We start from the raw sequence: 142,491 nt of genomic DNA on the forward strand, positions 1-142,491 counted from the left end.
TGCAAAGATGGTACATGAGGCCTAAGGCTTTATGAAGAAATGCTTACAGGGAAGGTCCAGTGGTGACCAGTCGAACAGTCAGCACCTCCATCCCTTAAGAAATGTCACCTCTCCCTGACAGCATTTTTATCCAGGGGTGGCCAGCTGAATAATATAATACCCTCAGTTCTGCCCCAGTTGTCACTGACAGAGGGGTTTTACATGTTAGGCTGCAGAAGCAGTGACGTCATCAGCATTAGCTTGCTCATTTTGCTTGTCTGAGCAGCATCCAAGGAGCATCTGTCCTGGAGAACAAGCAAGAGCAGTGTTCTACAGATGACTTTAGCTTGCCCTAGTTCCCAGTGTGCATGAGAGAAAGCCAGTGTCCTTCAGTATAATATGTATCTGGACACTCCAGCCCAACTTTGCTTTCCTTGTTCCCTTAATGTAGCTAGGTTTTGGGGAACAGAAAGGGGACAATCAGGTGTTTTGCTTTCCCTTTTTTCCTTAAGGATGATACAGATGGGGAGACTGGGCCAGAGAAAGGCCCTGTTTAAAGCCAAAAGAACAGAAGAAGGGCTCGAAATGGGCTGCCTTTCCTCTAACACCAAGGTCTGGGAAGCATCACTCCCGGGTATGGGCTGGAAGAAAACCAGGGCTGGGTTTCTCAGAAGACAGCACATACCTTATGCTAGAGGACAGACTGGAGAAAGAAAGGGCACAGAAGGGCTGGGCACCTAACTTCTAATAAAGACACCAGAAAGCCAGGAGATTCTGACTCAAAAGAAGGCTAAGCAGAATCAGTCCACCCACTAAGGATAACTCCCCACCTGGCGGGGAAGGTGAATCCAGGTTTGCCCAACTCTATACACCTAGAAAGTCAGGTACAAACAGATTTTTTTCAAACCAGATGATCTTTAGCTTCTCCTGTATTCCAGATGCAGGTTTTGTGGCTCTTACTATCTTCATCATACAAGGTCATGACTGTACAGCAGGTAAGTAGAGTATTATACCCCACATGTCTAAAAGCTCAAAAGCAATAAAGGTTAGGTCAACAGTTCAAAGAGCTTATCTCAAAGGGGAGGGGCAGCATGTTCTGTTCCCCATGGGCATCTAGGCACCTGGATTCTGACATCTTTACCATATATATGGCTTGTAGGTTGCCTTGTCCTAGGGCATCCAACTAGCAGAAAAGCAAAGAGCATGGAGGATGGCAGCTGGGCATTCTTATAAGCCAGGCTGGGAAGTGCTGGAGGAATCAAATATAATCATGTTCCATTGGCCAGAGCTCAAAGGGTCAAGAAAGAACAAGAGCCTGGTGCTGTAATTTCAACTACTCGTGATCTGAGGCAGGAGGATTTCAAGTTTGAGGCCAGCTTCAGCAATGTGTTGAGACCCTGTCTCAAAAAAAAAAAAAAAAAAAAAGTAAAAACAGGGCTGGAGATGTCGCTCAGTGGTCTTGAGATGCCGCTCTTGCCAAGCATGCACTAGCCTCTGGGCTCAATCCTCAGTACTGCAAAACAAAACAAAACAACAATAAACAATTAAAGCCAACCCTGGTTAGGTGTTGATGGGATGGAAGATGTGGGTCCTCATACTACAGGGAGACCTGTCAATCCAGGGCTCCCTGCTGCTGCTCCAGCAGACCGGAGATAGAACTTTTGCCCAAGTGTACCTCCTCCTACAGGATGTTCCAGCTTATTTCTGAGTGCAACAGAGATTTGGGGGCCCCGGAATGGTCATGCTTGCCAATTTGGGTTCAAGAACGCCCTGGTGTCTTTATAGAACCTTCCTTATACCATGTGTTAGGCTGGTGGGTGTCCAGCCCAATATCTCTCTCTCTCCTTCATTCAGGGTCACACTTATTGTGTGGTCTGGTGGTTTTCCTGTTTTTTTTTTCCCACATTCTTTCCCTAATATAATATTGGCCACTCATTTGCCTTGGTGTCAGCGTCATAGAGGAGCCAGTCGAACACAGGAGGCTACTTCCTGGTGTAAAGGGTCCACTTCATGCTTTAAATATAAACCTTGCTGCTTGACAACTGGTGGCTTATTATTAAACTGATATATTTTTTCACTTCCTCTTTTTCTTCCCCTCCCTAACTGCAGAGAAGCCAACAATTCCCTGACCATAAGAATAAAGAAACTCTGGACCTAGAAACTGAAGCAATGGCTCTCTCAAGAGTACAAGTTGAGGGACTAGGGTTGTGGCTCAGTGGTGGAGCGCTTGCCTCACATGTATGAGGCACTGGGTTCAATCCTCAGCACCACATAACAATATATATAAAATAAAACAAAGGTATTGTGTCCATCTACAACTAAAAGTATATTTTAAAAGAATTCAAGTTAAAATTAATTATACATAATGATATTGGAAAACAGTTATTTTATCTTCTTTTAAAAGTCCTGTATTCCCCTTAGCAGTTAGAAATGCAGGCTTTGAGGGCTTACTTCACTATATTATTTCTCTTTTGCTAGCAAATCAATAAAACTTTCCTTTTCTCAAAACCTTGTCCTCATTATTGGATCAGACAAGGACTGAGATTTCAGTATCACTAGTATTTTGGCACCCTCCAACTGGTTAAGGTCATCTAGTGCAGATGGTGAATAGGACAACACTTTTTAAAGACAAAAGATGCTCAGCGAAAATGCAGAGCTCCCTAATTCATGTCTCTACCAATGGGAGACTCCAAAGGATAAAATCTAGAAGAGGATATAAGAAAAAAATAATGTATGGGCCAAAAAGCAAAGGGAAAAATATAAGGAAAAGAGCCACTCCGCATCAGCAAATATGTGCTAGAGAATGAAAATGACCAAGTTAAGGTGTGGGTTAAACTGTTAGAAGCTTCTGGAAAGGAGAGAGAACAGCAGAGGGAAATAGAGCCCTGGAGGTCCACCCCTCCTGAGGAAGGAGCCTAGGAGAGAGGAATGCCTCTGGGATCTGCTGGCGGATGAGCACCTGAAGGAGAAACTTCCCTTAAAACTAGTTTGACAGGCCTGAGCAATTCAAAGTCAGAGGCCCCCAATGGAGGCATTATAGTAAGGACCCAAGAGGCCACACTACCAGGCAGAGCCCACCCTCAAGGAAGCATGAAGGCTCCAGAAACTTAGGGCTTGAAGAGGAAATGGGAATGAAGAGATTTTTTTCTTTTTTGTTCTTTTTTTTTTAATATGGTGGAATGGAGAGATAACTCAAATGAAACTTGGCCCCTGGGCTGCTATTATTACAGTGGCCCCATGTGGTAAGGAGCTGACATAGTCTCAGCACAGCTTTCTGAGACAAGAGACAACCTGGTCACTCCCTCATCCATTCCCCATTATACTGGGTGACATCAACATATTCCAGTCAAATGGACAGTACCCCAGTTAACCTCAGGATGGGCTTCCTGCCAGTGGAGCTACCTGTCATAGGTCTGGAGGCTGAAATGAGATTGCCTCCAGCCGCCCTTCTTTACTGGGTCTCTGTCAGATGTTGTGCTGATCCTCCCTGGTGGGTTCTTGAGGTCTGGGGCTGAAGATTGATTTGTTTTTAAATGTGATGGACATGGTATCAGTATTGTGATGCTTTGGGTGCCTTTTGAATTCTGGACTTTTTAAAGAGATAGAATGTGAATGCTGAGTTCAGTTTCTCTGCCCTGAGAATATTATAGATGCCCATTGGAGAAAGCCTGCAATGAAAGTGCTGAAAGAACCTCTCCATTGTCTAAATACTAAGATGGCCTGTGGCTCAGAATAAGAAATTGAGGCAGGAAGAAATTTTCAACTGAATTTTTCTTTTTATCTTGAAATGGAAAGTGAATTTAATCTTCATTTCCTACTGGGAGTTCCATAATGGTTCATTATTTCTATGAAATGTTGGGGTATCTTGTGGCTGTTTTGCATCTGGAATATCCCCCCATGCCTCTAAGGTTTGACCTAGAATGCAGTAATGTGGAGATGGGGATCTTGAAGTGACGAGATCATGAAGGCTATAAACTCTTCAGTGGATTAATCCATTGGTATATTCATAGCTGAATGGACTATGGGGACGTGGTGGAAATAGTATGGGATGGGATCTAGTTGAAGGGAGTAGGCTTTGGGGTTGTGCCCTTGGGCCCTATATCTTGTCTCTCTCTCGGCTTCCTGACCACTATGAGATGAACAGCTCTAGTCTACCATATTCTTCTGCCATCACATACTACCTTGTGGGAGGCCAACCTTATGGGTGACTGAGTTACACTCCCCAGCTGGATGCTGAGGCACTCAGTCACAGAAATGGGTGTGTTTTGCTATAGCCCCATGGGTGGAGCTGCGCTCACCTGTTCCTTTGTAATCTAACCCCTTGCCCTGTTTAGGATAGAATCTTCCATGGAAGTGCCTTGTGTGTGTCCCCTCCTCTTTCTGTGCCCTTGGGTGTGGCCTACCCAGGTGTCAGTCAACCTGTTGACAGTGAACATCATGAAGATAGACTCAGTCCCCTGAAACCTGACCCCTTGCCTCATTTGAATAGCTTCTCCTCAATAAAAGGTGTGTGTGTGTGTGTGTGTGTGTGTGCGCACGCGCGCGCGCGCTCTCTCTCTCTCTCTCTCTCTCTCTCTCTCTCTCTCTCTTTCTGTGGATCCTTAAGGTCAGAGGAGCCGTCACAGCAACCCCAAAGAAAAAGGTATTTGTGTCTCTTGTGTGGTTATTTCGTGCAGCCCAGTTAGCCCAGTTTAACTAGAGTGACCCCTGAGCCTTTTAGTCGAGAGAACAGAAACCTGGCACTGCCTCACTACAGTTTCAGAAAAAAGGAAGCCAGTTAACCACACTGAACCCTCTGAAATGGGAAAACATAATAACTTTTGCCTCCTTAACTTTTCTCAGGTGTATTGTCACAGCAATGAAAAGCTGACCAACACATTGGTTTTGTATTACTGGGGCACCCTGATGTCATTTCATCTCATTGTGGAACTCATTCTCAGTTCCATCAGACCATTTGGAAGGGTATAATTTGGGGTGGAAACAAACTAGAGAGATCATTTGTAGCCAAGAGTACAGTGTCCCTGGAAGTGATTTAATGTATATATGATTTTATGCTACATGATTTTAACCATTTGGCCTTAACTAAAGATGGCTCTTCCCAGAGGAACCCATTTCCCCACTAACTCCTGTTAGTCTGAGTGCCCTTCCATCCCTGGGCTGCTCCTGACTGCTGTTCCTTGGGCTTGGGTAAACCCAGCTTCACCGAGGCTCTTGGCTCTTCCAGCTCACGTCAACACCCACTATCTACCAACCTCCTGCTCCCTGCCTGGGCGCTCAGCTTTCTGTCCACTCCCTCACCTATTCCCCATTATGTTGGGTGACATCAACATATTCCAGTTAAGGGCCCTACAAAGCCCAAGCACCTCTAACTTCAATCTCTTCATCCACATTGACCTCTACTTTTATTTGGGGATCTCAACTCCTTATCTCTGAGAAGATCCTGACACTCTTCCTCTCACATTACAAACCTATGAGCCCATGTGCAAAACTTTACAAACAGGTGAAGTTGAAGTGCATTGGGGATCTAGAAGGATGGTTGCTTGTGTTTAAAGAGTTGGGTTTTTAAGGTAATATTTCAGAAATGAGGCAGTTCTGAATAATGACATAGTCCAAGATATGGCCCTGAGAATTATCATTAGAGTGGAGTTGGGAAGTCTACCTTTGGGCTATCAATCTTCTCCTTTACCTTCTCCATTGCCCTAAATAACTCTTAATCCTAAATTTACACATCCAAAGGTATGACTCCTAAGTAAAAAAGGTCTACACAAGGAGCTGGGATGGGGGCTGTGAGAGCAAGAGGGGGACTGTTTTATTAAAGACTGTTTTTACTTTACCAGAAAATTTATGAGAGAAAAGAGTACCAATTAATAAGAAGACAGTTGAGTTCAGATTATGCTTATTGATAAAATGAAACAAGTCATGTAAGTTAATTTCAGCTTTCAGTCTTCCTCATGTCCTTGTCATATGACCAGCCTCTAAGGTTTTTATTGAGAATTTTATATAGGCTGTGGGCCAAACTTTTTCATGTGAAGCAGGTCCCACAACTGCTTGGTTTAAAAAAAATTTTTCCCCTCTTACCTAAGTCTCAAAAGGTCAAAATTTCATCACTATGATCAAAATAACTGCCAAGAACAACTTATAGGAGAAAAGGTTTATTTGGCTCATGGTTTCAGATCAACAAACTCCATTGCAGAACATCATGGAAGACGGGCATGGAGGAGGAAAACTGCTCAGCTCATGACAGGTGGGAAGAAGGAGAGAAAGAAAGGGGGAGGCAAGAGAAAAAGATTGAGAGACAGAGCAAAAGAGAGAAGAAGAAGATGAGGAGGAGGAGAATGAAGAGAGAAAGAGGAGGAGGAGAGAGGGGGAACAGGGGAGACAGGGGGAATGAGGGAGAGAGGGAGCAGTGGAGAAGCCAGAGACTAAACATAACCCCCAAGGATGTCTCCAGTGAATTATTTCTACCTGCCTACAGTTACCACCCAGTGGTCCATTCACATTATTAATCCATCAAATGGATTAAGTCACTGATGATGTTATAACCCCATAATCTAACCATTGCCTAAAAGCCCCATCTCTGAACCTTGATGTATTGGGAAACATGCTTTCAAAACATGAGCTTTTGGGGGGATATTTTTAGATCAAACCCACCACAGGAATTAGCTCTTACATGTTTACATTTTAACTGGCTGAAATAACAAACTAACAAAAGAAAAAAAGGACCTTAATATAAACCAAAAAAGTCACCAGATTCAAAATAGGCAAACAAAAGAAAATAGGGAGCTAAAAGCCTTTGCATGTTAATCATATTAACTGCAGTTAAAAATTTACCTTAAAGATATTCATAAGAAATGTTCATCAAATAAAAATATTAAACTAAGCACTCAGAACCAAAAGCAAGTTCACCAGAAAAAAAGGCCAGAATATGTTACCATGAGCTCAGTTATGTTAAAAAGTATGGAAGAAGGGCTGGGGTTGTGGCTCAGTGGTAGAGCGCTCACCTAGCATGGGTGAGGCCCTGGGTTCGATCCTGAGCACCACATAAAAATAAATAAATAAAATAAAGGTACTGTGTCCAACTACAACTAAAAAATAAAAAAAAATGTTTTAAAAAAAGTGTGGAAGAAATCTCTGTTCAAAATATCAGAGAGGTTATGAAAACCCCTGCCGAAGATATTCCTAGGAATTCCAGGGGAAGTTTACCTTGATGGTTTGAATGAAACCTTCCCAATACTGTCTCATTCTCTCCTGAGTCCAAAGAATACTAAGGCCAGGAAATGCTAAAAAGAAAATTATCGTTTTTTTTCTTTCCATGCATTTATAGCTGAAAATTGCCCAGCGTTGGAGAACACAGTCCAATGGGCTATATGTGGGAATCAAATTAACATTTTCTTTTGCTTCAGAAATTACACATGGCTAGAAGTATAACTGCTGCTTATGTTGCAGCTAGAACTACATCTCAGAAACCAGCCAAACCTAAGAGAATTTCTGTGAGTGGAGATCCCTTACCCTTTCCTAACATCAGGGACCAAAACCCTCATAATGAGGGCAAAACTAAGGCTGCCTTTCAGAAATCAAATATTGGGATCCCCAAAACAAGACCCTCACAATGAAGGCCAAATCACAGGGAATCCAGTCACCTGTGTCAAAGTTAATCATGGAGTAAGATGGCTTCCAAACCCAGAAACAGGACTCTTGCAAAGTGAAATTGTGCACTGAAGGTCAGTAGCACTGTGCTGGACTCAGAGATGGTCCATGGGACAAGTGGTAAACTGCTTAGACTTGTCCATAGTTCTCAATAGTGAGGGCAATGGGCTCTTGAGCCCATCTGGATGTGCCCCGGAGGCTCTCTAAATTGTTACCAAAGCAGGCCTGTTTCTACTTGTCCCACAGTATGTCAATCACTGAAATGAATTTTGTGAAAGAGAAAAAGGTTATATATGGGGAAGCCAAGGGTGTGGATATGAGAAAGCAAGTCTCAAGCCTTATCTTCCCAGGGTAAGCTTTAGGGGAACTTTTTATGGGACAAAGAAGCAAGGTAATCTGAGGGTATGGGGAAAAGTGATTGAAAGTAAAGAAAATTGAAATAATCGGTGATCTGCACATGTACAACCAAACTTCATGGTTCTTCATAGGACACCATATTCAGAAAATGGCACTATGAGCTGCTCCGAGGGTGGAATTTTTGCCCTCTGATACCAAAAGGTCTGTGGTCTTGTGCAGTCCTGTAATGTTTTAGATATGAAGTGTCCCCCAAGCCTTATGTGTGAGACAGTGCAAGAAAGTTTAGAGATAAAATGGTGGGGTTATGAGAGTATTAACCTAATCAGTGCATTAAATCCCACATAGGGATTAACTGGGTGGTTACTATAGGCAGGTAGGGTACTGTGGGAGGAGGTGGGTCATTGGGGTATACATTTGTAATTGGTAAGTGGAGAATTCATTTCTGATGTCATGTCCAGAGCCGCTTTCCTCCACTACACTCTCCTACCATGAATTCTGTCTCACCTTGAGTCCCAAAGAATGGAGTCAGCCCTCTATGGATTAAACCTCTGAAACCATGAGCCCCCAGATAAACTTTTCCTCCTCTAATTGTTTTTGTCAGGTCTTTTGTTCACAGCAGAGAAAAAGCTGACTAAAACAAGGCCAGAGTGAATATAAACGGATTTAGGCTGCTTTTGTGAAAAGCAGACTCTTTACTTGGGCCTGCAGCTGCCCAATGGGCAACTAAACGCAGGGTAAGGCTTGGTATCTCTGCCTCTACTTTGTATCTTTTTTTTTTTAAACGTGATGCCAGGGATTGAACCCTGGGCCTTGTACATGGAAGGCAAGCACTCTACCAAAGAAGCTATATCCCCAGCCCTTATCTTCTTCTTTATTACATTCAGCTCTGCATGTAGGTATATAGGCATATTACTCCTAAAATTACCTATCTTGTCCCTAAAATAAGAGTATTTTCAAAATTTGCATGGAAATCCATTGCCAGTTTTCTCAGTGTCCTGTTCCTGACCCCTGGAGTGGCACCTAGAAATTTCCATTGTTCTACATCTTTCAGGACAATGGAACTTAGCAGGTAGATCCACCCAGGATAAGATCGGGCCCCCTAAGGGAATTGCACCCCCTTTCCAGGAACACAGGTTTGATCAACATCCTAAACAGCAAATAGAGATAGAGATAATGAACAACCAGACCATAGTTTGATCAAAACTGTTTAATTATGCCTACCTCTCTTACACCCTCTCCTGATTCTTCCACTATTTAAAAGTAAAGCTTATGTTAGTAGCCCAAAGGTAGGGATGATATACTTGGTCTCACTTGCCTTCTCAGTTTGGTCACATCATTAAAGTTCCCTTCCTGATTTTCATCATTACTTTTTCCATTCACTTTTTTGGGGTGAGTGGTGGGATCTGATTGGTTGGGCCCCTAACATTCGGGTCTCTGGCCTGAGACTCCCATAATATGAAGCGTTGGCGGACCTTAATTCCAGTAAAAATCGAGAAGCACCCGAGCTTGGGCAACATTAAGTGTAAATCCCTATTCGATAAGTTTGCAAATCAGTTTAAGGGTCAGGGGACGAAAGAACAGAAAGAGAAGCCTGTATCCAAATAGGTCTGCCTCAGCGTTGGAGTGCGCTGGACTAGCTCTTGCTTTGAAGGTTCTTGTGTGTCTGGGTCTGCAAGTCTCGGGAAGAACTGTGTGCTCCAACGGTCCACCTTACTGGTGTGGCTTCACCCATTTCTCGGCCCGCTCCCAGCCCTCCCAGTGCTGCGCGGTGAAGAAACCACCTCGCCGGCTCTTCCGGGTTCTGTGTCGAATCTGCTAGGGCGGACCGACGCTGCGGCGCGGGATAGGGAATATGCGGCTGCGCGCGCGCCATGGCGTTTACGCGGCGATTTCATCATGCTCCAGGTCGGGCCGCGCGCGCCGCTTCCGCCGCCGCCCCCTCGGGACCGCCCAGCGCCGCCGGCTCATGCCCTCTCTGCGCCCGGCGCTGTTTAGACCCCTCCGCGCTGCTCTTCTGCTGTCGCTGCCGCCGCTAGCGCTGCGGCCCCCCGTTCGGCCCTCGCCCGCGCCCCGCCGGTCCTTCAGCACGCCCGCCAGCGTCCAGACCTCGGTCCCCGCCGCCGCCGCCTCTCGGAGCAGCATGGACGGCACCGGGGCAGAGGAGGTGCTGGCACCTCTCCGGCTAGCCGTGCGCCAGCAGGTACCGGCGTTTTACTCCCCCTACTAGCCCCCGGCTTTCCTCCGCGGCTCCTCTCCTGCTCATCCTTCCCTCCTCCGCGGCCACCCGCACCGCGCCGGGGACTCTGTTCCTTCATCCTCGGGCGTCTTCCTCGCCTCCCCCACTTAGGACCCAAGTCCCGGTGTGTCAGCCACCTTCCTTTCGCGGACCCGCGTCTGCGCTCCTTGGATAACCCCCTCTTCCCCCGACCTGTTCTCCTTTCCCTGCCTGCGTTTAGTGTCTGGGATCTGTGACCCTTCGGTTCTCCTCGTGTCCTCCGCGTGTAACCTTAATTTCAATTTGCCAGGCGCTCTGTGCTCTCTGTGCACCCCGGGTGGTCAGCTTCCTAATTCTTTCCCAGGTCAGTGATGAGCCATGAGCCGAAGGTGCGGGTTCTTGGGGTCAGACTCCCTGATCTTCAGGATGCTTTGGATATTGTTTCCTTCTTTTCATCTCTGAAGGAAGCCTCAGTGCTTAGCTAGCCGAATGACCGGCTGAGAAAAGAACCAGAGTGCAGACGTGGGTGTAGAGAGGTGTCAAACTTGCTTTTCTAATAACCATGTGAATTCCTCACCTTTTGCTCTTGTCATCTTTTCCGGCCTTTGAAAAGGCCACCTTGGAGGCAGGGAGGTTTTAAGATTGGAAACCTGGGAGTCTGTGAATGTGTTTAGTTACTCGATGAAGTCAGCCATCCTTAGTATGGAACATTTTCAATTTCATGTTGCGGAAGGGAGGGGAGGTTTCATGGGCTGGAGGACTTGGGATTTGATACAGGCCTTCTTTTAGAGCACTAGCATGGAGATCAAAATTTCGAGAGGACAAGGAAAAGATGATTTCAGATGATTCTCACATCCAGCTAGGTAAAACCAGAAGCTTGCAGTAGGACCCCGGGGATCTATGACCTACTAGTAGTAAACACCAAAACGAGTTTCTCCTGCACCGGCGCCTGATGCAATAATTTGCCTTAGCTTCGGAGGGTGGAACCCCATCTTAGAAATAATTCTTTGGGGTACAACCGCCACAAAGTCATTAAGTTCTGCTGCTTTGCAGTTTCTACTTATTTCTAGTCTGAACCTGACTTGTTTTTATTGTCTTTTATTTTGAAATTTCACTATGGGCTTAATTTCCCCCCCTTTTTTTAAATAGATATCAGAACATTATAAACTTATTCTCCCTTCATCCATCCTCTCCTCCCTAAATGAAATTAGGTGTGGTTCCTTTGTCTTTATTATAACTCTTCAATTTTTTTTTGTATCCTTTCTTAGAAGAGAGAATACATCTAATTTAGAAAAAAGCACAACCCAAACCCCTCCCTCTGCCACGTTTGCCTGGAACTGCAGTGCAAATTATCCATCTGTGCTTAGACTGGGTCTAGTTAACTGAAGTAAACTTTGATCATGGAACAGCCTTCCAAGGCTACTCTTATCTTGTGTATTGATTTATGAATTTTGTGTATTGTTTTATGTTGGCTTGATTTTTTTTTTCCTGAATGAGTTAATTTGTGTAAGTTGGTTTGGGTTCTTTTTCTAATTTTCTAGGACCACACAAAATCAATTAATTGCCTGTAACTTTGAATCATATTGAGACAAGTGCTAGCTGGAAGGAATTTAAAAGTCATCTAATTAACCCCTTCTCCCTTTTTTGCATTTGGGGAAATGAGACACTGTCACCTCTGTTTGTGTTACATATTTCCATTGTGAAGTTTGTACAGTTAAAGATGAGTGGGCTTTTTAAGGTGCTTAAAAACTGTTTTGGTTAGTGGCATATGTTTCATATAAATCTGCTACTGTGGAAAATGAATGAAGTGAGCCTGTCACTTCAGGAAAACAACAGATAGTAATTGTGCCCAATAATAAAATTTAAAGTTTGGGAAAATTTAGAATTTTGGGAAATTTGACTTCAAGCTTGGCAGCTTCCCATTATTAGAATCTGACTTTTTTTCCCTGTTTTGTTTTTTCAGTACTGGGGATTGAATCTACTACTGAGCTGCATCCTCAGTACTTTTTTTTTTTTTTTTTTGAGACAGGATCTAAAATAATTTGTCAACTTCCCCAGGCTGTCTTTGAACTTGCCACCTTCCTGCTTCAGCCTCCCAAATTACTAGGTTTACAGGCATGAGTTGCAGGACCTGGCTTAAATTTTGATGAGGTCTGGGGTTGTAGCTTAGTGATAGAGTGCTTGCCTGGCACATGTGAGGCACTAGGTTCAATCCCCAGCACCATATAAAAATAAATAAGTAAAAATAAGTGATATTAACAAATGGGTATTTTTTTAATATTGTAAAATTGGATTAATATTTGGAAGATCTGCATAAGTCATTTAATCAATATTTTTAAAATGACCAGTGAATGCATGATGTTTTGAAATCAGGTATCTATCCAAAGGATGCATTTAAAGATAACATTCATGAACTTAATGTAACAGTATGAAAAGTTTAGTTCTATTATTTGGGGGTTAGAAATAACTTAAGCTACTACTTGTCAGAATTTTGATGTACTATCAAAGAAGAATAATCATAGTCAATTCTTTTCACATCTGAAGAAGTTTTTAAAATTCTACTCCCTTTTCTAACTCTGTGTGATTTTCTTATATTATTTACTCAAAATACCATATTGCAAAAGAAATAGACATGAGAGTCTAGCTGTCTTCTATTAAGTTAGAAATTTAGAAATTTGCAAAATTATAAAACTATATTTCTCACTGTTTTGGAAAATAGTTATTTTTCATAACATGCTATTTTTAATGTTAACATATATTGAGCTTTTATTATTTTAAATGAATTAATAAGTTTGTAAAAATTTCCATTTTAATTTCTAACACCTGTGCTCCTCTGCTTACAATGGGATTGTGTCCTGATAAACTCATCATAAGTCGAAAATATTGTAAGCTGAAAATTTGTTTGATACACACCTACCCTAACCAAGAATATCCTAGCTTAGCAACACAATGTGCTGTGGAGTGTAGGTTGTTTACCCTTGTATTCTTTGATTGGGAGCTGCAACTCACTGTTTTTCCCCAGCATCTTGGCCCAGGAAAAGAGAGGAACTCAAAATTTAAAGGACTGTTTCTGTTGAATGCCTATCACTTTTACACCATTGTTAAGTCAAAAAATTCTAAAGTTGAACATCTTAAGTCAAGGGCTGGCTGTATAGTAAATATTGATAAGCAAAAGCTTTCGGGGTCCTCAGTGATTTGAACAGTGAAAAGGGGCTCTGATACTACAAAATTTCACAACCTCTGTTTTAGGAGTATAGAAGTATCTGATTCCTATAAAAAAGACAGACTTGGACTGCTGTCTGCAACAGTCCCCTGAAGCTCCCCTTCCCTCAGCCTTTATTTCCTTTACAGCCTGGAGTTTCCTCCTGCACTGCCACTGTCTCCACTTTCTTGTTTTCCATTCACTCTTGCCCACTGCATTCTGTCTTTGACCTTCTCTAGTGCCCTTGCTTAATACTGCCAAGGGGTACTGATCACTTTATCCATTTTCAGCATTTAGTTGTTGACCACTCTGCTGCTTCAGTGTATTATCTGGACTGAAAAGGCCACTCAAACTATTTAGGTGGGTGTGGCTTGAAGCCCTAACAAAATAAGTGCTATGAGAAGGATTTTTTTTTTTTTTTTAAATCTGAGGTGGAATTTGTCAACATAGGAAAAGTTTTGAAGAATTGCTTGATTTTTTTTTTTTGTTGTTTTGTTTTTTATCCCTGCCTATTTTTGATTAAATATTGGTTGGCAGTGTAGCCTAGTAATTCAGAGAGTGTAGGCTCTGAAGTTATATTTCCGAAGTTTGGATCCTGACTTTGCTGTCATTAGGCAAATGACTTAACTTTTTGTTAGTTCATCATCTGCAATATGGAAATGGAGTTTCAAAAGTTAAAATGAGAAGTTTGTGTAAAGTGCTGATAATGCTGCCCGGTATATCCTGAGTACTTGGTGAGATGTTAGGTATTGTTCTGAACTGATGGCTTATTGGATTGCAGGTGATTAGTCAGTTTGATGATATTTTGAATCTGAATGAGAAAATTGATATCTTCTGAATTTGGTGAAATGATAGAAACGCCTTTTTAAATGATTCTTGAAGGAGGTCTGTAACTGATGATTTATTGTGTAAATAACATTAATAGATATGTAGATGTGTTTCAGCACTTAAAATTTTCTTTTAGTTCTTTTTTGTAGTACTGGGGTTTGAATTTTGGAGTACTGTAGCACTGAACTATATCCCTAGACACCCCGCCCCGCTTTTTTTTTTTTTTTTAATTTTGAGAGAGTTTCTCATTAAGTTGTTCAGGATGGCCTTGAAATTGTGAAACTCCTGCCTCAGCCTCAGGAAAATAATTAGAAACTAGGAATCCTTAAGAACTTTCATTGTATGTCTAGGAAATCTTCAGTTCATTCGTTTTCTTTCTTTCTTTTTTTTTTTGGTATTAGGGATTGAACCTAGAGCCATATCCCCAGCCTTTTTTTTTTTTTTTTGTGTGTGTGTGTGTGTATAATATAATATATTTTATTTATTTGGGTGTTTTTATTTGTTTATATGCAGTGCTGAGGATCAAACCCAAGGTAGCACACATGCCAGGCAAGCACTCTACCACTGAGCCACAACTCTGGCTCCCATACCTCCAGTGCTTTTGTTTTCAGGATTGGGTCATTATAAATCATGATTCTAATCCATTATTGAGAATAATATGAATATTTCTTTTCTTCACTGGGACATCAGAGATGGTGAACTCAGTTTAGGACTCATTACTTTCATGCTGTTTCCATGTTGTATATGGCTTCTGCTTGAACATGTGTGCCTAATTCTGTGCCCAAACCTTAAAAAACAAAAAGTGATTCAGGGCGGTGAATTTAACATTTTTCCTACCTGTTTGCTTGCAGCCTTGTTTGCCAATTCCCTTTGAGAAGCGTGAGGAGGAAATGACACAGAGGGAGTTGAAGAGAGGGACTTGCTTACTTTTTTGACATTCAGAAGGATCTACAACCACCCCTTCAGAGCAAAGGCTCACATAGGCTTCTTTTCTCCACCAGAAAGTGGTATTGGTGAACAGGTTCAATCCTTAGTAACACACATACACATTGGTATAAATGTGTACTGAGTTTTGAAAGGTAGAGGAAGGGAAAGATCCACTGAGAGAGTAAAGAATAAACCAGTAGTGCTAAATGCTAATTGCTTAGTACTCTTCTCGGTTTAGGTTGTGATTTCAATCAACAAATATTTGAGTGCCAGTATTGAAATGGCAGAAATTCTGTCCTAAACAAGCCTACTCTAAAATGATTGTAGAAGCTGTGTGCCCTGGCACATGCTTGTAATCCCAGAGGCTCAGGAGGCTGAGGCAGGAGGATTGTGAGTTCAAAGCCAGCCTCAGCAAAAGTAAGCAACTCAGTGAGACCCTGTCTCTAAAAAAAATACAAAATAGGGCTGGGGATGTGTTTCAGTGGTTGAGTGCCCCTTAGTTCAATCCCTGGTACCCCCTGCCCTGCCAAAAAAAAAGATGGGTAGATAAAATTGCATGTAAATAAATAACCTGTAGGGTGATTTCAGGTATTGTAATAAGATACAATGAAGTTAGAAGGTGACTGGGGTTGTTGCTTTAGCCAGAGAGATCAGGATAATAGAATAAAAACTGCAATATAACAGGCCAGACTAATTTGGATAAGACAAGAGAATGGGGTATAACTAAATTCATGGCTCTTGACGATATTAGACTCCAGTGTCCTCTTTATACCAAATGTTTTAGAATTTCTCATTTCTGTTCTTCGTGAAATTCATACAAAAAATCTACCTAAATTTAATTAAAAATATGTGTACAACAAGAATACCAGTCATGATGCTATTGAGGATGTGGGGGAAAACATACATTATTGATAGGACTGCAAATTACTGCAACTACTCTGTAAAGCAGTGTGGAGATTCCTTAAAAAAGTAGGAATGGAATCACCACATGAACCAGCCATCCTGCTCCTGGTTGTTTATCTAAGAGGACTAAAAAATACTGTAGCAATATAGCCACCTCAATGTTTAGAGCCAAATTATGTGAGCCCAGATTCCTGTCAATAGATGCATGGATTAAGAAAATGTGATATATATACACAATGGTTGAGTGCCCCTTAGTTCAATTCCTGTACCCACTGCCCTGCCAAAAAAAAAAAGATGGGTAGATAAAATTGCATGTAAATAAATAAGCCATAGGGTGATTTCAGCCATAAAGAAGAATAAAATTATGGCACTTGCTGGTAAGGATGGAAATGGAAAACTTCATGCTAAATATTTCGAAATAAGTCAGACCCATAAAGTCAAGGGTCAAAATTATCTATCATGTGAAGCTAGAGCAAAATAAGAAAAAAAGGAGGGGTGTATCTGATATCAGGAAGATAGATCAGTGAGTAGAAGGAGGAGATTGCAAGGGAGGGAGGAGGGATGAGAAAGGAGAGGAAATACAGAATGAATTTAACCAAATCACATTATATGCATATGTAAAATGCCATAGTGAGTTATACTTTTATGTATAAGTAGAAAGAACCAAAAAATGAGCACAAGGAAGATCATCAGAGTAGAGAAAGGAGAACAGGGTGAGGAGAGGATGAGAGGGGATCGAAATGAAATTCCATGCGTGTATAATTTTGTCAAAATGAATCCACCTACTATGTATAATTATAGTGCTCTAATAAAAATATGTACAAATAATGCTATAAATGCAATAAAGTAATATGTATTTTGACATATAAATTCTGGGTATGACTCCACTGAGAGTTATAATGCAGTAAGCAGATCCTTATACCTGTACATAGATTTACTGTGAATGTAGTTGCTATAAATGTGTACTGATAAGATAGATTGTTGGTGGCTTAGATACCAACTGCATTGGTGATATCTTGTGTTTTATTTTTTCAAATAATGAATGACTTTTTCCTTGAAGAATGAACAACTCTTTGTAAAATTCTCAAACAAGATAATCTTCTTTTAAATTACATTTTCTTGCCAACAACTCAGGAGACTGAGGCAGGAAGATTGCAAATTCCAGATCAGCTTCAGCTACTCAACAAGAACCTGTCTCAAAATGAAAAGGGCTGAGGATGTAGTACAGAAGTAGAGTGCCCCTGGGTTCAGTCCCCAGTAAAACACACACACACACACACACACACACACACATACACACACACACATACACACACACACATATTCCTGGAAGATGCAGTGCATCTTAAAACTGTGGAAGGATACTTCTGACGGTTTCTTCACTTCCTGAGCTGGACATTCTGAAGAGCATGGGCTGTGCAAGAGGGAGACTCATTGGAGGAAGAGAGTCAGTGGGAGCTTAGAAAATGACGCCAGCCCAGGAAAAAAAGTGTGATAACAGGTCCTTCCTTCAATGGAGCAGGGATTTCAGTGGGAGAAAAGAGGAACAACAGTATAGAGGGTAATAAGGACTACATCTGTCCATTCTCCAGGCCTTGAGGAATGTGGGGGGAAAAACAGTCTCTACTTGAGATAGTTTCAAGGGGGAATAATGTCCCCAAGGAGCAATTGTCAGATTGTGATATTTGGAAATGCTTCATAAAAGATGGGGTATAATGTCATTAAGTGCGAGGAAACTCTTTTTGGGTTAGAGAATAATCATTGAAAGTACAAATTAGGAACAGTTATGAATCAGGGATGGCTTTCTGTTTTGAAATAAGGCTTATTAAATGACAGAGAAATAACATGAATTAGGATAACTTGGAGCCAGGCCTCATGTTAGTCTGGATACCTTTAGGTGGGAGATGAACTGTAATCTTGTGGCAACCTAGTTTATTAGGAGCATACCAGATGTTGAAGCTTAAGAAGGATAACTTGATATATCTTGTTTTGAAAGTAGTAGATTTTGTATCCTTTATCAGACAGAACATAGTAGAATGAAATAATTCAGTTTGAAACAAATTGGGTGTGAAGTATCTGTCGCCACACACAATTGAGTTGCTTTTTAGCATAATAACAGCTATTACGTTTTATATTTCTGTTATTAGGTGCTGCAGAATTACTTTATTTAAAGTGTTTCATTTCTTCCTCTTTTTTTTTTTTCTACCAGAAATTGAACCCAGGGGCCCTTAACTAGTGAGCCACATTTATAGCCCTTTCTTTATTTTTTTATTTTGAGACAGGGTCTTGATAAGTTACTTGGGGCCTCACCAAGTTTCTGAGGCTGGCTTTGAGCTTGTGATCCTCCTGCCTCAGCTTCCCAGGCCACTGGATTTATAGACATTGTCACTACGCCCAGCTTCATTGCCTTCTTATAACAGTCCAATTAGCAATTATTATCATCTTGATTTTATAGTTGAGGAAGCTCAAAGAAGTGTTCAACTTGCTTGGGATTAAATTCAGGTCTTTAACACTTCTTAAATACTCTGTTTTACTACAGCTTGTCTACACGTGGATTTTTGTTTTGTGTATTTGGATTTCTTGTACTTGAATCTGAGAATTTATGTCTTTGAGCAGTTACAGAAAATTTCATAACTATTGTCTTCTCAAATATTACTTCTTAAATAATTTCTTTATTCTGCATTTTGGCTGGATAATTCTTAGACTATTTCTTCTCTGTGACTACTTACCTCTCGTATTTTAAACTGCTTTTTTATACTGTTCTGGGTAATTTCTCTAGTGCTGTCTTCTAGCTCACTAATCTTCTCTTCAGCTCTGTCTGATCTGCTATTTGACCTGTTCTATCAGTTTCCAATTTCAGTGATTCATTTCTGTATGATCTATATGATTTTTTAAAAAACTGCCACCTTCTTTACCCCCTCCCCCATAAAATCCACCATGTGAGCTCATCTTTGTTAATTTGTCTCTGTATTCTTCAGGATTATAAATACAGAGAGCAGAGACCTTCAGTTATTCATAATGACCTCTTACATAATAAATTCTTTTTTTTTTTTTCTTTTTTTAAAGCATGCTTAAAAACACATTCCTTCCAGGGGTGAAGTTCAGTGGTAAGAACACTAAGTGCAAGACCCTGGGTTCCATTCCCAAGATTGAAAGAAAAAATATTCTAACATATCTTGACTCCTGAAACCAATCCTGAATATAAATTCTGTTTTTTGGCTAGGGAGATCTTGTGCGAAAGCTGAAAGAAGATAAAGCACCCCAAGTGGATGTAGACAAAGCAGTGGCTGAGCTTAAAGCCCGTAAGAGGGTATTGGAAGCAAAGGTGAGTTTTGGGGTGTTAAAATAGGAACATAAGTAGGTATAGGAGTGTTGATCTTTATTTAATCTCTTTGGGTGGGAGAGACCTAGAAAAGTTTCTAAACAAGTGTCACTTGATTTATCTGTTTTATTCAGAATGCCTTTTCCTCCACTACCTTGCAAACTCCTTTTATCCTTTCAAAGTGTAACTCAAAAGCATCATCTTTTCTACAAAGCCCTCCTGAGCCCCGATTTCCCCTACCTGAACCTGCCTCCCAGACCCTACACTCAATATGCTTCCTGAATTTCCTGAAAAGCATTGTGCTCTTTTTAAATGAAGTTTCTTATGTCTAAAAATAATGTTTCTGATACATCTTGTACCCACCCCAACAGTAAACCTCCCATAGCGAAACTTAGTAGTTTAAAGTTTTAAATTCTCTAATTTACAGATCCACTTAAATTTCAGGTATTGCTAATATTGCTTGTCATTATCTACATCTAATCTTAGTTTTATAATCTTGAAAATGATCATGTATGTTCCTAGATAATTAAGTAAAGGTATCTTTTCTGTTACTAAAAGGGTGGGAGGAAATAAGGCTTCCATTTTTTTTTAACTTATCAAAATGTTATCTGTTTGATAAATTTCATATTGAATTTTACAGAGGAGTAAACTAAATTCAGATTTATAGGTTCAAATTACCACCATTCATTTGTACAATCACACACTTAATTTTTTTTTTTTTTTTCCTTTTACAGGAGCTGGCATTACAGCCCAAAGATGACATTATTGACAGGTCAAAAATGGAAGATACCTTGAAGAGAAGGTTTTTCTATGATCAAGCTTTTGCTATTTATGGAGGTAGGGGATTAAAAAAAGAACACTTTTGTGGTTAATGGCTTTAAGCTAAGCTAGCCAGTTGGCCCTTTACTGCTCCCAAGTCTCTACCACATTTTAAGAAGAGTGTATAAATGCATTAATATGTAGATATATCAAATGCTTAATACGTAGGTACTAACAATCCCTATATACTACAAGAATAAAGTAGTCTTCAAGAATAAATAGGACAAAGAGAACAAACAAGAATCATTATACCGAATGGCAACTCTGAACAAACAGAAGTAAAATACCTACGAGCCATGTACTTGATCTGGTAGTGCTGGCTAGCTGTAAGGTGCCTCTCCATGCAAGGGCACTGGATTCTATTCTGTTCTATTCTATTCTATGTTTGAGTATGTGTGTGTGTGTGTGTGTGTGTGTGTGTGTGTGTGTGAGAGAGAGAGAGAGGATATGTGTGAATGAATGTGTGTTTATGTATGAGTGTGAGTGTAGATGTGTGAGTGTGTTTGCGTGAGTTTGTATTTGTGTGTATCTGAGCCTAGGTGTGTAATGTCAATATTTTTGTATATGAGGGCAAATGTGTATGTGTGTGGGGGTGTGGATGTATATTTTGTGAGTATATATGAGTGTGTGTATGTGTGAGTGTGTCTGGGTGTATATGAGTGTATTTGTGCAAGTGTATTTGTGTGGGCATGTGAGTGGGCGTGAGTTGTGTGTTCCTGTGAGTGTGTTTGTGTGTATAACTTTGCATGTATTAATGTGTGTGAGCGTGTGTGTGTTCATTGTGTGCATGCCTATATATGTGTGTGAATGTAAGAGCATGTAAGTTGTAAGCACGTCTGTGTAAGTGTGCAATTATTTAAGTGTGTATGAGTGTAAGTGTGCAAGCATGTTAGTGTGTATTTAAGCATACAGTTTTGCAAGTGTGTGGGTGTAAGTGTATAAGTACAAATGTGTGAATGTAAACATGTATGCATGTAAGCACGTGAGTGAAAGCATTTATGTGTATGAACAATGTATGCAAGTGTGCGTGCATGTCAATGTGCAACCATGGAAGTGTGTGTGAGCATACAAGTGTGCAAAACTGTAAGTATACAAGTGTTCAAGCATGTTGGTGGCTTAGATACCAGCAGCAATTACTATGACAGAAAACTATAAACTGTTTTTTGGTCTGCTTTCTGTATATTCTATTGCTTTCAATTTGGAACTAATCCTACTTGAAATTGTAAATGTAAGAAATTATAAATGAACTAAGAAATTTTTAAATTTTACTTCTGTCAGCTGGCTGGAAGTAAGACTTTAAATATTGAGAGATTTGAACTATTGACTTTAAAACTTTTTCATGGGGTATATGTGAAGTCTTATAGGTAGTAGTTTCTTATGTTTCCTTGTTTTTATTTATTTTATTTATTTCTGAAGAACATCTTGTATTTTACAGGTGTTAGTGGTTTATATGACTTTGGGCCAGTTGGGTGTGCTTTGAAAAACAATATTATCCAGACTTGGAGACAACACTTTATCCAAGAGGAGCAGATTCTGGAGATTGACTGCACCATGCTCACCCCTGAGCCAGTTTTAAAGTAAGATTCTACTTTGAAGGGGGAAGTTCTTTAATATACATATTTAAGTAACTTTCTTATTATAAAAACCACCCATATTTGTGTAGAAAATTTGTAAAATACTGAAACAAAGAATATGCTTAGCGCTCGGGTAACCATGTTAATTATAACATCATTAGGTTTATCCTTTCACTTTTCTTTCTGTACATTCCTATGTATTTGAGTGTTAGCAGCACATTGGCTTTATCTTGTAATATAAGTGAACTTTACTCATGTCACTAAATACTGGTCTGAAGTATTTTTAATGCAGCAGAGTGTTCTATTTTTATGGATGAGCCATAATTTAGTGCCATATTGTTGGCATGTAAGGTGTTTGTGAATTTTCATGGCATTGAACATACTGATAGATAGATTTTTATGTATATCCTTGATTATTTCCTTAGTGTAATTTCTTAGAAGTTCTGAGAAAAGGTTTGTATATATTTTCAATAAAATGTAATTTATATTAAAAGTTTCAGTGCCGTCCTAACAACATTATTGAAAGGGCAGGATTTCAGTTACTGTGAATGAGAAATTTTTACCACTTTGTATCATTGCTATTCATTTAATGTTACATGGCAAAGAGGTAATTTTTTATTATCAAAATCTTTTAAGTTCTTTTAATTTCAGCCAATTATGATAAGAGGAATACCTGATGATAGATCTTTAAGATCATAATTGTTGGTGGAGTGTTTGCCTAGTATGTCTTTTAACTGCTTGTTCCACTAATAGGAACTGGGTAGTGATAATACCAGTGTTAGCACAGTTTTCAGTGGCAGAAAACTTACCTTAAGATTGCTCTATGCTATGCTATCATTAAGTAACTCTTGGTTAGTAAAATTTCGAATCGTTTTGGCCTTTGTTTAGATCACTAATAATAATGGCATATTATGTACTAATTGATCTTGAAACATAATATAGACTTTATGGCAGTTTGTGCAAAAGTATGACCTAGTTAATCTTTTTTCATAAGGGAAGGAAGAATTTGGGAGAGGATGAGAATAGATTTGAGGCAGAGTTTCCTGTGACATACATTACTATTTCTCATGGATACATTACTATCACTGATATGGGAGCTTCCAACTTTGAGATACACAAGTATGGGTAAACATATTGTAGGGGTATTGTCCTTTGTTTTCAGTGCTGAGAATTGAATCCAGGTCCTGGTGCATGCTAGACGAGTGCTCTACCACTGAGCTATATACCCTCCATAACATTACATTTTGTGTGTGGGGGGGATGGGCAACAGGGACTAAACTTGGTCTTGCATATGATAAACACTCTACCACTTATGGGGGGTTGTCTTATATTGTTATTCTATCTATGCATTAATTTGTATGAAAATGACAAATTGGCTTGGCATTTGTTCCTTTAGGACCTCTGGCCATGTAGACAAATTTGCAGACTTCATGGTGAAAGATGTAAAGAACGGAGAATGTTTTCGGGCTGACCATCTGTTAAAAGGTCTGTTTTTTTATCTCTGTCAAACAGTACTAGTGTTCAAGATAAAGGGTTTAGGTTAAATTATTTTCTCAAAAAGTTTTTCATCAAATTTTTTTATTTGGGCATAAAAACTTAAAAAAGAGTAAAAGGAATAGATCTTAAGTATACAGAACAAGTTTTAAAAAATTGTATGCAGATAATAGTTTTTCTAATTAGTAAATGAATCTAGATAGTAGCTTGACTGTCCCCATAAAAACAGCTATAGGATTCATTTAAATTAAGAACATTGTTCTTATATTTGTTTTTTAATTATTCAGCATTGAAACTCAAAATGCATTGTCCCTTTTACCCATTGATTGAAGTTCACATGTCAGCACCTCTCTTACAGCTCATTTACAGAAATTGATGTCTGATAAAAAGTGTTCTGCTGAGAAGAAATCAGAGATGGAAAGTGTCTTGGCCCAGGTGAGAACTTTAGAGATGCTATCAGAAACACCTGGCTAGAAGCTGTCTTTCGTTCCGCATGTGATAACTATTGAATTCCACATTGTGCAGACCCTGGACACAGTCGTGAAGAAGCAAAGTTTAACTCTGTCCCTAATAACATCTAGGTTTTTGTTTTCTTGTCTTTTTGGCTTAAGCCTTTGTTTCAAGCAACACTGACAAGTCAGTGTAAGTAGACATTCAGTTTGTGTCTTCTCTAAAACAAAAAAAGCTAAAACCAGAAGAGTTTCTGGTGATGAATAGTGTTCCGTGTTGGTCTTGTGATTTTGGGGCAGATAACTTCATGAGCACTCCCTCGTCAGCCACCTGATCTGCTTCAGGTTGGTGTCCCTGACTCTGTGCCATTCCTAGAACCTGATGAACAAGACTTCTGCTTTTCTGCCCTTTCCTCAGTTTGCCTGTGGACTTAAAGTATTATAATTATTTAATTTGATGAATTTTAGGGGTGGCAGAAAGACATAGAGATAATTTATTCTGACCTTTTACCAAGTGTAAGAGTTCATTCTATATCAGAAGTGATCCTTAATCCTTTTTTGGGTCACAGACCACTTTAAGAATATGATAAGGAAGCTGTTAGTGTATCTCAGTGACAGAGTGCTTGCTTAACATGCCCAAGACCCTGGGTTCAATCCCCAACACTAAAGGTAAAAACAAGTTTAAGGATAGGATGAAAACTGCATCATCATCTTCCTAGGAAGATGCATATAACTGTTTGTATATGCTGCTGGTTTTTCACCTCCTCTTTTAGCTTTTCCACTTAAGCAAAGCATGTTGGTCCAAAACCATGTTTGGTCATGCGGCTCACTTTTTAAATTTATTTTCTTTATTGGGTGAAAAATAAACAGCATTTCATTTATATCTATTTTCTTTACATTGATGTATCTGAAGCTAAATCTAGGATGTCCTTACATTTTGCCTTTTACTCTTGGAAGTTACTGAATAACATTTCTACTATTTCCCTATTTTTTTTTTTTTAAACATCCTGGGACATCTATTTTTCCTACATATAGAAATTCTCTTCATTTAAATTGAAAATTTTCTTAATCTGGCTGATGAATCATCTGCCAATTTATTTCGGTTCTTGTGAAGTATGTTTTATCCCTTGTTTGAAACTCATTGCTCTAGTATTATTACTCATGATTTAGAAAATCATTTCTTATATTTTGATGCTGTTATGGTCACACATTCATTTTATTTACTCCTTTTCCAAAGGCATGGCCTCTGTTAGAAGAAAGAAAATATGCCTCACATTATTCCCAAATTCTTCTATTTTCCATTCTGAATTTCAGAGTTGGATTTTGTGTGTATATGTCTTTGAGGGTCTTTGATCTTAGTTTCCTTAGTTTCCAAGTAAATTGTCAAAATGGAGAGACAGTTGATTTGATAAGAAATAGTTTGGACATTGAGTTTCTGTTTCCTGGTCTAGGAGAGCAGTCTGTCTCTTTTATGATTTGCTGTGGGTACATATGTACACAGCTGTATAATACTCCATGAAAAACAATGGACCTATGGAAAATGGTATAGTACTTTAAAAGTGTCCTCAGTAGCTCACTGTTGCTGAGCATAGAATATTGTTTGCTGCATTTGTTCATGGCTGATAATCCTTTTCAGCCCTATGAAGCTTGTTTAAAGGCACTGCCTTTTTCTCTGTGATAGGAAAAGCTCTTCTTCTTTTATGTGTGTATAACAGCATAGAATTAATTCTTGTTTCTTTTTCTTTTTTTTTTTTTTTTTTTTTTTGGCAGTACTGGAGTTTGGACCCAGGGATGCTCTACCACCAAGCCACATCCCTAGCAACTTTTTAAAAACTTTTTGTGACAGTATCATTAAGTTTTGGAGGCTGTTCTCTAACTTGTGATCTTTTGTGACAGTATCATTAAGTTTTGGAGGCTGTTCTCTAACTTGTGATCTTCCTGTTTCAGCCTCCCATGTTGTTGGAATCACAGGTCTATGCCACTGCACCTGGTTCTGTCTATTTTTGCTAATACACCTCTGAATGTTCTAGTTAATGCTTTTTTTTTTTTAATTGATGGACCTTTATTTATTTATTTATTTATTTATTTATTTATTTATTTATGGTGCTGAGATTCAAACCCAGTGCTTCACACATGTTAGGCAAGAGCTCTACTACTAAGCCACAACTCCAGTCCTAGATAAGTGTTTTTGCCTTAGTAAATACTAATTATTTTAATATCATCAAATATGAATTATTATTTACATTGTCCTGGCTGCTTGCATTATTATAGTGATGTTAAACATATTATCAGTTTCTATAATAGAGGCTTGACCAGTGTGTTTTTTTTTTTTTTTTTTTAGAATTTCTTTTTTAGTTGTAGATGGACACAATACCTTTATTTTGTTTATTTTTTATGTGGTGCTGAGGATCCAATCCAGTACATCACACCTGCTAGGCAAGTGCTGTACCACTGAGCCCCCAGCCCTTGACCAGGTATTTGTGGCAAGATATTTAGTGATTTTATGTACTTCAATGGTTATCACTTGTGTGAGCTTCGGCCATTGATGACCCTGGTCTAGATCTGTTAATTGATTAAGAGGTTCCATCTTTTTTTTTTTTTTTTTGGTCATTCTGTTATTCTAGATGGCAGAAAATGGGAAAACATTCTTATTCACTGTTTCTCTGAGATACCATTTGTGAAGAAAAGTGAGAACATGTGCTTGATCCATTTCCACATCTTATTTTAACCTGTTTATTGATTCCCTTGCATCCTTAAAAAATGCACAGTGAGTTCCTGCCTGCCTTCCCTCTTTTCCTTCCTTCCGTGTTATAGATTAAAATATTTGATCTTTTTCAGTCAATTGCTGTTATTATCCTTACTGATGGTGAAATTGTCCAGTCTTCGGCTATCAGGAGATGTCTGCTGAGTACTTTTGATGTGACCCTGTGGTGGTCTTTGATAACTCCCTTGCTTTTTAGTATGACAACTGTAGGCTCATCTTGTACATTTCCTGGACCATTTATTTCTCCAAGGGTTTCTGGTTCCTATTAGTGAACATGGTATTAGTTGTTGATTCTAGACCTTTTTGGTGAACTGAGCCAGGGAAGTCTTATTTTTTAAAGGTAAAGTCATCATGAATTGATTTGAAACTTCTACTTAAAGATATTATGCTATTTTTATTTTATAAATTTTAAATCTCTATTTTCTTTTACCCACACCAAAAATACCAGTTCTCTGCAACACAATTATTAATGTTTTATTCCCCACAGTGTACATTAACAGCCTCAGAGTAACAATATTAGCACCAACATCAACAATATGAATATTGAAAACAATATAAAAATTCATTTTGTTCTTTCTTTTCAAAGATACACCAGAAGTATTCAGTCAGTCCTGCGGTCTAACATGGGTGTTTAAATTCACAAGCGGTCATTCTGTGTTATTAGGTCACAAGCTAGATACTCAATCTGTGCATTTTGTTTTCCTCTCAATTTTTAGGTTTTCATTTTTTAAAATTTAAGTTCATTTTGTAACTATACCAAATCTTTTTAGCTCCAAAGTTAAATTTTAAAAGCAAAGTATATTCAAGTAGATATATTCTGTGTTATTAGGTCACAAGCTAGATACTCAATCTGTGCATTTTGTTTTCCTCTCAATTTTTAGGTTTTCATTTTTTAAAATTTAAGTTCATTTTGTAACTATACCAAATCTTTTTAGCTCCAAAGTTAAATTTTAAAAGCAAAGTATATTCAAGTAGATATAGTGTCTGTTTCTCTTCCCTCTATTTTATTCCCTTCTCGCCCTTTATCTTATTCCCTTCTTAACACATAGGTAAGCAGGTTTTAACTTAAAAAATTTTTTTTGGGCTGGAATTGTGGCTCACTGGTAGAACAGTTGCCTTGCATGCGTGAGGCACTGGGTTTGATTCTCAGCATCACATACAAATAAATGAAAAAAATAAAGGTCCATCAACAACTAAAAAAAAAAAATTAAAAAAAATTTTAAGCCACATTTAAATAAAGACAGATATGTATGCACCCCCTTTTTAGGTAGATGATAGGATTCCACATATGCTTTACCATGTTTTTTTCACATAACAATATATCCCCATTCTCATAGTAGAATATAGAGATATTCCTTATTTCATTTTATAGCGGCATAATTCTGCATTGTGTGCTTGTAGTTTATTTATATCACTAGTTCCCTATTAGTGGACATTTGGGCTATTTTCCCTCTTTACCATTATAGATAGTGTTGCACTGAATAGCTTTCTGCTTATATGTTTCATGTTTTTACTGTTGCATCTTTGGGATAGATTCCTAGAAATGGAATTCCTGGGTCAAATGGGAAATGCAAATGCAATTTATTGAAATTTATATCCAACAAATTTCTATCTGTATCCTCAGAATCTTTTTCTTCCTGATTCTTTTTTCATTATGTCTTTTATTGAAAAGCAGTATGTATTATTGAATTCTCTGGGAAACAGAGATGTTCCTTAAGCTATTTGACTTTCTCTTTAAGTAGGAGGACCAGGTTACATTTGTGGTGTTTGTATCTTGAAGGTCACTCAAGTGACCTTTTTATCTCAGTGATCCAACTTTCTGCGTAATGGCATGATTTTCTGAATGCTCCTTAGAAGTTGTGTGACAAAAGAACCTAGAAGGTTTAGTTTTTAAATTGTTCATTCAGTTCTTACCAACCAATAACTATTATAATGAAACAGGAGTTCTATCTGTGTGCCTTTCTTTTTTTCATTGTGAAATGGTAAAGGCATTAGTTTTAGGTCAGTTCCAGAAATGTCTCCATTTTTCTGCTGGTAAACGAAAAGTATGTAAACTGTTTATAGTTTTAATGTGTATATTCTGAAGTTTAGGTAAATTCTTATGTTCTTGAATTTTGTGTGAGTTGTAGCAATGGATTGAAGAAGTTATAATACTTTTGCCTTGTTTTCTTTGTCTTTTGCACTAATTATTGTCTTGATGTATTCTTTAGCTTGATAACTATGGACAGCAAGAACTTGGAGATCTTTTTGTGAACTATAATGTAAAATCCCCCACTACTGGGAATGATCTGTCCCCACCAGTACCTTTTAATTTAATGTTCAAGACCTTCATTGGACCTGGAGGAAACATGCCTGGGTATGTATCACAGTTTGTTTGTGTAACCAAGTTATTAAAATGGCTTGTAATAAAGGTAAATATCAATGCTGGGAAGGAAAAAATTTGAGGTTATATAAAGAAGGTACAGATGAATATACTAAAGAGAAATAATGACAGCCATATGCTTAAGTTTTATTTCTTATAATTCTTAATATAATCACTTTCCCTTTTTTTAAAATTATAAACATAACAGACTGTGATCTGTTAGTTATAGTTGTATAGGGGAAGGGCAAAGAATGATTGCTGAAGTGTACTTTAGTAGCTGTTCAGTTTAGCACAGCTGTCCAGTAGAACTTTCTGCAGTGATGGAAATGTTCTAGATATGTTAGTCACTAGCCATGTATTGTTGTTGAGAACTTGAATTGAGACTTGTGCTCCTGAGTTATTGAATTTTAAATTATTTTAATTTGATTGATAGGTATTGGGGATTGAACCCAGGGGTGGTTTACTACTAAGCCATATCCCCAGCCTTTTCTTTGAGATGGGGGTCTCACTCAATTGCTTAGGGTCTTGCCAAGTTGCCAAAGCTTCCCTTAAACTTGGGATCCTGCCTCAGCCTCCAGAGTTACTGGGATTACAGGTGTGTGCCATCACTCCTAATGCTTTTTAATTAAATTTAAATAGACCTGTAATTAATGTCCTATCATTGAACAGCATAGGTATGGCCTATTGATCTGAAAGAAGAAGTTTTTCACATAATAAACAAATTTGAATAGTTTATAAAGTGATCTGGAATTGGAAGCTTTTTCTCTAGATTTCCAGTCCACTGTTAACAAACACAGCCAATGTTTCATTTCGTAGTGTCAGATATTTTTTTCTGTGGTTTTGTTTTAGAGTAAAAATAAATTTTAATTTAATTTTAATTAATTGTGACAAAATGTTCACAGCTTATTCTTTTATAAGATAATAGGATGAGCCAAGCATGGTGGCACATGCCTATAATCTCATCCACTCAGGAGGCTGAGGTTAGAAGATCAAAAGTTTGAGGCCAGACTTAGGCAGTTTAGCAACTTATTTTTAGACCCCATCTCAAAATAAAGGGATGGGGATGTAGCTCAGTAGTAAAATGCCCTTGGGTTCAATCCCTAGTACCAAAAAAAGGGACAAGATGCCAGGTTGATATGGGATATTTTGTAGAAAGAAGCCAATGGTAAACTTTGCATTTTGATAGTACATAGAGATTTTATAAAATGATGTGTATTCTCTGACCCAGACATTTCACTCCTGGGAATTCCTAAGGAAATAATTCAAAAGGAAAGGAAACTATGCTTATAAAGAACATATAAAGTAAAAGTATAATAATCTACCTATCCATTAATGTGAGAATGGTTAAGAATTATAATAAAGTAGATCATTTTAATATAATGCTTTGCCACTGTTAAATGTAAGATTTTTTTTACAATTATTTAGAAAATAAATAAAAGAAGTAACATAATTTTATACACATCATGCATTAATACACACATAAATTGTAGTTGTTAATACTTGGATGAAATCTGGAAAGAACCACAAGAATGAAAGAGTGGTCATGTACATGAAGAGAGGGTGAAATTTTAGATGTCTTTTTTCCTTGGTTTTGTAGTTGTTTTAATAACACTTATTTGGAAGTAGGCTATTGAGAACACTTTCCTAAAGGGGGTTTTGCATAGAGTATCTTCTGTGAAATTGAGGTGAGGGCAATAATTATAGCATTTTTTTAACCATTTGTTTAAAATATGAAGAAATAAAGAAGCCTTTGGCTGAAAACAGAAAATATTGCAGAGGATAAAATAGTGTGGGAATCCTTGAAAATGTCCTGGCTTAGTAGGATGATGGACGTGTTCAGTGAACTCTAATGTTAAACCTTAGCCCATACTGACTTCTTTTTTGATCCCACAGTTGTTTCACTTTGTGGATTAACAGAGGTTTTATTTTTGGAGGGAACCAAAATTATCCTAATCTATACCTCTATGCAAATGTTTGCTCAAGAGGACATCATCAGAGGTTTTAGGGGCACTGTGAAAGAGGGGGTATTTTGACAACTGGAGTAATCCAATAAAATGACAGTGCTGCAGTAGTCTTGCCATACCAGTTACTTAATCTATTTTCTGATACTTCTATGAGAATATTTGCTTCAGAGGAAGATATCTGTTTCTAAAACTTTGTCTTAGGGCCTGTACAGTTTTGTTGTAAAATGGTTTATTTGAGAATTTTGAGATATATATATATATATATATATATATATATATATATATATATATATATATAAAATTTCATGTTTGTTATAAAATATTATTTTTTTCTTGATAACAGACTGATTCACTTAACTTTTTAGGTATTTGAGGCCAGAAACTGCACAGGGGATTTTCCTGAATTTCAAGCGACTTTTGGAATTCAACCAAGGAAAGTTGCCTTTTGCTGCTGCCCAGATTGGAAACTCTTTTAGAAATGAGATCTCCCCTCGATCTGGACTCATCAGAGTCAGGTACTGCCCTTGACATTGAGTTAGAAGTGAAAGATTGCCATTTTGAAACTATTCTGTGATAGTACCAATTATGGATTTATTTTTGTCTTCTCTGTGTTCTTTATATTTTGTGATCTCCAAGTGTAATACCTGGGATAATTGGCAGTTTTGAATAATAGAAGTATGTTTGAATGGAAAGGTAAGAGGTGGGAAATAGCTTAAACTTCTTCCTTGCTCCAAGATCATCTTTTTTCTATGTTCATCATATGTTTTGAGTTAAGCTCTTGATTTTCTGAACAAATTGCAGTTTGGGCAGTGCTGCTTTTTGTGGGGGCAGATGGGGTGGAGTTATGACAAGAGGGTCACTCTAGTCCAGTGCAGACAGCTTTGCTGGAGAGTGTTTCAGTGATCAGTTGGTGATATGGATATAACCTCTAGATATTTGGGGAAGCCTTTAACAAACTTACCCACTTGCCTCTGTTCTGAAAATGTGCTTTTGTCTGTTACATCCAGGGATATGTGGAAAGGCATATAGGCACTGTTCACTTCTACTGTTTAGAAATTTATTATGACTTAGTTGTTTATGACTTGAGCTTTTAGTGATTTCTATACATTTCTTCCTGATGTCATCTCTTAGAGTGACTCATTCTATAAAAAAAATAGGTTGGAATAGTCACACTGATCTTTTTTAGGCACTGAAAGTATTCTCCTAGTCCCAAGGCACCACCCTTTCCTCTCTTCTTACTTGCTGTAATTACAGACATAGCCATAGCCTGTCCCAGCCACTGACTGCAGATCAAAGTGCCCAAGGCACCTGCCTGATCTTGTTAGTCCCATGGTGCCGTCTGTGAGGAAATACCTCTACCTGTCAACCAAACTGTCTTCAGAGCTGTAGTCCCTTCAGACTTGAGGGTTAGGAATGAGAGATGTCATGGAGGATGTATGTACAACCTAAAGAAAGGGGTGGGAAGGGCCCCTTTTAGGTTTTCATGTAGAAAGAGAGGTAATCAGAAATTTAAGGTATTATGAAAATGAAAAATGTGTCAGATTTGAGTTCTTTATTTCCCAAGGTCTGGGTTTTTTTGTTTTGTTTGTTTTTCTTTTTGTCTTTTGGTTTCTCCTGTTCCAATGGTACCCTGACACAAGTGCTTCCCCAGTACTTATACTGACCTTGTCTAAAACTAGTGTTTGGGAGAAGAGTCTGGGGCCTATAGAGTGGGAAAACCAGCTCAGAATTGTGTGATCACAGGGGTTAGTGGGAAAAGCCTGGACCTTCCTGACTAGTGGCTCATTTCCACTTCAAAGTGTCCTGCCTGGTTTTGACTAGTTGGGTTATGTACATCATCAACATCCCCCGTGGGAGCACCAGGATTGGTTTGTTCAGTATTAAGATTTCTTCTTGATCAGAGTTATCAGGTGATGAGTCTTTCTGTAGCAGTAATTACTTTTTTAAAAAATAATTATTTTTTTAAAAAAAAATATTAACTCTTTCAGAAGTATCAGATTGCTCATCTGAAGCTTTTTAAAATTTTTTGTGTTTGATTGTTTAGTTCTGTCTTCCTGGCCTGTGTATACAGTCTCTAAACTCATGGATAAGAGACAGAGTTGGTCAAATAAATGTTGCCTCCTGTCTGTGAACTAAGGTTGCCTTTTTTTCCCCAAGATAAATAAGGTGATGTTTTTATATGTACACTGAAGTGATTACCACAGACAGGCTAATTAAAGTCTCTCTGGAGACTGGAATACTTCTCACAAGAATAGTTACCTTTATTTTTGTTGTTTTGGCAGTAAGAATACTCAAGATCTATTTTCTTAGCAAATTTTAAGCATTCAAATTAGAAATCCATTGGATTAGACAAAGGGAAACAAAGGGAAGGGAGGTGGGAGAGGAATAGGAAAGACAGTAGAATTAATTGGTCATAGCTTTCCTAGCCCTGTATTTGCATATACAATCAGGGTAACTCCACATCATGTGTAACCACAAGAGTGGTTTATTCTTTGTGTTTGTATATATACATATATGTATATTCTGCCAATATACACTCTACTGTCATGTATAACTAAAAAGAACAAATTAAAAAAAAATTTTAAGTCTTTATTCCCAAACTGAAATTCTAGATAGATGTCCTAAAAGTCCCAAATATGCCATTTTCACAGCACCATTTTTGCAGCACCTGTTTTGAGGATTCTGAGTAGGGCCTTTAATTTATCTGCCCCACATGAGGATGTGCAGTTCCTGTCAGCCCAGGTACAAACTGTGCAGCCAAACACCACATTTGTCCCTCACTTTGCTTTGTGCACAGATGTTTGATAGTTGTTCAAAGATGATTAAGACATAGGTGCTACAGGACTAAATAAGGGGTACCATTAAAAAATAAAATTCAAAAAATAAAGCTCTTTTGCAGTGCATTTCGTGTGTTTTTAGGACCCATTTAAGAATTTTATATTGCATCTAAAACTTCTGAAGTAGTCTTGAAAGTACACCAGTAAATGTGATTTGTTGTTTTTAAAAGAAGAGAGGTTTGATTTTGCCTCATACAATTACCTCCCGGCACCTCATCTCCCCCTGCAATAGCTATTAAATTGCCATTCAGAAAAATCTTTTTGAGAAGCCATTACTGTGTGCATATTTATTTCATCATTCTGCATTGAGCTTGATGTTGTCTTGTTCAATTTTTGTCTGCTGTCCTTTGCCATGAATTACACTTTATTTAAGAAGCTCTTACTCTAAAGAAACCATCTGCATAGTGCCGTAATCATGTATAGAGCAGTTAAAAGAAAAAAAGGAACCAAACTGCTATAAAAGCTAAAGAACCATTTCAGTCAACTTTTAATTTCCCATTCTTTGAAAAGTCAATATTGGTTGCTTCATTTAGGGTATATTTATAAAGACTTACTGATGCTTTAAGATAAAACATTTTATTTGGATGTCACTACTCAATATCTCACGTGTGTCTGTGCATGTGTGTGTGTGTGTGTGTGTGTGTGTGTGTGTGTGTGTGTGTGTTGGGGAAGATATTAAGAATCAAACCCTGGACCTCTAAACCACTAGGCAAACACTCTATCACTGAGGTACATCCCTAAGTCTTTTAATCTTTTTTTCAAGACAGGGTCTTTCTTTAGTACCCCAGGCTGGCCTCAATCTTGAGCTCCTGCCTCAACCTCCAGAATAGCTAGGGTTATAGGCATATACCACCATGGCCAGTTGTAAATTTAAAATTTGTTATTAATTCTGCCTTTTAAAAATTGTTTTCAGTTAAAACTAACCCCATCATTTTGGATTTGGTTAGGTGGAAGAAATCATTATTTGAGAGAAGTTTATGGTTATTTAAAATAGTGAATTAAAAAGTTTAATTTTATTATTAATATTGCTTTTATTTTTAGTGCTAAGGATTAGATCCAGGACCTTGTGCATGCTGAGTACATGCTCTATCACTGAACTACACCCCTAGGCCAGTTTTTAATGCTTTTAAAAATAACCAGGCTAGGGATGTTGCTCAGTGGTAAAGCATTTGCCTACCATCTGTGAGTCCCTGGGATTGATCCTTAGTTACTCCAAAACAAACAAGCAAACACAGTTATGTAGACAAACCCAATCAAAACATTTTTTGTTCCTTCCCTTAAGAAACCATTTTTTTTTTTTTAAATTTTAGTAATAAGCTATTAGAGTAATAAGCTATTAGAGTCGGGGCCTTTATCAGTATAGAATGCATTTGAAAATAGGGGCCTTGTTTAGTGTTTTTTAGTTAAGCATGCAGATTTTATCCCTTATATTTTGTTTACAGAGAATTCACAATGGCAGAAATTGAGCACTTTGTAGATCCTAGTGAGAAAGACCATCCCAAGTTCCAGAATGTAGCAGACCTTTACCTTTGTTTGTATTCAGCAAAAGCCCAGGTCAGCGGACAGTCTGCTCGGAAAATGCGCCTAGGAGATGCTGTTGAACAGGTAAGATGCAGGAGTAATTCAGATTGTGCCAGTTCAGGGTTTGCAGGGCTTACCAAGTTCTTTTTGTACTGGCTGATAAAATATTTTATTTTAGCAGTCATATTTTTATACAGTCATTCATTTTATATTTTGTTTGTTTGCAGTGCTGGGAATCAAACCTAGGGTATTGTGCATGCTAGGCAAGTGCTCAGCCACTGAGCCCTGCTCCAGTCCCTACACAGTATTATCACAATGAGGGAAAAATCACCCGAATATCCCAGTTTCTGGATTGTGGGGCTAAACACACACAAAAAAAGTTTAGCAGAGTGATATTGGAAAATTGAGCTTTGTTTAAATTGTGCCTCACTGATCCATTTTTAACATTCTGTGTAACTGCGAGGGAGACAGAATTTGGTTCAGGAAAGCAAGGCTGCTGGATTCTAAGCTCTTCTGCATTACCCATATCAGTTGGTGATAAGGCCTTGCAGGTAGCAGAATTTCTCTAAATATTCTCCAGGAGATAAGAAGGGGTGAAAAAACAGTAGCTGCTGCCTGGATGACTTGCCTTCGGACCATTGAGCTTCCTGGCCCTGAAAATGTTAAAGTTGAGGCTGGATGATAACTTGCTACCCATTTTGCAGAGAGAATCCCTACAGTGGTGAGAGATGGGGCTAGATGATTTCTAAGATTCTTCCAGTATTAAAATTGTAAGATTACATGTATTGAATGGGGTTTGCCGATTTCAATGGGTAGGAATACATTAAAATCCCTTTAACATGCGTTATTAATTTTGTTAATTCTGAAGGGAATATCTTTGCCATTTGTTAGGGTCATTAATGAACATTATTTTTATACTGTAGATTTAGAGGTTCAGTGGCATTGGGCTGAAATTTTGCTGACCCAGTTGAGTAGTTGGATAGATGTATGTTGGGTGTATTTTGAACCAATTTTGTTATCACCTTATTTATTTGATATTAACCTCTTTGAAGGTAACAGATATCACTTTCTGGGTATTTGAAATTCTGAAAGCAACAAAAAAGTAGCTTACATTGTGTTTCAAATGTCTTCAGTAGATTATGAATAACTTCATGGAAAATAATACCTTAGTCTTGAAAAGTATTAATGTGTATCTTTTTTCTTTCCTTCCTCCATGCTTACTTGCTTATTTATTCAGGGTGTAATTAACAACTCAGTATTAGGCTACTTCATTGGCCGCATCTACCTCTACCTCACGAAGGTTGGAGTATCTCCAGATAAACTTCGCTTCCGGCAGCACATGGAGAACGAAATGGCCCATTATGCTTGTGACTGTTGGGATGCGGAATCTAAAACGTCCTACGTAAGTAGAATGGAATGGTTTTTACTCTGGTTTCCACATTGTTAACTTAAAAAATCTGTTATCACAGTTGCACTTTGTGAACTTAAAGTCATAATGGAACAAAGAAAAGAGATCTTTTCCTGAACAAAACAGTAAAAGTAGTCTTCTTATGAGGAGCGGGCTGTTCTGTGTCACAGGAGGAGCTGCTTGGAGACATAGATAGCTTCTTCAGACAGATAGAAAAGATTGATGATGATGGGGCAGTGCCGGTGTGTGTGTGTTTGGTGCCGTCCAGTGTTATTGGTGACCTCTCTAAGTGAAGCTAAGATGGAGTGGCCTCCTGATGACAGGAATCCCAACAAATGTTAGAAATGGTGGTAGGGTGAGTAAAGAAAGCTATAGTACTATTAGATTAGAGAGCTATTTGGTAGTTTGAGGGGATATACTAGTCAATTCTCATCTCATTTAAGAACTGCCTTTTCTCTAAAAATTTCGACAAGATGCCTAGGTTACCTCTGCATTGTACCTTCCCATGCTTCTGTATGTGAACATTAGTACTAAACTTAGGAATGAAAGGCATTTGAATGTAGAAGATTCTTTCTGTGTTATTGGCAGTGGTAATAAGCTGATATCCAAAACAAGGACCCTGAGAATCTTTTGTCACATCCCTTATTGGATGTTCGTGAGTTCTTCTCTAGAGAGAGGTGGCTTTAGCCCGGGATCAGTGGGTTAACCCAGAGTCATGGGTTTTAATTTGTAAACTGGCTTTTTTTTTTTTTTTTTTTTTTAGTTTGGATTCCTTTTTGTCTAATTAAAAGTAAAAATAGTCATGTTAAAGTATGATTTCTTTTTACAAGGAAAAAATAATTCTGAAGACTTATAAATTGCACGCTTGTCCCCCAAAGGGCTTTGTGTCTCTTCTGTATATTTGGGATTGGCAAACATTTTCTATGAAGGATCAAGTAGTTAATATTTTTGGTTTTGTGGGCCCTGTATGGTCTCTGTTGCATATCTTCTTGTTGTTTTGCAACCTTAGAAATGGTAAATGCCATAGGCCCACAGGCCTTGGTGTGTCTGAGTTAGATTTTTTTTCCTCCTTTTTTTGCAGTACTGGGGATTGAACCCAGTGGTACTCTGCCTCTGAGCTACATCCCCAACCTTTTCTGTGTTGAGACAGGGTCTCCTGAGTTTTGCTAAGGCTGACCTCAAACTTGCAATCTTCCTGCCTCAGCCTCCCAAGTAGCTAGGGTTTAGGCATGTGCCTGTACCTGACTTCTAGATTATAAACACATTTGCATTTATAAGTGCATAATAATATGCATATCTCTTATAGTGGCTGTTATTGATGTTGTTTTAAATATATTCTTTTTCCTTTGTGGAATTAGGAAAGAATGTATTCAGGTTTTTCTTATCTAATTTTTTTTAGCAAGCTTGCTTGACATATGCCAAAATTTTATGTAGTATCTCAGGAGTATAAGTATCATTAATTTCTTTAATTTTTTTTGTTTTCTGGGATTTCTTTTTATTTTCAGATTAAACAAAAAAAATTATTTTCCTTTGTACAAGAGAAGATCATTTTTGTGAGGCTAGTAGGTACTTTGTCCAGAGAGAATAGTGGGTTTTGCCCAACTCATTTTGATACTGATTACAAATTTGAACCAATTCTACATGTTTTGTCTATGCTTATATTTAATTTTGGTAATTAACTCCTAGAATATATTAGTTTAGCCCATTGTTGAGATAGGGCAATGTAAATCTCTCTAGAAAATAAGTCTACTTTGTGTACAATGTTAGTTATACTTTTTAGATTTGTCAGCTCTGTGAATTGTGAAACTGTTCCCATTTCAAAAATTTATAAAATCAAATTGGAGATTCTATGATTGAATATCCTACAATATTTGAAAAGGGCTTAAACTGTGCATGCATTTGTGAACAAACTCAATGTAAGCAATAAATGTTTTTTTATCAATTCTGTTGTTTTAGGGCTGGATTGAGATTGTTGGATGTGCTGATCGTTCCTGTTATGACCTCTCCTGTCATGCACGAGCCACCAAAGTCCCTCTAGTTGCTGAAAAACCTCTAAAAGAACCCATATCCTTTCTGATCACTGCATACTCAGGCTTAAGTGCAAACATCTTGCCAGTATGTAAGTTCCAGTCTGTACTTCATTCTGTAGGTGAATGGAGAAGTTTTGGAGTTATAGTAGTATTATGGTTTGGATCTGGAGTGTCCTCCAAAGGCTCATGTGTTGAAGGCAGTGCAGTAATATCATATCCAGAGGTGGGGCTTTTAGGAAATGATTGGATTATGAGGACTCTGACCTCATTAGTGGGGTAACCTATTTGATAGGATAATAATTTTAATGAACTCCTGGGAGGAGATAGAAACTGTAGGCAGTGGGCATGGTTGGTGGAAGTAGGTCACGTTTTTGGGGAGTGTATTTTATCACTGGCCTCTTTACTCTCAGAGCAATGAAGTGAGTCCTTGTACGATGGACTGAAACCTCTGAAACTGTGGACCACGATGAACTTCTCCTTTAAATTGTTTATGTCAGGGGTTTGGTCACAGCAATGAAAAGATGACTAATGTTTGTTTAAACCTGTTAGTTAATCGCCCTCATTGCTTCTTTCCTATTCTCTATACTTGTAGTCTGATATGGGAAGTCAGTATTTGACCTTTAGAAAAAGCACATTCAGAAAAATGCTCTAAATATCTTTCAGAGTGTTGACCCATTTTCTGTTTTGTTTGAGGTTACATTTTTCCATACCTAAATCTGTGGACCCCTACGTAGAGTGCATCTGGTAAATACTTTTTCTGTAAAACGATGATTGCCATTTTATGGTAAATAAAATAATTTAGTTTACATTGTTCGTGTATTAGCAAAATAGAAGTTTTCTTTCTTCCTTTGTGTCTTTCTTTTGTATTCAGGATTGAACTCAGTGGTGTTCTACCTCTGAGCTATGTCCCCAGCCCTTTTTGTTTTATTTTGACACGGGGTCTTGCTAAGCTGCTGAGACTAGTCTTGAACTTGTGATTCTCCTTCCTTGGCCTCCCAAATTGCTGGAATTACAGTCGAGTACCACTGTACCTTGCTATAAGTTTTCTTATCAGATGCTGAGGATGTGATCTGTGAACTGGTTTCTTAGGGTAGGTGACGGGAAATAGACCTTGTTGTATTTGGCATTTTAGAAATGAATTAATTGTTACCCAAAGTTTTTGTGTTATGGATTAATTATATTGCCAATTAGGTATAATATTCCTTTTATCTCAGTATAATTGAAAAATTCTGTATTGGTGGTGTTTACTTATTTTTAAGTGAAGTTTCTTGAAGTGATTTTGGGGATAATTGTTTCATTTTGCACTTAAAATCAGCCTACATAGGATCTATACTAGAGAACTGGTGATGTTTTAAGTTAATGACTGACTTCAAGATCATTTTTCATAGTACTGAGGCAGTGTTTTTTGTGATCCTTGACTACTCCATACAAAACAGTTAATGTTGTTCAGTTTGAACCCAATAAGGGAGCAGTTGGTAAAGCGTACAAAAAAGATGCAAAGCTGGTGATGGAGTACCTCGCCATCTGTGATGAATGTTACATTACAGAAATGGAGACACTACTGAATGAGAAAGGGTAAGGTTTAAGATGTTCACTTTTCACTGGACTCCAGTCATATGTCCTCTCTGCCTGGTTCTGAAAATTAGGGTGATGTTAGTTTCACAAGAAATGTTTTGCAGGTAAGTGCTGCTTGTGGCTACATTTAAAGAACTACCTTTGCTACGATTTTGGCATTATGGCCTAGTAATGATTTGAAATAGATGGTAAAGATCTTTTTCTTTTCTAAAGATTTTCTTAGAGAAGGAGACTTGTCCAAAGTAGTTTCTAAGGAAGGAGTAGAAGTTATAGCTCCTGTCTCAAAAGTAACTGTTCTGTTTTTGGAGATCTGGAGTTCTTTCTGTGAATTGTTTTAGACATAAAAATAAAAACAGTAGTGAAGAGTCTAAAGGAATACAGTAAAATCCAACACTAAACAATGTAAAATTTCCGGTGTCTGGCAAGTAATAAAGTTATACACCCAAGAAAGCAGGAAAATATGTCTCAATGAGGAGGAAAAGTCAGTTAAAACATGCAGAAATAACACACATGCTATGATAAATATATAAGGATTTTAAAATAGTTATTGTAAGTACATTTCATGATATAAAGGACATAAAGGGAAACATGAATGTAGTAAATGAAAATATATATTAAAAAGAACCAAATGGAGCACCAACAGGTAATATCTCAAATGAAAATTGTGCTGGACAGAATTAACAGTAGATTAAACATCAAGAAGAAAGATCATTGAACTTAAAGGCATAGCAACAGAAGCTATTCAGAATAAAGTGTAGAAAATAAGAGACTGAAAAAACATCCTGTGAGACAGTATTAGGCAGTTAATATGTGCAATTGAGAGTCACAGAGAGATGGAGTATGTAGAAAAAAATATCAGATGAAGCCAGACATGGCAGTGCTTGTTTGTAATCTCAGCAACTGGGGAGGCTGAGGAAGGAGGATCACAAATTTGAGGCCAGCTTTAGCAACTTAACAAGACCCTGTCTCAAAAATTAAAAGGGCTGCACTAGTTAAGCATCCCTGGGTTCAATCTCCAGTACCTTAAAAAAAAATAAAATGGATGATATGGTAGCAGAAACATTTGTAGTCTCTCATAAATGCACATTTTTCAGAGTAACTTTGAACATCATTGTATTGTTTTTTGTATAGCCCTCCAGCTAAGAATGGTATTTGCATTTTCAAAGGGTTTTCTTTAAAAATAAAACAAAAAATACCAAAACCAAATCAGATCAGATCAAAACCCCAACAAAACCCCCCAAAATTAGAAAACACAAGAGATCACAATTTGTGCACCCTTCTCATTTAGGCTAAGTGAAAGAATCCTTACACAAAAGATGGTATGTGAAACTCTAGGAAAGACAAATCCAGCTTAGAATGATGGAATGCAGAAAAGTGAGTGGTTGGTGGGAATTTGGGAGGACAGATGGGAGAGAAACCCAAGGGAACCTTTGGGGCCTTGGTGGAAGATGAGCATTTGCAAGTTGAAGATAAAATTATCCATTTTAGTAGGAAGATGTTTAAGCATTTCTGTTCTTCTAGAATTAACATCTGTTTATGCTCCATAATCATCAAACCTATAGATATAACACTAATTAGATATCATCCACAATAGGACAGTTTGCTTTTATTGATTCTCAATAATGACCATCTCCTTGCAAATCCTACCCTTTTAGATAGCTGTTAGTTGTGTAGATAGCTATTATCTACACGTACACTGTACAGACAGAATATCTGTAACAGTGTCTGCAGTGGAGCCTTTAGTGCATGCATTCACAAACTTTAGACAGAATACTAAAACCACAAGAAATCCCTGAAACTCATGCAGATAAACACGAGATAATCATTGGTAGAAATTAGCAAAATGCAATTGAACCAAAAAAATAAAAGCATTTGTGTGCACTAACTACATAGCTTCAAGGCAACCGCATGAGGGCGCTCTTTCTCAGCACTGAGCTGCTGGAAGGCCAGAGAAATCCAAATTGATCTTAGATGAGTGAGAAATACCTTATAAGCTGAAATACAGGTATTGCTTGAGGTGCTTTATAAAGATGAATTCTTATACCCTGAAACTGAATGGGCATATCTCAGGACATGAACACATGGCAGCCAGTGATTTGGGGTGGGGATGGGAATAATACTTTATATTGACATGTGAAACAATTGTTAAACTTCTTTTTTTTTTTTTTTTTTCTTTGAAAATATTTTTATTCAGTTTAAATCCCCGGCAACTCCACCAAAAAAAAAAAAAAGGGGGGGTAATTTTTATTATACTTGGTACTCGTAGTCCATTGCTCATTTAAGATGGCTGTTCACAAATATAAAGCAAAACTGTGCATTACACTTCAGATGAAAAAATCATTACATGCTGATTAATTTCTTTAGAAACTTCAGATAAAGATTTTCATTTGAAAAGATATATAATCACATGTATTCAGTTTCAATTTTAAGATATAATGTTTAAGAAAAATAAATATACTTGACATGAAATTACATTTCAATTTGTAGTTTCTTTCAATGCTACTTTAAAACAGTTATTTACTTTCTGTAGACATTCAAATGAAAAACAGCACTTTAATAATGATCTAAATGCAAATCAGAATGAACTTCAGGCCTTAAATATTATAGTACTTTAAGTTTATATAATTAATAAGCAAAGACAAAATCAGCTCTTAAGTGATAAACATAATGTTAGCATAGTTTTAATTTAGAAGGTGACATTAGAAAATGACATGAAACAGATAAAATGCCTTCTAAAAGATTTTTGTTCTTCATTTATAAATTTTAATTTTTTGAGCCAATACAGGTAACATGCTTGTTAAATATTTCACTCTTCATTTTGTTTTGTGTCTATAAAAATATAATTGTCCTTAATAATCCTAAATTCTTTGTTTTCCAAATAAAGCCACTATTATATGGTGAGTAGTTACTGAATCATAGGTTTAAAATCAGTGGCAAAATCACCTATGTAGAAGGTGATGTAACAACTCAGTTTAGGTAAGAAATTAAGTACGGTATACAGTAATAGCCTTATATAAGAGGTAGAATTTTTTAATCACAGTTTTATAGAAAAGATGCAGTAGTTGTATCTGTACCCTGCTTCGTTATTTATGGTACTATAAGTATGCTTCTCATTATGAATTTGACAGAAAGGAGAAAAAGGAGGACTTTTTATTAAGAATGATCTTATTGGCCTTTGTTCTGCATGGGCTTCTCTTAGAGAACCTGAAATATTTTCTTGGCCAAATAAGGTAATTAATTATATATGGCATTTACCTCATTTTTAAAGAGGGGATGTGGCTCAGTGGTAGAGAGCTTGACTAAAGGCATGAGGTCCTAGGTTCAATCCCCAATACCAAAGGAAGAAAAAAATAGAAAAAAGAAAAGGTCTCTGAATAGTTTCTAGCCTTCTATTTTTCTAGGGCATAAAAAGTAGGGAAATGTATTTTTTTCCATACCACTGAGTGTAAGTTGTAAATGGAATCACTAATTTTCCTGGGTGCTGTTATTGCTTGTCAAGAATTCCTGCAATGTAAATATAACCTATATATTGATGGGTTCTATGCCCAAATTTGTATGTGTAGTACTAGAGATTGAACCCAGGAGCAGTCTACTGCTGAGCAACATCCCTAGCCCTTTTTATTTTGTTCTTCATTTTGAAACAGGGTCTCACTAATTTGTTGAGACTGGCCTCAAATTTGTCAACCTCTTAGCTCAGCCTCCTGAGTAGCTGGAGGTGTGCACTACCACATCCAGCTATGCCCAAATTTTTTCAGTTGTTTCTAACTCATATTTACTATAATACTATCAATGGGTATAACTTAAAATTTGTTTGTTTTATGATAGAGTTAAATTACTATTACTTGAGTAAGATTATATAGACTGTGATAAAGTAGAATAGGAGATTTTTTTATGTATGTATGGCTTATTTAAATATTAGGTGTTTATAACTTGGGACTGTGTTTCTAATCCTTACTTCAACATAAATAAAGTGACTAGAAATGTATAATAAAAATTATAATAAATGTCTATGCTCAGTACTAAATTTTATGGTAGAGCTTATGTTTCATAAATTGTACCTGAATACAAATAAAAGACAATTCAAAACAGAAAAGTTATAGAAAATAAAACCCACAAATAGTTTCCTCAGTTAACTGGAACTCTAATGATTTATTTTAGGATTGGCATATCATGATAAGTCATCAGATTCCAGATATTTATTTATTTGCAGTTCCATTTAAGTGAACATTATTTTGGATCAGATATCCTTAAATTGTTTCTGATAACATCCAGAACTCAGAATAGGAGAAATTTATTTACATTAGGACCATATCCTTTTAAGCAATATTTCCTTCACAATTGTTGGTAATAATGTATTACTGAAGTCAATAATCATGTTAGAACTAACATAACACTGATAGATAATATAAAAATAAATTTATTTTATCTCATATTTACTGTTAAAATTCTATACCTTAATTAAGGTCTAGACAGAATGCATCCTTATGGATGCTGACCAACCTTTATCTGTGTATCTTCACTTTAGAACACTTTTAATTCTATATCTTCATTTCAAAGAGAAAACTTGTCCTAATTTTAATGAGAAAGTATGCTTTTGCAGTTTCAAGACATTGAATTAACAAAATGTCAACTTTTGGGAATGTAGGCTAAGTATACAAAACTAACACATTTTGTTAATATTTTACATTGAAATATACTTGGTTTTAAAAATTCTAAAAATGTCTATTTCAGAGCTGTTTCTATTTATCTTTTAGGAGAGATGCATATGTAAAGAGGAAACAATATATTCAATTCATAATTATATAATTCTCACATGATTTATATAATTTACTATATTAAAAACTTTTACAATTGATTTGTAACTGCCACGTTTACAAAGAAGTTGTAGGCAAAAGCAGATTTTTGGTGTTGCGTTTAGACCCAATATTCATTTCTTTAATTCACTGTGATATATGAAAAATTTTTTCAAAATTAGGAAAATACAATTATTAATATGGCTTCATTCAATTAAACTTATCTTTTATAAAATATTCCTGGTATACACTTAAAAACAACTGAATTGATAAGACTATTTGCACAGAAAGTGAAAACTTTCCTTTCACATTAAAATGATAACTTGTTTTACACTTAATGATAAAACATTTTGGAAAAGACTACTAATGGTACCAGTTTATTGCATTTTTATGCCTTTTTTTCTCAATGTTAAGTAATCCAGTGGAGTTTTAAGTTCTATTTTTCCTCTTATCTTCAAACAGACTCTTCAGCATATAAACCTGAATGGCTGACACCACTACCATGACCACTAAATTAACCATAGACCAGAAATTGACTCTATCAAAATTGCTTTCTTGTATGTTTCGATCACGAGCTTCAAATGCTCTAAGCAGAGTTTGTATATGACCACTTTTGCTTAGTCTGGACTTGATGCTGTTGATGGATTCCAGAATGTCTTCTAGTTTCATCTCCAACATATCTGTGCCAGTAATATATTTCTTCCAGTCTTCTTGTTCTTGTGCCTGTTCTCCCATATTATCAAGGATTAATTCAAAGAAAATTACTTTCTCAGAAATAGTGCTGAATGTATTGTCAAAGCAGAACATGTAGTCACCAACTTCAGTCTCAACCGTGTGAACTCCATCTGATTTTCTTTGTTCAAAAACTAAGGTTTTGCCTTCTGGAGAGGCAAGGTAGAAATCAATATCTAATCCAGCTCCATCTAAAACTTGATACTCGATCTCCAGCGAGGCCTTCAGGGGCATGGGCTGGTAGAAACACTCTTTCTGCCCGGCCGGAAGGGTGAAGGTGAAGTCGCTGTCCAAAGAGGGAGTGAAGCCGGCCGCCCCCTGCAGCAGCTCTGGGGTCAGAGTGGCCAGGAGGAGCACAGGGAAGGGCAGCCAGATCTTGTCTCCCATCCCTGCTGGGGCGAGCTTGGGCTGAAAGTGGCGTGGGAGGTGTAGATACTGGCGCCTCGGCTCCGCTTTTCTTCCCTGGACTCCTCGTGGCAGGGAGACTCAGAATATGAAGAAAGTTCAGGTGGCAGCCGCGGCGGCGGCAAACGCGCTGTGTGAAAAGTGCTGTCCTCCAAAGGGTAGGGCTGTTAAACTTCTTTTAAGCAGATCTTCATTAAGTGTCAGTCTATTTTGGAAATGGTGTGGCAGTTTTAAGACTATTTCTGCAAGACAACAAGCTGGTCTATTTCTGCAAGAAGACAAACTGGTTCATTTTTAACATTTGTTGACAACAGTAATGAGAACAGTGGTCATTTACGCAGGCAGGCACATTTTTGACATATCTCTTATTTTTAAAATGATTTTTTTAAAAAGCTATTATTTAGCCTTGATCTCAAAACCAGAGGAATTTGTCATTAAGTCACTTGTGGAATTTTTAAAGCTAGTCCAATTTGTGAGCATTTCCTCAGAATCCAGTTTGATGTTATTGTTGAGATAATAATTAGGTATTCCTTATGAAATAATATGGATTTCTGGAGAGTTGACCAGGTTCTATCGTACTTAAAATGAGAACAGTTTAGCAGTCTGAAAAACTTTAAATTGAGGCACGAGGTTGCATATTTTAATTAATATATAAAGTGGTTTTGTTTTTTGCAGGGAATTCACTATTGAAACGGAAGGGAAAACATTTCAGTTAACAAAAGACATGGTCAGTGTGAAGAGATTCCAGAAAACACTACATGGTAAATTTATGAAAATAGTAAAGAGACAAATATTGCTCCTGAATTTTTAAAAAAATGTTTTATGACATAATTTTATAGAAATTTTGAAGAGAAAAATTGTGGCATTAGCCACAGCCATAAATTTTGTGACTTTAAGACATTTTTTTAACATAATTGTACTCCCATTTAAAAATAATGTATAATACTGCCTTTATACTTCCAGTGGCTTGGGGTTCATTTGAAGAATATTTTTGATTAAGTTTCTTTTGTGGGAGTGGTGGGGTTGGGGACTTACTTTAAGGACAGTTTCTCTTGTTTTTTAAGAAAAAGAGGGAACTCACATCTGTCACCCTGGGTCATCTTTGGCAAAACAACTTTTTAAAAGGTTGTTGAGGCCAGTGATCTCTCATACTTTTTTAAAAGCTAAGAAGATTTTATTTGTGTGTTTCTTTTTTAAAGAATGAATTCTATGAATTGGGCAGTGAGTATTTTGGAATTCACATGAAGGATGATGGTGGTTTTTTGAGTGTTTGAAAAACTGCTACTCTGGAAAGAGCAGGCCTCTCTTTTCATGTGTTCATGCCTGCCTTCTTTCCAGGCCTGAGCAAGCAGGTGTGGGAAGAAGCAGGGGCTCCTCGTGCCTTGGTGCTTTAGCCATCATCCTGGCAGTTGTTTCAGAGCTGTGGTTCCTTATTAGGCGGCCATGGAAGAGTGGGCAGAAGAATACTGTAATTATAATTATATTTCCAAAATATATTCTCAGTCTTTATCACAGACCAAAGAATATCCTAGTGGGGCACAGTGGCCCACGCCTGTAATCTCAGCACCTCGGGAGGCTGAGGCAGGAGGACTGTGAGGCTTAGTGGTCAAGTGCCCCTGTGTTCAATCCCCTGTAAATCTGCATCCCCCCACCCCTCACCCCCCGCCAAAAGAAAAAAAGAAAGAGAGAGAAAATCTTCTTTAGAATCCATGAGCTTTTGGTCCTACTTATTATGTCTAAAATATAAACTCCCCATTGTCATAGTCAGGTTAACTTTAAACCTTAATGGTACTTGGTGCTTTCTTTTCAAATAGTAGTAATTATTAATTCATCTCTTGGGTTTACCACAGGTGTGTCTGATCTGTGGGAAGTGCCTTGGGGCCCCATAGAATGTGTTCTTTCCATGGGATGCTTCTCCCTGGGCAGGCTCTCTTCCTTTCAGGGCCTCCTGGGGGAGAACTTGGAGATATAATGCCAGTAATTTGGCTCTGAATGAGTTCTCACTAAGATTACAAGCTTAAAAAGTCAAAGATAGGCCCTGTTATACTGGTTGCATGTAATAATTGTTTTTATTAATTTTGTCAGTGTTGGTGATGGGTTTTTAATTGTGTCAAAGTCTTAATGAAAACTCTACATTTTTGATGCTTTCTGTAGAGGCAAGGCAGACAATAGAGTCAGATGGTACTTGCTTTCATTTATAGCTTATTAATTGGGGAAGAAATGCTCCTGTCAAGTTTCGTTTTTAATGCTATATGAACAAAGAATTAAATTTTGTGCAAATTTCTTTTACTTCAACTTTTTCCCCCAAGGTGACAATATTCCTACCAGGAAATAGCTTTTTTTTTTTTTTTTTTTTGATGGTACTAAGGATTGAACCCAAGGGCACTCTACCTCTGTATTATATCCCCAGCCCTTTTTATTTTTTTGAGACAGGGTCTTTATCTGATGCCAAAGCTGGCCTCAAGCTTGTGATCCTCCTGCCTTAGCCTCCTGAGTAGTTGGGATTATAGGTGTATGCCAATCTGCCTGTTGGGAAATGGCTTTTATGAATGTTCTACTTTTTGCCATGATGTAGAGAGATCAAAATCCATCTAGAATAGAGATATATGTAGTGCTAAAAATTGTTTAGAGAGGATCCAAAATGCATTATTTGGTATTTGAGAGAATGTTATTGAATTTTTCTTGTACAGTGGAAGAAGTTGTTCCAAGTGTAATTGAACCCTCCTTTGGCCTGGGCAGGATCATGTATACTGTATTAGAACATACCTTCCATGTACGAGAGGGAGATGAGCAGAGAACGGTAAGCTGTCCTGTATGGTGTGCTCTTCCCTTAGAGTGTCAGAAAATAAAACTTATTGAAATACATCAATAAGACAGGAATGATCCATTAGTTATTATTTACTGTCATATGCTAGTGATTGATGTGTGCTCTCATCTTTGCTTAACTATTTACAAAACAAAGTATTTTCATTCTGAGTTTTAGCATGTGGTTATTCCGGAAGCCATTGTTGTAGTTGCCTGGTGCTCCTAATTCTAAGAACAAATATGGGTAACTGTATTGCATTGGTGGACGGAATGGTATTTTCTGGATATACTCATTTTCAGGAAATTGGGAATGATGAGAAATCTCATAGCATTGGACAAAGCCACCAAACTGTGTCTATATACTTGTAAAGCATTCAAGGGGACCCTTTTGTTACTGTCTAGGGGTGCTGGGTTCATTGTCTCTATTCAGCAAAGAATTGAAAAACAGGACACAGAGATAGCAAGCAAGAAGTAGATTTGTTGCAAAAGCGACAGATACAGAGATAAACTTCTCCCAAGAGAAGGAGCCCCAGAGCTGGGAATCCTGTGGGGGAAATTTGGGCCTGTTTTTTTTAATGGTTTCTGGAATTTCTTTCTTTCCTTATCTCCTCCCTTGTCCACATACTCTTCACTACTATTGATTGGTGCCCCCTTTTCCATGCATCTGTTTTTGTTTTACTATTGGATCCTACGCTTAGGAATACTCGTGTGGAAGTGTCTGTCTGACTGGGTCCCCTGTTTGTGTCCATGAGCAGGAAGTTGACCTCATCAGAACACCCTCTCCATGCTCCTTTGTTCTGCCCCTGCCCCTGACCTCCTCACTCACCATCTTGCCCTGACTGCCTGAGTCCTTCTGTATTTCCCTCACTTTCAAACTGCATCAAATTGTCTGGCATACTTTTGGACTAAATATGTAAATTCCTAGGTTCTATTCCATTGATTTCAATTGTTTTAGGCCTGAGACCCAGGGATCTGTGGGGTTTTGTGTTGTTAAATAAGAATCACTTACAATTCCAATGTGTGGGTCTGACAGGCCATAAATCAGGCAATATCTGGGAGATAGCTTTCCTGGTGTTCAGAGTGGAGATAGATGTTTATGAGAAGTCTAATCAGCTCCCGCAAGTTTAGTTTTGGCTGTGATGCTTTTGAGTCATGGCTCCATGCCTTTCACTTTTATCTTCTCATTCTGCCTTACCTCATCTTTCTCACCTCTGCTCTGCTTGCAGAAATTATATTCCTTTAATTTCTAGGGGGAGAGTTTTAGGCAAACTACTCAGAAGTGGCTTAAAAGGAGAGAGTGTATATATTAAGTAAACTTAAAGAAATAGTGTCATTTGCTTGACCATTGTAAAGCTGAGCACGTATGTAATTTTGAACCTTAACTCTGGTTCCTTCCAGGGCATTTAACCTTGAGGAATGAACTGGTGAGCTGTAGGTGCCAGTGTTTTAAAAAGGTCTGGCACACTATTGTAATATGTAGCTAATAAAGTTGCTCTTTTAATCTCTGCCCTAAAGTTGCATCTTCATTTCCTGACATGAAGGAATAGTTCTCATTCATTGGGCAGATACTAAGAACCTGGGCCAAGCAGCAGCCATACAAGTGTAAGCCTTGGTCCTTTTTGAGGAATGATGACATGTGTAACTGAGGTATTCTTTTTAGATGTCAAGTTTGCTTCATGCTTTTCCTGATTATTTTTCTAATAAAAAGGGTTTTAAAATATCTTTTAGCTGTTCCTTTGAATCTAACAATATTTATATAACTGGAGCTTTAAAAGACATTTCATGAAAGCTAAATAGGCATAAATTAGTTGCAGTGTTTTATGAATTGCATAGAGTCCCATATTCTCATGAAGAGAAATTTGATTAGGCTACGGGAAGCCAAAAATGTTTCTAAATTATTAGCACCTAGTCTCATGATCCATTTGCCTATAAATTTGGTATTGAAACATTGCTAGTGAAGTTGAAGAAATTATTTCCTATAAAAGCAGTCCTTCTCTCTCAAATTAAATAGAATTATCACAGGATGGAGGAGGAGAGAGAATTCTAGCATTCTGTGATGTGGGCAGCCTTGTTACTGGAGCACAAAGTTCACTTACAGTGGAATATTGGTCATTGCTTGGCATTAAAGTTTAGTTAAGCTTTAATGCCAAAGGGGCGCCAAATAGGAATCTGTTTCATTCTCTTTTTGCTCTACTGAGGACTGCACCCAGGGGTACTCCAGCACTGACCTGCATCCCTAGACTTTTTAAATTTTTTGAGACAGAGTCTTGCTTATTTGCCTTGACTGGGCTTGAACTTGGTAATCCTCCTACCTTAGCTTCCTGAATTGCTGGGATTACAGGTGTGTGCCACTGCTCCAGAAGCAGTCAGTGCAATGGTCTTGTGAATTAGAGAAAATGATAGAGATTGGCTTTTCAGTGGAGAAACTAAGGTTCAGAGAGAATTTACCAAGATCACCCAAATTCAAAGCTACCAGTGAATTTTTTTGATTCTGGTTCTCTTGTTTCTCTTTATAACACTGATTTTCATGCCATGTTTTCTGGCATTTTGATAGTGAAATTATGCTTGGACACCCACTGTGTGTAACATCTTATGGTTTGGGACATTGACATTTAGATATTTATAAACTAATATGTTTGGATTTATTTCTTTTTAAACCTTCCAGTTCTTCAGTTTCCCCGCTGTGGTTGCTCCATTCAAATGTTCCGTCCTTCCACTGAGCCAAAACCAGGAGTTCATGCCATTTGTCAAGGAATTATGTAAGCAAATCCAATTGGGTAATCTCCATGGGAACACCATCAAGTAGACTAGATTTTGGGAAGTGTATCATTTATTTCAATAAAAGTATAGATTGAATAAGCATAAATCTAAGCGATTTAGCTTCTGCTCCTATTTCTAAGAGAATGCTTTTCAAGATGTTTTATTCCAGCATTGAGTGAGTCACAGTAGGACTCAAGAGTCAGATTTAGTGGCTTCTCATGAAGCCCTTCTGCTCTCTTCATCAGGCAGCCTGAGTGAAGAGTAGCAGCTCCAGTGTATCTACAGCCACTGAGTCCATGGCACTGAACTGGACCCAGGTGTCATCTGATGCTGCCCACGTATTTCAGAGTAGGGAGACAGAAGAATCCCTTGAACTCCTCAGGGCCATGCATATGAAGGTAGTGGAGTCAGGACCTGCCTTCTGGCCTGGTGCCTTGATCAGCCCATACCACACAGCTGTGTCAGACGTGGATGGGAGGAAACACTTGGACTCCAGCAAGGGGTTTATTCATCTTCTTGGATTTTTCTTTCCTTCATAAGTGGAATTTGTTTCTCTCTTGTCTTGATTCTTTTTACAAGTTTCCTGAGCTTGTAAAAAGCATTTAGATGTGTCAGAACTTACTCCCTCATTTTTTTATAATTTATTTTTTTTATTTTGGACAGCGGAAGCCTTGACCAGGAATGGTGTGTCTCATAAAGTCGATGATTCCTCTGGGTCAATTGGGAGGCGCTATGCCAGGACTGATGAGATTGGGGTGGCTTTTGGCATCACCATTGACTTCGATACAGTGAATAAGATGCCTCACACTGCAACGCTGAGGGACCGAGACTCCATGCGGCAGATAAGAGCAGAGGTAATTGGTCTTCTTTCTGGCAGTTTAGTCTTAGGAATGAGCACTACTTCCTACTGGTGTGAGTTGGATTTCGATGTATTTATGCTCCCTTTCCTTTTTTTTTTTCCTTCATAATTTTACTGATAGACTTGTATCAGACAATGCCCAGATCCCCAAATCTTTTTGGCTTAATTATGAAAGTATCCATTAGTACCTCTGTAATATTTTATAGCTATTTAGATTGCTCTGGGCTCATTCTCCAACGATTTGCTTTTGTAGTTGTTTGTTTACTAGGTGAGAGAAGTGTGATCCCCAGAAGCTGTTGCCATAGTTTTATTGGCAGGCTTCTGGGGGCTTAGACATTTTTATCTTTATATTTCTGTACATGTGTCTGTATAAGCTTTTCTATGTTAGTCCATCCGAAACAGAATTTTAGTTAATAGAAGGGAACCATGGACTGGGACAAGCACAGAAGGGGAACGAGCATGGTAAGGAAAAGGACAATCAGGCCCATGCCTGTAATACCAGCGGCTCAGGAGGCAGAGGCAGGAGGACCAGAGGAGTTGGCAGAGGAGCTCAAAGCCAACTTCAGCAAAAGTGAAACTCTGTCTCTAAATTAAAAAATATAACAAAATAGGGCTGGGGATGTGGCTTAGTGGTCGAGTTCCCCTGAGTTCAATCCCGGTTACCATCCCTCCACGCCCTCACTCCCTGCAAAAAAAAGGGGAAAGGACAAAGTGGCCACTTTAATGGACAACTGCCTGGCTTATAACAGGTTTTTATTTATGTACTCAGCTTGATAGAGAGTAATGAGGAAAATACAAGACTGCTTTTTTTCCAAAAGAGTTTATGATCTACTTCACATGTCATGGATTTCTAGCTTGTCTTTTTGCAAACAACCAGATTTGGCTACTTAGCACCCGTATTCCCATCTGGCTGTGGTTCTCAGAGAGTGGTCCCTGGACCAGCAACATCAGTATGACCTGGGAATGCAGTAGATCAGCAGAATTTCTACCCCCAACCAATTAAATCAGAAACAGGAAGTTGGAGAGGGAGAGAAGAAGGCAGGGGAGGTGTTAACAAGTCCTGTATGTGATTCTGATGGCACTCAAGCTTGAGGACCACTGCTGTGTGGCAGCCAGTGTTCACTTACGCCTGAGGAACAGCAGGCTTGCCTGACTCCCTTCAAACATGGTACTTGGTTGACTCTTCTTAATTATGAGGTCAGATGTTAAGAGCTCCTGTTCTTAGAATTAAATTTAACACACATAAAATATTTTTTTCTCTTTTTTTTGTGGTGCTAGGGACTGAACACACAGCCTCAGACATGCACATGAAGTCATTTCAATTGAATGTGGAGATTTAGAATAGCGAGGAAAGCCTTGTGGCAGGGTCGAGTTATCTAGGGGAGTTCCTGGGCTTTGTGAGCCCGAGGAAGAGCATGAATCTAGACCTGGGAGAAGAGTGAGTGTGATTAAGTAAAGGACTCAGGGAGATGACAGGAAACATCTTGAAGGCCCAGCTTATAAAAGGACCTTGTCATTATATATGTTTCAGCTCCATACTGTGCACTACCTCCTGATTTCAGGATGGACCCTCCTTTTGAAAATCTAAGTAAGTTGGTTGCTACTTGGACTTCTTTTTCCTTGTCCCCCAGGTCTCTGAACTGCCCAGTGTTGTCCGCGATCTGGCCAATGGCAGCATCACGTGGGTTGATGTGGAGGCCAGATATCCTCTTTTTGAAGGGCAAGAAACTGGCAAAAAAGAAACAATCGAGGAATGAGAAACTTTGGCAACTTTTGACAGCTTGCTCTAAATAAAAAAATAAAATAACTCTTATCACGTCCACTTTACCAAAACAGCAGCATTGTTATTACTCCCAGGAACTGTATTGTATCCTAGTGATTGCCTGATTTTACTCCCACAATTAAAGTTGAAGGAATTCTGAACAGTTTATAATTCATTGGTCTGTGTTTCCACTTTTTCAACAAAGCTACTTCTCCCACCAGACATGCTTATGGCTTAATGTTAGACATGATTAATTTGCTTTAAAAATCAACAGCATAATTTATTGGGATATAATTTACATACCATAGATTTAGCCTGTACTAAGTGTAATTCACTGCTGTTTAATAGATTTACAGAGCTGTGCAACTGCCACCTCAATCCAATTTTAGAACATTGCCACCACTCCAAAAACTCACATGCCCATTTACTATCATTTCCCATTCTAGCCGCAGCTCTGAGGAACCACTAATCTACTTTTTGTGTTTATAGATTGGCCTTTTCTGTTTTCTTCTTTTTCCGAGAAAGTGACATGGTGCTAGAGACAAGAGTGTCTTCTGGAAAAGGCTGAAGTGGGGTTAGACAGCAGGAGTTGTGGGTGGGAGGCCGCAGTGTGCCAGTGTTGGTGTTGGGGCCCTATGTGTGGGTCATGAGAAGTGGTGAGTTGACAGAAACACCCCCTATTTTGAGGTGTGCTTCATTTTTGGCTTCACTGTAGTCCTGGGAACCGTTGGGCTCCTGATGCTAGAGAAGCACCATCTGTCTTGTCCAACTTAGCACTTCTCAACCATCACTGCATCTTGATTCTGGAAGTTTTTTACTTAGTCTTTAAGGCATTTTACTATTATTGTATTTTTGTACAGAACATTCAGAAGGTATGTTTATTTTTAAGGAAAAAAGTCAAGAGGTTGCAAATTTGAGCAGCTCTGTATTTGCAGAGTTTGAACCTTGTCTAGTAACTAGTATCCTAACTTCCTGCCACAGGTGCTGGGAGGGGAGTGGTGGCCTCCAGAAAGCTTTTCTTTGTTTTGGGTATAAAGAGCAATCAAAGCTGTGATTTCTTAGATGCAAAGTAAGAACAGGATTCTTTCTTGCATCTCATCTCTGGTGATGCCTGTCACAGTGCTGCACATAGTAGGTTTTTAGTAAATAGTCCACGGATGAGTCTTTTTACTTTTGCAGCAATAACTTTTTGATCTAACTCAAGCCTTAGCTAGGCAAATGCTCCATCACTGAGCTACACTCCAGTTCCCAGAGTCTTGAACAAACCTCTGTAGGAAGAAAACTTATTCTTCGTCTATCTGGTGCTTTTATAAACATTCATCATTAAATTAGAAGGAAATGAGATTTTAAGTAAACTGAGTTTTCATTTTCCAGGATTACCTCTCACCTCACATTTCCTGTCATCAAGCTCATAATGGGGCACAGAACCCTGTGTTCTCATGTGGCAGTGGGGTTCTTTGCTTCTTCCATTTATTTTCTTCCTTTTACAGTAAGTGCCTCTATAATGAAACAATCACCACAGATTGTTAAGAGCTCATTAATGGAGAAGATATATTAAATAGTGGAATTGCCTACCTTGGTTCCTAAAGGGATTGGAACTGAATCTCTCTTCACTTCTCATTGGCAAACACATTTGTCAGGGGTAGACGCTGGGTGTTAGATCTGCAGGCCCACCACACTCTCTTCCTCCTCTAGAGGACAGTGCTTGATTCCTCCCAGGAGAACAAGTCTCCAAGGAGATTTCTATCACCAGTGAGGACCATGGGCTGATAGTGGAGCTTCCTGGTTCTGTCTGTACTGTTCCTGTGTGCCTGATTTCAAGCATAGATGAGTGAAGAGCTGTGTTCTTACATTCTAGATGAAGAAGCTATTTATACACAAGAATGAACACACACACACTTGCATACTTTTGCCCAAGCCTAAGATTTTCACCAAGCACAGGTTTGATCCCCTGAGGTCTTTCAAAACTATTTTTGTTTTGTGTCAAACTGGGCTGGTTGAACACAGCTAGGTAAGTAGTATACCTCAAAAGCTACTCTTACTTCTCATTCCCCGCTCCCCCCCCCAAAAAAAAAAAAAAAAACAGTGATGGGGAAGACTCAGATCTTAATTAGTTTCTGTGGAATGTATGGAAGTTTTTTTAAGACTTAATTGGACTTGAAGATGTTCAGTCAAATTTCATGTGCAATTATGTCTAGAGAGGAGTGCATATGCTTGGCTCTTGCAGGAATCCAGTACTTTAATATTGTTTAACAGCTCAAACAGCAAATATAGATGGATATTCCACAAAAGGAACCCATCACCAAATCATATAGAAATGATCTTACTCGTTTCATGAGACGCTACTACAGATATCAAGTGTCCCAAGTACTTTGTGATAAGAACTTGCCAAGTTATTTAAGAAGTCAGTTCATTCTAGACCCTCATTTACTATCTTCTTGCTAGGATAACCTTGGGGTCAGGGTAATAGTGGTCTTGTGGAATCTAAAAGGACCAGATGATAAATCTGAATTAGGCTTAAATATGGCTGCATTGGAGTGAGCCAAGAGAAGACCACCTGTGACTTCCTGGGCAAGGACAGGAAGCTTGGAGAGCCTGGTCATGCTGCACAGCCTGGCACCAGCATTGTTGCTGATAGTGTATGTGTGAGGCAGGTGTTTTTGGCATTTGGCCAACACTAAAATGAAATTTAGTTGAAGATTCGGTAAGTGAATGCATGAATGATATTGCTACTCCTCAAAATTCCCCTCTTGTTGCCTGTTCAATCAGTCTTGGTTATTGGGCTGCCCGTAAGTGGTAATCATGTTAAGACTATGTGGGTGGAATTAATTTCTTCTCCAGAACTTCAGATGTGATTTGAGGGCTTTGCCAGGGTTGGCCTTTGGCCTAACCCTGCTCCCTAAGGGTCTCTTTCTGAGCTAGTGTCATGGTCCTCTCATCTGGTTAGTTTATTATCTTCCTTGAATGTTGAAGGATACACCTTTTTAAACCTGTTAACCTCCTTAAAAGATGTTAGTGGGGTCTGTTTTTTCAACCTTGGCTCTGTGGTAACTAACTTGACCTTCTGTAATCCCAGCAGCTTGGAGGCTGAGGTGAGAAGATCACAAGTTCAAAACCAACATCAGCAACTTAACGAGGCCCTGAGCAACTTAGCAAGAACCTGTCTCAAAGTTTAAAAAAATATATATAAAAGGACTGGGGATGTGGCTCAGTGATTAAGTGCCCTTGAGTTCAATCCCTGGTACCAAAAAAAAAAAAAATCACCTGAGCTTTAAAAAATACTTGTGCCTGGGCTCCACCTCTACCCATGTCTCTCTGGGTGAATCCAAAGCATCATTTTTTTTTTTTTTTAAGTCCCTTAGGAGAGCCACTACTACCATTGTACTAAGGAACTTTCTTGCCGTGGGAAATGCTGGAATTTTCTCTCCTGACAGAGGTCTTTGAGACTGCAAATTTATAAGAACCTTCCATCCAGTGAGACAGTAAAGCAGAGGGGGCGGGGATGATAAGCAGTGGGATTTCCCTGACTGTTAGGGAGTCATGTTCTTGCTGAATGGGGGTTGTGGGGCTGAAGAGCAGAGAGGTACCCTGAGCTCCATGCTGCAAATAAAGCTAGCTGGACTTTAGTCCTGCCTTTCCTGTGTCCAGCTGGGGCGGCTACTCTTCATTCTCCATTCCCAAATGCTAGGCCAGGAGGAGGAGCCCTGTCCTGTTTGGGAGCCCAAGTGCTCTGCCCTTCTTTTCTACCACCTAGAACCTAAAGCAGAAGGGAGCTTTGTAGCGTTATCTCAGCCAGTGCCAGCATTTGTTAGGTCTTAAACTCAACCACCAATAATTGCGCAAAAGCAGTTATGCTAACTAAAACAATTTAGACTGATTAAAACCTTTTTTGGCTCATCCAAACTCACTGTTCGGCATCTGAGTGTGAGTTAATTTACAGATTAAGTAGAATGAAATCATGAGTAAGGAAAAAACTCAAAAGATTTAAACCATTAAGAAAAATTGAGCCCAGACTTGCCATTTTCTGGAAAGGAATTGTGAAACAAGCTTGCCAACGACACACCCCTTCCCTGCTGCATCCAGGACCTCAGCTCCCTCTGCACCCTGCATCCAGAATCAGGCTGCTTCTCCCCACCTTCTCCACCATCACCCTGGGCCCAGCCACCATCGTCACCCATCTGGTTTATTGTGAAAGACTTGTCTGTCTCCTGGCTTGTGCCCTTGCCCCTTGAAGATCAATCTTCCACACAGCAGTGAGTGAGGTAATCCCATTCTCCCCCCAAATTCGGCGGCTTTTATTTCAAAAATAACACCTCCAGGTTCTGCCCCTCTCCTAGACCCCACAAGGCTCACACAGTCCTCCTTCCTGCTGCTCCAGCACCACCACCCATCATTCCCTCATAACTGCTGATTCTTCAGGACCTCAAGGTTCACTGGGTGAGGCCTCCCCAGAGTTGGACCTTAAGTTTCCACAGAGCCCTGAATTTTCCCTCCCTCCATGCACACCGTGAAATGGGCTGCTTATCTCCTTCCTTTTCTTCTCTAGCACCTAACACTTCATAGCATATGGGATGTCTTTTTAAAACAGAATGTAAGTTGTGATGGATGCCATGGCGCACACCTGTAATCCCAGTGGCTTGGGAGGCTGAGGCAACAGGATCACGAGTTCAAAGCCAGCCTCAGCCAAAGCAAGATGCTAAGTAACTCAGTGAGACTCTGACTCTCAATAAAATACAAAGTGGGTCTGGGGATGTGGCTTAGTGAGCTAGTGCCTCTAAGTTCAATTCCTGGTACACCCCCCCCCCCAGAAAAAAAACAAAAAACAAAAAAGTGTAAGTTTCATGAGGATTGAGATTTGGGTCTGTTTTGTGGCTCATGTGACTTTATGAAAGAGATTTCTCCTGCAGGGCCGCTCCCCTACTTTAATGTCAGAGTTGGCTTAATTCTAAATGCTCCCACATACACATACTCCTGTGCATACACAATCCAACCCTGGGCTAAAAACCCAGTTCCCCACTTAGCAAAAGACCTGCGGCCACTGAATGGTTAGGTACCAAGGCAGGTTCTCACACTTGGTGTAGTGGAGCCCTTTTTAAAGGAAACAAAAACTCAACCACCCCACCACCTCTCTCCGCCAGGATACATCAGCGATCTTTGTCCCAGTAGCACTGCCACCTCATTCCTTAGGTATAAAGACCTTAACATTCAAGTCTGCCTTTTGATGGACACCGTGAAAAAAACGTTTTATAACTAGTAAACTATTTTTTAAGGTCATCCTAAATGTGAAACTACAAAATTAATTTTTTTTAATGTACCTGGGATAGAACTTAGGGACACTCAACCACTGAGCCTCATCCCCAGCCCTACTGTATATTTTATTTAGAGACAGGGTCTTACTGAGTTGCTTAGCGCCTCACTGGCTTTGAACTTGAGATCCTCCTGCCTCAGCCTCCTGAGCCGCTGGGATTACAGGAGTGTGCCACTGTGTCTGGCTAAATTTAAAAATCTTTATAAAACTCGTAGACTCTGAAGAGGTTCTAGGTGAAATAACTAAGACTTAAAGAGTTCCAGGGGCAAGAGTTCCGGGGTTGGGTGAGGCACCCAGAAGATAGCTGATTCCTGGTTATTGGGGCTGCACCAGAGGTGGCCCTGTCTCAAGCCCTTCACAGGGTGGTGGGGATATAACATACAATGAGTGTGGCCAGGAGGAGTGCTTGGCCTGGCCTGGAAGGTGAGGCCATCTAGTGCAGTGGTGCCCCGGGGAGATGAGCACAGTGGGAGACAGCCTAGGGAGCCACTTCTGCGCCTGTCACAGTGGAGTCCACATCTCCTGAGTGCCGCTGCAGGTCTGGGATGGGACTCAGAAACCTGCTTGAAGTTCCTTACTGCTTCTCAAACAGCAAGGCTTGAACACCAGCAAATTAGGAAATTCTTATTAGCCAAAAGAGAGCATTTAAATATTCTCTTGAGGTCAGGGACTTTTAAACTTGGGTCCATGGTTTCTTGGAGGGTTTCTGTAGAAATGGCAGCACTATTTTATATAAGTCTGTATTTTTCTGGCTTCTGGCCATGGGAGGACCTCTTCCTCCAGACCTCTCCTTTATAGGAGTCCCAGTAGCACTGCCACCTCATTCCTTAGGTATAAAGACCTTAACATTCAAGTCTGCAATTTAGGGTTGGGAGGAGGGGTCACCCAGAGTCTGTTTCAATTTGAGGGATGAGATGGATTTGGAAGACACCAGGGCTGGGGTTGCTCATTTGGTTAGGAACTGGGGGAACAATTTCCATAGAGAACATTCTGGAAATTCCCAACTGGGCAAGTGGAAATATGGATTCTTATAAAAAGTATATTGGATTGAGCAGGAAAAATAAAAGGAATAGAGGCCACTGCAGAGGTGCTCATGGCCCCCCCACTGACCTTCCCTCGAAAACTGGAACTTGAGTTGTAAGAAAGAATGATGAGTCTGCACTTTTTCTGCCTTCCGGGGTCCAAAGGTATCTCCCTGGAGATTCATGATGCCAGGTTGTTTATTGAGGGTGGACCTCTGGGAACCAGAGGGGACCTTACTCAGCGCCCTGCAGAGATAATAAAGAAGCACAATTAATTACTTTGTTGCATTCACAGCAGAGGCTGAAGGACAGTTTTCTTCCCTGTTGAGAATCGTTAGTTCCTCCCTCCTTTGCTTACTCAGTTGCACAACCAGAAGATATTAAGATGGGACTTGGCCTCAGAAGGTTCCTTCTACTTTAATTATCATCCCAAAGTGCAGTAGCTAACATTCAGAATTTCCTGTGGATATGGCCTCCATTTTCATTTATTCAAACAGCATTTGTGGCTCCTACCGTGGGCTCAGATAAATGTGGGGTTTAGGTAGGGTGGTCATAAAATGTATCATGCAAATCAGGACACCTGAGAGTAAAAGGCGTGCTAGTACCTGCACCAGGACCACAGATATAAACCCAGGCTAGCTGGAGCCACCCATGTCTGGTCCCACCTTTAAGAACTGGTGAGGGACAGCATGTATCCTTTGCCCACAGGAAGTCAGGCTCCAACCAGGCCTGGGGCTCCTCAGGTGAGGTTAGTCTGGGGACACCTGCGGGGGAGTCTGGAGGGTAGGTGGAGGCTCTCATGCTCCCAGATGGTTGTGTGTGTGAAGTGAAGAAGAGGGGACACTGGCAACCCAGTGGAGTGGAGGGTGGGGAGGGCGTGGGGGCCAGGTATGGAGCCCGACAATGGGTTTTCCCGCATGCGGAGCTAGTAGTCTGTCTTTCTGGCTAGCACTGGAGTCCAGCCTATGGGTTCGTCTAGGTCTGGGTGGGACAATAGGAAGGCCAGTTTATTCAAAGAGCATGTCTAGAGTTCCAGTGGGGGTAGAGCTTTTGCTGTGGGCATAAATGATGGCATGTGTCCCCAGGAATAATTCCCAGCCTGGCACTGGAGCTTGAAAAGATTGCTAGAGAAGCCCTCAGAGGGTCCAGGTCTGCTTGGCGCTGGTAGGAAAGCTCCCTGGAAAGAGCCATTTGGCAGAAGTTCCTGGTGGATCCCAAGGCCACCCAGATGATGGGCTCTCCCATCAAACAGCCTCTGAGGGCAGGGCCTTAAGGCCTGACTGAAGAAACCCGGAGCAGGGTGGGTGCATGCTTGTAATCCTGGGGACTCCGGGGGCTGAGGCAGGAGGATTGCAAGTTCTGGCCAGCCTGGGCCTGGTTAACAAGACCCTGTCTCAGTGGTAGAATGGTAGAGTTATAGTGGGTTCAGTAATCCCCAGTACTCAGAAAATTTAAGAAATTTTTAAAAAAGAAAGGAAAAGAAAAGAAAGGGAAGGGAAGGGAAGGGAAGGGGAAGGGGGAGGGGGAGGGGAAGGGGAAGGGGGAGGGGGAGGGGGAGGGGAAGGGGGAGGGGGAGGGGGAGGGGGGAGGGGGAAGGGGGAAGGGAAGGGAAGGGAAGGGAAGGGAAGGGAAGAAGAAGGAAAGAAGGAAGGAAGAAAATAAAGGAAAAGGAATTCCCAGCAGGAAATCTGAAGGAAACTCATCTCTGCTGAGCGCAGGGCAGCAATGTCAGCCCGCCTTCCGCCCATTCCACCTGCTACACCTGCTAATTAACATCTCTAAGTGGCACAGCCCCCTCTGGAGATTTAGTGGTGTCTTAGGGGCAGAGCCTGGAAACCCTACTAGGCATATTGATGAGTAAATTTACATGTTTTAAACATGTCTCCTCCTCTCCTGCTACCCTTAGATGTTTCCAAAAAGGTCTCACCTTCACACTCTGCAGTACACAAGCGTGGGTGTATAATGTAGTGGGAAGAAGAGACAGGGCTGGTGTCCTTGTGTGCTGCCTCCCACACAGATGGCAATCGGAACTGGCGAAGGGCTTGGGAAGCTTGCAGAGTACTAGCTGCCACTGAGCCTGGAAAGACCAACTTCCAAAACCTGTAGCCACCACCACCGTGTTGGCTGCAAGGCAGGTCCAGCAGCCCCCTCAGGAGGCTCTGTGGCTGGAGGGGTCTGGCTTCTTTAGTTCTCTCCTGCACTCCTTCCCCTCAGCCCCCAGTTCCACCACGGCATACCTCTTAACCACAGGACTCTCCTGCGGCTGGCTGAAATGTCACTCAAGGACAGGATTCTCCCCAGTGCCTCAGGGACCTGCAGCTGCTCTCGGGTGCCCCATGACATGTGAATAGATGGCCTGAGCCTGCCCCTCACCAGTCCCTGCACCTGTCCCTCCTGGGACAGCCCCTCCAGCACCTCCTTGCACCTGCTCTCCACCTGCCTGTGGGCCCTGAAGATGCTCAAGATGCAAGAGCAGTCTGTGTGGTGTCCAGGAGCCCCAGGGCCTGGGAGGTAAGTGGTGGGAAGTGGGAGGGCAGTGGAGGACAGTGGAGGGCATGGAGGGCAGTACAGGCTGTTGTGCCCAGGAGCCCCATCTGGCTTAGCCGCCTTGGGTGTGGGCCAGGCAACCCAGACAAAGCAGAGGTCCAAGGACAGGTGCAGGCTGCTGTCTCTGCCTGCACTGTGTCATGTGGAAGTGGACACCAGAGACCCACCCAGTAAGAGCAGAGGCCCAGATCTCTTTCCTGTTTTCACTTCGTGCTGGTTTCTGAGCCATTTCTTCCCAAGGTTTCTGAGTGTCTTGAAAGAGTGACCTGCCCTATGCCCATCATTTCCATTGCTGGACCACATGGGTGCCAAATTAATGGATAGTGAATGACAGATGGCTGTGTGTCCATCTGTCTTGGGGTTGATTTGCATGTTTCTGGGAGTCTCCATGCTTTCATTTCATGCACACAGCTCACAGTCACCTGGGCCTCCCTCTGCAGCCACAGGAGTGTTTGCCTCCACACCAGAGAGCTGTGTGTGTCCATCTCTACTCAGCCTGCATGTTGGGGTCACTTTCTGTCAATGTCTTGGATCATTCTTACATCCATCTTCTCTGATACTGGCCAGCCATCCTCCATAGAGAACCAGGGCTCTTCTGGCCTAAAGTAGCACCTCCTTCATGGACCCTCCAGGCTCACCTTCCAGTTCTGGCCCCACAGATGCTCATCACTCACCACTCCTGAAGCCATATCTGTGATTTAGTGGCTAACCCAGCAGACACTTTTTGGCCCCACTTTGATGATTGGGGCTGGGGTCAGGGCTCTGTGTGTGTCACTGGGCATGGGACTCGGCTGGAGTGAGGAAGCCCCTCATGAATGCAAGTCTTCCCCAGCTTCCTAAACCTGGATGTGTGGAAGGGTTAACCAAGGAGTCCAAGGGCCCTCAGGGTCTGGTTGCTGGAAGTTCCTTGCTACAAAGGAGCGTCTGCTAATGAGGCCACTTTCCAGGAAGGCCATTCAGCAAGTGACTGCCAGCTCTGAAGCAGACACTAATGAGAACTGGCGTGGCTGCAAGGAGCAGACCCCTAATGAGGATAACCAGTGGGGACCCAGTGAGATGGCCTAATGGCTCCCATGAATGTCAAAGGCAGAGCTCTGTGGGGGCCGTGACCAGGAGTCCAGGTAACAAGGGGGTGCCGTTCTAGGGTGGAATCTCTACCCAACCAGAAAGAGCGCAGGACAGAAACTGCTAGAAAAAAGTCTGGAAAATTTAATGCTCTTCATGGTGATGGACTGGGCAGGTCTAGCCTCCTAGCAGAGATCACGACAGGAGGGATAACAAGCCAATGACTGTGTTGAGGAGCACTGATGAGTGACAGGGGATTGGCACTGAGGCTGACAGTGTCTACTCTGATGAGCATCCAGCTCAGTCTCTTCTTCTGAACAGAGCTTTCCAAGCAGCCTTTTGGGCTGAACCATTTGCACCTCTTCAAGAGCATCTGTGATGCTAATAGATGTGGTCATCGCTGCACCTCAGGGGAGTCGGGGAGTCTGTCCAAGAGGTGCTTGAGCTCTGTGTCCTGAGAAAGCAAGGTGGGCACCCTAGCTGCCTCTCCCACCTGACAAGAGAAGCAGGGCTTGTGCCCAGCCTGTCTTACATTAAAACCCTTCACCAGTCGCCCCCAGCCAACACAACCTGAGACACCAGGGTGCGTGGTGAGACACTGAAAGAGCCGGGACCAGGGAAACAAAGGCCACTGTAAGCCTGATCATTTCATGGTTTTTTTTTTTTTTTTCAGTCAAATGTAAAAAAGACTTAAGTGGTCAACTGAGAGATCATTTTTGCTGACAAACTGACATGCAATTGGGGCAAACATCTCAGAAAGATTATAGAAAATTGAGTGGCATTGCTATAGTGTCTGCTTATTTATTTGAAAAGCCTCCTCAGCACACATAGCTAGCAAAAATGAAAAACAGAAAAAAAATTGATCTTGAGTTCTAATTCATTCTTGCAGTAAAATTATCCATAGAATCATGAGCAATTGAACTATGGATTTCATTAAGGTGTGTTTTCAATAAATGTTTCTTTTTAGGCTTAACACTTACTTATAAAAATGTTCAGTAATTAATGTTGCCCCAATCAATTGTTAGTACATTTTATATATACAAAAAAGTTGTAATAGTTATTCTAGAATACTTTCAAAAACAGAACATTTGATCACAGGAGATTAAGTACTTTATCTTCAATTCAAAAACATATTTTGTGGCAGAGAAGTTTAAGAATGTGAGCTACAAGACTTTCGATCATCTGGGAGCAATGGTACAGCCCATAATCCCCACTGCCTGGGAGGCTAAGGCAGGAGGATCAGAAGTTCCAGGCCAGCCTGGGCATCTTAACAAGACCCTGTCTCAAAATAAAATTTAAAATAATGAAAGGAAGGAATAAAAGAAAGAAAGAAGTAAAGAAAAGAAGGAATGAAGAAGGATGAAAGAAGGGCTTCAAGATGTAGCTCGATGGCAGAGTCCTTGCCTAGCATGTATGAGTAATGCAAAAAAGAAACGAATGTTATCCCAGCAGCTCAGGAGGCGGAGGCAGGAGGATCAAGAGTTCAAAGCCAGCCTCAGCAATTTAGTGAGGCCCTAAGCAACTTAGTGAGACGCTGTCTGTAAAACATAGGCTGGAGATGTGGCTCAGTGGTTAGCAATACTTTCAACCATGAAAGTATTGTATCACTATAAAATTCTGTAGGAGCAGTAGGATGAAGATGTGAGATACAGAAGAAATAATGCAGGCTGGGTGGTGGCTCAGTGGTAGAGCACTTGCCTAGCATATGTGAGGCACTGGGTTTGAACCTCAGCACCACATAAAAATAAAAAAATAAATCAGGGAGGGCTGGGGCTATAGCTCAGTGGCAGAGCGCTTGCCTAGCACATGTGCAGCACTGAGTTCGATCCTCAGCACCACATATAAGTAAACAAAATAAAGGTATACTGTTCATCTACAACCACAAAAAAAATTAAAGGGGGGGAAATAATGTAATTTTTGATCTTTTTTTGTGACACTGGGGATTGAACCCAGGGTCTCACATGCCCTGGGTAAATACTGTATCACTGGGTTACCCTCCCAGCCCTTTGTGACCTATCTCCCTTAGTCAACGAATAGCCAGGATTACAGGTGTGTCACTGTCTCAGGCTGACATCTGTCGCCAGCCATCTGTCCCACTGCAGCCAACCAATTTCCACTTGTTAATGAAGAGCTGGTTCAACTTTCTTTTTTAATGACAGATGAGTTAAAGTTAGAGTTAACGATAGATGGGTGTTAAGTCACTGTGTTGTTAGGTTCCATTTATTGTATTATAATAAAGTGTTGTGGTAGTTTGATTTTAAAATGTAAATATTTACCAGATGCCAGAAATCACATCCTTTGGATGTTTGAAAACTTACTAAATGCCAAATTAAGAATGTACAAGATGGGATACATACTTTTTCAAAATTTATTTTTGTGGGGGTACCTAGAGCGAAAGCTCTTTCATACCAATGGCTTGGCAACTTTTCCGTCCCCTTGATGTCTGCCACCCTCCCAGAGTGGCCCAGGGATGGAGACCAACCTGGAAACTGTCCTGTGGGCAGTCACTCATGGGGTCTGAGGGGCCGTGGCCACCCTTCCTTGTGGACTCCAGAACCCTTGTCCTTGGACTGGCCCTGCTGTGGTGGCCGAGTTGCGTACCTCCTCTATCTGAATTGGGGCTGGGGACAGATGTCAGCTGGGAGAGTGACAGGGAAGGATTGGATCTGTAGGCACTTTGACCATGAAGACACGACTCCTACCACAGGTCAGAGAGGCAGGACTACCTGGGCCAGGGCCAGCATCTCCACTACTGAGGGTGGGCATGGCTGTGCCCTGCAGACTCAGCCCCCATCCTTGACCACACCACCTCTCCCATGCCTTCTCACTTGACCTGAAGGAGGCCATTTTCACAGAGTCACGGTTTATTTCACAGAGAGTAGAGATGTTGTATGGGGGGAGGCTGAAGCCCAGTCTGAGAAGGGGCTGGGGGATTAGTTCCAACCACCAAAGACATAACTTTGGTTTTGACTCTCTCCACCCTGCTCTTTTCCTCCCGCCTCCTACACTCCTGCTCCCCATTCTGTCCTCCACTGTGTGTCTGGTTGGCCTTCGCGCATGGCTGCCCTGGTTGCCTATCCCTCTCACCTGCCCCTCCACCCCCAGCAATGAGATGAGAAAAGGTCTCTCCAGGGGGGACATCAGGCTTAGAAGCTAGCAACCTTCCTGAAGCCCCAGGGGCAGGGTGGCTGGGGAGGGAGTAGATGACAGCACGGACAGGGGCAGGGCACAGGGGAGGCTTCCCTAGCTGACAGCCCCTGGGATGGGGCCAGCTGAATTGATCTTTAACTCCTCTGACAGCAGAGGGCACCCCTGAGTGTGGCGGCGGAAGGCGGTGAGCAGAGGCAGCCCATCAACCGGCTTGGGGTACCATGAGTGGGGTAACCAGCTGTGTGACTTGGGTGCAGACCCTTGCCTTCTCTGAGCCTCAGTTTCTTCATCTGTGAATGGAGCTATAGTGCGGATCCAGCAAGAGAGGCTGCGGTGGGCAAATGTTGAATGACATCTGACCCGCTCTTCTCAGGGGGGTGGATCCCTCTTCTCCCTCCTTCGGGAGGCTTGTGGCTTCCATGGCCCTGGTCCCTTGGAGCCTCTTCCGTGGCTGCACCCTTTCTTTCCTGCCCGGCTGGAGGGCTGGCCTCTTCCCTCCCTTCTCCTATGCCACCAGTACCTGCACGGCCAGAGGGTCCAGGGAAGAAGACAGAGGAGGGTGGGGAAGCTGCCTCAAGGGTGGAGGAGTGATGGACAGGTGGGTGACAGAGGGGTCACACGGCAGCTGTCTGCTTGATGCTGTGGAAGCTGATTCTTGTGGGTGACGTGGGGATGGACATGGCCCGGGCCACAGGCACTCGGAGAGAGTGATGGTCCTGCCAGCGGTGCCATCTCTTCCTCACAGCTGAGCGCACCTGCAGGGAGAGGAGACTCAGTGGCCCACCAGGCTGCCATGTCCCCTACCCCTTGCCCCCTCACAGAGCTGTTAAAGAGGGGGGCAAAACCGAGGTCCTTCCCTGACCCCATTGCCTCCTTGCTGCAGGCTCTCTCTGGGGACTCCCCTGTAACTCTCCTGGAGGAGCCTGATCCCCACACTTCCTTTGTTCCACGTTCCCTTCTGAAGTGTCCAGTTTCCTTTGGACACTCTGCCACCCCCACACTCCTGCTCCCCACACTCCTGCTCCCTGGCGACTGGTGAGGCTGGGGCTGGGGCTCAGTGGTAGAGCTCTCGCCTAGCATTGTGAGGCACTGGGTTCACTCCTCAGCAACACATAAAAATAAATACATAAAATAAAGGTACTGTGTTCATCTATAACTAAAAAAAAAAAAAAAAAAAGAGCAACCAGAGGCTTTGTAGATCAGCACCTTCAGCCCCCTGGGGCTCTATTCCCTCAGGCCTGGGAGGTGACCCTAGTGCACAAGTCCCTGGCTCCCTCCTCCTTAGGAAGGTCTGTCACCCCCTCCTCTGCAGCCCTCACCTTCCCTGTGCAGCACAAACTGCCCAAAACAGAAAGAGAACACCTCCATCACCTCCATTTATTTTTAAGCCTGGTGGGACCTGTTCTCGTTTGTACTGTAAGGGAAGAATTCTGTCAAATGGATCATCTCTTGCATTCTCGTCCAGCACGTGGCTGGAACAGAATCGATGTTACATAAATATCCATTGTTATGTGGGCACCGTGCCACACGCTTGAAATCCTAGAGATTCAGGAGGCTGAGACAGGAGGCTCTTCAGTTTAAGCCTGGCCTCAGAAATTTAGTGAGACCCTGTATCAAAAAAAAAAAAAGGGGGGGGGGCTGTAACTCAGTGGTAGAGTGCCCCTGAGTTCAATCTAGTACCAACAAACAAAAAACGTCAGTTGCTTGCTTCAGCAGCTCCTTTCCCCCAGCCCTCCAGACTGTAGAGCCAGAGTGGTCTCTGGCCTGGAGCTGGGTTTCTAGCCTTCACTGCAGCAGCTCTGAATCCAGGCCCATCTTTAATGGACAGGCACAGCCTACATAGGTGCCCATCCTTCACTGCAGTTGCAGGCCACGTGGCCTCAGGAGGGCACTTGTGTCCATCTGGGGTATCTGGAAGCTCTCAGGCCTTAGAGTGTGTCTGCAAATCCTCACCCACCACTGCCTGGGTTTGCATCTCCCTGGTGACTCACTTGGATTCTGGGTCTCCTTAGCTAGCCAGGTTTTACCTGCTGCCAGGCACCCCCAGAGTCTACCCAGGTCATGTGTTCTTTTCTGTGGAGGGTGGAGGTTATGTGCTGGTCTCTTTTCATCTGAGTCCATAAAGAAGTGATTGCATAGCAAAGCCTCACCTCTTTCTGGAAGCTTCCTGTCACCACCTTTGCTTTGGCATCGGTTTCCCATGAAACCCTGCAGCCTGGGCTCCCTACTCACCTGGCTCCCCAAGGGCATGCATGGGGCCCTGGCATGCTATTCTGGTCTGCATAGTTGACCCTCTAAACTGGCTGCAGGCCCTACAGGAAGAGTCCCTTTCCCCTCCTTCCTCCAGGGCAGAACCGAGCAGAGCCAAGGACCAGGCCTTCCTAAAGGGCTGGGCAGCTTGACTGAAAACACCCCAAAGTGGAGTCTGAGGACCCCGAGAGCCCAGGCTACCCAGAGGGTCCCACTTCGTACCTCTCCATTGAAGAAGCAGTAGAAGACAGACACGAAGAAACCCTAGGAAGGAAGGCGGGAGTGGTCAGGACCTGGCGAAGAGGCACTCTGCCTGGAGGGTGGGGTGGGGGGCAGGTTGGGGGGGCACAGACCCAGGACCCCAGGGGACAGAGCTGGAGGGGCTACAGCCCTCCAGGTACAGTATACCAGGTCCAGGCTGAGTGAGGGGTGCTCTCTGGCCCAGAGCTGGGTTTCTAGCCTCCTCAACATTTTGTGGCCCATCCCAGGGTGTCAGGGTTGGAGCCACCCTGAATCCTCAGAGGAAGTGCTGGGATGCCTGAGCCCTGAGGCAGGGGTAATGAGTAAGGCCAGGACTCAGGTCCAAGCTGGCGCCTGGGGCCAGGCGGGTTCTGAGTGTGTGCGCCAATCCCTGTCTCTGAGCATCCAGGTCAGGAGAGCTCCCTGCGGCTGGGGTGCCCACCTGGAAGGACTGCAGGAAGGAGTTGAAGTAGATGAACACAATCTGTGACAGGTCGTCCTCACCAGGATTGACGAAGAAGAGCATGTAGGTGATGCCCAGCAGAGGCAGGAGGACCAGGGTGGCCTTCACTGCCTTCCTGGGGGTGAGAGGGTGATGAGAGTCCTGAGTCCTGAGTAGGCAGGACCCCGCTCAGGCAGAAGATGGGGCCGCTCTGCCCGTGCTGCTTCTGGGAGACTGGGCAACTCCCTGGGTGAGCACAGAGGGCTCTGCATGGAGCAGGGGGATGGCCCAGATGACCTCCTCATTTCCCCCCTGTCAGGGTCAAGACACCCAGGTATTCACATACCTGTACTGAATCGTCTCTGATGTGGTAGAGGCTCGTAATTTTGTCATTAGGATTCTGACAATGTTGAACAAAAATACAAAATTGATCTGGAAGGAAGATGGCAGAGAGGGAGAAACAAAGGACCCTGAGTGGGGGCTGAGCTGAGAGGCTCCATCTCCCCCTGGCACCTGCTGAACCCCTGCCTCCTCCCAGGCACACACCCCTGTCACCCAGCACCTGCCCAGGTCCCGTACGTAGCCTTTGCTTCTCCCTGGACAGGACATGGAGCAGCCTCATGGGCCTGTTCTTTGCCCCCAGCCCCAAGGGAGGAGCATCTAAAGGTGGTGAGCCAGAGAATAGCAGCTGCTCCTCTGGGGACACTTCAGAAAGCTCCCAGCTCCTGCCCCACTCAGGAACCCCACAACAGTCAGGCCTTGCAGCCTGCTTCAGTCCTTGCCTCTCTTGGTCACAGGGTCCCCACTTGTTGACTGGGGGTTTCTGAGTCCCTTGCACTGTCACTGTTCCAGGCTGGCCTGAAGTCTTATCAGCCCTCCTGGGCGGGGATGCACTGGCCGGATGAAGCGATTCATAACTCTGTGGCCCAGTGGAGGACTGATCTGTCACCACCCTGCACCCTGATCTGCAGAGCCTTCTTGGCATCCCCAGGTGAGGAAGATAAATGAGCTGCCCAGCAGACTCCGAGGCTTCTGGAAGGGCCTCATTCATCTTCATTTTTAGCCCTCCCTCAGCATCAGAGCTACCCCAACCTCTGGCTCCAACTGGCCTACTGGGCTCCTGAGTCAGCTTCCTGCCATGTGAGTCTCCTGTTGGCTGCTCCCCGGGGCTGTGTACTGTCCTTCTGTGTGTTCTGCTGTGGGTGAATAGGTCTGTTCGCTCTGTGCTTGTGTGTGTTTGTCTCAGAGTGTGCCTGTGTATGTGAGGACACGGGTGCCCCCGTGTTTCTCCTCATCTGACTCCAGGTGCAAGCAGGTAGGAACAAGGGTGAGCAGCCCCAACCTTGGACCCTTCAGAAAATGCTCCCAAGCCAGAGGGAGATGCATATCAGCCCCACCCGCCACGTGTGTGCAGAGTCTCCATCAGGACCATCCATTGCTTCTTGGGCTGGGTCCTTCTAATCTCCCTAGAGTTCAGATCCCATTGGTGGTCATGGGAAGACACCATGGGACTGTTAACTCTGTGGCCTCAAAGTGTCCCCTAAGTTGGAGGGTGGCTCAGGGACAGGAGGGCTAGACCTTCCCTCAGTCCTGGCCAGCTGTTCTCATATCAGTGTGTGGCCTGGTGAGCCCTGGGGAAGGGATCTTGGGGAGGCCTTCCACGAAGGTGCCCATGGCCGGCTGCCTGCTTTTGCTTAAGGAGCACCTAACTTCCAGCTCCTAGGTTTCTGACCCATTCCCTTGGATAATGGGGCATATGTCACCTTAACAGACAGGTCATTCCCATGTGATACAAAGAAGTTGTTCTTTTATGATTCTTCCTGACTTCTCTAGAATAGACTGTTGGGATCAAAATATATTCTCATTTTTATCGCATTTCCTTGCATTAAATAGTATTGGACTCACTAACTTAATTATCCATACACTCTGGTCCATCCATCTGTTCATTCGTCTGTCTATCCAGTCATTTAGTCAACGAGTGGTCACTGAGTACCTCTTGCCTACAGGGTCCTATTCCTTGTACTGAGGCAAGGGCAGGGCAGGGGTCTAGTGTGGAGCCTCTGGGAGGCAGGACCTAGCCCCTCCTCGAGCTAGGCAGGCAGTCAGTGAAGCGGCCCCAACCCTTCTCACCCAGGTATATGCAACCTGAGTCCTTCTTTCCTCATGAGCTCGTTCCTCAGCCTCCCCCTTTGCAATATCTGCATCAGCCTTCTTCCCTCTCTAGGAAGCCCTCTGACCCCAGCCCCTGCCCAGCTCTCTTGATATCCATTTTTGGACGCCATCTTGCCCTACCTCCACCCCAAAAGAAAACTATTCTAGCTCTTCAGTGAGCACCAACAATTGCATCCTAACTTTGTTTAGCTTGGATCCAGTATGATTTGGTCATGATTTAATTCAGTAAACCAACCCACCACCTGCCAAGTTCTGTGGTGGGCACCAGCAGGGAGAGAGAGGCATATCAGGAAGTAGATAGGTAGACATGGCTCCTGTGGCTTCTGGCTTGTGGACTAGCTGGGGGTGGGAGAGGGTGGGGTGCATCTTTCCTAAAGGCTCTGAAAAGCCTGGAGAAGTGGCACATGAGCTGAGAAGTGAAGGCAAGGCAGTGTTAGCCAGTGAAGGTGGGGAGAGCATTCCAGGAAGACAAGGCCAGGAGAGAGCAGCCTGGGGTGGGAGGAGCCAGGACCCTCAATGGTGGCCAGTGTGGCTGCAGGTGCTGCTCTGCTGCAGTGGTCAAGAGACCAGCGCAGGAAGGGAGGTGGAATCACCTGGGAGCCAGTCAGGAAAGGCTACCGTCTTTGGCAGTGAGTCCCTCCCTGGAGGGCCTCCTACCCAACATGCAGTGAGACCAGCCACCAGAAGAAGCTTCCCCCGAGAAGCTCTGATTTGCACAAACTGCCATCTATCCTGACTCTGCCTTGGTGGGTCAGCCCCGACTGGCACCTCTGTTGTCCCTGAGGGACCCACCTGTGCTCCCATGAGGCTCAGTGGGGGTGTGTGCTGGGCTTAGCAGTTGGTGTTGATCATCAGGCTGCCATGTGATCTTCTGATTGGGGGTCTGGACATTTGAGTCCCTATCCTCCTGAGCCAGGACAGGCCTGCAGAGGCCTAGCACTCACTAATGTAGGCCTAACACCATTCAAGGTACTCTGCGAAGCGCTGCATGACTATTCCTCAATGAGTAACTTTTATAGACAAGTACAATCATTAACTCCACAGATGCATGAACTGAGGTTCAGAAGGCTAAGTAATTCAGCTCTGCCACAGTACTAGCAGGGGATGCTGTCAGGATTTGAGCAGAGGCAATAGGCTTTGGTGGCCTTCTCCTTATACCTACGTCACCGCAAGAAAATGTAGGGCTAAACAGAAGGAACCAGAGACAAGGCGCTGGTACTGCCAGGCTCTGGGACAGGGAATTTCTAATAGGTCCCCACTACAGATCCGAGTTCAGGAAGGCCCTGGGGGTCATCGGCACAGGGTCTTGAACCCCTGGCTCAGGTGCTGGCAGGAGCTGAGGCAGAGCCCCAAGGGCAGCAGTAGGTGTCTGGAGCCCACTAGTCCTCACAGTGATCCTGTGTGGCAGGAACTAACATGCCTGTGTTACAAGTGGGGATCTGAGGCACCAAGAAGAGATCCCTCCGGATCACATCACAACCTCCAGGGGTGCTCCTTCCCACCTACCACCACCAAGGGCAGATCCAGCTTACTGGTGTCTGAGCCACTGCTGGAAGGTGAAGGCACTGTCAAGTCGCCATGCTTGCAGGAACCCCTCTTTGTTCTAAACCTCTGTGTGCAGAGGCAGAGAGGGAGGAAGGCAAAGAGGGAGGAAGGAGGCAGAGAGACACATAGACCCAGTGCCTTGGCTCATCTGGAGGAGGGCCCAGGGCTTGGGCAAATCCTCTGCTTGATTCCGTCCTGGTCTCCTGACTTCCTGTGGCTCTGTACCACCTCTCAGGCCTCCCTGCTCATGCTTGCCAAGCTCACAGCTCCCTGTATCAGGCATTCACCAGGAACACACCTGTCTGCCCCCTGTGGCTCTGCAGAGCCTGGTGAATGATTGCAGGGAGTCCCTCAGGATGGAACTTGGAATGCCTCATTAGTCTAGTTCCCCGTCAGTGTTATAGGCCTCAGGAGACTGGTCCTCATTGATGTCTCGAGTTTTGCCTTCCTATTGGAATTTTCTAAGCAGGTGGAACCTTGCTGATCCGTGGAGAAATCCCAGACAATCAACTTCCCTTCTCAGCAATTTGACTATGCCTGGGATCCAGGGTGTACACTGCAAAAATACCTGGGTGCTTGTTACAAACACAGATAGCCAGTGGCAGGTTGGACCTGGAGTCTGCATTTGGGACAGGGGCAGCAGGGGTGCAGGTGGGAAGTGAGCTGAGCTAGGAGCCATAAGCCACCATCCATGCAGAGCCCAGGCATCAACCAGAATGGACCAGTTGTACCACACACTGTAGAAGGCTAGCCTGGACTCTTGGTCACTTGCAGGGGTCAGTACCTAGTTTGAGGCTTTCTCTAGTGTCATAGGAGATATCTCAGAATGAAAACAGGATGGCCTGGAAATGTGGAGTTTTAGCCGGGCACGATGGCGCATGCCTGTAATCCCAATGGCTCTGGAGGCTGAGACAGGAGGATCATGAATTCAAAGCCAGCCTCAGCAACAGAGCAAGGCACTAAACAATTCAGTGAGACCCTGTCTATAAATAAAATATGAAAAAGGGCTGGGGATGTGGCTCAGTGCTTAAGTGCCCCTGTGTTCAATCTCTGGTACCAAAACAACAACAACAAAAAAGAAATTCGAGGTGGGGTGTTAATTTCCCAGGGGGAATCTCCATTGAATGAACACTGTTCCAATTTGCATTTATGTGTCCTTAGGCAAGTTGCTTAACCTCTCTGAGCTTCTGCTTCCTCATCTGTCCAGTCAGGATAAGCCACTGTCTTGAGAGTCAGCATGCATGGAATACTCATGGAAGGCTTTATGCCCTGGACTGACCTGATGAATGCCACATCCCTTTCCCATGACAACAACCAGCCAGAGTCAGGCTTCCTGCAAATCAACCACCCAATTCACTTCCCAGAACCCAGAAATAAATGAGTGTGTCTTAGCAGCAGAAATGTAGCCAGTGAAGAGGCAAGAATGCCAGGCATATCTCCAACCAAGAGACAGCAGGCAGGAGGTGCATGACAAGAGGAGAGACCTGCCCCAGCCGCACATAACTCTACCAGCTACGGGTCCAGACTTTGGGCAAATCATTCCACCTCTCTGTGATTTTGCCTATAAAATGGGGAGCCTAATTCCTACTTCTCTCCTGCATCAAGGATGTGAGGAATGGAGGTCATGCAGACAGGGCTCAGCTTGGAACCTAGAAGCACCCATCAGTGCTAATAGCTGGGTCCAATAGCAAGGTGGGCAAGAAGCCACAGAAGGGGGCGTGTTCAGGGAGGCAGGGAGCTGGGTCTTGACACAGCTCACTTCCCTTTGCTTGTGTTTCCTTGTTACCTGGCCAATAGTCCTACAGCAGGGCGCTACCATTGGCCCCGGTCCAGACCAGCCTTTCTTGGCTGGGTCCCAGTTCCTCAAAAGCACTATCTCTGCACAATGGGTCCTCAGCAGCTGGCAGGGAGGGAACAGATCTTGTGGGGTTTCCATTCACACTGAGGGGTGAGTGACTCACGGCATCACTGCATCTGGGAGTCCAAGGACCATCCCCGCCCCCCACCTCTGACAAGGACTGGCTTCCGCCTCTGACGTGAGTGAAGCCCTGACGGTGGAATTTCAGGCAGTGGGTGAGAAAACTTCCTAGTCATCATCAGTTGACGGACATCAAGGACAATCAAAAGGAGGGGTCCAATGAATCCCGGAAGTCATAACAAGGAGGAGAGTAAGGAAATAGAGATAAACAGTAATTGTCTCCATGGTAGACAAAAGAAAGCCCCACTGGGCACCTGCTGTGTACGAGAGGATGCAGTGGCCCTTTAAGGAAGCCAGTACATACCGGAGCCTGAAATTACCGAGCCTGAAATAAGTCTTACGTAAATGCCAATTTCTTATGGGGCTTTTTTATATGTTTTTTTTTTTTTAAATGTATGATATATAATGGGTCCTTTTTGCTGCAGCAGCCTCTGCTTAAACTCTATCTTAATTAAAGCTCGTTGTGGATTAAAGCTGTGGTGGCAATTATACCTGAGATGCGAATACATTGGCAGAGGGTGGGGAGCTGGACAAGGAACAATTGCTCATTATGCTGCATTTGGGAACTGCTGCTCCATGTTGGGGTGGTAGGCGGCACCCCAGAGGGGGTGGCTGGGGGCAGAGAAGAATGCAGGTCTGGGCTGAACAGAAGCCGCACACCCTACTCTTGCCCCCAGCTGCCTGCTCACCTGGCTGTCTCAGCATTGTACCTGGCAAGGGGAAGTCAGATGGGGGGGAAGGTACTAGAACTCCACCAACCAGTCCCCGCCTCCACCCAGAAAAAGAGCTTGAGGTCCAGAGAGGAGCAGAGGGCTCCCCAGAGCCTGAAGAAGGGAGAATTGGGTGGTTCTGGGAAGTGCCATGGTGCGTAGCAGCTACAGGGTTGCCAGGGGCTGCCCAGGTGACATCTTTCCATGCATTTCTGCTTGAGTGGATCCTCTGCTGCCCTCCCAGTGCCCCAGCCCTATCCCAGTTCCCACCGAGGACCTACCAGGAGCACGAGGATGATGGGGCCCTGGTAGATGTAGTCCACCAGGTCGCCAGGCTCCTTGCCAAACCAGCACCTGCAAAGATGGGGTGGCTGTGGATGGCCTGCTGAGCTGGGCCAGAGGGACCACTCCCAACTTGGAACCAGCTCATCTTCCAGCTTGACCCTTCCTGAGCCCCATCTTCAGGGCTGCTCTTTCCCAGAAAGCCTTGGTGGACAGCCCCAGCCCACTGACCACCCTGGCCCAGAGCTGTCTTTTCCTCCATGGGGTGGGTCTGATCTTCCCAGCCAGACCAAGGGAAAGTCTCCTCCTCAGTCCCCCACTCCATTGCAGACAGCGGGACACAGGGCTGGGCATGCAGGAGCATGGGAATGGGGAGCTGGGCTCCCCTCAGTGGCCTAGGACCTATCTGCCCTGTGCCACCTGTTCCCACGTTGCTCAGAACCTGCTGCTCTGTGTCCAGACGCTCAGCTACACAAAGCAACAGATGTGGAGGTGGAGCCTCCTCCTGCCTGAGCTGGGTCTTTCAGGCTTTGAGCTGAGCCTTCTGTACCCAGTGGAAGGAGCCTGCTGCCTGGTTGGCCTCACTGGCTGCCAAGGGCTTGGTTTGTTCTCCAGGGATGCTGGGTCAGGGAGAGGCTTGAGAGTCCAGAGGAAGGACTGGGCCAGGTCTCAATCTGGCACTGCCTCAGGGAGGGTCCATTGACTTTAGGAAACTATGTCTGTCACAACTTCAGAGGTTATCCTGTGTACACCAGCCTCAGACAGGAACCTCCCCCGCTGCCTGAATTTCAGGTCTCTTTTTGAACACCCCCTTTGACAGGAAGCTCACAACCTACCAAGTCAGACCTTCTAGTCTTGGGCATCTTTTACCTTTATGAGCCTTTCCTAATGTTAAGCTCCTGGAATTCCACCCCATCCTTACCCCAACCCCTAAATACTCTCCAGCCCCTGAAATGCTATAGAGACCTGCACACAGAGATTGATGGTCCCCAGGGACCCCTCTCTCAGCTGTTGACAGCTAACTTCTTGGTTGTTCCTTGGCTGGCCTGTGGCAGAGCTATTATCTGGGCCATGGCTCAGTGTACCAGACTCTGAAGCAGAGAAGACCCTAGGATGGGTCACTGCACTTAGGCAGAGACTGTGGTGTCAAAAAGCAAGCTCTTCTGAACACCTATGGAATGGAAGAAAATCTTTGCTAGCTACATTGATAGAAGGTTAATATCCAGAATACATAAAGAACTCAAAAAACATTAAAAAAACCCAATCAATAAATGGGAAAATGATCTAAACAGAAATTTCCCCAAAGAAGAAATGAAAATGGACAAGTATATGAAATAATATTTAACATCCTTAGCAATCAGGGAAATCCAAATCAAACTACACTGGGATTTTATATCACCCCAGTTAGAATGGAAATCATCAAGAAAACAAATAATAATAATTGTAAATAAGGATGTGGAAGAAAGGTGCACTCACATATTGTTGGTGGGACTGAAAATTGGTATAACCATTTTGGAAAGCAGTGTGGAGATTTCATGAAAGACCAGCAATGGAACCACCATGTGACCCAGCTATCCTGTTCCTTGGTATATATCCAAAAGAACTAAAATTCAGCATACTATAGCAATACATGCAATTTTGATAGCAGCACAACTCACAATAGCCAAGTTATGGAACCAGCTTAGGTGCCCGTCATCAGACAAATGGATAAAGGAAATGTGGTATAGATACACGGTAAAGTTTTACTTGGCCATAAATAAGAATGAAATTATGTCATGTAATGGATGGAACTGGAGACCATCATGCTAAGTGAAATAAGCCAGACTCAAAAAGTCCAGGTTCGAATGTTTTCTCTCATATACAGAAGCTAGAGAGAAATAAAGAATTAAAAAGTGGGGGGTGGGATCCCGTGAAAATAGAAGGGAGAACAGTGGGGTAGAGAAAGGGGATAGAGAGGGAATGAAGAGGGATGGAAGGGGAGAAACTGTGGAATGACATTGTATCATAGTGAATTTTGTTTTTATGTGTAACTATAATGCACCAATTGAAAAAACAACAAGTAAATAGAAGGAAGAACAGTAGAGGAAATGAATGGGATCAGGAGAGACGAGAGAGAGGGGATTGAAATGGACCAAATTATGCTATAGGCATATGAATACATCAAAATGAACCCCACTACTATAATGCACAAATAACAACATTAAAAAATCACACACACACACACACACACACACAAATAAGAGTGAAATAAATACAATTTAAGATAAAACAAACAAACAAAAAAGCAAGCTCTTGGGGGACTCCATCAAATGCTCTTTGATGCGGCCTTGGATAGACAGCCCGGAGACCTCGGTCTCATCCACAGATTCTTGGCCAGATCTGCTGCATCCAACTCTGAGGAAGAAGACATCTCTATGGCTGGAAGAGCCACACATACGGGGCACTTCAAGGAACCACAGCTCCTTATGGAATTCAACAAAGCTGCCTTGAAACCCACCAAGTAAGCATGCCTGGGAATGAGGATATTTCTTCCAGTCTCAGGACAACAGGAAAGAAAACCTGCCATGGCTACAGCTTGGCCTGAGCCCCAGGCTGACCTGTGCTAACCCACAATCCAAACGGCCGGCCCATCCTACTTACTGTTCATTCTCATAGTAGAGTTTGCCAACTGCCCAGGCGATGATGATGGGGCAGGGGATGCCTGAAAGAAGGACAGACACATGCTGCAGGGGACACATAGATGGACAGGGACCCTCTTGTAGAATTCAGGGTAGGAGACCACAAGGTTCTGGGACTACATTTCTGTTTTCCCAACTGCAGGCCATCCATGGCCCAGGGATGCCCTATTCCTGGATTACCCCACCCTCTCTCTTCTCCAAGTAGGGAATGATGTGCTTTTGGAGATTTTGTGACAGGAAGGTACAACCATCTAGTTTCTCTCTCTCTTTTCCTTTTTTTCTTTGGAACTGGAAATTAAATCCAGGGGCGCTTTATTTGACTGAGATGCCCATAGTCTTTTTTTTTTTTTTTCCTTTTTTGAGACAGGATCTTGCTAAGTTGCTTAGGTTGGCCTTGAACTTGAGATCCTCCTGCCTCAGCTTTCTGAGTAGCCTGGATTATAGGTGAGTGCTACTGGACCTGGCCAGTTTTTTTTTTTCTGAAGCCAGAGACAAGAGTCTTTGGACTGGTCACTCTGGACAAGGGACCAGGGCCAGGTGTGGACCATCTTTTGGAGGGACTCCTGGCTTTTTCCTCTGTACTACTGGACCAGGGTGAGGGGAGAGGACCTTGTCAACAGTGCCCCCCTCCCCCACAGGGCCCTGCCACTCCTGGGAGCCTCACACCATCCGATGAAGAGAAAGAGCCACTTGCGCAGACGCTCAGTGGAGTAGGTCATGACAATGGCGGTGTGGAGGTAGCAGCCTTCTACAAACATCCAGAAGAAGTTGGTGACCACAAAGTAGTTGAAGATGGTAGTGATGCAGCGGCACCAGACCTGTGCATGGGGCAGGGGTTGTCAGGGACTCCTGGGGCCCAGCAGGGCTAACCTGCCCAGGAAGGACAGTGAGGCGTGGGCCGCCCAAAGCGGGTGGATGGATGTGGCATCAAACCCCACTGAATCTCACTCCAAAAGGGTTAGCGCTTCCCCAACTCTTTCACCCTCCCGCTGAGACTGAGGGGCCATTCTCCCTGGTGCCCTTTAACAAATCCCCACTCCTTCTCAATGGCTCTTCTTAATAAAGGAAGAGGGGAGCTGGAAGGCTGGAACTGAACTGTGCTGTGTTTTCACTGTCACGTTCCGGGTCACCTTCAATTCAGAGCAAGTCAGGCTGGCTCTCGTGTAGGAATGGGGTATGAAATTTCATTTGGAAAAAAAAAAATGAAAACCAGTAAGAGAAGAGTCAAGGAATGTGTGTGTGTGGGGGAGCTGCAGCCTAGAAGGGTTTCTGCAGAGCCTGTGGCTTGGGAACTTCTGGACTTGGAACCATCGGCACTGGCTCTGGAGGGGGCAAGTCTCGCGCCTCCCTGAGCTGTAACTGACACTGCCTTAAGGGATGGTAAGAGGAAGTGAAGGGTGGCACAGACAGGCACCAAGGAGGAGTGTTGTGGTTGAGTGTGGCTGCTGTTTTGATTTGCCTCCTTGGCAGAGGTGGATTTGTACCTGTCCCTCTGAGCAAGGTGACCCCCACCCCCAGCACCTTGCTATGCCTAGAGCCACAGAGTAGACCAAACAGAGCCAAGGTCTAGGCCACAGACCTCCAAGCCTGGCAGCCCCCACCTGGTCCTCTTTCCTATTGACTCAACCCCAGGGCAACTCAGAGCCAAGATTGGGACATGGAGAATGGTGGGGACAGCAGGCTGGGGTGTGAGCCAGCCCTGGGTCAGGGGAGCCCTGGGAGCACTCAGCTCCTCCCTGTCTGGCTCTGACACCCCTGGCTCCTGGATAACCCTCCTGTGCTGAGCAGCTAGCTGCTCTGTAGCTTTGCCCCGTGGTCTCAGCCCCGATCTTTGGCCCATGTCTGTCTCCTTCATTCTAGAAAATCCTGCTTTCTAGGTGGGAGGGTAAAGATTCTCTACTCCAACCCTGGCCTTTTCTGTAAGTGAAGGATGTCTCACTGGTACTAAAGGCATCTGATTAAATTTGTTTGAACTTGACTCAGGGTGAGGTTAAGTTAAGAGTCAAACTGGGTGGTGTCTGCTGAGATTCAGGCCCTCCAAGGAAAAAGTGTGGAGAAGCCTCAAGGCTTCTCTCTCATGGGTGTGCTGAGGAGCTGTATTGGCCCCAGTCTAGTCTACAGTTTTACATTTGACCTGGACACAGTTGACACCCTGGCCTGGCAGCCCTGGCCCCTGCCTCCCTGGCCCTGGGGGACAGTGACTAGGGTGGAAGTGAGCTCATGTTCAGTTTTGCACCTGAGTATTGAGCAGAGAGTGGACGTCCCCTAGAGCGGACCCTCAGCCCAGCCCCGGGTCTCCCCGAGCAGTGACCTCATTGCTTTCATGCACTTCGTGGTCGATGAGCTGTAGCAGGAACCACATGACGTTTCGCAGGATGAAGGTGGTGATGAGGTTCCAGTGAATCACGTTCCGTAGGCAGCGGATGCTCCTGTGGGAGGCCCCGGGCAGGGGTCAGCCAGCGTCAGCTGGGGTGAGTCCACCTGGGGTCAGAGCTCAGATGGGGCTGGGACCAGGGCTCAGTGGGGCTCAAGGGTCAGCTGAGACTGAAGTCACCCTAAGGCCAGGTAGAGATCAAGTCTAGAGTGGGGATAGGGTTACCCCAGGAGCCAATTCCCACCCATGGAGGCCCTGGTTGGGCCTGCTTCGCATCCCACAGGCCTGCTGATGGTCAGTGCCCAGCACCAGGTCCATCCCTCCTCTTTCAACTGGCTCTAAGGTCCTCAGAGCAGAGGTGAGAGGTCCAGGAGAGATCAAGAGGAAGAGAAGGCAGGTTGGGAGGCAGACTTACCTCAGAGCCAGGAAAAGCAGGAAGGCGGCCACCAGGGCTGCCACCGAGACACAGTGGCCCAGGTAGTTGACAACGAGAGCAATGCGGTAGTGCAGGTCATATTTCCTCTGCTGGACAGACAGACAGACACGGGAGACGGGGGCCATGAACATGTGGGGGTGGGCCTGGGTACTCCAGCCATGCCCATCCCTGTGTGTCTTGACCTTGGGGGCAGCAGACACTCCAAGTGTCACCACCATGCCTCCGTCTCCGCACGCTCACTCCTGTTGGTCTTGGTGGCTCTTGTTATAAATGGCTGTGGCCAGGCCTCCCAACATGTGGGGGTTTTTTTCTGGGGGGGAGCACATTTGGATATGGTCTATTCTGAGATATCCCAGAAATATCTGTACAGATGAATAAAGAAAAATCTAGGCTCTATGATGCTACATCTAGGTTGAGTCTCTGCCAAACCCCCAGCTGGCTGAGCACCTGAGGGTGAGCTAGTTCATGTCTGGGCCTCAGTTCTGACATCTGTGCATGAGTGTCAACCTGCCTTCCTACCTCAGAAGCAGCCACCTATGGGGAGTCTGGAGATGCCTGGGGATGGGTTTGCCCTGGGTATAGCAAAGAGGGAGTGCAGCATCAGCGGAGCATTAGACATTCAAACGGTCCGTCAGTCCGTTTGTTGTTAACAAAGCCAGTGGACTCCCTCCAGCCAGGGTGAGTCAAGGCCCCACCGCACCCCTACTTCCAGTCACCACTGACTCTTGGCCTGTAAGAATGAAGAGGTGAGGACAGAGGGCTGGCCTTATGACCCCCTGCCTGCCCCTCTGTGGCCTCACTTCCTCACGGGAGGCAAATGCTTCTGCCTCTGGAGTGGGACTTCATTTGGGGCAAAAGTTCCACCCCCACTGAGGGCTGTGTTGGGTGAGAGAGGAGAGGATGGCGCTGGGATCAGGAGGGGGGCACAGCTTGCTGGGGGTGTGGCTCAGTGGTAAAGTGCTTGCCTGTCACGTGGGGAGCCTGGGACCAATGGCAGCACTATAGTGACCACAGGGGGGGGGGGAACCAAAAAAACCCAAAACTCTCTCTAGAGTGACAGTGGAGCAGAGCAGGAGAGGTCCCAGCATAAAGGACCCGGCTTCCTGGGGGATGGGCCTTGTGGGAGGCTGTACTTGTTTTCACATGGAGTCACAAAATCAGAATGCCAGATGAGGAAACTGAGGCTCAGGGGAGGAGGAGGGTGCACAGCCACAGCCTATTAGATGTTGGGGAGCACTGGTCCTGTGGTCATTTCCTTTTTGTGTCCCATGCTGCCTTGGCCCAAGCTCTCCTGGAGATGGGACCCCTTGTCCCCCATCCAGACTCCCACCACAGTGTTACTGAGACAGGGTAGGACAACAGGGATATGGGCATGAGGCACACAAATGAATGGTTGGGTGACACAGAACTGGTTCTGTCACCCTTGAGATCCTCTGTGCTCAACCCTAGTCCTAATACCTATATGAGGACCAGGGTCATGGCAGTTGTGGGGGGTACACTTACCTTGTCATCCAAAATGGGTTCGCACTGTGAATAGTTGATCTTTGAGGCCCAGGTCCCGTTGTCTAAGCATTCTCGGTAGGCATTCCCTACAAAAGATTTCAGTCACCAAGAGTCGGGTCACTTCCATGCCTCAAGAACCCTCCCTGGCTGCCTGGTGCCTACAGGATAAAGTCCACCTTCTTTAGTTTCCCTGGGTCCAGAAATATAAGGCACCTCTGAAAATCTAAGTAAAAGTCATTTACGTGTAAATTTCACCCAATTGTGAGCACTGGGTTTGTGTCTAAAGGTTTGATGCCTTTAGCAGAATAAATAATGGCCACCCTTCCCTTGATCACTTTGTATTTATGAGTTCCATAGTTCTTTTCCCCAGTATGAGCATTTGCATTTTAGCACCAGCTACCAAGGGCATAGCGGGCATAGCGGGTATAGCGTGTGTTTCCAGGTGCCAGTTCTTCCTCTAAATGCTTCAGAGACCTTGTCCATTCGATCCTCATGACAACCCTATGAAGTGGGTACTAACACAGAATCCACCCATTCATAGGGAGGAAGCTGGAAACCGAAGCACAAAGGGATGAAGCTGCTGGCCAAGGACACTGAAAAAAGGAGCGCAACCCAGGTCTGCCTCTGGGCTTTGCATTCGTGACCTTTGGGCTTCTAAGTCAAGGTGAACAGGCCTGAGGGAGATTTGGGCTGTGTTCCTGCCCCTGAGCTGCCGCTGCCTGGGAGAGCACCATGCCATGTCTCCAAGTGTTCGGGATCCAGCATCCTCCTTAAAGTTGGAATATGGTGCATGAAAAGGCAGCAATGTGTCACGTCCAACGTAGAAAAGTGCACTTGGATTGAAGGGGAAGGCACAGAGGAGGGAAGCTGCTGGTACCTGCCCTTCTCTCGGTCCTAGCTCTGACTACTGTGGGTGGAGGTTTAATGCCTGAGCCACCCCCTGTGGACATCGTGCCCTTAACTTCCAACCAGGAGGGCCTCCTCCCCACTCCAGAGGACCCCCAGAGCCCTTTGTCTGCCTCCGCTCTGCATTACACCATGAGCTGCCTCGCCCCGCCGCCCCCCACTTGACTGCAATTCTGAACAGTGCATCGTTTGGGGGTGATTTGTACCAGGGTTCTGCTCTGGCTAATGGGCAGGTTTTTTTTGTTGTTGTTGTATTTTTTCTTTTTGGCTTATGTTCGATATACAATACAAAGCTAATGAAAATAAATAGCTCACAGAGCACCAAGTCACAGGGCTGGAGGGGGAACCTTAGATTGTATTTGGAAGCAGCAAGTTCTGAAATAATCAAGTTACTTAAAAACCCACTTCCGTTGGGCCGACCGTGAGTTAAAAGCAACGGAATTATTAAGGAGCACTTGCCAGAGAGCAAAAACAACGGGGAGATTCTATTAGCTTAATTATTCTTTAATTTGGTGCTCTGAGCTCTGATTTTTCAAACTCAGGGTTATGGCCAGCCTAGTCCTGCCTCTGAGGCCTGTCAGCATGAGGCCCGTCTCTGGCTGGTTGAAGGAGTCAGTCAGGGGATTGTCCTGGTCTTATCCTGACCCTTGAGGAGAGGAGACCTGTCCCTCACCCTTGTCCCTGGCAACTGGCTCCCAGGTGGTCTTGGCCCTCTGATGCACACAACCATCTTTCTCACAAACATTCATTCCACATTGTGATTCTGAAGTGGGCGGGGGATGGGGGGACTGCCTCAACATGGGAGCCAGTGACGTCCCTGAAGGAAAGAATCAAGGTATCCTGGCAGATAAGAATAAGGGCAGGTCCTTTGTAAGATTCATAGTGTCTTTCTCATGGGGGTTTAGAGTCCCTATGAGGTGCATGAGGGGTGAGGTGTAACAGACCCGAGTTGGGGTCAGAGCTGAAAGGGCAGAAATAATGATCTTCTTGGAAAGTGCTCATAGGTATCCAGTTTTCCTGAAGTTCAGGGGGAGGTCCCTTCCTTCAGGAAGGCCTCCCTGATGACTCCCATCCCGTTGCTTTCTCTCTCCTGCGCACCCCCAGTCCTGTTCACCCCAGCCCCACACTCCAGCCCTTGTCTTGTGACCAGTCAGAGTTGTCCAGGTGTGAATCTGGTCTTTCTGAGAAGTGTGGGGGATCTCTGAAGTCAGGGCTTCAAAATATCTGTTTCCCAAGCATGACATCTCGTGGGGACACTGACTAGGAGTGGACTTGTGGAAGGGAGTGGGGTCAGGATGGAGAGGCTGCAAAAGAAGGCTTTTCTGTCCTCCCACCAATGCTCCAAGGTCCCTGAGTGCCATGGATTCTGTCCCTTCCTTTCCTTGCTCTGGAATCCACCTCCTCCTGCCCCTCTCTCAGCACTTTCTCCAGTCCTTTTGCCTGGACCGTCTTTTCTCATCCCCCTGCTGCTTGTCCTGACCCCTCAACCATGCTGATTCCTGCTTAAAAGCCACAAATAGCTCTTTACTGCTTTAAGAATAAAGTCCAACCTTCTTGACATGATACTCAAGGCCCTCAACACCTGGGCCCACGTCTCCCACTCTCCCTTGCAGTTGATGCTGTGCGAACAGGCCTGGCACAACCCTGCTCTGTGCTGGCCCAGCCTTAAACACCCTCCTGAGTCCCACTCACTGCTCACAGCGAACTCCTCTCTCTTGATCCCCAGCTCAAGTGCCACCTCCCCAACACCCCAGGTCTCAAGCAATCTTTTCTGTTTTCCTCTAAGTACCTTCTATATATTCCTACCTCTTGGAACATAGGCCTTCACACTTCATTGTTCTTGAGCCACAATAACACATTTTTGTATCATGATCCAACATACACACACACAGACACCCACACTTGCCTGAAATCCAGTTTCACAGAGTGAAATGTATCTTGAAAACCGCTACAACGTTTTTCTTTCTATTCTGTTCTAATGTATTCTGTTCATTTCATATACAAATGCTGGTCATGACCCACTAAATTGATTTCACAGTCCACTATTGTCCCACAATCCATAGTATGAAAAGCAAAAATCTATTTCAGATAGATTGTCGTAATTCTATGGACTGTGTCTCTTTGGACCTGATCCTTTTCTTTGCTCCCAGACTTGAGATCCCTAGGGACAGACAAATAGGCAGAGACCATACTGGAGTCATTGGATCCCTCATATTGGAGTCATTGGGTCCCCCCTTCCTCAGCAACAAGCCATTGAGTCCCTGTGGGTGGAATTGAACTGGTTTGGATTGGCTGAATCTTGAAAAGCAGGGTCTGAGATGTGGCATGTGGGTGGGAGGGACTTCCCTCTGGGGACCCAGCCCTGTCTGGGGCTGAGATTCTGGCTACAGACACTGGGATCCAGAGGACCGGAAGATAGACGTGTCTGCTGCAGCTAATGAGGGCACCGAGCCCTTAGGCACAGCTTTGGATAAAAGAGAGGAAGAGCCCCTCCCCTCAGGAACCACAGGAGGATGGCCATGGAGGGCAGGTGGCAATGCCAGAACCACGGGGCTGGAGACGAGGTGGGTACTCGTTACCATAACAACACAGGTGCCCCTGCTGAGGATCAATGCTGATGGTGTGCTATGTGGCCTGCCAGGGGCATTAGGTTCTGAATGGTGCAGGTGGGGTCTTCCACAGCAGGGCTCTGTGGTTCAAGGCTCTGTAGTCTAGGTAGCCTGTCCCTATCCCCAGAGTGGCCCTGACCTGTTAAAAGTCCCTGAAGCAACTGGTTCTCCCCCGTGTCAGTTGTTAACACTTTGATAGTAGTTCTTGGTTCAGCGATTCATCAAGGATAGTCCAAAGGCCTGGCTAGGAGATGGGGGTTATAATCTAGACACAGTGTTAACCCTGGCTGGCTAGATGACCATGGCTAAGTCATATCTCTCTTGGCCTCTGTTTCCCGTCTCAGGAAAAGTAAGTAAATTGGTTCCCAATGATGCTATTAGCATCTCAGGTGAGTCAAGTTTTTGGTTGTGTGAGGCTTCCCAATTTACTGAATGCCAGTAAACCACCAAGCCATGGCAACTCCAAACATGCCTACATTACTTTCAAGTACTCCCTAGATTGGCGCCTCTAGCTCTGGGACAGGGACCATGGAAGACAAGGGACTGGGATGAAACAGTTTTGGTGGTAGTTACAGTGGAAACAGTGCAAAGACTGCTGAGGTAGGGAGGAAAGAACAAAGGAAACTGTGGGGAAAGCAGTATGGTCCTTGGCTAATGGAAAGAAAATGGCAAGAAGGGAGATAGAGAGAGAAGGTGATGACAGAGAGGTGGGGAGGGCCCGAAGCAATATTTACTGAAAGAACAGCACAGAGGCCCAGAACTTTCAGCACCACGGACAGCAAAACTCTACTGCACTCTGCCCAGAGCAGCCCCAGTTCCTCTAGCCCTCCTGAGGGTCCAGCTGCTCACTTCTGCCTGGCTCACACTGAGCTGCAGCTGTTCTCTTGATGGTCCCTGTAAAGAAGTCATGTTTCCCCATCTATCCCAGAGTCTCCCTGGAGCAAGACTTTACCTTTTTCTGCACAAGGTCAAGATCCCCTAAGAGGAAGGCTTGGGTGGCCTCTTTCTTTCTTTCTTTCTTTCTTTCTTTCTTTCTTTCTTTCTTTCTTTCTTTCTTTCTTCTTTCATATTCTCTTTCTCCCCCTCCCTCCTTCCTTCCCTCCCTCCCTCCCTCCCTCCCTCCCTCCTTCCTTCCTTCCTTCCTTCCTTCCTTTTTTCTTGGGGATGGAACTCAAGGCCTCATGCATGCTAGGCAAGTGCTCTACCACTGAACTACCTCTCCAGCCTATCTGGTCCTTAAGTACTAACCAGCTGATCATGCAGGGTCCTCAGGATGGATCATAGCTGATACTGCTGCCAAGTTTACTAGGGAATTCAATGAGGGCGAGAGGATCAAGGAAGGCCAAGAGGATAATCTGCCATCTTGGGTGTCCAGGCTCCACCAAATTGCATGGTGATGACAAAGCCATCACACATATCTCAGGAGGCATCTAGGTCTCCCACATGCCCCTAGAAGATAGGCCAGCCTCACTGCCAGAACTCCAGTCACTGAGATATAAATCCATGTTGGGGAGGGAGTGTTAGTCTTAAATACAAAACTTATGGGCAGCATCTTCCAGATTTTGGGCATGGATACCTTGCCTGTTCCAAGGAAAGCACACTGGAAACTAAGTCAGTGGGTATCTCCTTGGGAATTTAAGAGGGGGAAAGCAACTTCTCCCTCATTTGGTCTGATGGGGCCCAAAGAGGGAAAGAAAGTGACATATGGGAACACCTAACAATGAAGAGACAGAACAAGAGCTCTCTCCCCTGGGACACACTTCCTCCTGTATCATCTTGGAGTCAGTATCTCTGGAGGGAGGAAACTCTTCCTGCTACACTCAGCACGTGCAGCTACTGTGCTGCCTCCGCAGGGTCTTGGCCACACAGTATCCATATCATCAGAAGAAAATGCTTTAGGATCCAGATAGCCCACGCTCAGTCCCACTACTGTCTGGAGTTGGAAGGTTCCAGATCCCACCATCTCCTTGTCTGGCTTGATCTTGACTTTGAGTCACTTTTCTTACCTTCGGTGGGAAAGATTCCCCTGCTAATATCTGCTCCCAGCCTGGCTACCACTGCCTCGACTGGGCAATGATGCTCTGGGGCATGACGAATTGCTTTTTGCCTCAACTTAAGAGACCACTGAGGAAGTGTGGCCAGAGTTTGATGGGGTGGGGGGTCAGGGGCAATGTCATGGTGCCAATATCACATTCCCCTGAGCTTCACAAACAAGGTGTATCTCCCTGAGTTGACATTCCTGCACAGCCCTCACACTACCACAGGCTGACTACAATTGGCTGGCTCAGGGGCCCACCTGGCACAGCTCTGTCTTGATCCAATCCTAGCACATTGGAACAGGCAGCTAGTGACGCTCATCCAATCTCAGACTCAGTCTGACCTAGGAGGGGTGCTATGTTGAGAGAGAGACTGAGCATCTACCATTGCCAAGCCCAGACACTAAGTGGGAAAGGCCTCTCATCTGCCTAGGACACCTACAGTTAGGACATTTTTATGACATTTCTTCCATATTATTTGGACACTCTTCTCTGAGCTTTGATGGCCCACTTGGGGCTTCTAGAATGCCCAAATCTCTGTTTTCGCTGGACTTGTCATTCATGATGCCATCCTTGGGTGGGTACAGTGGGGACTGCAATCCATACTTACAGGGGACAGTGGGGAAGCTGAGTCACAAAGGCACTGAGCAATTTAATAAAGACCAAGTTGGGTCCATGAAAGAGGCCAGCGGGTGGGTGGAGCCCAGCTCACTGCTAGCGATGGCTGGAAGGAAGGAGCACAGCACAGCAGAGGCTAGAGCATGGGGTAGCTCCTTCCATGAGCTCCTCTCCTGGGAAGGGAAGTGAACAGAGGATCCCTAAGACAGAGGTTTCTCTAAACCAAGAAATGTCATCAAGCCCCACCTCTGCCTCACCTCAGACAGAGAAACCAAGGCCCACAGAAGGTGAAAATATTTCCTATGGGTGACAAGCAGGCAGCAGCATGACCAGAATTAGAATCTTCTCCCAGCCCACAGCTCCTGTGAGATACTGTAGAAGACTCTGGCTGGCAATAGCCCATGCTCTTCCCTCAACACTGGAAGCAGCCCCTAGAAGAGCTGAGAGGCTGTCTCAAGAGCCCTTTGGGGATGAGATCCTTTCAGTCCAGACAGAGAGATGGCCACCTCCCAAGACAAAACCCAGAGGCCACAGAGTTGTAGGGGCTCTCAGAGGTGACAGAAGGCCACACCACCCCTCCTTTCCTTGTCTGCACTGTTGCAGCCATTCTTGATGTAGCAGGACACACCAGTGCTTTGGCATGTCTCTAGAATGGGGTTCTGCAAAGCACTCCCCAGAGGTTAGGTTAGGTGGAGTGTGCTCTCCTTCCCTGTCCAGTAGATGCCTCATTACAGATGGGACCAGGGGTTCCCAGGAGGGAATGGTAGGAGCCTTAGGTCAAGGAGGCCAAGCCTGCACCTGGAAATTCTGCCAAGGAAAGTGGGCTTTGTCCCGGAAGGAGGCAGCAAGACCCTTATTTGCAGTCACAAAGACCATAAGCACAGGCAAAAGAAGGTTCCAGGGCAGAGCAGATAGAATGAGGGATAGAGCAGAGAGGGAGATGGAGGTGCAGTGGGAAGAGAGAAGGAATAGGGAGGGATAGAGGGAAGGAGAGATCTGGAAAGGGACGATCAGGTGGGAAAGAACATAAGAGAGAAACCAAGAATAGATAGATACTCAGACACAGAGACGGGAAGAAAGACAGAATGGCATACAGAAACAGAGGGAGACACGAGAGAGACACACACAGAGATGGGCTCAGAGGCATCTCTGTGGAATGGGGGAGGTCAGAGGAGAACAGAGCACCACTGCTGAGCTAATCCACTTCCCTGCTCCCTACAGACAAGGAGACAGAGGCCCAGTTAGGACATTTTTATGACATTTCTTCCATATTAATGGATTAATTTAATTAATTAATTTCTTCCATATTAACCTGGGGATGGGCTTGCCCCAGGTTATACCATGGTTGGACCTTCAGGATTGCTTTGGTGACCAGACATTAAAGGTGGGTTCATGGAACCCTGGGTGAAGGCAGAGGCCACTGCCTGCCCCTGAACTGAAGTGCTAAGTCCTCACCTTCCCAGGCTCCCTTGCAGCTAGGGCTTAGGCATGTGACCCAGAGCCCCCTTTTCCTCTACCCAAAACATGCACCTGCTAGAGGGAGTTGGTGAACTGGCGTCTATAAGAGAGACAGAGAAAGTATCTCCAGGAAGGGCTGCAGGCACTTAAGACCCCAGAGCAGTTATCCAGCAGGACTATGACCCAGATGGTAGGATGGGAGGTCAGGGGCAATGTCATGATGCTAATATTACATTCCCCTGATCTTTACAAACAAGGTGTATCTCCCTGAGTTGACAGTGGCATGGGGGCACTGGCATGGCCACCTGGGGAGAACAGGGATTCCCTCACTGGCTCTGCTCCATCCCATGTTCTTGGATGAGGGCCTCCAATCTGGTTCTCAACCCACTCTGTGATTCCATAAGCTCTTGAACAAATTCTTCTCTCTGCTTAACCCAGCAGACCTTCTGAGCCAGGGAAGCAGCAGAACCTTGGTTAAATCCTTGTTCTGTTCTGAGTTAGGTCACTTAACTTCCCCAAGTGTACTATGAGGATAAGACTATGTTCCCATCACTGGAGGGGCATAAGGATTAATGAGCTTGACAACAGTGCAGACACGGAAGCTAATGGTAGTGTGAGCACACTGCAGGGGCACACAGCTACTAACGTGGACTAGCATGAGTGACCTTGCAAGAGTCCCTTCCCTTTCCCTGGGCCATTGCTGCACCCAGAAATGGTCTCTGGGTGAGACCAGTCAAGGCTCTGACCCAGCCTCCCAGACTCGCTCATGCACATCCTGAGAACCACCAGATGGCTTCCCTCTACCCGTGGTGCCCTCTGGGGCTGTTCTCCACCCAGCCAGCTGCTTCCTTGGCATCTCTGCTAAGGTGTCCCTTCAGCTTCTCAATGTCAGCACATCTCCCACTGTGCTCAGCACATCTCCTGTGTGCCTGGGTCATCCGTGCCCCTCCACCTTTCCTTCTCCCACCTTGTCAATTCCAGTGCCTTCTGCTCGACCCCAGGGTCCAGCACCCCTGTCACTCCTTTCCTTCTTGAGGAATGGGTGTCCCCTCTGCTCCTGAGCTTGTCCAGGCTCCCTCCTGTACTGACAGTGATGCTGTGCATCATCAGCTCTCCATTCCCCTCTCTGGTCTGTTTCTTTCTCCACACGATGCTCACTAGTTCCCAGCCACAAAGCACAGTTCCATATCTGGGTCTTTAGTCACTTTCCCTGAACTAGATTGACTCTCCTACGCCTATTTGCATTGGCCCGATAAATCCAACCTGACCCTAGAGTTGCAGGTCAGAGGGCTGAGTTCCCCCACTTCTCCAGGCCTAGAGGCTTCCTTTGTTCCCTAAGCTTGCCTTCCAAATTCAACATGTCACTCTTGGAAGCAGACTTTCCCCCATGGTTAAAAGTGAGGGCTGTGGGTTCCCTGCTTGCACTGGTGCATAGGATTGGTTAGAAGCTTGAACAAGTGACTTCATGTCTCCAGCCTCAGTGTTCTTGTCTGCCATGTGGACATACAAGCAGCGTGTGTCTCACGGGGAGTGGGATCACGGGTGCAAAACTCTGTTGGTGGAATCTGGCCCCTGGACAAGGAGCAGCCCTTCATAGTTTTGTGGCAGTTTCTCTGCACTCTGCTGAGTTGAAAGATTTCAGAGACCACCGCCTAAGCTACTCCCCCATCTGGGCGATTCCTGCCCTCCAAGCAATGAGGCTTCGGAGGGGTTTGGTATATGAAGACTGGGGAAGGAAGAGGAGCCCAGACTGCCCTGCAGGCTTCTGACAGGGCTGTTTTGTCTGCATCCTTCTTTCTAAAGGAAGACAATGAAGGCAAATGGAGAAGGAGGAGGCAGCAGCTGGCTGGCCAGGGCAGGCAGGAAATCAATCAATCACGCACTCTGCATTGCCATTAGCTGCCTTGGCTCTTCCCACCTGGGCTGACTGTCTGCTGCCCTCCAGCCCCAGGTACCTGTTAATGGCAATGCCCCCCACCCCAACCCCATGCTCCTCTCATTCCCTGGGAGTTACAGTGCAGAAAGCTCTTTGGTCCAAGTGGAGAAAATTGTTCATTAGACACTAGGGGATAATTGCTACCACATTTATCAACCCCAGTGCCCCAGCCTTTTTTCAGCTTCAAGTTTGACTTGATGTGAATGATCTGGTATGTGCTGTCCCTATCCTCCTCCCCCTTCCCTCCCCCATCAGGGCTTGTCACTCTCTATATTAGTTTTGTCTGCTGCAATTATGAATGAGGCCCTCAATACAGTGCCAATGCCTTGTGTCACATAGTAGGTGTTCAATAAATTGGTTGAATCCTATTGTGCTTATTTCTGCTCTGAAGAGACCAGACTCTGCCCTTGATACAGGGGATGGGGTTTCCAGGCTAACTGGGGAGAACAGGAAATAGGCCAGGCTAGGTGAAGAGCAGAGAGGTAGGGTTCCCTCAGGCTCACAGGCTGTGGGTTGAGAAGTTTCATTTCCCTATTTGGCCCTGGATGACCCTTAGTTGCTGAGCACAGACTGAATCAGGCACAATGATCTCCATTGCCTCACTCCACAAAGCTCACAGAACACACACAAAAAACACAGTCTTGTAACATGAGAACTGGGAGGTCATTTCTCCAGCTTGCATACCTCCTGGGTTGGGGACCTCACTTCCTCCTAAAGAGTTCTGTTTTTAATGGATAGAAAGCAAGATCTCAGGTGATGCAGAAGCCTTCTTCAGAGGTCCCACTACTTCTACCAGTCCCTTCCATTAGGAGCATCTTGCCCTAGATTCCTCAGAGTAGGGCTGCTCCCTGGGTCCACCAGAGCCCTCAGCTGGTGCAGCTAGGGGAGTACAGCTTGGCACCAAAAGCAAGTCTGCTATCTTGCCTTCTAACCATCACTCACCATGAAGGACTTGGAATGCGTGGACAAGCATGTACGCATGCATGCACGCGTGCATATGTATATGTGTGGCAACAGAGGAGCTGGGCTACCTTTCAGATGTGGACACTCAGGAGCTGGGCCACCATTCAGATGTGGACACTTGAGGAAGGGGCTTTAGACAAACAACCCCCACATCAAGTTGGCGGCGGCGGTGGGGGGGCTCTATTGTTGGGGTAAGGATGGAGATGTGAAGGGTGTTCATTGTGGGCCAGTGATCGCTGCATCTACAGCCGAACAGAGACCTCACATCTGGCTCCCGTTAGACCTTCCACAGGGCATAGACATAAGGCATTCATAGGCACTGATGCGAGTGCACCACACACACCCTTTGCCACAACCAGAACCCTCACTGAACACCTCATCTAGAGGTGTTCTTCTTCTGCCACCCTCTTCCTCAGTGTCCAGCCAGCAGTGATTTGCCAGGAGGAAGGAGGGGCAGGCTGTTCTCTCTGGAAGGAGGGGGTGGACCTGATTCAGACCCCACACATTACCTGGAGCTGCCACACAGGAGTAGTGCTGCCTACCATGCCTGACTCACAGACTTGTGGGCCAGCCTGGGGACATCTGGTTAGGAAAGAGGTGACACTTCGTACCTCTAGCTCCCCTGTCTATGCTCTGTATATGATCTCCCCAACATATATGCTCACCCCATCTTTCTTGCCTCCTAACCTCCCCCTCTCTTCTCCAGTAGTGAAGAATCTAATCACCATGGGGGATGGGGGACACGGTAGGAGAGCAAGCATATATACCCCCACCGCACCGGCTCCAGGGTCAAGGGAGCATCCTAAAGGAAGAGATGAAGCCTTAATGGGGAAACTTCAGGTAGCAGTGCAGGAGAGACTTGACCTTAAAAAGGAGGAAATATTCCCTTCTCCCTTTCTTGACTTTTTCCACCCAAAGTCCAGGAATGGTTACTGCCCACAGTTACTGAGGTTGGAAGCTGTGCGATACTGCGCCTTCTGCAGGTTTCCGACACAGGGTCCAGAACCCTCCCCTCTCCCTGAACTGCACTAAAGGGAGGCCGGCGCAGAGCCCGCAGCCAAGGGCCGATGGACACTCACGGGTCGTGTTGTACTTGATACCGTTGAAGTACTCAGGGCACGGCCTCTCCACGAGGGCTCCGGCCGCGCTCCGGGGCCAGCATGTACCGATCTGGTCCAAGGTCGTGTTGCAGTAGGAGTAGGGACCTGGCGACGGGAGAGAGCAGAGCGGTCACAGAGGGGTCGCTGGGGCGCAGGGTGCTATGAGACTCAGGGCGCCGGGCGCTGAGAGCGCGTGGCCCTGGAGGCACCGAGGGCGCCGGGGAAGGAGCCCGAGCCGCCTTGGTCCTCTCGCCTCCCGCCTACCCTCGGGGTCCAGGGACGGTCCCCAGCCGTCCAAGAGCAGCTCTTCAGCCAGCGCCAGACTGCAGTTGGCCTCCAGCAGGCTGTGGAGCAGTGCCGCGTCCATTGCGTCCCGGAGCAGCGTGTGGAGAGGGAGTGGGAGTGCGCGCCCGGTGTGGCAGCCAAGAGTGGGTGTGAGGGCGAGCGGCCGAGAGAGCGCAGGGTCCAGGTCCCTGCCTGTCCAGCCCTGACTTGTCGGGCAGCCTCCTGCCGCCACGCCAGATTTCCCGGAGCTGCCAAGCCAGGACCTAACCAAAGAGGAGCCGCGGAGCGCGGAGCGGTGGGTCCACCCGCGGCTCGGCCGCGGCCAATGACGGCGCCGGGGGGCGGGGCCGGGGCCGGGACCGGGGCTAGGGCCGGGCGGTTCCTCTGGTCGGACTCAGTCTGCAGCCCACTCCCCCGAGTTCGATTTCTCAGGTCTCGGCTCTCTTCCACCAGCAAAGTTCGGAGGAAGCCGGCGGGGCTGGCGAGCTTAGGCCTGGGGTGTGGAATGCCCCATCCGAGGAGAATCCCAGGTCCCAGTGCTGCAGGGACAGCAAAAGACACCCGCCTGTCCAAGGAACCCACTGCAGCCTCCCTTACGGTGGGATAGCTGCCAGCCAAAGTCGGGCGACGCTTTGCCCGAGTTTCTTCTCCATGAGCAAGTACACTAGAACAGGGCGTGGTGTGCACCATCCACCGGCAGATTTTCATCCTTTCTAAGCCACCATAGCCTCTGAGAAGGAAATGGACTGGAGGAACCTGAGGGAAATCGGGAGGCCACTAAAGAGAGTCTAATGAGATGGAGTGTCCTGAATGAATGAAGACCTGCACCAGTCCACGTGAGCTAGAGCTCAACCTGGGAAGGGGGCACTGGAGAGGGAAGGAGGCAGGTGACATTCAGCAGAAGTTGGAAGTCAGGGATAACACTAGGTCTCCCATTTGGCTGACTGAGGGAACACTCTTGCCATTTAATGAAAAGGGAAATTCTAGAGGAGAAATTGATTGACATTAAATGGAAGATTTCAAACACCAGGATATGAGTGGCCCTGGCACCAAAGAATGAAGTGAGAAATGAGAATATGTCTCTCTTCCTCCTGAATTGGACAGAACCACCTGACTGGTGTCTGTACTAGTAGAGGGGGTGGAAATCAGGTCCCACAGCAGATGTGGAGGAGCTAAAATCCTTCATGGGGAATTTGCCCAGGTTTCCTCAGGAGTTGCCTGCTCCTTTGTTGCATCTGCACCCCTGGAGTGCTCAAGATGGGCCTGTGGCTCATGCCTGCTCAGTGAACTCCGGCTTGGGAAACAGGGATGTGGGTGTGGCAAGCTCCAACTTAGCCTGGGCTCTGTGCCTCCTCTCACTGCCATGTTACCCCAGGTGGGAGTCTAGCCTGTTTTGGGGTTTTGTCCATCAGTAAAATCTTCTGAAGGATTTCTCTTAAGAATCTCTGGTTCTGAGTTATGAGAGGAAAAGCCTGGGGAAAGTGTGTGTGTGTGTGTGTGTGTGTGTGTGTGTGTGTGTGTGCATTCAAAATATGTACCCATGCATGTGTGCATGTGTGCTCTGTATTTCTATTTTTAGAAGGCAGGATAAACTAGGACCTAGTCCCAGCTGAGCTAGAGGTCCCAGGAACTGTCCTATCTCCCTATCTCCATCCTTGACTGGGAACCAAAGGTGCCAGAGAAGCCTGAAACCACCCTGAACCAGTGCCACACCCTGAGCAGGGGAAGTGGAGGGCAGGATAGGCTGCCTCCGTGTATCCACTCTCACCAGCCTCCTTACTAATGCCACTGTCACTCCCAGGCAGAAGGAGAGAGGGAGAGGGCAAGTGAGCAGTGAGGTCAGGGCTGAGCCCTAGAATCTCTCCAGGGCCTGCCAACTGGCAGGGACAAGGTGCAGAGTATCCAGCCAGGTCTGTTCTCTCCTTAATGGACAGTTAGAGCCTTTGGCTCAGCTAGGAGCAGCTGCAGGGACAAAGGCCCTTGGTCTCCATAATAAGCAATGCCAGCAACAGGGGAGGATGGGTTATGTCCTAACTCTAACCTAAAACCTGATCCTAACCCTAGTGCTAGGCAGAGTCCTGTCCCCAGTTCCTGAACTGAGCCTTGCCTCCTGGGGTCCTGCAGAGGCCAGAGTGTGACTGGCTGGGTCAGCCTGTCTTATAGGTAAAGCCTCCTTCATGCACAAAGGAGGGCCACATCACAGCTTGGAGCAGGGACAAAATCAACCATGTTTAAGCAGTGAACTTTGATTTTCATCAGAATCCCTGCCCAGGGGACACATGTCACAGAAAGTGTTCTGCAGAATAGAGGGTTGGCCTGGGTGACTTGGATTATTCCAAACGGAAGGACTCAGGCAGCAAGTTTCCTCTGGGAAGTGACCATTTCACTGGATGGGCAGTCAGGGTCTGAGTACACCTCACAGTATCAAGCTCCTTGGGCTTCCAGGATATGGGGCCATTTCTTTATGGGTCTTATTATTAGAGGCACAATTGACTGTGATTCTAGATGAGATAAAGGGAAAACTGGTAGCAGTTTTTGGAATAAATCGAATTTACAGCTCACTTTAGCATCTGCAAATAGGCAGATGGAAGAAACTGGAAAAAGTCAAAGCTTTTCTCAATTGGGTTAAATCCAACTACACATAAACAAAAACTGGGGACTTTTGACTTGCTAAGGAAGCAGAGGTAGATTGGAAGCCCCTGGGATGGAGGGGTGGATTCTTGGGGCTGTGGGCTGACCCGGTTGCAGACCCTGGCCAGGCATGCAGGGAGAGTATTTGGGAAGTCTGTGTGTCCCTAGGATGGTGGGGACAGGGAAAAGTGGCAAATAAACTCAAGGTGCTGCAGAAGTGCCCTGTGTGTCATGAACAGCTTGGGTGAAGCAGGTGCCTCTGGTGCCTGCAGCCCATGTCTTGGCCCACCTCTGATGTTATCTACTATGGTGATGGATGGATGGATGGTTCCAGGCCAACTTATACACATCTACGACACAGTCCAATACATGGCATCAAATAAGCATGCAGAGCACAACAGAATCCCACGTGACATCACTGTCCCCCATCTTGACCATATCACACCCATTCTCCTGTCCATCAAAAACAGGATTTAAGGGGATAGCATATACCCTTGCCTCTCTAGGGGGGCTGTTCTCAGTTAGACCACACAGACAGGAGTCTTTTCAGACAGAACTGGACAAAGTTGTGGGTTTTCCTGGGAGTGACAACTGGGTGTGGAAACTCAGAAGGAGCCTGAAAGTGATCTGCGCTTGTCCTGTGGCACCAAGGACTGTGCTCCCAGGTCAGACACCCCCTCCCCATTCCACCTCACTCCACCCTGGGACACGAGATGGTGGACATGACATGGTGCCTTCATGCCCAACAAGAAGACCAGGATGTGGGACTGGGAAACCCCCTCAGGGACCACCCAACCCCACATTTTCATTTTAAGGTGAGAAGCAGGCTCCCCAGAGAGGGAAAAGGAGTTCCCTGTCCCCTCTCACTAGGTCATCCTCACCTCTGAGCAACTCAACCGGGGTCCCTGTCTCCTCCATGTGGAAGTCGAGGAGACTTTTTAAAAATTACGATCAGGTCACTCTTTCTCAGGCCTGGCTCCCCAAGGATGACGAGTTCAATGCCAATAAAAACAAACAGACAAAAACCCAACATGAGGCTCTGCAGTTCTAGAATATTCTATAAAAATTCCTGGGTCGTGGGATCATGAGCACTTATCATCATCTTTGATCCCCTCCTCCAATTTTATGTTACAGATGTCTTTTGTAAGATGAATGGTATTAGAAGGTGAGCAGGAGGGCCTTGTTTTGGGGAGAGGTCAGAACCCTCCTCACTTAACTCAAAGACAAGGAGGACTCGGTACCATCATCCAGGGCAACAGCAAAGGGTCTGTGCCACCTGCCCAAGGGAAGGAGAGGGACAAGCAGAGTGGAGGGGAGAAGGCGGTGTGCCTGCAGATATCGAGCACTGCTTGAGGGCAGAAGGTCTGGTGAGAGAGGTTGGGGCCATCCTGCAATGGGGGGCCTCCATTTCCTCTCTAGTGGCTCCTGGATTTGACCCTGACTGGGTATGCCCATGGTCTTTCATTTAACCTTCATGGTCAACGTCTGAGGCAGACTTGGAACCTATTCTAACAGATGAGGAAACCGAGGTTCAGATAAGCTGAATTGTATCCCTCCTAAATTCATTTGTCAGAGTCTTAAGTCCCCATACCTCAGAATGTGGCCTCTCTGGATATAGGACCTTTAAAGAGATAAAGTAAAATCAACACAATTTGCTTAGTGCGTCCTAATCTAGTAGGATCGGGGTCCATATAGGAAGAGGACATTGGGAACAGACATACACAAAGGGAGGTCTTATAAGGACACACAGAGAAGACAGTCATCTACAAGCCAAGGAGAGGGCTTCACAAAGAACCAACAGAGGCCAACACCTTAGACGGAGAGGTCCAGCTTCCAGAATTGTAAGAGAATGATTTTCTGTTAGTCAAGCTGGGCAGTCCGGGATTCTTTGTTACATTAGCCCTAGGAAACTAATGCCAACGGGTGAGATGATATGTCAAGGGTCACATCTCTGCTAGGTGGAGGAGCAAGGATCCAGCTGGGTCTGCCTGAGCTCAAAATTACCCCACCTCGAGGAAGCAGAAAGCCAGACTTTCTTCTTGGATGCCAGAGTCAGGCTGCATTTGGATGCGGGAACCCAGTGTTGGCCAGAACTTTTGATCTCGTGTTCTGGCAGCAGCTCCAAGCCAGAGGGGCACCTCCCCCTCCCCCCAGCCCTCCTCCTTCCCTGCTGCTCCTTGGGTACAGCCCTGGGAAGGCCAGGACACTGGGTGGGGCCCTAGAGAGATCTCTCCAGAGCCTTGAGAGTCTAGCACACTTCTGAGCTCTGCAGCATCTGTCCCTGACTCTGTGAATTAGCAGCTGTAAAACTCAGAGGTTAGAACTCAAGGCCCAGCGGCTATTTTCACAGGTCCTGTTGGGGTGACACCTGTAGCCACGGCAACAGGAGATAGTTTTACACCTTCTGCCAGCCTCGCCTCTCGCCTGAGTTTGAAAGTGAAGGGGTCATTTCCTCCCTGGGCTTCTGAAACCAGCCCAGCTTCCTTCCTTCGGGTGCCCAAGGGGGAGCTGGAAGTGAGTCAGGGATGCTCAGCCCAGCCTTTGTCAGCAGCAAGAGGCCTGAGGCTCACATGGGGAAGGGGGCCTCCTGAGAGACCCCCAGCAAGACAGAGAGCAGCCCAGGATTGGAAGCTGGGGCTCCATCCACCCCAGAGAACTTGCCTTCCTTAGGCCTGGGGGCCCACCCTCACCTGTGGGTCCACTACCAGGCAGTGGGGGGCACACATACCTGAGAGATCAGTGAGGGTCTGGACCGCAAGGCAGTACCGCTCCAGCAGTGCCCACTGGGGTTGTTCTCTGGGCACCTGGCTTGGCCTGGCTGCCTGTTGGGGGGAAAAGGGATGAGGTCAGAGGCCAGGCACTGGCAGCCATTGATGGTTCTTGTCTGTCACTTGCCCTGATCAGCCACACATTCCTCATTCCTTTTATCTCTGTTGTGCAGAGGGGGGAGCTGAGGAGGGGGACATTGAAGACCCCAGAGCACAGTGGTTTCCTGGAAAGGCCTTAGAAGTGGTCTGGTGCAGGGTCACCTCTGAAGCAGAAGTCTGCTCTGTTCATCCCTCAGCCCTTGAGCCATCCTCCCCTCCATTGGAAGGGATGTGCCCCTGGGAGAGAAGAAAGGCCTTTTTGTCACAAAGCCAGGTGGGGGATGTCCCCTAGTTGTTTATTCCCCAACATTTGCAGACACCTACTATGTGTCAGGCCCTGGCTGAGGGACCTCAGGATGTCCCAGGCCCTGTAGGAATCCCAGACTTAGAACTTGCAGAAAGGAAGTGCATAACTACTTTATTTTCCTGTCACACAGAAAAGCAGACAGTTACAAGGTCATTAGGTTAATATGTGGGAAAGAGAAAGACATCTAACCTGGACTTGGGAAGGTTGCCTGCCTGGAAGAGGTGGCACTTCGAGGCTAGGTGCCACAATGTCAGTTCCTCTACTCACCAGGGAACAGACTTGATGGTGGCAACAATGGCAATCCTACCCCAGAGACCCAAACCACCCAGTGTCCCATCAGAGTGGGTGCTGAACATGGAGGGATGATGCAGATGTGGTCCTGACTGCCCTCGAGGGACCATCTGCTGGTGGGAAAGATGGATTGGTGACCAGCTTCACTGCATTTGAATTCATTGAGGATGGCTAGGGTGGCCTATGGAACAGGTCATGCTGAGGTGGACTTTGAAGTGTGCGTAGGAGTTCGCCCACCTGATAAGGGAGGTGCGAGGAGAGAGCACAGAATAGCAAAGGCAGAGAGGCTGGAGGATAGGTGGCGAAGGACTGAACGAGAGTGAAATTCTAACCCCGCTCCCCACCCTCCCAAGATCAGGCGTCTACCCTGTGGCTGATGTGCTTGTGAGTCTGTGCACTTGGCCGTGTGACTTTCATGGCTTCTCCACCCGATATTTCTGCCTCTGGGATTCCAGAAGGCACTGCTCCGCCAGAAGGAGGCCCCTCCTCTTTCTCTTGCTGCTCAGATGTTCCCTCCCTGGCAGCTGGGCCGATGTTTGCCCCAGAATGTCCCCATGAGCCAGAGCCCTCAAACATCACGTTCCCCACATCAATCTCAGTCCATTTCCTGTGCTGGGGCTGGAGGCCACATGCTCAGCCTCACCCTGCTGGCCTAGAGCTTCTAATTAATGATCCCACCTGATCAGATGGGCGAGCGCTGTCCACCCCCTCCTGGAGCCCAGGGCGGGGGCACAGACTGCACCTGTGCTCTGTGGAGCACTGGGCCACAATGCTGGGTGCAAAGGGAGGTGAAGGGAACTGGGGTGCGTGATGCTGTGTGTGCTTAGAAAGTGTGTGTGTGTGTGTGTGTGTGTGTGTGTGTGTGTGTGTGTTGGTGCTGTGAAGGGCTGCCTGAGCTATCATCTGGGAGCTCTGACCTCTTGGCTCTCAGAACAAACCCTGAGGGGCTGTGGTCTTGCTGTTCTCAGGTTGCAGGGGCTGCTGGGAGCTCCTCAGCATCAGCTTCTGGGCATCAGAGAGGCCTGACTGGTCCAGGGGGCCACCTTCCTGGAGCTCAGCAGGCTAGGGAGTGGAGGGGAAGCTCTGAGCCTTGGGACCTTCCAAGAAGACTTCTCAGGCCCTACTCAGCTGGGTCTGGGGTGAGTGAGGGCCTCAGGGTTGACCCATCACCCGCTTCACAGCCCCATTGGAGAAGCTGCGGGTAATGCCTCTTTGGGTGGCACAGGTCCCCAGGGACTCCCAGCCTCTCAGGCAATGCTCAACTCAGAAGTGGAGTGTCTGCTGTGGATGCTGGCCCCCAAGGCAGGCCCAGTCTCTGCCTCTCGGGGGATAGCTCTCAAAGCCAGCTGCAGCATTCCTGGCCCCACCACACAGGTGCTCTCCTGCTTGACCTCTGTGGGTGGCCTGGCACCTTTTCTGAGCTCACAGGAACGGGGTCATGTTGAGACAGGGGTTTAGGATAAAAAGAGAGATCTACCGAACCTTAAAGGAAATGCCCGTGAGCCATTGAGATGCCAAAGACACAGCTATAAATCTTCAGCAACATGCCTTTGGCCTGTGTCTTTGTGATATGAAAGAGGGCCAGGAAAACAGGCGAAAATTTGTATGGCTCCATCTCCAGACTGGGCCTAATTACCGGGCCCTTCTATAAATACTGAACCCCAGTCCACAGAGGGGCTTCTCACTCTCGAGATGGCCCGCATTCTCCCTTGAATGTGTATCTACTTCCTAAATAAACCTCTGTCCAGGCCTCTGTCTGGCTCCTGCTGACATTCTGCCATGTATGCCAAGAACCACCACAGGTCCTGAGTCGAGTCCCCCTCCCCTCCGGCAACTCCTCTGACCCTTCTTCTGTGATCATGGCCCCCTCCCCAGGACCTGGACGGTTTGGGATTATCTTGCCTCTGATGCTGCGTCTCAAGTTGTGGCCGAGTCTCTTTGCTGACCAAAGCCCTTTGTGGGGGTCATGTGCTTGGCGTCTGATGCCTGCAGTTCCAGCTCAGGCAAATGGATGAGCATATCAGAAAAGGATTCTGGAATGACTCCCGGATCTTGCCTCTGTCTCCTAGAACTTCTCCACTGGTCCAAAAAGTTGGCACAGTCACAGATTTGTGTTCTCTTTCAGGGGATGGTTGGGTGGATTTGACTCAGTTCAAACCTACAGCATAACCTTCAGGTGACTATTTTGAGCAGAGTCCCTGGTGGTGGTGGAGATGGGTGGGCAGGGAGGAGAAGAGGCCCATTGGATCGTGTCCCCACAGAAAGCACATGATCTGGAGGATCAGGGAAGGCAGAGACATGTGGTGAATAGTTCTACTCCATGTCCTGTGAGTTAAGCTCTCAGAGGGTATGGAGTGCAGAGACCCCTGTGTTCAGGGTTCTGGGGATTCTGCTTCTTAGCTGGGTGGCCCTGGCAAATCTACTTAACTTCTCTGGGCCTCAGTCACCTCATCTTTAACACGGGGATAATACAAACACTGTGTGCATCACATTACTGTATGTCAAGAAAGTGGCCCACAGATGGCCTGAGCTGAACAGTGGCTCTCATCAAGGTCTCGTTGGAGAGCTCGGAGATGGGGGACACATGCCCCACAGTGGGGCACACCATGGCCTAGTTCAAGTCCTTCTCCACTGGAAAGGCTTCCTAGAGACTCCATGCTCCTCCTTCCCAGTGCTCAGGCCAGTGTGGACCTACAGAGGTCCTCGGCACCCCTCTGTCCAGCAGGCCCCTGAAGACCCAGCTTCCACCCACTTACGAGCTCAGTCCTCAGCCCTGTGTGGTGGATGTGTGAGGAGGACCAGGAAGGCTCCCTGGACTGGGCATTGGAGCCAAGTCCAAAAGGAGGGAAAGACGCTGGGTGCAGGCAGGACGGAGGGTGGAGAGGAGAGAGTGACTTCAGGGGCAGGAGCTGAGTGGGCACAGGAGGTGCCACAGGGGGAGGAGCGAGTGCGGAGGGAAGCCCTTCCCTTGCCCCTTTATGTAGAGTCGGTGCTGACGGCATGCTGGACACAACTCTAAATGCTTTAGAGAAGACAGCTCCTTTTTCATTGGCACAGCCTCTGGGGTAGCTGGAAATAACTCCATTTTGACGAGGAGGCAATGGAGGCCCAGAGAGGTGAAGCCATCTCCCAAGGCCACACAGCAGGTAAGGGGCAGAGGCAGGCTTTGAGCCCAGACAAAGCAGGGGATGGGCTGGTCTGATATAGATAGGAATTGATAGTCTTGGGGGAGAAAGTGAAGGGTGAAGCCTGAGAAGCTCTGCTGTTTTGGACAAGTGTCCCCCAAAGGCTCACATGTTGAAGGCTTGTTCCTCAGCCAGTGGCATGACTAGGAGGTGGTGAGACCTTTAAGAGGTGGAGCCTAGTGGAAGGAAGTTAGGTCATTGGGGCATGCCTTGAACGAGGAAGTGGATCCCAGTCCCTGATTACCTGGCATCCTGATCACCTCAGGTGAATAGTCCTCCTCTCTTATAAGATCCCACCATGATGTTCTCCCTCAATGCAGGCCCAAAGGCAATGGAACCAGTTAACCATGGACTGAAACCTCCAAAACCTTGAACCAAAAGAAACCTTTCTTCCTTATAAGTTGTTTATCTCAGGTAGTTTATCATAGTGAGGGAACACGAACACAGGACTCAGCCCCCAATGGGGTGGCAGTGGTACTCAGGAGGTCACAGTAATAAAAAGCCCCTCTCTTCCCAGGGAGGAGGGTGGGGTTGAGGGTGGGGAGCTTATAGGCAGATCTTTGGGACACAGGATGCAGACCTAGCAAGCTAGGCAGGATCATGCACAGGGGAGATGAGAACTTTGGATTCTGTAACCTCTGTAACTTTCTGTAACCTCTCAGGTCCCAGTAAGTCCCATTATGATATTGGGATATAAGAAGAAATTCTACTTCTTAGTCGCCAGTTCCTGACACAGGGGTCCTGAAACCCTTGTCATTTCTTGAGTGACAGGTGCATCTTTCCTTCTAACGAGACAGCTCTTGCTGAGCTCCTGGATGGAGCTGTCACCAAGAAACCAAGCGGTAATTAGAAGCCTGGAACTTTCAGGCTTTGCCTCTGAGGGAGCGGGAGGGGCCGGAGACTGAGTTAGGAATCCATCATGCCTGTGTAATAAAGCCTCCCTAGAAGATGACATTCCTTCTGGATTGGTGAGCACACGGAGATGGCATTCCCAGAAGAGGCAGTGCATCTCTTCATCTATATCCTTTGTCATGTCCTGTATAATAACCTGGGAAATGTAAGTAAACATTCTCCTCAGTTCTGTGAGCTGTTCTTCCCATTCCTGGACCTGAAGACGGTGGTGGGAGCCTCTAATCTGCAGCCCAAAGGACTTGCAATGGGAGCCTGGGGAGGGAGCAGCCGTGGTGGACTGAGCCCTTGGCTGTGGGTCTGCGCTGGATAGTGTGAGGTCCAAGCCCCAGGGAACTGGAGAACCGCGTGGTGTCAGAGTGTGAGAGTGCAGAGACGCCTCACAGGGCTTTCCTTTTGCCAATATCCTCTATTCTGATGGGAACATCTTGGACTTTGATACTGAGTGGCTCTTCGCTGTCCTGGGGTCAGAGCCCAGCCTCCACCCCAGTATCTGCCCCATGAAATCTATAGCCCAGGGTCCATGTCTGTGTCCATTCCCAGCCTGGAGCCTGGCACATATCAAGTGTTCAGCAAATGTTTGTTGACTGACTTGACTTGATGGATGAATGAGACCACGGTCCCCTCAGCCAGATAGAGATACCCTACACCCCCAATAAGGGATGTTCTGGTTTAGATATGAGGTGTCCCCCAAAGTTCATGTGCAGAAGGTTTAGAGGCAAACTAATTGGGTTGTGAGAGCCTTAACCTAATCAGCAGATTAATCTACTGGTGAGGATTAAATGGGTGGCACCTGTAGGCAGGGTGTGGCTGGAGGAGATGGGTCACTGGGACATGCCTTTGGGGTTTATATTTTGTTGTGGTGAGGAGAGCGCTCTCTCTCTCTCTCTCTCTCTCTCTCTCTCTCTCTCTCTCTCTCTCTCTGTCTCTCTCTCTCTCTCTCTCTCTCCTTCTCTGCTTCCTGGTTCTGGCCCCTGTGTACCCGCCATGGGAATCCCTGGCCTTACAAGAGGATAGAGGAGCCCCTGGAGAGAGCAAGGAAAAGGCCTGATTCTGGTAGCTCTTCCTCCACGTTGCGCCCTGTTCAGGCAGAACCTGTGCCCCAGGGGCCAGACAGGAGGCCCCCAAGGTGCCACCTCACAGGAGCCAGTGGGTCTGGCCCAGCCTAGTGTTCCCTCCTGGCAACAAACCTCTGTCTAAATATAGCAGTTGGTCTAAGCTAGGGAGATTTACGGGACCACAGTCCTTGGACCAGGCTGCCCCTGACAGGGGGGAATGGGGATGAGCCCGCCCTACTCCTCCCTCTGTCCCCCAAGGTCAGGGAAGGACTCGTTGGAGGGAGAAGCTTCCTCATTCAGAGGTTTTTCATTGAGCCCAGGCTCAGTGAGGGCTCAGTCAGGGGAAGGAGGAGCAGGTAGCAGGGGGGAGAGAGCGAGGAGAGGAGAAGAGAAGGAAGGAGGAGGAAAAGAGAGGGCAGGGAGGAGGGGGAGGAGAGGGGAGGAGAGAGGGGGGGAGAGAGGGCTGAGGAGAGGGTGGGCCCCGGAAGTCGTCTGAAGGGAAGAATTCATTTTCTAAAGCATCTGGGCTGGCTTCCAGGAAGGGGAGAATTTACATGTTCCATCTAACTTATAGGATGTGGAACCTGGAGTAAGGACCCCAAGACCCCAGGAGCTTCCCCACCCCTGTGTCACTGCTTGGGCAGGTCCCTGTTCCCAGGATGGCCCCCCCTCCTTCCAATCCCCTCAGCCTCCAAGGCTCCTGGGGCAGCTTGCAGCAGGTTCTCCTCATTCTGCTCTTCTCTTTCCCTCTGAAAGCCCAGAACTCTTCCTCTCCTCTCTGCCCCTTTCCCATACCTGGGCCCAGGAGGGGAAGAAGGGTGGCACTGGCCATCGGGAGGTCCTCAACAAGTCACTTAGGCTAAAACCATCTCCTTTATGATCCACTCATCTTTGCCTAATAGTTACTCTTTGGTTTGTTTTGGCTTCTGAATATTCTAAAAATAGCCTAATATTAAAATTAAATTTTGGTTTTAAGGGAAGAGAATCCGGAGTGGGGCTGTCTGATTGGAGTCCTGGCCTTGCCCTTTACCAGCCCAGTGACATTGGGACCTCACCTCAGCTTCTTCTGAAAAATGGGGATAAGGATGGTCTTATCTCCTTGGTTGCTGTGAAGCTGTAGATAGGTGACCCATGTCAGTGACCTGCCGTGCCAGCCATTCAGTAAAATAGACAAAATAAGCTGATTCAAGCGAGCCAGCCTTCCCCCACCCTGCACGTTGGAAATGACATCTTAAAAAAATTAGAATTTCTGAATAAAGTGACTTTAGACAATCCGGCTGAGGAGGCCTTAAAATGATTGCAATTAGATAAAGTACAAAATGTCAGTGAAGAGGATGCAGAATAGTCCCATTATTTGTAAACCTCTGCAAATTTGAGACTTCCGAGAATACAGAATAAAGTAGGCAGTGCCCTCAGACGAATTAAAACAAAAAAAAACACAACTAAAAAAACAACCCCAAACAACAACAAAAAACTTAAACACCAACAAAATGGCAAAAACAGACCAAATTGGTTAATTAGGTTAGAAAACACTCAGGAGGGAGTTGAATTTTGGGAAAAAGTCATTAGATGGCTTCACTCTGGCCAAGGTCCCTGAGCACTAGGCCCTGCAGGTCTGCCTGTATGCTAGGGGGAGGGGAGGGCATGTAAGGCCGTGGACTTGGGGCTGAGCTGTCCTGAGCTTCCAGGTTCCCTTGGCTGGCGGCCTCTGCCAGGACTTCCCTGAATTCTCTTCTTTCATTGCTGAGCCTTCTGGGGCAGGTGGCCCCAACAGAAGCAAGGCCCTGGGGAAAGCGACCCTGGGGAGGGGAATCCTGTCCAAAGGTGAGGGGCTGGATAAGAGGGATTGATAGGCTCCAGGGGAGTCTCCACAGAGAGGTGAGCAAGTTGTTGGAAGGGTTAGACTCAAGGTTTTGTGTATCCAGGTTGAGTACCCCTTATCTGAAAAACTTGGGATCAGAAGTATTTCGGATTTTGGAGTTTTCCTGGATTTTGGAATATTTGGACTTTGAGCATCCCTAATCGGAAATCCCAAAAGCCATTTTCCTTAATACATTTTGGATTTGGAACGTTTCATCCGCATGGCAACCTCCATTTCCGATCTGCAGATAACCTCTCCAGTGTTTGAGGAGGGCTTAGCACAGCGCTCAGCATACAGCACAGAGCACAGCTATAGTGCCCTCTCCCAAGCAGCACCCCCCACCCCAAAACCTCCAGGGAACCAGGAGCACCAGAGTCAAGGTTTGGTGGATTCCACCAGGCTGTGGGATTGTGAGCTGGACCATGGTGGCGTCTCTTCTCACAGCCACCAGCTGGCACTTCTATAGTGCCAATCAGACCAGGCGCCTCCTGGGTTTAGAGAGCTCTGCATGCCCCAGCGATACATTTCAGATCCCTTGCTCACTTCCCCAGCCCTCCTCTCCAACAGCTCCACTCCACTCCAGCTGGACCTGTCGCCTCCCACCAGACTCCTGTCAGGGTTCTCACACCTTTATTCCCTTTTTCTTAGATCCAATTTCCAGTTTGTAAACACACACTATTTCCTTGTTATTCTTCCTGCCAGGTTTCCTTCTGAGCCAGAACTCCACAAGGGCAGGAGCCATGGGTGGGCTTTCACATCCTGTGTCCCTGAAGTGTGAAGTCCTTGTTAAATGCAGGTTGAATGGGTGAGAAGGCTGGGAGCCAGGCTCCCCCTGGGCTGCCCCTCCCTCCCCACTGCCTGTTCCTCTCAGGTTCTCATTTCCCAGCGAGCAGAAATCTCAGAATACTTGGCCAAGGACCCAGAAATAAATCCTATTACCACAAAGGCTCAGGGTGAGGAAGGCTAGGCTTTGGGCAGAGAAACTAAGGTGTAGTTTCTCTCCAGCTGGTTACATGCTGAGTAACTTTGGGCAAGGAAGTAGTTTCTAGCTCAGTCTGAGGTCATCAGGAGATGTGGGGACAGGGCCTGAGCTGACTTGGAAGTCACAGCAGCCTCTGAGGTCTTGGGTTCTGACATCTCCAGAACCCAGGGTACCCTCCCTCACCCCCCCCCCCCACCAGGTTCTGAAGCAGTGAACGGAAGCTCTCTTGCTCTAACAAGCTTGGGCAGCTGCCATCATGACCCTGTTCTCTGGACCTCGGCTCTCGGTGATAGGGGACAGACAGATTAGGATGGTGGGAAAATGAGGTTCAGGGAATAATTCTATAAAATGGGCCCACTGTGCTGACCCCCACCCCCCCCCCCACACACACACTTGCTTCTTTTCCAAGAAGCAATTTACCTGGCTCAGCAAACTACCTGTTAACTGCAGGAGAAACAAAGGCCCAAAATAATGTCAATAAAAGGTCCCCAAGTTTCTCTGAGTGGGGAGACTTTTGTGACCCTTTTCAAAGATCAAGTCCTGAAACTCAGGGATATGAGAATAATTCCTCCTAACCATAAAATCTGTAAGAATTTCTGGTTAGGAATCCAATTAGAACCACTCAGCAGGGGCCAAATTGGCCTAGAGTTGTCAAGGCAGTGGGGACTTGGAAATCTGATGTCATCTTGCTATCAGTCGAGGTGGACCTGAGCAGGACTCTATAGAAACTTCTTTAGGATCTCTAATAAAACTGGAGTGCAGGAGAGCCACATGGTCTCTGGCCTGTCTGAGAAGACTCACTCTCTCCCTTGAGCATGTCCCCTTTCTCTTTTCCTATCCCTTCATTAAACTTATGCTTGTTACTCTGAGCGATGTGTCTGACTTGATCTTTTTGACTTGATCTCAAGAATCAGGTTAGAGGGCTGGGGATATAGCTCAGTGGGTAGAGTGCTTGCCTTGCATGCACAAGGCCCTGGGTTCAATCCCCAGCACCATCAAAAAAAAAAAAAAAAAAAAGAATTGGGTTAGAAAGTGTGGGGGGGTGTGGGGGGGTGTCTTGGCACTGCCTCAGTTTCTCTGAAGGTCCCAGCCCTATAATAGAGGAAGCCCTATCCTGAGAACACATGGAGGGGGTAGGGGACTTAAAGCCCAGTACCTCTGGGGGTAGAAGGATAAATGGTGAACCCCACTCTGCAAACTCCTCCTGCTCCAAATGCAGTCTGCAGTGTCATTCAGAGGGGCACATGCCTCTAATACCCGCTAGACCCTGTCTCTAAAGAAATTTTAAAAAGGCTGGAGGTTAGCTCAGTGGTTGAGTACTTGCCTAGCATGTGTGAGGCCAAGGGTTCAATCCCTAGTAGCAATGTGGAGCAGGGCATGGTGGTGCACACCTATAATCCCAGCAGCTCAGGAGGCTGAGGCAGGAAGACGGCGAGTTGTAAGCCAGTCTCAGCAACTTAGTGAGGCCCTAAGCAACTTAGTGAGATCCTGTCTCTAAATAAACTGTGGAAAATAAAGGGTGGGGGAGGCGAGGGATGTGGGATGTAGCTCAGTCGTAAGCACCACTGAGTTCAATCCCAGGTACAAAAAAAAAAAAAAAAAAAAAGTAACTCCCCTAGTAGCACTTTGGAAAGAAGAAGAAGAAAGGACAGTAGGCCTCTGTGGACACTGACCCACCTCAGCATGGTACACAACTCCCAGGTCCATGAGGGGACCCCACGAGGACAAGGCTTCTGGCGTTTTCCTGTCTGGCACAACACCATATAGCCCGTGTTTTCTGGGTGCCTGCGCTACACCAAGCTCAGTGCCAAACACTTCTCTTGCATTATCTCCACTATTTCTCAACTAACTTCAGGAAGCACCAATGTCATCGTAATTTTACTGATGAGAAAACTGAGGAGGGGAAAGTTTGAGTGGTTTGTCCAAGGTCACACACTCAGGGGCAATTTGAAAGGGCTCCTCTAGGCAAAGCCACTTTCCACAGTCAGTAGGTGCTCACTACATGACTGTGGAATGAATAAATTCTCCTCATACATACAGGGACATTGAGAGCCAGGATACTGCACCTGAGGCTGGTCCCCAGGAAAGCCGGGATAGGAAGAGGCCTCCTGACTTTCAGTCTGGCTCTGTCCCTCTTTGCCCTCTGCCCTATTTTAATGTTGTAGTTCTTCCTGAAAAGTGTGGCGGAGGATAGGTCATCCTTCTTTCTGAGCCTTGGTTTCCTCATCTGTGAAATGGGAAGAGATTCCTCCTGCTTGTTTCTGGGAATCCCTCCTTCCTAGTCTCAAGCGGACTTCCTCAGCTCTTTGTTCTAGCTCCCTCCATCTTTTCACTCCAGCTCCCTTGGGCTGACCCTGACTCTAACCAGAAGTTCTGGTGGGTGGGATGGGGGAAGCCCAGAGTCTTAAAAACCCCTCAGGCTGGATTTCTTCTGCCCCTCTGTCCCCTGGCTCATTTGGCATCAGAGGAGGGGTAGGGACAAGGCAGCTGTGGGTGGGTGGGAGGCAGCTCTCTGGTGGTCTGCTGGGGGAAAAGGATAGAACTAGGGTGGAGAAGGACATCAAGGGTCCTGCAGGGGAAGTGAAGGAAGGATCCATGGGGGAGCAAAGAGAATGGGTTGTGGACAGAGAATTTCTTGTCTTGAAGGACAGATCCTGGTCACCAGAGTGTGGCCTCAGAACCCTCTCCTCATTCACATGGGCCTGTCTCCATCCTAGCTGGCTAGTTTTATTTGCCCTCCACCTGCCCCCTCACCCAGCCCGAGATCTCCATCCCATCTTGGGACACAGGGATCGCCAAGAACTCCCCTTCCCCATAGGGCGAGTGCGGAGCTCCGAGCTCCTGAGGCCACCGTCGTGCCCACCCGCTCCCTGCAGGCACTTACTTGGAGCAATGAGAGCAGGCAGAGCAGGTAGAGGAGGGGCTGTGGGGCATCAAGGAGACCTGGCAGCCCCGCGGGACGCCCCATGCCGCGCCGAAAGGGTAGGGTCCAGAGCCCGCACTCTCCAGGACAGCAAGTCCCGCTCCGGGCCGGCCCCTCCTAAGGCTTGTCCCTGGGCTCCTGCTCCTGGAGGAGGCTGAGGTAAGGCCCCGGGCACTGGGGGCATTCTCCAGCGCCTCCCCGAGGGTAGGGGTGGCCCCGCCCACGGCCCGCCCCCTCAGGTTTATTTATAGCTGGAGCTGGGCAGCGGTTCCAGCCCCGACCCGACAGCCAGGGGACCCAGCTCCCCAACCGCCCGCAGAGCAAGGTAATGCCTTTTGTCTGCCCGCCAGCACTGCCTGGGCAGTAGCTCCCCGCCAAGGGGCAGGGAAAGGGAGGAGGGGACCTCAGGCTAAAGTCCCTGCCTGAGAATCGAATGGGGATTCTCCTCTATCCTCTGGATCAGCACTTCCCAATGCCGCATGCAGATTCCAAGTATCTAGGGAGCTCTGAGCGAGCCTAGCGGGACAAGGTGATTTGGACCTAGCTGCCAGGGTAAAGAATAGCCCTGTACAGGTGATGTAGGCGTCCTGATTTTGATAACTGCACTGTGGGTAGGTAAGAGCATCTTCTTGTTAGAAGAAGATGTGTATGATGTTTTTAGAAACATACACACTGAGGGTAAAATGAGAGTCATTTTTTTGGGGGGGGGGTTGCTAAGGATTGAACCTAGGTCCTCGTGCATGTGAGGCAAGCACTTTACCAACTGAGCTCTGTCTCCAGCCCCCACCTTCAATCATGTTTTTAACTTATTTTTCAATGGTTCAGAAACACAGATGCAGAAACATCTGTGGAAGGATAATAAAGCAAATGGGGTCAAATCACTAGTAAGTCTGGGCAAAAGGTATATGAATAGGATTTGGATCATTCTCCAACTTTTCTACACCTTTGAAATTATATCCAAATAAAATGCTAAACAACAATGAAACAAAAATCCAAAATATGACTGCAGAAACAACAATGCCAGGCCATCCCCAAAGATTCCCCAATCCCTTGCTTGGGATGACCAGGGGTAAGTAGCTTCTGGCACCATAAAGCAGACTCAGAACCTCAGGAAGGCTCCGGACAGGTGGCTGGTGCAGGGGTTTAAATGTTTAAGCATCAGTTGCTAGGACCAAGAGGCAAGCATTCCAGGAATGTGATTAGGTATGGGAAGGTATCACCAGGGTGGTAGAGGCCTTGGAGAACTCAGCTTGAATTCAAGAACCTCATTTTTTTTTGCAATGGGAATTGAACACAGGGGCATTTAGCCACTGAGCACATCCCCAGACTCAACGCCCCCCCCACCCCGCCCCAGTTTGTTTTGTTTTTTAGAGACAGGGTCTTGCTGAGTAGCTGAGTTGCTTTGGGCCTCATTAAGTGGCTGAGGCTGGCTTTGAACTCGTGATCCTCCTGCCTCATCCTCCAGAGTTGCTGGGACTACAGGCTTGCACCATACCCAGGCAGCCTTCTTGACTGCTCTGGCTTCTCCCCCCCTCTGCTCTGAAGTCCTACAGGCCCCAGTCTCACCAGTTTGGACTGCTCTGTGACTGCCCTTCTCTCCACCATGGATGAGCATAAATGTGTCCTGTCTTCTTCTCCCATTTTTCTTCCCTCTTCTCTTCAGCATAGAGCTTGGTGCAGGGGAATCTTTGTGGGGGAAGCTGAGGAAGAACTGTCCAGAACTACTCTTTCATTTGAAGGTGACAGGGTAGAAACCCCATCCCAAGTCCTGGGACAGTAAATGGCTTTACTGACCCCAACCAGATGGGCTTGGTCAGAGAGGGCTCCCTGTAGCAGGTCCTGGGGCTCAGCAGGACTTGGAGGGATGGGTGGGCCCAGAAAGAGTTGATGAGCCAGCCAAAGGTCAGACAGTTCTGTTGAGCCCACGGGTGGATCATCTGTTTGGGCTGCCTCACAGTGACAGCAAAGGCTGTGCCCTTAAGGCCAACCTTGAAGCCTGCAGGGGGCACTGAAAGGGTGGGGAGGAGAGCCAGGTGTAGCCATCTGTGATGGGGGTGAGGCAACCCCAGTGTTAGTGCATCTGAGGGGGCGAAGGAGGGGACTTCCTGGGGAAGGTGCTACAAAGCACCTTGAAGGACTTAGACTAATGGACAAGGGCAGGGCGGGGGCTCAATCCCAGCCAGAGAAAGCCAGAAGCTGGGCTTGTGCAGAATGGCTTGCTGGGGACCTGGCCCAGGAGGAGACAATGTAGGGCCCAAAGAGCTGGAGACAGATGGGAAGGAAGTGTGCAGCTGTAGGACAGTCAATATGGCTTGTACCGCCCTGCACAGCCCAGATCCCTCCCTGTGCAAGCAGTCTGTGTGCCTGTCTTTCAGCTTGGCTGCTATAATAAAATACTGTACCCCTGGTAGCTTAAATAACAGACTTTATTTCTTACTCTTCTAGAGGCTGGGAAATCCGAAATTAGGCTGCCCCCACGGTACAATGCTCATGAGGGCCTTCTTGGTTTGTAGATAGCAGCCTTTTTGCTATGTCCTCCCATGGCAGAGAGGGCCCTGGCCTCTTCCTCTTATTATAAGGGTACCAATCACATCATGGGAAGCTATTCTTAAGTCCTCATCTAACCTAAATACCCCCCAAAGGCCCCGATTCCAGATGCCATCACATTGGGGATTAGGGCTTCAGTATGAATTTGGGGAGGGCATAAACATTCAGTCCTTAGCAGTGTCCTTGACCTTGACCTGGCTTTCCTCTGCAAATAAATCCCCTCCTCAACCTGGAACTCTCTTGGAAGAGAGAGCTGCTCTCAGGAAACTAGAATTACTTTTTGCACAGTTGGGATCCCAGAGTACTCACTAATTTGTATTCTCCCAGCTCCCCAGGGTCATCCTGAGTAGCCACTGATTGGTGCTTCTTTGCCTGGAGGTGGGACAAACCCGGAGCCTCCCTGAGGGACCAGGCCAGGCTGGGATCTTTCTGCCCTCTGTCCGGTTTCCCCCTTTACCATATTCTCCTGGGAGTACTTCCTTTACACATCCCCCCATAGGAGCCTCTGAGGAAAGGTCTGGGTTTGACCCTATAAATGACATATGTTAACAATAAAAATAAAAAAAAACCCTGGGCCTCTGGGGTTTCCTCTGGACAGCCTTTCCTACTTTCCCTAGCTTGCTCTGTTAAGATAAAGCCATGGAAAGCACTAGAAGAGTTTGGCATCCTAAGACAGAGGAAGGGCAAGAGAGCTAGGGTCTGGGATCTAGAAAGGAGAAGGAGGGAGAAGAAGGGACAAAGACTGTGGACTTAGGTCAGGTGCCAGGAAGGACAGGTGGTGGCGAATGGTGATGAGATGACAGTTAGCAATGGCGCTGTCATTATCCTTTGCTGTCCCCATCTTCAGAAAGAGTTCAGGATGCACAGCAGCCTGTGTCAGTGGTACTTGGGGAAGGAGGAGGCGCTGTGGTGGATAAAGGGTTGGGAGAGGTCAGCAGCGGCAGGAAGTGGGAGGCTGGACTGGATGTTGTTTGGTCCCAGAATGGTACTGTCCTTCTGAGAAGTGCTCCATCCTCTAGAATTTCACAGCCCCCCACCCCCCTCATTCCCATAAGGAGCCTGCTGTGGTTTGAATGTTTGCCCCAAATTTCAAGCATTGGAAACTTGATTCCCAGTGCACAGTGTTGAGAGGTTGGGCCTTGGGGGGTGATTGGGTCATGAGGGCAGGGATTAACCCATTTGTGAATTAATGGGTTATTTTAGGTTGTAAAAGTGAACTCTTTCCAGCCTGTTTGCTCTGTCTCATTGTGCGATATCCTCTGCCATGTAATCTTGCAGCAAGAAGATCCTCTTCAGATTCTGAAGCCATGCCTGGTTTCAAGTTTTTTTGTTGTTGTTGTTGTTTTTTGTTATAGCAACAGAGAATGGACTAAGACAAAACCTTTTTATTTATTGTTTTCTTCATTGCCCTCTTTCCCCCATGGGACAAAGAATTTTGTGAGATACTGGGGATTGAACTCAGGGATGCTCTACCACTGAACTGCACCCCCAGTCCCCTCTCCTCCACTTCTTTTAGGGTAGGATAAGCTGCTGAGGCTGGCCTTGAATTTATGATCCTCCTGCCTTAGCCTCCCTAGTTGCTGGGATTATAGGCATGCACCATTGGCCTGGCTCCCCTTTGAAATTTCAATACTAGATAGACAGACAGACAGACAGAAATCTATTATGTGCTTGGTTGTCTAGAAAGCCATAGTCGGTGTAATATCTAAGAGTGTTCTGCCTCCCATGAATTAATTTTGCCTCCTTGGGAGTGCAGAATCCAACCCTATGATTTGGTTGGCAGTTGGCTGCTGTGGATTTGCCCAATGCAATTGATGGGCCTGGACCCACTTTGCTGACCACAGTTGGTGGATACAGGAATGGACAGCTGATCTGAAACCACTCAATCAGAGCCCTTTGATGAGATTTTTAATCTTTGCTTTAAAGAGAGAACCTATTCTAGATGGAGAACTAGAGACGCCCTGTTGTGTTGAGCCAAATAGAGAATCTGAGCTTCTACACAGAGAGGATCAGAGAGCAAAGGAAAGAAGGGTCTGGTGGCCTTTGGGGGTCCGATTCAGCTGGACCTGAAGCCAGCTCTACCTCTACCCTTAGTGAGAAGGCTTTCCAGTAAATCTTCCCTATGCAAGCAAAGCTGCTTCTTTTGCTCATCACTTAAGGAATTCTGACCAACACAAGAGGGATCAGGAATCGAGCATTTGTAGAATTCAGAGTAAAAGGTGATCAGAAAAATGTAAGACACCCCATCCCCGTGTCTAGGAACCAGCGCTACTGGTGAGAGCCCAGGCTTTCTGTAAATTCAATGAGGGATTGGTGATTGGGTCATGGTATGTGGCCATGAAAGGAAAGGGTGACTTTGAAGGACTGGAGGACTTAGGGACACTGTTGATCACTCTGTGCAGGGAAGGGACAGGGAGGGTCAGCATTCTTAGAAGACTTGCTTGGGCAGCAACATGCTGTGGGTTGGAGGCAGAGCCTGGAGTTAAGGAGGCAGAGTGGGCTGGTATAAGCAGCCCCTCAGGGAACCAGGGCACTCCCCAGGGACTGAGCCAGCTCCAGCCCAGGGCCTCTGGCAGGCGAGGTGTCTGAGTCATGCAAAGCGAGCCCCTCTCATCCCACTCAACCTGTGGTTAGGTGACATCCCCAGGTGCATGAGGCTGTGTCCTTGTTTTGGCTGTGGTCACACCAATTGAACCTCAAACTGTAAAGTCTGCTCTGCCATCCAAATTTGGAACAGGCATTGATGTGGCTCATTTTTGATTCCTATTGTTTTCTCTGAGTTCTGTGGACTGTGTTTTCTCCCCCTCCCTCTCTCCCAGCTGTCTTCCTCCCCAAATCCTGGTTCCGGGAGGCCAGGTCAATGCATTCCCATCTCTAAAGAACAACAAGTCATCATGTTTGATTAGTAGAGATTAAGTCAGCCCTGGGGGCGGGGGGGGGGGTTCTACCTGCCCACAGAGGATCCCTGAACTTTTGCCTGAGAACAGCTGCAGGGCTCAGATTTTCTGGAAGAGTCAGGCTCCAGGGCCGCCGGGCACTCAGGCCTGGCTCCAGTAGTTGTGTCTGTGGTTTCACAGCTGCCCCCCTGTTCCATGTGCAGACTACTCCTAGGAGCAGGTGCCAGAGGCTGGGCCTGGCACAAGTCCCTGGGGGGGTCCAAGGGTGGTGCAGGACAGGCTGCTGCTGGTCCCTGGGGGGAGGTGGCTTGTGAGGATCCCTGGAGTCTGCTCTGTGGGGCCCGCCTGCTCCAGGGGACACTATGGCCTCTGTGACACATGTTCTTGCTCTCTCTACCCTTTTCCTCTCTGACCCCCTACCTGTGAAATGCAGTAAGTTCTCTGTGGCCTCAGAGGGCCACAGAGAGGGGCAAGTTAGAGTGGCTGGCCAATGACAAGAACCGTGAGGGGAGGATTGTCATCGTTATAATCAGACGTCACTTGATGATGGGGACACATTCCGAGAGACACATCATTAGATGATTTTGATTTTGTGAGAACATCACAGAGTGTGCCCACACAAAACAGGGATGCTACAACATCACTAGGTGACGCAATGTCGTGCACCCGCCATTGAATGTGTGCTCTGTGGTTGAGACGCATCCGTATGTGGGGTGTGAGTGTATTTTATTTCTTTCAGTTCAAAGGTAATAAGCACTGAAGGCTGATGATGTGCCAGACCCCACACCAGGCAAGACATGTGTGCCTAGGCTGCAGTAGGCTCTTAGCAAACATTTGTTGAAGCGCTGAATGAATGGGAAGTCGAGTGCTCAGGGACGAGGGATTTAAGGAACCCTTTGCCTGGTAGGAAAGTTCCAGATGCTTCCACCATATCCACCTTTCTTGGACTCCTGCAAGAGCACTGACTGGAAGGCAAAAGACAGCCTGTACGTTTGTACGTGGATTGATTACTATTTTCTTGATTGAGCTACTACTAAGTTCAGGGTACATGGAGGGAGACAGACAAATAAGCAAGCAAAGGCTGGGAGAGGGAGTATGGAGTTCCAGGTACCCCCTACCTAGACTATGGGGTTGGAGACGGTGGGGGAAGAGGTGGAGGAGAGCTCAGTAGGCTGGGGGTGGGGTGGGGTGGGGGGAAGTGTAGGTCATTGCAGATGGAAGGAGGGGCTCAACAGGTGAGCAAGAACTAGCCGGCTCATCACCTGTAGGCGGATTGCAGTCCACCTGGCAGCCTGGCAGGGCTCTCCTCTGCCTCCTTCATTGGCTCTGAGCCTGAAGTAGGAGGGAGGATTCCTGTCCTGCCTCACTATTTGCCAGCTGCGAGTCCTTGGAAGACAGGGGTTCACCTGGGACCTTACGTACTTGTCTAAGGATCATCTAAGGATCATCTCCCCCAGGTCACAGACAGGGCTGGAGAAGTTTGGATTGGCAGATGTCTGGCCTCCCTTCCCAGGGCTCCCTTGGTCTCTGCTTGCCATGCTCTGTCCCCAGAACAGACACTTTGATTGTCAAGTTGGCCCACCGGAGGGGGGCAGCTCTGCTTTGTTCCCTTGGTCCAAGCCAGCCTGTCAATAATGAGGGATTCCCTGCCTTCCATTCTTTTTCTTCTCTTGTTCTCAGTTCTGAGGATTGAACCCAGGCCCTTGAACTTGCTGGGCAAGAGCTCTACCACCGAGCTACATCCTCAGTCCTTTTTAAAATTTTTATTTTGAGACAGAGTCTCTCTACATTGCTCAGGCTGACCTTGAACTTGTGATTTTCCTGCCTTCGCCTCCTGAGTAGCGGGGATTACAGGAACGCACCACTCTGCTGGGATCCTTACTGCCTGTTCTGAGCTCTTCTGTGTGGTCCTCAGCTGTTCTTGGAACAAGACAAAGCTCTGTAAGGTACAAATGAGGGGATACAGAGGTTGCCATGGCCATCACTGGCACCTCCTGGTTCCCCCCTCCCACCTTCCCATGACACACAGAGGTAATCAGCAGCACTGAAGGCAGAATTCAGCCAAGAACAAAGGCTCCACACACTGTCCTGTGCAAAAGGGAAGCCATGTCCCCGCTGTGTGGGCTGCTTTCTCCTTGGCCTCCCCATCTGTATCTCTTAGCATGTGCTGACAGCTGTCCTTTGGGATTTAGCTCAAGTTGCTGTGAGCACGCTATCCTGCCTCCCCAGGGGGAGGATCAGTGACCTCTCTGGGCGTTCGCATGTTCCAGGGAGCACATGTTCTCATGGTCACCTCTGCTCAGAGTTCCAACTTCTTCTTCTTTATTTATTTACGTACCTGGCATTGATCTCAGGGGCACTTAACCACTGAGCCACTTCCCCAGCCCTTTTTCAATTTTATTCAGAGACAAGGTCTCTTGTTAAGTTGCTGAGGCTGGCTTTAAACTTGCAGTCCTCTTCTGCCTCAGCCTCCTCAAGCTCTGGGATTACAGGCATGCACCAGCACATATGGCTGAGTTCCAGCTTCTTGATTCCATGCATGTCCCTTGTGGATGGCTTGCACAGATCCATACGTGGAGACCCCCAGCCCCTAACCACAGCAGAGTGTCACCACTCCTGCCTTATGGAAGCTCTGCAAGAGGCTGCCCTCCACCCTCTGCCCCTCACTGGTTGTTCTTGGCCTCTGCAGACTCAGGCTCCACTTGCCCTTCTCTGGGAGTACTGAGACTGGGAGGTGGAGTGGACCTCTTGCACTGCCCATTATGTGGCCACAGTGGTCACTGCAGTCTGATTTCCATTAGGGAGTACCATGTGGCTTATTTAATGGGATTGCTCTTGTGCTTGAAATGGCTAAATGTTCCACAGGGCCCCAGAGAGGTGGGGGTAAAACTCTTCAAATAATAGCTACTGTGGTTGCTCCGGTCCTCTGTCCTTTGACCCATGGTGATGCCCCTTCAGAGCAACCCTGCCATGTTGTCTTGCCAGACCCTGTTAGTCAAGAGTTCTCCAGAGGAACAGAACCAGTAGGGTACATACCTAAGATAGATTTATGTATTTATTTATTTTTTGGTACTGGGAATTAAACTCAGGGGCACTCGACCACTGAGCCACATCGCCAGCCCTATTTTGCATTTTATTTAGAGACAGAGTCTCACTGAGTTGCTTAGTGCCTTGCTGTTGCTGAGGCTGGCTTTGAACTTGCGATCCTCCTGCCTCAACCTCTGGAGCCACTGAGATTTCAGGCTTGCCCCACCGCACCAGGCTATTTATGTATTTATTTTAAGAAATGGGGGTCATGCCATCACAGAGGCTGACAAGTCCAAAATCTACAGGGCAGGCTGGAAATTTGGGTAAAAGTTGATGTTGCAGTCTAGAGTCTAAACTCTGTGGGCAGGACAGGCAGGCTGGAAACACAGACAGGGCTTCCATGTGGCAGTCCTGAGGCTGTGTGTGTTCCTTCTTCTTTGGGGACACCTGAGGCTTTCACCTGATTGGACGAGGCCCATCCATTTTATGGAGTACCACCTTTTACTCACTCTCCAGATTTAAATGCTAATTGCATCTAAAAATTACCTTCACAATGCCATCTTCATAGGTGTCTGACCAAATAACAGGCCACCATAGCCTTGCTAAGTAGATACTGGCATTAACTGTGACAAAGCCTCATGTCTCTTTAGCTCACAGGCCTGTGTGTCTGAACCCCAAGTATGGACTCAGGTTGACTTTGCTTGGGAGTCTCCTAGGTCAAATGGACACATGCTGTACTACTAGTTGGGATGGGGTCAGGGTGACCAAACCCTTCTACTGCATGGAGCTGAAGCTCATATGTCTAGTACATCTGTTATGACAGAATCGAACCACCCTGTTACATCTTATTAAATCTAAATCATGGAAGTATCAATGATTTCTTCCTCTTTCCTCTGTGCTTTCAGTATTTTCCCCAAAGTTTACAAGAACATATATTACGTTTTAATAGAAAATTTTTATTTAAAGATGAGGAAATTAGGCCGGGCGTGGTGGCACATGCCTGTAGTCTCAGTGGCTCCGGAGGCTGAGGCAGGAGGATTATGAGTTCAAAGTCAGCCTCAGCCATTTAGTAGGCCCTAAACAACTTAGTGAGACCCTGTCTCTAAATAAAATATTTTTTAAAAGGGGCTGGGGATGTGGCTCAGTGGTTAAATGCCCCTGGGTTCAATTCCCAGTACCAAAAATAAAAAATAAATAAAAAGATGTAGAAATTGGGCTTCAGTGGGGGAGGTTGGCTGTGGCTTGTCTTGGGGGAAGAGAATGGCTTGCCCTCAGCCCTCAGGTTGGGGAGTCAGGCTGGGCTGTAAGCAGGGCTACCAGGAGGAGGCCCACAGCCTCCCGAGCCTGGGCCTAGGTCTTTCCCCACCCCACTGTGCCCTTGGTGGTCTCCACCTTTAGCGGCTCTCTGAGGCCAGGGGCTACAAGAAGAGTGGAACTTCTTGGCCTGGAGACTTGGGTGCCAGTGAGTAGTAGGAGAGAGGCTATGGGAGATCCATTTCAGGGTCAGATCAGATGCAGAAAGCAAACCCAAGCCAGGCTTCTGCAGAGTCCTGGCAGGTGTCAGAAGGGGCTGGCCTTTCCAGGGCTGGTGGAGGCTGAGCTCTGGAGACTTCTCTGTAGAATGCTGTGGCCATGATTTACCCAGGGTGTGAGCCCAGCTCTGCTCAGGGACGACTGGAAGAGGCGATGTGGGCTGATGTCAGGGAACTGCCCCGACTGGTCTGTGACCTCCAGATTGGGAGAGTATTGAGAAGTGATGGGGGTCATGAGGACTGGGACAGTCAGGGAAGGATCCAGGGAACGATTCGTTGCTCAAGAGAAGGGAAAGAAAGTCACCTTTTATGGGAAGGCCAGCACATCACTATTCTTAGGAGGAAGTCTATTTAGTGGGAAAGTTAAATTCTATACCAAACCCTTCACTTCTGCATCCAAATTGCAGGCTTTGTGAGTTACCTGAAAATAGTACTAATAACAGCTCATGCAAATGCAGTCTGGGTCCTTGCTGGGCATGATTCTAATCCTTTTAAGTATATATAATCTGTCTTCCGTCTCCATGGGTTCCACATTCATGGATTCAACCAACCTCAGCTGAAATATATTTGCATCTATATCAAACACGCACAGACCTTGTTTTTTTTACCCGTCATTATTCCCTAAACAATACAGCAGAACAACTATTCACATAGCATTTACATTGCATTAGGTATTATAAATAATCTAGAGATGATTTAAAGTACATAGCAGTTTTATGTAGTTACATGCAAATAGCTACACCACATTCTACGAGGTACTGCAGAATTCATGGATTTTGGCATCCACGGAGGTCCCTGAACTAATCTCTCCTTGGTACCAAGGGATGAGAGTACTGTATGGACTTAAATAACCCTCACAAAAACTTACTGTTGTGTGTGTTTTAGGGACAAGGAAACTGAAGCTTCAGAGAGGTCAGGTACTGAACCCAGTGTCACAGAGCTTGCATGTGATGGAACTGAGAGTTACACCCCAGAGGTCTGTCTGTGCTTTTAAACATCATGCTGTGGTGCCCTTCTGTGGAAAGCACCACCCAACATCTCTGGTCCTTATAAATATCACTCTTTCTTTCCCAGAGCTTTCTGTGAAAGAACATCCGCCCTCCCCCTGCCCAAATCTCTTTCTGAATTTCAGAGCCAACCTGGGCAGCAGGCACCTGCCCCTTTGGCTGCTCTTATACTGGGAGGCTCTTTGTGAAGGGAGAATTAGAATTTCACTCAAAAGCTTTTTCTTTTCATTTTTCCAACCAAGTTCACGTCAGATGGGGTAATGGTTGATGTTGTAATGAGGTTTGAGGAAAGCACATCTCACAACAGTGTGAAACCCAATCATCATGCTTATGAACTGCAAACAAATTGAGCTTTTTTTTTCCTTAAAAAGGATAGTGCTCTCAAACTGAGTACTGTGGCCATTGATGCAGCCATAATAGAAGGTATTTGTGGGTAGAACTGCATCTCCCCGCACAATTGGCTAATGTTCTCTTTGTCAGGCATACAGAATATTGACAAAGAAGAATCAAATTGTCCTGCATTTCCCCTGGCTTCACAGGAAGAAGGGGAAACTGTTTTTTGAACACAGCATACATACCATCATGTGTCCCCAAATATTGATCCTGTGCAGTGTATCCCATGCACATAGTAGGGGCTCAGTTGAAACTGATGGGTGCAGATTTCCTGGTGAGAATTCTGTCCGCTGCATTCCAGCTGCATGACCTTGGAGGAGTAACTTCATTTCTCTGAGTCAAAATTCCCTCTTTAAAGTAGAGCTGGTAATAGCATCTATGGCGGTCCAGATGCTTCTTGATTTACAAGAGGGCCGTGTCCTTATCAACCCATCACAAGGTGAAAATATTGCAAGTTGAAATATAGTAATTCACCTGACACGACGCTTAGCAACAGAGAGCTCTGTTGGTTGTTTCTCCTTGTGACCACGTGGCTGCCTGGCAGCTAGAGCTCCTGTCACTGATCAGTTTCTCAAGAAAGCTTTGCTAGCCTGGTGTGGTGGTGCACACCTGTAATGTCAGTGACACAGGAGGCTGAGGCAGGAAGATTGCAAGTTACAGGTCGTCCTGAAAAACTTGATGAGACCCTGTCTCAAAATAAAAGATAAAAAGGTGTTGGGATGGCTGGGCGCGGCGACACACATCTGTAATCCCAGAAGCTCAGGAGGTTGAGGCAGGAGGATCACAAGTTCAAAGCCAGCCTCAGCAAAAGTGAGGTATTAAGCAACTCAGTAAGACCCTGTCTCTAAATAAAATACAATATGGCTGGGGATGTGGCTCAGTGGTTGAGTGCCCCTGAGTTCAATCCCTGATACCTCCCCCTGCAAAAGTGCTGGGATATAGCTCAGGGGTAAAGTTCCCCGGGTTCAATCCCCCGCAATCCCCCACCCCAAATAAACTAAGTGTTTTTAGCCTGGGAAAAGATCCAAATTGAAGTATGGTTTCTATTGAAGGTGTGTTGCTTTCACATCATTGTAAAGTCACAAAATCGTAAGCAAAACCATACTAAGGTGGAGACTGTACCTTCTTTGCGGGTTGGTTTTGAGGGTTTCATGCATGTATTCAGACCCAGCAGTGCCTGGCCCATGGCATGCTTTCAAAGCCCAGCTGCTGCTATGGCAGGTGTTAAGTGGGAAAGTGAGTGGAACATGTATTTGGGATGGAAGTTCCCCCTTGTCATCCTGTCCTGATGGTTTAGACCAGAAAATGATATCCATTTTTTTTTTTTTTGGGTACTAAGGATTGAATCCAGGCGTGCTTAACTCTGAGCCATGTCCCCAGCCTTTTTTAATATTTTATTTAGCGACAGGGTCTCACTGAGTTGCGAAGTGCCTTACTAATCTGCTGAGGCTGGCTTTGAACTCGTGATCCTCCTGCCTCAGCCTCCCGAGTTGCTGGGATTATAGGCATGTGCCACCGCACCTGGCTTTCATTTTTTTTAATATCTATTTTTTAATTGTAGGTGGACACAATATCTTTATTTCGTTTTTATGTGGTGCTGAGGATCTAATCCAGTGCCTCACGCATACTAGGCGAGCACTCTACCACTGAGCCACAGTCCCAGCCCTACTTTTTTTTAAAACTGGTATTTTCATTGCAATAAAAGACTGGTGATGGTTGGCAAATACACAACAGAGAAAGTTTTTCAAGTGACTTTAGAAAACATCTGGTTTAATTTCCTTTATTTTAGACGTGGAAACCGAGGCCTGGGGAGGGAAAGTGATTTCTTAGGCTCCCAGAGTGAGTCCCTGTTCAGGCTGGGAGGTAAGTTCCTCTTCACAGGAGACTTCAACACTTCTCCAGATTAATTTCTCTGTGTGACTGTGACCTAATTGTAGGTTTGAAGGTCAAAGGTCATAGACGGCCTTTGGAAAAAACGACTACTACTCAAGTTGGCAAGCTTGGTACTAAGGCACCTGGATTCACTGCTCAGGAGGGACAGCAGCCTTCGGTTTAACAATCAGGCTTCAGAGCCAAGTGGCTAGTTAATCAGGACCTGGGGATCGAGGTTCTCACCATGAATTCTGTCTCTGCCATGGATGCCTGAGCTGCAGGCAATGGGCATTTCCAGATCATAAGAATCATGGTGATAACATTGCAGGAACAAGAGAGCCTTTCTGCCCAGTTCCCAGGGAGGGAAAGTGACATCCAGAAAAATATTTGCCTCTTAGTTAACTAGTGCTAGATTGAAAACCAGACCCAAATTGCTGACTTCCCAAGGAGGAACCTACAAGAGACACTATTCTAATAGGACTCCCATGGATGATTTTCTTTCCCAATAGGAAAGTTTTAAAAAATATTTCAGAAAATCCCTCAACTCTGGCCCTTAGAAATATAGCCCCTGTAGACAGAGGAAAGGGGATCCACCCAGATCCAATACAGATCCAATACAGAGAGGGAGCCAGATGACCCCCTGCGGGGAGAGAGGGTGAGTCTCTTGAGGATTTTTGTCTGACTTGTGCCTGGCCCCAAGAATGAGCGAGAGGGTATAGCCTGGAGCTACTCGAGAAGGACATCTAGACATGTTGCCAGCTTATGAATTTTTGCTTACCAGTCTGCAATAAGTACAGAAATTGAGATTAAGTGTTTAGGTCTTTTTTTTTTTTAATGGCAAGTGGCAGAAGAGTTTCATGCTTGCTGAATCTAATAAGAAAAATGGAGACATATTGTGTAGATCTTTATGGCTTATTTCATTTTTTCTAGTAATTTATTTTTATGAATTTCTCAGAGGTACTAACCCACAGTTGATTGACAATAACAAGGAAAAAACACTGGTCCTTCACCTTAGATGAAGTTTGAGAAGCTCTGCTGTCTGGGTTTCTTCTCCAGAGACTTGGATGCAATTTATGGTCAAGGCTGCAGCCTGGGCAGCTCTGAATCTCCCAGGAGAGTCTAACAAGCAGCCGGGTCTGAGAACCATGGTTGTCCAGTTCAGCAGCACCAGCATCACCTTGGAATTTCCTAGCCAGCACTCTCAGGCCCACTGAATCGGAAACTCTGGAGTTGGGGCATAGCAATCTACAATTTTAAAAAGTCCTCAAGGTCATTCTGATGCATGCTCAAGTTTGAGAACTCTTGCTCTAGAGTGAGTTCCTGAAGGTCAGGATCTATTACCTCTCTCAGTGTGGCTCAGGGCCCTGCCCAGAAGGCATACATGTGCACATGGTGATCCAGAGAACATCCAGAACCAAAGCCTAGATATGCGCGCTCACTGCCCTATATCCCCTGTTCCCTCCCCTGTGGCACACCACTCACTTTAACCATATCTCTTCTTTATGTCCCTGGAGAGGACAGACTCTACCTTCTCCTTTCTCTTTGAGAAATCCAGCATTGTTTTTTTTTTTTTTTTAATTTTTTGGGGGTTAGGTACCAGGGATTGAACTCAGGGGCACTCGACCACTGAGCCACATCCCCAACCCTATTGTAGTTTTGCTTAGCACCTCCTTTTGTTGAGGCTGGCTTTGAACTCATGATCTTCCTGACTCAGCTTCCTGAGCTGCTGGGATTACAGGTGTGCACCACCATGCCTGGAGCCTATCTGTTTGTTTTTACCCATTCGTCAGTCATCTATAGGTTGATTCAATCATTTGTTGGACCAAAATTTTCTGGGCTCTCTCTGCATGTAGGTGTGGCATGGAAGGAAGATGCCCTAGGCCGGTGGGGGGTGCATGGCACCTTTTTCACCCTGATTCTGGCCCTACCTTCTGGAGGGACTCTAGTAAGTCATGCCAGTGCTATTATCTACTTTAATGGGTGAGGTTTGGTCTAGAGGAGCTCTTAGGGTCCTACTAGAGGCAGTGACCTAGGCTTCCAAAAGAGGGCTGGTGGCTGAGGTCGAAGGCTGGGCCCATGGGCACACAGTTCCATTCAAAGCGGGGGTTCCTCCTCCCAGCTGTCTTCTGACCCTTCTAGCTCCCAAAGACCTGCTCAGTCCTGCTCTACCCTCAGCCTGGATTCTTCTGAGCTGTGCCTACCAACTTGAAAGTCCTCAATACTTATTTCAAAAATATTTTTTCCAGTTATTTTATATAGCATAAGAAATATACAAATACATTGTCATTATTTTAAAAAACTCAAAATAAAAAAAAGAGACAAACTCCCCTCTTGGTTCTCCCAATATCAACCACCTTCCTGAGAACACCTTTGATCATTTCTTGAGTTTCTACACCTTAAAATTTGCATTTACATTTGCATATTTTGTTTCCAGTTTTTGTGAGGCTGTTAACATTAATGTCACAATGTTTAAATGTGCTTTTCACTGAAAAGCTTCTTGGAAACATTTCAGTGCCAACACTGTCGAGCTATTATTTTATATGTCATCTGTGCACATGTTATGACATAATACGGCACAAAGTGCCATGTATGCTACTGGCTACCTTGCACACCAGGGCAGGGACACTCTGTCCTTAGTGAGGGAGCTGTGGAATATTCCAGAGTCTCACCATTATAGACAATGCTCCAGGGGATGTTTTTGCATATCACTCTTAGTGTAATGTGCAAATATTTCTCTGGGGTATAAACTCAGAATAAGAATTGATGGATTGGAGAATACACACCCTTTGCATTTTCAGACAAGCTACTAAACAACCCTCCAAATTGCCTGCTCCCTAGTACCTGGGGTCCCCAATACGTCTTGCCCTTTCCTACAGCAGTTATTATCAATCTTCATTTTGCCAATGGGATAGGCAGGGTGGTGAATCTGATTCTGGCTCTACTTTGCATTTCCCTGCTTAGTGGAGCTTGAGAGTGTTCTCATATGGCTATTGGCCATTCATGGAGGAAATGTGCATTGAATGAGTTAGGTGCTTGGTAAATGTACTGATACAGGAGGAGACCACTGGCTCTGGGCAGATCATTATGTGAGGTTCCAGCACTGATCTAGTCTAGGAGAGATGTGCTAGGGTACAGGACCTGGCTATGGTACAGGCAAGAAAAGCATTTCTAATGTACAGAATTATACAGTCACAAAGTCAATCAAAGCCAAACCTGGACCCCTACCTCACTTGATGGGGACTGGCCCTAGCTGAATTTACCTCACTATCAGAACTGTCTCTTGTCTTAACTCGGGAACCCAACAGATGTGGGTAGGAGAATTACAGCTCTTTGGCTACAATTTATTTCTGTTGTCTATTTCTGCAAAATGGACTCCCCAGAACACAGTGTGAAAACAATGACTTCTGTGCTCCTGTTTCTCTATTTTTGGGAGGACTCCTTGGAGGCAGCTCCATGGTGGAGGTGTGGAAGAGCAAACAGGGCCTAAGCTGAATCTCTCCAGCCCTTTTATAAACTACTGAGAATCCTGCCTGCCTGGCTGAATCACTTCCTCAAAGGCCTCACCATCTGACACCACCACCAGGGGGATTAAGCTTCAACACATGGATTTTGGAGGTGACTCACGTAAGTCATAGCAGTTGCTAATCGTTGACTTGGGAAGGGAGGTGGTCTGGATTATCAAGGCGAAGCCATGTAATGGCAAGAATCTTTACAAGTAGAAGAAGAGGCAGAAGAATGTTTAAGTCAGCTTTTTGTTGCCAAAAGTCCTGATGAGAACAACTTAGAGGAGGATAAATTTATTTGGGTTCATGGTTTCAGAGGTTCAGGCCATGGTTGGCTGACTCCATAGCTTTGGGCCTGAGGTGAGGAAGAAATCATGGTGGAAGTGTATGGTGGAGGAAAGCTGCTCACTGAGAGGAAGCAAAGAGTGCCTACATGCAAGGAGCCAAGGATAATATACTCCCCAAGAGCACGCCCCCAGTGACCTGGCTCTTCCTCCAGCCATACTCTACCAGCCTACAGTTGCTACCCATTCTACCCTTAATCCATTCAAATTATTAGTGCATCAAATGGGTCAATCCACTGATTAGGTCACAACCCTCATGATCTAATCAATTCACCTCTGAACATTTCTGCATTGTCCCACACATAAGCTTCTGGGGGACACCTCATATCCAAACCATAATAAAAAGTGAGAACCAGAGAGATGGAAGTGTAAAAAAGATGAGGCTCTGTGTTCTGACTTCAAAGATGGAGGAAGGGACCATGGGCCCAGGAATGCAAGTGGCCTCTGCAAGCTGGAAAGGACAAGGAAGTAAACTTTGCATTAGAGGCTCCAGAAGGAATACAGCCTGCCAACACCTTGATTTTTAGCCAGTGGTCCCATTTGGAACCTCTGACCTCTAGAATGGTAAGGTATGACTTGTGTGGTTTTAAGCCACTAAGTTTGTTTTAATTTGTTACAGCAGCTTTCAGAAACTAATACAGTCGTGCTACTTAATTGGTCCCTCTCTCACTTTACACCCTAACTTATATCCTTGATCACAGGCTGCGGGGATCTTGTCCAGTTAAGGGACAGCCTGTAAAGTCACACTTAACAGCCCTGACTGACTATGAGACCCTAGACATACCCCACTTTCTTTTCTTGTCCTCCATCCCTCTGTCTCTGCAGTTGGGGCTGGGGAGGAGCCCGTCAGCCCAATGTCTCTGGGTACTGGAGTTCTCTAGAGGCAGAGCTCAAGTTCTACTGGCATGTTGGAGGAGGGGAACCAGGTGTCACCAGAATAGCAGGTTAGTCGGAGGTCTACCTCCCCAGCCTTGGCCTCAGGCCAGCCTGTCTCACAGAGCCTCATTCTTGGGGACTGTCTTTTCAGAGTCAGAGGCCACCAGGACTGCTCTTTTCCTGCTTCAAAACACTCCCTTGAGTGACTCTGCTGGCTGTGAGCCTGGAAGGTGCTGTCCTTCAAAATTGGGAAAACCTTTGGACTTAACTCAAAGGATCATAAATCCATCAAAAGACCAGGAAAGGCCCTGGGTTATTACCCACCCCCTCTCCCTACAGCAGAGGTTGAGTACCTGCTCCCCCGCTCCCCATGCTGTCCCTCTAGGCCTCCCCTTGTAGGGCTGCAAACTTCTGCCTTTTTACAGAGGACTGACTGACAGTCCATGGGGAAGGGAGAGAGGCCTATCACTTGCTCCAGCCGCCCGGGGTCAGGTTCATCCTTAAGGAGCTGTGGTGCACTCTCTGCAGACTGGAGAGCATTGGAGGGAAGGGAATGTCAGATACCTTCAAGCTGCCTGGAGGCCGCCTGGCCTGGGTTTGGGGGCACAGGGATAAAGCAGGGTACTGCCTCTTCTGGGCCAGGCAGAGAATTGTCTTTTTGGGACCTCAACTGAGCACCCACACTTTCCAAGGGCTAGGGCCTGTCTGTATCACCTGCTTTGAAACCAGAACTGGGCTGAAACCCCGTCCCTTCACCTTGAGCCTCAGCCGTAGGATAGGGGTCTGTGAGAAATCAGTGAGAGGCCCTGTCCCAAGGTTGCTTGGAAAATGAGGTTCAGTGTTAGAGCTCCTGTCCTCACTCCGTGGCTTGCCAGCTGTGTGGCCTGAGGCAAGGTGCCATCTTCTTCTCTATAAGATGGGAGTATCAGCAGATTTACTCATAACTCGTGGAGTAAATGAGATCTGGTCATGAGTCCTGTGGGCAGGGCTGAACACACGACGAGCTCCCAGCAAAGCTCAGGCTGTTTTCTATTAACTGAGCTTCAGTGATTCAGGGGCTTTTCCTCTCAAATGCTTTCCTGGGCAGTTGATTGACTTGGAGCCCTGCTAGGGCACAGAGCAGAAGTCACCCAGAAAAGTCTGTGTGCTTCCCACAAAAGTGCCTTCTCCCAAGGCCCAGGGCGCATCCAGGAGGAAGGGGAAGAGTTGAGGCCCACATCTTGAGCCACAGAAGTCTGGGTACCCCGCCCCCCAAGATATGGGATTATCCATGACTCCCAATGCTGGGCCTCTAACTCCCAGCTCCCCCTCTGGATGGGCAAGAAGGGGGACCAAGACACATCAGGGAGGGCCTCCAGTTTGGGCAGAAAGCACAGCACTTGCGAAGCCATGGCAGTGGGGCCTGGTGGGACCCACTGACTGTGGTTATGGCGTGTCTCGGGCTGACATTGGAGTGAGGCTTGGGGATAAAACTTTCCAAGTAACTGGAGACTTTCTGCATGTCCCTCCTTGGTCACTAAAAGCCAGTAGTGCTCCGGGGCAGTTTGATCATGAAAACTTCTCCCTGTGGAAGAGACAGTTCCCTTGGAGGTTGAGGACCCTGATAGGAACCTAACTGGAATGCTGGGTGGTGGCTGGAACGTGGGGAGGAGCAGAGGAGGAAGGCTGGGGGGAGGGGGGTCAAGAGCGGGCTGCCTGCTACCACCTGCCTCCACTCCGGAAGAAAGGCCGTGGCCTCATCCGCCATCTTTGGAGCCTTCCCTCTTTTCCCAGAGCTGCCTCTGCCTCTTCATGCACATGAGGGTTCTTATTCCTGGGTCAGAAGGTGATTTAGGGCAAATAGACCTATCATTTAAAAAAAAATTCAAAAAAATTAGGTGTAGTGGATTATACTTGTAATCCCAGCTGCTTGGGAGGCTGAGGCAGGAAGATCACAGGTTTGAGGACAACCTGGGCCACTTAGCATAAGCCTGTCTCAAAATAAAATAAAAAAGTAAAAAAGGCTGGGGGCTTTGCTCAGTGGTACATCCCCTGAGTTCAATCCCCAGTACTTAAAAGAAAAATGAAGAAAAAACCAAAAAAAAAAAAATTTCAAATATCCTCTGAGTCTCACATCCATGCACACATATATGTATATTCTATTCTGAATACATCAATATTTCCTCAGAACAGGGGTATGTTTTTACATCCCCATAGTACAATGATTAAAGTCAGGAAATATAACTGTAATACTGACCCAACTGTTAGCTAATCTATATGTCCCATATCCAATTTTTGCCAATTGTCAATAATGCATTTTTTTTTAGCTGCTTCTTCTCTGTCCAGGATTGCATTTGCATTCCCTGGTCCTGTCCCTTTATTCCCTTTTGATCTGGGGCAGTTCCATGGCTTTCCCTAGTCTTAAATGACCTTGATACTTTCGCAGAGCCCAGGTGGGTAATTTTGGAGAATGTCCCTCCTTTTTAAATTTCCTCATGATTAGATTCAGAAAATAATTTAGTTTTAAAAGGAAAGGCGAGGCAGTGGTGAAGCCTGGGAGTTTTAGAGATTGAGGAGGCTTCATGTGAGAGGTTTTGCAGGCCCCAGGGCAAGGATTAAATTTGCTTATCACTACTCATTCGCTCATGCATTCACTTCAGAAGTATTTACTTAGGGGAAGGTGATGGGGGTGGATATGATCAGAGTATGATGCTGCAGGTATGAATATATCACAATGAAACCCATCCTTCTGCATGATTAAAATACACTAAAAAGAAGTATTTATTGGATGTCTATTATGAATCATACATTGTTCTGGATTCCTGGAATATATCACTGAGCAATAATGAAATCCTTGTCCTTGACAACTGTGGTGGGTTGATTACCAAAGTGCTTTTCCTTGGAACCTCAGCATGTACCTTGTTTGGAGACAGGGACTTTGTGGATATAAGAAAGGTACAGATCTTCCTGGATGACCAGACGGGCTCAGAAACCAATGATAAGTATCCCTAGGCAACTCAGTGAGACCCTATCTCTAAATAAAATAGAAAATAGGGTTGGGGATGTGGTTCAGTGGTCAAGTACCTCTGAGTTTAATCCTTGGTACCCCCCCCCAAAAAAAAAGAAAAGATAAGAAAGAAAGAAAAAGAAAAAAGTAAAAGAGAGAGAGAGAGAATAGGAGAATAGGAGACACAGACAAACATATAGATTGAAGATCATGTGGAGATGGGGGCAGAGGTAAGAATTATGCTGCTGCAAGCAAGTGAAGAAATTAGGATGTGCCATCTCCAGATGTGCTGGGTTGGAATATTGATTATTTCAGTCAGCTATCACGAGAAGTATTATACTTCCAGAAAGAGCCATTCGCCCTGTCTTTCCCTATATGCAGCAGGGCATAAGGCTCCCTATATGCAGAGGGATGTCCTGTTATGGCCAGGCTCTGTGGGCAATGACCAGACTCCATTTACCCTGAGACTCCATATCATGTAAGAAATGCTTCTCCCACGGGAAAGCCCCACCTCTGTACCCATTAATAGTTACCTATCATAACATACTTGGCAACACAAAATAGCAATTCTTATAAATGTAAAATTGTTCTCTTTGATTTCCATTTTTCTTGGGCAATGTACCTTGTCAGACATTGATTGTCTAGACGTTAATAACCATTCTCTCACGGGTACTGAACTAGGGTCATTTTGACCCCCCCTCCCTTCTGCTTGCTTGCTGCTATGCCAACCTGGAAAGTCCCGTGGGAAATACCAATGTCCCCGTTGCATTGTCTCGCTAACTGCCCAATTCAGCTTTTGTACCTGCTTGTTTGCAGCTATGTCAACCCAGATGTGGTTTTTGCCTTTAAATATCCTAAAATGCTCAGGCTCTGGGCTATTCCTTGCAGAAGCAGTTATGGGTCTTGCAGGGAGTCGTCGCCGGCTGGCCGGCTAAATAAAAACTCTTCAATTTGGACAAAACTAGGACTTGGTGTGTTTCCTGAGTGACTTGCCCCACAACACTCCCCACACTACAGCTGGAGAATGGCCTTATCACCAGAGCCTGGAAACAGGACTGCAGGGAACCAGAATAAACAAACTCTGAAGGGACCCTCAGCTTCCACGGGCTTCTGCACCCCCTTCTCTCTGTGGACTTCTAATCCTTCTCTCTGTATCTTTTGGTGACATCCCTAGAATTCACTATCCTGGTCCATTTGTCCTCATTCCTTCTCAAAATCATTACTCCTTGTCTAAGAATATTCCCTTTTGGTTTTCAGAGTTCACTATCCTGTGAAGATTTACTGTATACATACACAATTACTAAAGCCTCTATACTTTTCTCTTGTTACTAAGCACACATGCTAACTGGGTTCCTGGATCCGGCCAAAAAGCCCACGTAAGACCTAAGTGAGGTACAGGAGCTCTCTCCCTCCCCAACCAGGGGACATTAATAGTCATGGACCCCACAAGAGGGAGGAGGCAGGAAGGTCCTCCTTTTTCTGAGGGAGCCTGGCTCTCCAAACACCTTGACTGGACTTCTAATCCTTCTGGACTTTGAGAGAATCAATTTCTGTCCCTTTTAAGCCACCAATTGGTTCCAGCAGCCCCAGGAAACTAAGACCCTCAAGGATTCACAGGGATGATGTGGTGGCAGGGCCTTCACGAGCTCCTATCAGCATATTATTATTTTTTTTTTTGTGTGTGTGTGTGTCTATGTGTGTGGTGCTGGGGATTGAACCCCCAGGCCTTGTGCATGAGGCAAGTACTTTACCAACTGAGCTCTATACCCAGCATGTCAGCACGTTCTTGGTTGCACTTTGTAAAGTCAAAATAATGTCATCTAACTCAGAGGTGGATTCATAGATCATGGAGATTAAGTGCCCACATAGTAGGTGCTTCAAAATTGACAACGGTTACTACTATGGCTTGCCTCCCCTGCCCATGTGCACTCAACACCAAAGTTTTTCTTCTCTTTTCCTTCCTCCCTCCCTGCCTTTCTTCTTTCCTTCCTTTCTTTTTTGGCAGGGGATTGAACCCAGGGGGGTTTTACCACTGAGCTACATCCCTAGCGCTTTTTTTTTTTTTTTTTTTTTTTTTTGAGACAGGATCTCACTAAGTTGTCCAGGCTGGGCTCTGACTTGAGAGCCTCCTGTTTCAGCCTCCTGAGTAGAAGGGATTAAGGTGTGCACCACCATGTCCCATGGAGCAAAGTTGTTCTAATGATCCTCTGGGAGCAAGTCCATCTGATCAGTTTCCAGCTCGCTGGAGGTAGGCAGGGGGCATAAGGTTCTAGAGGTTTTATCTTCTATAAGTGCATGAATAGGGTGGGTAAATCTGTCTCTGTACCTCTGAGGGCAGAAGACCTAAACCACAAACTGCCTTCAATGTTGCAGGCCGGCCCAGCTTGAGTCCATTGTCTTCAGAAGTGTTGGTCAGTTGGGTGCCTGTCATTGCTTGGTCGTTGGATTGGGAGGCTCCAGCCTCTAGGGATGGAGTGTGCCAGCCTCCTTCCTATTCCTGAAACCTGTCAGGCATTCCCCTATCTCAGGACCTTTGCAAGGTGACTGGGAGATGGGGAGGGAGGCAAATATCCAATTCTTTGGCCTCTTTGGATTCTGCCAGGACCCTATGGGGCACAACTGTTGTCAGCAAGGTGTGGTTCCAGGTCTTAGAGCAAGATATTCTGTCACCAGTGCCTGGAGGCGAGGAGGGTGAGGACACCTCCCTCTTGGCCTTCTAGTCTCCAAGGGATGCCCTGGCTTCTTTTATACATGAGGTGTTCTGGAGTGGGTAGCAACTGGGCCAGTGGCCCTTGTCCATGGGCCTGGAGCAAAGGCCACTAGGCTGAATTCTGAAGTGGAGACCTGTATCTACAGCCTCTCACTGGCTCTTCTGGAGCCAGGAATCTTATTGGTGCTCACTAAAATGTTCCCTTGTTCTCATGAAAAATAGCTCCAAGAAGTGATAAATGTAGACTTCAGATGTTTTCCCAGCTACCCAGAAGTGAGGCTTGACCTTGAGTCTGTGGATATTTCTAGATTGTGTAATGCAATTCCACCTGGAATTTGTATAGTCATTTTTTCCTTTTCTTTTTGAAACTCTGTCACATCAACCCATTCAGTGCCAGCAGCTTTTCTGCAGGGTGGCTCAGCCAAAGGCTTCTTTTCCTATTTTCTGGATGGTGAACTGAGGCCTCATGAGGTAAAGGACTGGATGGAGACCACTCAGCAAGTCCAAAAAGCCTGGGAACCATGGAATAGTCCCTATAGACAGCCCCTGATCCCCAAGGAACCATGTCTCTTAGCGATGGATGGGGTCTAATTTTTGGATAATTCTTTGACTCATCTAGGTAGTTGGTGCCTGGAATAAAAGTGTGAGCTCTAAGCAGAGAGCCTGGCCGCCTGGAGACACCATATAGGGCTGCACCTTTGAGCTGCTCATTAGCATAACCACAGCTTGGTCCACAGCCCTCTGCTGCAGGGAACCTGGCAGCTTCCACAGTCTGATAGCTTGAGTCATGCAAATTGCTAGATTTGGTTTTAATTTATTTGCAGATGAATATCCTTCCCCAGAGGCAGGAGGAGGGGGGAGCACATAGTCTCTTTTTAATTATTTGGGGCATTATTTCCAAAGCCCTCTGAGCCCAGGCTGAGACTGAGGGTGATTTTGATTCTTCAGTGAATCCCTTCCCTACTGCTCTTTCTCAATAACCTGCCCAATAAATCGTCCAGGGCCCTGACTGAGCCCAACAGCCTCCTCCTGCCCACCAATGCGCCTCTCTCCCCCTTTCTCTTATGGCCCTCTGACTCCAGCCTCAGCCAGCAGAGCTGTGGTCAGCTCCACCGCACACAGTCGGCAGAGGACAGGGGCTGGCAGGCAGGTCCTGTCGAGTAGAAGCTTCCTGATTGTGCGTGTCAGCCAGTGTGGAAGGTTAGGTCAGCTCATATCATTCCTCCGCTCAAGCCCCTTCAATGGCTCCTGCCTCACTCAGAGTAAGAGCCGTGGGCCTTTTAATGGCCTATAGGGCCATCTCTCAACATAGGTGTGCATGCATCACACACTGCTCTCTCCTTTCTTCACTTTGCTCCCAGGAACCGGCCTCCTTACTGTTTCTGGAACCTGCCAGATACTTGTCCATCTCAGGGCCCTTGCACTGGCTAAGGCCCCTGCTCTGAAGGTACTTTACCAGAGACCTGCTTAGCTCACTCTTGCTTCCTGCCTCAAATGTCACCTCATCGAAACCCTCTTTGGTCATGTGGTGCACCCCAACATGTCCCACTGAACCCCAAAGCATTTCCCTTGCAGAAGGACAGCTGCCTTGCTGGGAGATTCTTCTGTCTCCCCCTCCCCCAGCTGGGGCAGCTCACAGCCACTGGCTGAGGGACACGGGTGTGGAGGTGTTGTGAGTTGGGTTCTGCTCTGTTGATTCTCGTCAGTGTCAGTAAGTTGGCATTCCAATGATGACTGATGTGAATATGTTTTGACAGCACTAACTCCATGTTGAGCTTGTAACACCAGCTGTAACTGAGCCAAATGGCAGGCCGATAGTCACCTGGACAACTGGCTGACTGATGGATTTGTTGACAACTGCCCGCCAATATGCAAATTGGATGGTTGGTGTCTGGGCTGTCCCTCCAAAACTGACATCAGGGAGCTGAGATAACGTACCTACTGGGACCATAAATACAAGTGTCTTCAGTTTGCCATTTGACACACAGCTCACTGTGACTCCGCTCTGGGAGTGTTCCCTCTGCAAAGCCAATGGCCCCTGTCCCAGTCTTTGACTGCATCCGTGCCAGCTTGCTAGCATCCTGGACCTGTGTGAATGTCCCCTTGAAAGGACTGGTCCCCTGGACCATTTGGACAAGTGGCATGGTGTCTGATTCCTTCCTAGCACTCTACACTTGAGTGATTTTTTAAATCTATTTTTGCCTATATTTTCATAAACTCCTTGTGCGTCATTCCTTTTTTCCATGCTTTGCAATAAACCATTTCATTCAGAAGCTGTCTTTGCCTCCCTTGGCTTGTCATTTGATTAAATCAATAAAAGGAGCTTTCTCTTGGAGGAAACAACTCTCAAGGTGATATTGTCACCAAGTGTTGGGGAACCAGGCAAACCTGGCTAGTCCAGTGTGAAAAAAGATTTCAAAGGAGACAGAGTGTGTACAATCCTTTCCCAGAGCTCCCTTGAGAACAGGGTGACGCTGATCTCCCACTGAGACTACATCCCTGCTCTGCCAGGCTTCCCTTTCTCCCTTCCTCTCCTGGGAGATCTTTCTCAATCCATCACATGTCCATACCTTCATCTTAGGCTCTGCTTCTAGCAACCGAATAGAAGACTCACACTATTTAAGATTGCAAATCTTAAATAAGTGCATGCCTATAATCCCAGCTGCTCAGGAAGCTAAGGCAGGAGGGTCCCAAGTTCAAAGCCAGCCTCAGCAACTTAGCGAGGTCCTAAGCAACTCAGTGAGTCTGTTGGTCTGTTTCTCCCAACATAGAAGGAAATGTCCTACTCAGAAGGTAGGAGTTCCATCTGTTTTGTTCCTTCTTTTCATTCAAATAGTAGGTACTCAACTAAGTAGCTGTTTTGTAATAGTGGCTTCTCCTTTGAGAGTTGTCCTTGACAGGGTTACTTTTGCCTCCCCTCCTTTTGTCCAGCATTGTAAATTCTAAAGAAAAGCTGCATCTAAATTATGGCCATGTTAATTGCTCAAAAATCTTCATTTAGATCTACAGAATCTAGAATATCTGGTGACCTTCGAATAACACCAGAATGTGTGACACCCCTCCTTATTCTTCAATTCTGTGTATCAATGAACAGGAAGCATATAAATTGCTGTGAGGTTTAATTTGTGTAAAATAAATGTGTTTGTAGCTAGCTTCTGGAGGTCAAGGCTGATTGTGATGTTCTGACCAGACAGGAGAAAAAAAAGAAGAGTCCCATGCCCCAGATGAGGGAGACCTTGCTCAGCGCCCAGCCTTCCTGCCCGTCTTCCACTGCACCCTCCTTCCCTCCCTATCAAATCTCTGCTATGTACCTGGATTCCCTAAGATGGGGGGCTCTGAGGACTCCCCAATCTTCTTAGGATGGGGGCCCTTGAATAAAACTGATTTCCTTCCCACCAACTCTTCGACAAGAGTATTGGCTTTTGAGTGGTGAGCAGACAGACCTGGGTCCACTAAGAGTTTTGAGAGTGAGCACGCTGAGAAAGCACTGTTAAGCTGTGGGTGTACAGGCGGCCATGGGCTGGGCTCAGACTGCAGGCTGGTAGGAGAGGGACTGGGGTGAGGGACCAGCTATGGGAGGAGGAACAGAAAGGAAGTACCGCCTGAGGCAGCCGTGAAAGCGAGTTCTCAGGGCGAGATTGCATTCTGGGAACCACTGTGGCTCCTAGAGAGCAGAGGCACTGCAGAGCTCGGCTGTGCCTTCAAACTCTCCCAGCCAAAGTCCTCTGTGCAGAAACCACACAGGACAATTTTCTGCAAGGTCACATCTTCTCACCATGGCAGTGGGGAGTTCTCAGAAGTGGGAGGGAATTTTCCTAGGAGGAAGATAAACCCTTCTGCTAATAGCACCTCGGCCCCCCTGATTGCTTCCTCAAATCCCAGGAATGAGAGCTGCCCCTCACTGAGAGGCCCTCACCTACCAGGGTCAGGCCACACATTTCCCTGAAGCCTCTCATTTAATCTGCACATGTCAAGGGAGCACTCCTCTGGTTGCAAGCTTAGATACAGAAACTGAAAACTCAATCTTAATGCCTGCAAGACAGAGCCTGGGGTCACCCAGGATTGTCTGTCTGTCAATGGAGACATGCAGACTCTGGGAGCTGCCCTTTTGTCCCTCCTCCCTGGTGTGCACAGCACTATCTGGCTACATAGCAAATGAGCCATGTGCCCTCACCCATCTACCTATCCTGCCTGGCAGCCAGGCACAGTGAGGCTGGAAACCCATCTTAGCCCTTTCTTACTGTGTGGTCCTAGGCAAGTTCTGTAACCTCTCTGGGCCTCAGCTCACACATCTGTAAAGTGGAGGTGAATTTAATCACTTTACAATTATTTACTGAGTACCTAGTACGTGCCAGGATCAGTATTGAATACTGGCGGTCTCTGCCCTCGTGAAGGGTTGTTAAATCATCACCAGCACAGAGAACACAGCACCGAACCCTGTGGGCTGTGAATCACATGGCTCCAGGAAGGTCGTGAGCCCATCTCTGCAGAGGGACTCCGACACCTACTTTCTGACTGAGCACAGATTCCTTATTTTCTAGCTTCTTGGCCATTTGGTTTCCTTGGGAAATGGAGGTAAGGAGAGTACCAGGTCTTGCTGACCACAGCATGGCAGCTCACAGCTCCAGCTGTGCAGCAGCCGTTGTGCTGCCGAGGCGGCAGGGCACCCAGCTGATGGCCCACCTTCCTTTCTTTCCAGGAGCAGGAAATGAGAGCAAGGACTTCTTCCTTGGGTGAGAATGGCAGAGATGGAGAGAAGCCCAGATGGAGAGGCCTGAAGTCCTCAGAGGAAATCCCAGGGCAGCACCTTCCTCTCACCATGGATCCAAGGAAGTGCGTGTGGACTCACCTGGGCTACTCAGGAGGTTCAACCAGGTTTCCTAGCTGCTGGCCAAGGCTTCGATGCACATGGTTACCACTTGCTGTAAGCCCTCTGATTGCTCCCTCTCTAAACCTCAGTCTTTTCATCCATGGATTGGGCAGTTGACTCTGTGACCTTCAAGATCCTGTCTGTGCTGGGCTCTTTTCTCCTGGGCAGAGGGTGGGCTCCTTCCTCCCACCTTTCCATTCCTGTATTATGGCCGGAGGAGGGCACTGGGTGGCTGTCTGAAAACCATGACTGGGCTCTGTAATGGGCTTCCGGAAGCGCTCTGCCTTTGCACTGCTTTGGAAAGCTTTCTAGCTCTGTGGTTCTGAAGCCAAAACAAGCAGTTCTGCCTTTTGAGGTTTAAAACGGGCACTCTATCTCCAGGGGAGAGGAGGAGATGCTGTTTTGCTGGCTGAAAGATTTGAAAGCTGACATCTCCTTTAGATCCAGAAGTTGTCATTATCAAGAAGGAGCGCATTGCTTTCTTTCAATGCCTCAGGTACCCAGTCCCCAGCCTAACAACAGTAGGAAATGGATTTCTTGCTTATTATAGGAGGTGTGCTCGCTCCGTCTACAGCCCTGTGGCAGATCCAGTGTCTGGCCTCTCCAGCAGGATGGGCAGCTTCTGTCACCATGAGTTACTTCCAGGGAAACATCACTGGGGGGAACACCCCAGCAGCCCTCCACACAGCCAAACCCCCTGGAGGCCACCTCCACCCAAAAGTCTTTCTTGTTCTCATGAACACAACCCTCCTCCTTCCTCCAGAGCCACAGAGAGGCACCTCACCCTCCTTTCTTTCTGGCCCTCCCCTGTCCCTCCTCACACATGCCAGGGGTCCTGGCAGGTGAGGCCTCATTTATTCTGACCCATGCATTCCTCCAGCCCTCCTCCACTGGGCCACCTCTGCCAGTGCACAGCCTTTGCAGATGTGCCTGGCACTACTGCCACCTCCCCCTGTCTTTGACCACAGCAGTAGCAGTTCCCCTGCCAGGACTTGCCCCTTCCCCAG

The 142,491-nt window shown here is 45.7% G+C and overlaps 2 protein-coding genes, 1 non-coding gene and 1 pseudogene across 6 annotated transcripts; 1 reads left to right on the forward strand and 3 right to left on the reverse strand.

The window, feature by feature from the left end:
• Positions 1-9,860: 9,860 nt before the first annotated feature.
• On the forward strand, positions 9,861-54,454 carry Gars1 (glycyl-tRNA synthetase 1). Its single transcript, XM_026401553.2, has 17 exons — positions 9,861-10,183; positions 19,282-19,383; positions 20,115-20,217; positions 21,635-21,776; positions 23,170-23,258; positions 23,626-23,702; positions 28,691-28,836; positions 31,172-31,321; positions 35,086-35,248; positions 36,402-36,566; positions 38,529-38,636; positions 40,032-40,177; positions 46,783-46,868; positions 48,798-48,907; positions 51,578-51,671; positions 52,336-52,526; positions 54,163-54,454. Exons 1-17 carry the CDS (start codon positions 9,950-9,952, stop codon positions 54,286-54,288), a joined length of 2,232 nt encoding a protein of 743 aa, XP_026257338.1. The 5' UTR covers positions 9,861-9,949; the 3' UTR covers positions 54,289-54,454.
• LOC144253991 (transmembrane emp24 domain-containing protein 5 pseudogene) lies at positions 45,466-46,329 on the reverse strand (annotated as a pseudogene).
• A 12,075-nt stretch (positions 54,455-66,529) lies between the features above and the next one.
• Crhr2 (corticotropin releasing hormone receptor 2) lies at positions 66,530-113,106 on the reverse strand. Of its 4 annotated transcripts, none has more exons than XM_077796771.1 (13): positions 112,882-113,106; positions 101,266-101,359; positions 95,601-95,726; positions 83,996-84,081; positions 82,472-82,578; positions 81,994-82,111; positions 80,347-80,500; positions 79,645-79,705; positions 77,004-77,076; positions 70,664-70,749; positions 70,318-70,453; positions 69,858-69,899; positions 66,530-68,140 (listed from the first exon to the last, which is right to left on the reverse strand). In XM_077796771.1, exons 1-13 carry the CDS (start codon positions 112,963-112,965, stop codon positions 68,000-68,002), a joined length of 1,308 nt encoding a protein of 435 aa, XP_077652897.1. In that variant the 5' UTR covers positions 112,966-113,106; the 3' UTR covers positions 66,530-67,999. The 4 variants fall into 4 exon arrangements, with proteins under 4 accessions (XP_077652897.1, XP_026257318.1, XP_077652898.1 ...); XM_026401533.2 differs by having other exon boundaries at positions 82,472-82,581; XM_077796772.1 differs by lacking the exons at positions 101,266-101,359; positions 112,882-113,106 and adding an exon at positions 95,886-96,003.
• Positions 113,107-124,176: 11,070 nt separating this feature from the next.
• LOC113191750 (small nucleolar RNA U13) lies at positions 124,177-124,277 on the reverse strand. Its single transcript, XR_003301934.1, has one exon. It is a non-coding gene; the product is annotated as a small nucleolar RNA U13 (small nucleolar RNA).
• Between the last annotated feature and the right edge of the window lie 18,214 nt (positions 124,278-142,491).

Source organism: Urocitellus parryii, chromosome 3, assembly GCF_045843805.1.
Source record: "Urocitellus parryii isolate mUroPar1 chromosome 3, mUroPar1.hap1, whole genome shotgun sequence".
In the NCBI taxonomy this organism is placed as follows: domain Eukaryota; kingdom Metazoa; phylum Chordata; class Mammalia; order Rodentia; family Sciuridae; genus Urocitellus; species Urocitellus parryii.

What these genes read in the sequence shown, in the direction of transcription:
- Gars1 (XM_026401553.2), top strand. Translation starts at nt 9,950, where the DNA reads ATGCCCTCTCTGCGCCCGGCGCTGTTTAGACCCCTCCGCGCTGCTCTT. An exon ending in GGCTGACCATCTGTTAAAAG is followed by an intron (nt 23,259 to 23,625) that starts GTCTGTTTTTTT and finishes CCTCTCTTACAG; the next exon opens with CTCATTTACAGAAATTGATG. An exon ending in TCTGGACTCATCAGAGTCAG is followed by an intron (nt 31,322 to 35,085) that starts GTACTGCCCTTG and finishes TTTTGTTTACAG; the next exon opens with AGAATTCACAATGGCAGAAA.
- Crhr2 (XM_026401533.2), bottom strand. Translation starts at nt 112,965, where the DNA reads ATGGGGCGTCCCGCGGGGCTGCCAGGTCTCCTTGATGCCCCACAGCCC. An exon ending in GACCCTCACTGATCTCTCAG is followed by an intron (nt 95,727 to 101,265) that starts GTATGTGTGCCC and finishes TCCCGTCGCCAG; the next exon opens with GTCCCTACTCCTACTGCAAC. An exon ending in TCAGAGACGATTCAGTACAG is followed by an intron (nt 70,454 to 70,663) that starts GTATGTGAATAC and finishes TCTCACCCCCAG; the next exon opens with GAAGGCAGTGAAGGCCACCC.